Genomic DNA, 144,179 nt, shown 5'->3' with positions numbered 1-144,179 from the left:
TTGGTCACATAAGTTTACGGAGGCGGCATTTAAGGGAAAATTTTAAATCTGATTTTACACACGCCATGATCCCATCAGTTCCCAAGAAAATTGCATGCACTAATGTAACACAAGAACCAAAAGGATGTCATCAAAGTGAACTGTGTGATTTGGTTAATTACCTTTGCTAATTTATGTTTATATGATGTAAAGAATCAGAAACTGGAGCCTAGAAACAATTTTGAAGGAAAAACATGTGTCACCATATTTAACTTGGAACATCTAACTCATCACATATCAGTATATACATTACCATACCACCAATGTACCACTGTCAAACATAAGACTGGAAAATTCTTCATTGCTAAAGAAAAATCAGAGCATAGGTTATTAGCCAAAAGAATCGAGTACTATGAAACAATATATTCCTACAATGTATTAAACACGAGGGAAATATGCAGTCATATTTGCGAAACTAACAATTCCAGCTTAAGGAGATTTAATTAAGCTAAAAAGGAGATTTAAAATCTAGACAAAGTAGACGAATTGTGTAGTGTCAAGCATTTTACATAATATAACTCTGCACCAAGAGAACTATTACATATATATATACATGGGAAATATCGTAAGCTATGTTCAAGGTCCGAGATACTAAAACCAAAATATATGTACATGCATTCTCCACAAAGCCGATAATTTTTATGAAATTGGCAATATATTTATGATGGCGATTTATATAAAGGGATACAGGCCTAGTCTGACTCCATCCCCTTGTCCACCCCGCACATAAAATAAAACCCCACCAAAGAGTAATGTCACTAACTCACTACATTTTTCCTCTCCAAAGCAACATTAAAAAAGAATGCTTCACTTCTCAAAAAAATAGTAGTAGAATGCATGCTTCAAAGGGAAGACCATGGTTACCACTACCTCTGCAAGGGCACCATTGAAACACCGATGAGAGCGAATGTCACATCACGTATAATAATGCAAAGCCACTGTTCATGAGGACACGCACTGTTGACACGGATTTCTCTCACTGCTGGACGGAACCTTAGCATCGTCGAGCATGCTATTCGCTGCAGCACAGAGAAGACGCCCTATTAGCCAGTGTTTATTCGTAGGAGAGAACCACGGCAGCCAAGGTCTCTGCTTTTACCCGCCCCTTCTGACCACCCATGGAGCTCACCAGTCTCCCCCATCTCCCCTCTCTCTCTCTCTCTCTCTCTCTCTCTCTCTCTCTCTGTTGTAGTTCCCGATGCAGCGTACGGCTTGATTCTGACCGTGCCGTGACAGCCATTGGCTCCGTACGCAGGATAGCCTTCACATCACTGTAGACACACATAAACCACCGGAGAGAGGTTGTCGCTTGACACAGGGTAGTACAGTGCATACATATGTCCGGGTAAAACCAAGATTTTCCAATAAATAAATACATTTGGGCGTGAAATGAAAAACTGCAGTACAAATTTATGCACGCACGCACATAAATGCTTCATTTGGGTTCATTTCTTATATTCAATTTTACTAACTGAACAAATAAGAAATCCATAATAAGGAGCCCCCTTTAATTATCAAATTGTAATTATCATATGTATGTACAAAACAGACCGAAATGTACAGAAAGTAAGTGTAAAAAGTGTCATATTTTGCATGTTATTTGATGCTGCCCTTCTCAAATAAGCAACTCCATGCTAACCCGCAAAAAAGTAAAATCAGCAACTGCTCGACACATATGGAAAAATACCACTACGTACATTATAGTTTTGCATATCGACATGCCTTTTCAGCTAATGTTAATCAGAGGAGCTCACTGAAACGGCACAAAAAAGTTCTCCGCAAAAACAAAAGTCGGCCTCAAAAGTAGAGGAAAAAGAAAGGTTACTACAGTACATTATTTTCTTCTTTACTGCTACGGTGCTGTGCCTTCACTGTTTTGGCGGGTCATGAAAGTACAGTGCTGCTGCCAGAAGCTAGCTAGGGGCCCAGAGCTGGCGTGATGAGCCTTGGCTTAACAAGAGGACACCACACATGGCTCTAATGAGGAGAGAGGCGTCGCTGCCACCAGCACCACACGCACAGGCAACAGTAACATCTACAGCGCGCGGAGAGAGAGAGAGGGAGATGGGGGCACATGTGACGGAACCCTAACCCTAACCCATCATTGGCGGGGAACAGAAGGCGATGATGCAAAAGAAGCTTGATGATATCGTGGCTTACATCTGTGTGTGTGACACATACACACAGATGATCTTGTATGCAGCAGTTACCGAGTTACTGCAGATATACCAAGCCCAGGGAGAAAAAAAGTTGCTAGCTAGTAGATCTGCACCTACACGTAATTAAGCTATGCCATACAGGTGGGAAAATAGAATAGGCAATAAGAAACAGATAATAACTTGTAATTTTGTGTGTGATTACATACATGTTTCTGCCATGCTCTATCGATCGATTATGTATCATGAGTTGGTGTGAGGGATCTAATTAAGGCTCTTACCTTCTTCCTATCCCCTCCTTCGTCCCAGAGAGAGAGAGAGAGAGAGAGAGAGAGAGAGAGAAAGGAAAGAACATAAATGGAGCAAGAAAAGAAGAGGACCACCAGCCCCAAGCAAACCCAGACACCCATTCCATACACACAAGAAGAGCTGAGAAAGCATGTACACATGCTTCACAAGACATGCACTGTGCTGAATCTACGCAGACATCTAGCTCACCTCACGGAACCACTAACGAAAGCAGCAACGAAAAACACATCAGCACAAGCTAGCACACAGATGCAAGCTATACGGCGCGCGCACACACAAAGAAACTGCTGGAATTTCTTTCACCCCCGCTTCAACCCCCAGAAGCACGGAAATAAACAAGACAGTTAATCAACGGAACGAGTATAGCAAGAAAGATGCAGCTCCCCTTCCCCCCCCCTTTTTGCCAAGACGAAAGGATAGAAGGAAAACAGCTCCAATTTGGGCAAGATCACATGAGCATATGCCATGTATGCGTCGGTCTGTGCAGAAAAAAATTCAAGAGAGCGGCGAGCACCTGTTGTTGGAGTACTCGTAGAGGCGCCCGCGGCCGGAGAAGACGATGAGCGCCACCTCGGCGTCGCAGAGCACCGAGAGCTCGTACGCCTTCTTCAGGAGGCCGTTGCGGCGCTTGCAGAAGGTGACCTGCCGGTTGGTCGTGTTCTCGATGCGCTTGATCTCGATCCTCCCTCTCCCCATCTTCTCGGCAGCGCCCCCTGCCGATCCCGAGCCCGAGCCCGGGGACGCAGACTCCTTCACCTTGGATCAGCAACGCAAAATTTCAGTGACACGGACCAAAAGTTGTAGTATCAACGGGAGAACAGATGGATCTACATAACCAAAACCGACGGGTTGTATCTCTGGCTGGGCTGTAAATATACCCGATTCTCTTGAGCTGCTACTTCTTGGACCCTTCTTTGGAGATAGGAAGAAAAGGAGCGGCTGTGATCCATCTCCTCTCCTTGGTGGTGCCTTTCTCTCTCTGGCTTTCTTAGAGAGTAAGCGCCACTGCCCCTAGCCGAATCTCTCCCTCTTCTTGCGTATCTACTATTTCCCCACCCAGTAGTAGCCATGATTTTATTCTAGCTACTAGCCTACTACCCATTACATGTGCATCCAAATCTTAATCTTTAGGAAAACGGATGCTTAAAGAAGAAGCTAGTTTCAGAGCAAGAAGCAATTACCATTAGGCCTGTGGATGGTGCAGCCAGCTGCTCGTTGAGTATCTGCATGTTTGTGTTTCGTGGGCGCTAGAGAGAGATGGGAAGGATAGAGTGAGAGATGAGGAAGGCAAATGAGGGAGAAGAGTGTGTTTAAAGGAGAAAGGTAGGAGGCTAGGAGCGGGTGGGGAGGCGATGCTCTGTAGTGGCAGCTGTGGCCCTTGGTGTTTCTTCCTACTGGACTCTTCTTGATTTCATTTCCACTATGTCACATCTCCTTTTCTTCTTTTGTGTGGTGACGATCTGTGAAATTTACCATGAGTGTGTCCTTAATTACATTGCATCCGTAGCAGCTTTTCAATAAGTATGTAATTAACGTAAGAAATATGAAAATTGTTGGGGGAAATTTCAGACCTATATTTCTTTATTTGTTACACGACGTTTTGTCTTTACCAAAGTTGATAAAGAGATATTATTACTTCATAGAACAACAACTGAAGACATCGTCACTGCAGTCATCATCTCCTCGTTTGGGCTGTTCCTAGTGGAAACCCTTGATCGGGGTCTCCTGGGTCGGACGATGGCGGCGCTTTTGGTCTAGATACTTGGTTGAGTCGTCAGGAGGTGGAGCGGCATGGCATCTACCGCGTCGATCGATGACAGCAGGTCTCGGCAGCATGGTGTAGCAGAGACTTGGCTACGGATGCGTCTTGATGGACGGGTGCAGGGCGGTGGCATTGTTTGGCGCCGTGGCAGCGTCGATGGTTGACTGGCTTGGCAAGGATATTGCGGATATCTTTTCTGGAGATGGGTCAACGGTTCGATGGTGGTGGGGGCGTTTGAAGCGTGTGCATGCGGTGTATGCTTTGGGCATGCAACAGTGGGTGTATGCTCCCGGTACATCATGCGGGTGGATCGGCGGTGACCTCGGTTCTAGATGGTGGGGCGTGATGGCATTCTCCATTGTCGTGTTTGTAGGTGTGGGTGATGACTTCAGATTGTTTGATGTATGTTCTTGTCATACCTTTGTTAAATAATTTATTTAAGATGGTTGTGTGCATCTCTTAATACAAGGACCGGGGGTTTCAACCTCCTTTTCAACGAAAAAAATGATTGAGACACTATAGGAAAAACATATTTTGCCATGTGTTTCTTGGTAAACCGAGTGTATTTTGCTGCCCTCTTATAGCGCCTTAAGCCGTGTGTTGGCGTCAAGACACACGGCAATGAACGGGCCCTCGGCCTATCACCCCGTATGTCGTGACACAACTAAAAAACACACGACGTATAGAAAAAACTCGTTGTATAATAGCAAAAGTGCTAGGCTTTATGGCCCAAACGGCGAACAACCGTGCCGGTGATTGTTCTCGCCGCTCGTGATAGTGGTCCATATAAGACGAGTGTTGCCTAATGAAACTCATGGTGTATATAATACATTTTCTTTTTAAAAACCCCGAAAACGTGTTGTCTCATGAAAGCCGAGCGGACGACCAAATGCATTTGGTTTACATTGAATAAATATCCCGCCCACAGCCACTAGTAGAAAAAGGATCCAATGTGAAATTCATTAGTCCCGGATTGGTATTGAACCGGCACTAATGTAACCATTAATGCCGGTTCCAACGGCCAGGCGGACGGCGCTCATTAGTACCGGTTCGTGGCGAATCTTTAGTACCGGTTCATGCCACGAACCGGTACTAAAGAGGTGGTGGCCTTTAGTACGGGTTGGTGGCTCCAACCGGTACTAAAGGGAGGGTCTTTAGTACCGGTTGGAGCCACCAACCGGTACTAAAGGTGGTGGTATTTAGTACGGGTTGGTGGCTCCAACCGGTACTAAAGACCCCCCCTTTAGTACCGGTTGGAGCCACCAACCGGTACTAAAGGTGGTGCGCTGCCACCCGCAGTGCACAATGTTTAGTCCCACCTCGCTAGTTGAGAGGAGCTCGCACCGGTTTATAAGCCCCGCCACGGGTACCGTGTCGAGCTCCTCCCTAAGCAGGCCTTTGTGGGCCTATTGCAAGTCTTCTGCCCTATGGGGCCTACTGGGCCGTACGGGCCTGCATCCTGGCCCAACTAGAGATTGGGTTTCTAGTCGTATGCAGGCCGTGCCGGCCCAGTAGGCTGGCTGTTTTTGCTTTATTTCAAAAATAAAAATAAAAAAATCATTACCAACCGGGACTAAAGGTCCCCCAGACCACGGCGCGCCTCGTGCCACGTGGTGGGCCTTTGGTCCCGGTTCGTGTTAAACCGGGACTAAAGGGGGGACCTTTAGTCCCCACTCTTTAGTACCGGTTCCAGAACCGGTACTAAAGGTCCTTACGAACCGGTACTAAAAGTCGTTTTTCTACTAGTGAGCCCAACCAGCCAGTTATATCATGCGTAACACATTTCCCCTCCCCACACCGCAACACTGCCGTCTGCCGCCAGGCTCGTCATCGTCTAGCCCACCTTCCCACCTCACTTGAGACCGATCGCGCCCAAAATCTTGAATCCATCAACTGCGATGTCTCCTCTCCACCACCTCGATGACGGCCACGCCTCCACCACCAAACCCGACGTCGACCCCGCCTGCACATGCAGTACCTTGACGCCGGCAACCGAGAAAACCCCACCGGCCGAAGGTGAGCTCCTTCGTTCATATCATTTTTTCCTATTAAGTTTTGTGATATTTTTGTAAGTCTGGAAATTTCATAGGCATATGATGATCTTCGCAATGGATTCTGGTTTTAGGTTAGTTTGAATGCTATAGTTGTAGATAGATGGGTTTAAATTAACTAGATTCTAGATCGATGATATATATGAAGCTAGATTATGGTAATTAATCTTCTTGACATGGATATGAGATACATATGGATCGAGCTAGCTAGGTAGATTGGCTTAATTTGATGTGGGTGATGGTGGAGAATATGGATGTCTATATTGATAAAATTATACGGATATGATTGGATTTTTTTCTTCATGCATATGCGTAGCATTTTAGAATCTTATGTGTCAATAAAAGTGGTTTTAAGTGTCTTGTCCCATTAGAAACTTATTACAATGATGAAGTTTGCTCTCCTCCCACAAAAAACACATATGTTGCTAAAGAAAGAGAACAAATTAAAAAGAAAATATATATATCTACGATTCTTTTTATGGATCATGACCTAGAGAAAACGAGCAACCTGAAATTAATTTTATTATCATTCGAGCACCTCCCAGGTCTTAAGATAAATTTCCATAAAAGTGAATTATTCTGTTTTGGTGAAGACTAAGACGAGGTCCACTGTTGTAGGGTGGAGACCCTAAGTGGAGATCTTTCACGAATTGGAGGGGAATCAGCGAAGAACACGAAGAACAAGATGGGAAATCACAAGAGGAAAACACTTAAGAACAAGTCCAAGCACACATCCACTAGACTCACAATCACACAAGATCCACAAAGGTAGAAGAACAACAAAGGGAAAGATACAAGGTAAAGTTCATCCCAAATCCAAAGGAGATGAGGTCTTGATGATCTAGATGGATCCTTCCCTAGAAGGGGTCTTGAATCCCTAGGGATCTTCTCCAATGAAGGCCTTGAACTCCAATGGAGCCTTCTCTCTCAAGAAGAATCCCACAAGAGGAGATACATGAGCTAAGCTCTAATGTCTAGATCTATTCTTAGCTAACCCTAAAATGGAGGAGAAGGAGGGATATATATATAAGTCCAAGGCAAGGAAGGGGTAAATGATGGCGAAAGGGTAAAGTTACATGGGCCTTGCCCAAATCCGGCCTGCAGATACACTACCAGATAGTCCGGTGGAAACAGAAACTTTTGGGCGTCCAGAAATTGTACTACCGGACTGTCCGCTTGGGGGACCGGACTGTCCAGTAGTGCAATTCCTGCATGGACCAAAACTGCTCTCTGGATGGAGCGGACAGTCCGGTTGGGCGACTAGACAGTCCGGTAGTGCAAATTTTGCACCGTTTTGTCTGCTGTACCGTCTTCTTCCGTCGTCGCTTCCAAGCTTCCCTCGCGGACGGTGTAGGCATACACTTGCGCTTGCACTCCTCCTCGTCTTTCGTGGTGCTCCGATAATACCTATGCATGCACACGAGAGGAGTGTCAAGTAGTATACCATCCTCGAAGGGGTCAAGTGAACAAGTGTAAAGGAGATGATTCACCTATGTGTTTGTGAAGTAGATGTGGCACATGTCACATGCCAAATGGACTCTCATGGTGATGTCCGTAGGATGCTCCGCATCATCCCCTTCCCCTTGGGAAAGATTCGTCCTCGGATCAAAAACCAAATCACATGGGAAAGGGATGGCGTCGCCGTTAGCAGTGGACGATCACCAAGCATTCATCATCTCGAAGCTCGAAATGGGCACTCTCCAATGCCGCACCGTCTTGTGATTCCTTCAAAAGGATCAAGGACAACAAACACTTGGAAAAATGAATGTGGTTAGCGTTAGTGCAAAACCAAGCATTCAAGAGGTGATTCACCCAACAAGTGTTGTCATCAAGCATAGCATAGGGTGTGACAAAGGTTTGTGACATGGCATGTAAGCTCATAAATTTAGCACAATCAAGGGCATCATAGAAACAAGCATGCAAATGAGAAGTAGAGATGCTAATATGTGTGACAAGGGAACAAGCATCTACCTCAAGATCATAGCAAGCATGCACAAAGCGCTCAATGAAAGGTCTGTGGTAGGCATAGGAAACATTCACAACACCAAATAAAATGAAGTGTCTAAACACATGGGTCAAGTGCAAGACAATCCAAGCATAATATGCATAGGGTGTAGTGAATATAGTGTGGCACTCAAAATAATAGAAAGAGCAATTGTACATCATGTGTGAGGCAATCAAGTCAATCATGTGACAAGCAATGGGACATGGCATATGTGAAGAAATGACATTGTTCCAACCACACATATGATACTAACGAGTAATCTAAGTATTGGATGCAACACACAAGGTATGTATGTCATGAGCCATGGTAATGTGGCAATGATAAGTCGAAGCAAGATCTCTATCATGTGTGCAATATGTCAATGTGCAAGCAACACATGAAGTGGGATCCACAATGTTCATGCTCATGGTTTGGGGGTTCTCAAAAGAGAAGGATATCACCTTGGAAGCATGCCCTTGTGCGTCCTTCACAATGCTGAAGCACAAGAAAGTACGATGTAGAAGCGTCATGAGCGAAGGTGGTTCGCTCTTAAGAGCTCGAATGGTCAACTCACGGGAAGTGGAAGTTGACACCAAGTCGAAGTATCATACACATGCACACAACAAAACAAAGAACGTATGCGCATGGTAGATAAACACATCATCCATCATGATGGTTCTCATCTTTTGCACATAACCATTATAAGCATAAGTGCATGAAGAATATGATGCAACAATCTTAATGTTCATGTCCGTGGGCATATGGTGCAAAGAAGAAAGGCAATCATGCTTCACAAGAAATATGTCAAAATCTCCAAATATATGCAAGAATGCTATGGGTGCAATCTCATGAGCAAGACTATAATCATTGTTGCACTCAATACATGTCAAATTATCTAGCATGAGAGAGGCAACATATGGAGACATATGCCAACAAGAAATAGCAATCATGTGCAAAGCATGTAAATAGGGGCTATCAACCGCATGAAACGAGCAAGTATGAATCATTGGTGTGATGCAACATAGCAATTGATCATGTCATGCAAACTAGTGGAGCGAAGATGCAACACACTAGAGGAAACAATGGCAATCATGTCATGTGAGTAAATAGTAGATATAGGCAATGCACATGACATATCGCAAGCGAGAAAGCAAATCATGGTCAAAGTATCATCATAGGTATGGGTCACAAATGGAACATGGCAATAACAAGCAATATCTCCAACAAACTTGCAAATACACATACAAGTACGAGAATCAATCATCATATGTAATGCAAAGCATGGGTCACAAATGCATGGCAAAGGCATAGGAATGAGCATATCATGCAAAGTGAACATGGCAAGATGGGCATAGAATATGTAATGGACAACAACCAATAACCATGTGAGGGCAATGTAGAAGAAATGCGCGAAGTCATTGCGCAATGGAAATGGTGTGAAAACCAATCCACGGGATCCCAAATCATCATTGCTCCCTAGAGCTCGTTTCCTCAACTCATGGGATTGTGAGGTTGACAAGTATTCGTGGGTACCTACACAAAAGAGACACAAACCAAAGAAAGTGTGTGCGTGGTAAGTGTACATATCATCCACCATGACGCGTATGTGCACATGTGAGTTAGCACAAGATAAGATCGCTCAAAGAAATTTGGTGCATGGTATAAGAACATGTCATCCATCGTGAAAGAATAGTTATTGTGTATAACACGATGGGGACACAAATTGAGTATACAATTATCATCAATATCATTTTCATTCATGGGGAGCATATTGTGCACATAATTATTGTGATTATGCAATGGATGGGATTGATCAAAATCTCCTAACATGTATGAGGAAACTATGGGGGTCTCCTCATGAGCAATATCGGAAACATCATATGGAGAAAACGGACAACATCCAAAACAATGCATATCCGAAGCTAGGTGGTCATGGCATGGCATATGAGATAAATGATGCAAAGGTAGAATGTCAATATCATCACAAGAAAAGCAAATCCAATTACCATGGGCTTGTCATCTATGCCATAAGTGCAAATTGGGTCCATTTTAATGGCATATGCATAGTTACTACGAAGAGATTGCAAATATGACATATAGTTGATCTCATGCATAGCATATGACAAGTCAAGCGGATTGTCAAACATGATGTGACCAAGAGAATTATCACAAGAAATCCTATGCAACATGGCATCACAACTAATAGACTCCACATGGGAATCATCAAACTCATCATAAATGGGTAAATCATCGCATGGGAAAATTGCACTAGCATGGGTGGATCAACATCATGCAAGCAATCAATGTCAAGATAGTCCATTAGTGGGACTAGAGCATCACCATCACCTATATTACCTTTCTCATTCCACTCAAGTGGTGTAGGTGAGGTGGTAAATACCGAATTGTGGTCATCTTGTTCATCTTGATGGAACCATGTGGGGGTGCATCATATTCCACCATGACCATCGTCTTGTCCAAACGGAGGACAAAGTCGTTGAGTATTAGCGCGTCATCATAGATGAGACCTTGCACCAAATGAGAAGACACAATAGAGGTAGAGGTTAAGTCATTAGTGTTAAAGGTGGCCTCACATGACCTATCAACTATCTCACTCCCTCTATGTGGTGACTCACTCATTCCCTCAAAGTAGGTGCACTCAACATCACATATGGTGGACTGATACGTCCATTTTGCATCATGTTTACTTATTGTTATTTATGATGTTTTTATCCATAATAATGCTTTTTGGAGTAATTCTAATGCATTTTCTCTCATAATATGCAAGGTATACACAAAGAGGGAGAATTCCGGCAGCTAGAAATCTGGACCTGGAAAAGCTACGGCAGGCCACCTATTCTGCACAACTCCAAACAAGCTGAAACTTCACAGAGATTTTTTATCAAATATATGATGAATATTGGAGCAAATAACTACCAGAGGGGGCTCACCGGGTGGGCACAACCCACGTGGGCACGCCAGGGAGCCCAGGCGCGCCCAGGCCCACCTCCGGTGCCCATCTTCTGGTATATAGGTCATTTTGACCTAGAAAAAATAAGGAGAGGACTCTCAGAACGGAGCGCCGCACTCTCGAGGCGGAACTTGGGCAGGGGCACTTTTGCCCTCCGGAGGAGCGATTCCGCCGGGGGAACTTCCCTCCCGGAGGGGGAAATCATCGTCATCATCATCACCAACAACTCTCCATCTTGGGGAGGGCAATCTCCATCAACATCTTCAACGGCACCATCTCATCTCAAACCCTAGTTCATCTCTTATGTTCAATCTTATTACCGGAACTATAGATTGGTGCTTATGGGTGACTAGTAGTGTTGATTACATCTTGTAGTTGATTACTATATGGTTTATTTGGTGGAAGATTATATGTTCAGATCCAATATGCTATTTAATACCCCTCTGATCTTGAGCATGATTATCATTTGTGAGTAGTTACTTTTGTTCTTGAGGTCACGGGAGAAATCATGTTGCAAATAATCATGTGAACTTGATATGTGTTCGATATTTTGATAGTATGTATGTTGTGATTCCCTTAGTGGTATCATGTGAACGTCGACTACATGACACTTCACCGTATTTGAGCCTAAGGGAATGCATTGTGGAGTAGCAATTAGATGATGGGTTGCGAGAGTGACAGAAGCTTAAACCCAGTTTATGCGCTATTCCGTAAGGGACCGACTGGATCCAAAAGTTTAATGCTATGGTTCAAATTTATTCTTAATACTTTTCTCGTAGTTGCGGATGCTTGCGGGAGGGTTAATCATAAGTAGGAGGTTTTTTCAAGTAAGAACAGCACCTAAGCACCGGTCCACCCACATATCAAATTATCAAAGTAGCGAACATGAATTAAACCAACATGGGGAAAGTGACTAGATGAAAATCCCTTGTACCCTCAAGAACGCTTTGCTTATCATAAGAGACCGTTTTGGCCTGTCCTTTGCGTCAAAATGATTGGGCTATCTTGTTGCACTTTTATTACTACTATCGTTACTTGCCCGTTACAAATTATCTTGCTATCAAACTACTCAGTTACTCACAATTTCAGCAATTGCAGACATTACCTTACTGAAAACTACTTGTCATTTCCTTCTGCTCCTCGTTGGGTTCGACACTCTTACTTATCGAAAAGAGCTACAATTCATCCCCTATACTTGTGGGTCATCAAGGCTATTTTCTGGCGCCGTTGCCGGGGAGTGAAGCGCCTTTGGTAAGTGGAATTTGGTAAGGAAACATTTATATAGTGTGCTGAAATTTATTGTCACTTGTTACTATGGAAAACAATCCTTTGGGGGGTTTGTTCGGGGTATCTTCACCTCGACCCGAACCACAATTAGCTACCCCTCAACCTACTGCACCTACTAAAAATATTGAATATGAAATTCCTTCGGGTATGATAGAACAACTGCTAGCTCATCCTTATGCAGGAGATGGAACCGAACATCTTGATATGCGCTTGATATATGTAGAACAAATTTGTGGATTGTTCAAGCTTGCAGGTTTACCCGGGGATGAAGTTATGAAAATGTTTTTCCCTTTAACTTTGATGGGAAAAGCATTGGCATGGTATAGGCTATGCGATGATATTGGATCTTGGAATGGAATCGTTTGAAATTGGAGTTCCACCAAAATTTTTATCCTATGCATCTAGTTCATCATGATCAGAATTATATATATAATTTTTGGCCTTGTGAAGGAGAAAGTATCGCTCTAGCTTGGGGAGGCTTAAGTCAATGTTATATTCATGCCCCAATCATGAGCTCTCAAAAGAAATTATTATCCAGAACTTTTATGCTCGGCTTTCTCATAATAATCAAACCATGCTCGATACTTCTTGTGCTGGTTCTTTTATGAAGAAGACTATTGAATGCCGGTGGGATCTTTCGGAAAGAATTAAACGCAACTCTGAAGATTGGGAACTCGATAAAGGTAAAGAGTCAGGTATTAAGCTTAAGTATGATTGTGTTAAATGTTTTATGAATACCGATGCTTTTCAAAAGTTTAGCACTAAATATGGACTTGACTGTGAGATAGTAGCTTCCTTCTGTGAATCATTTGCTACTCATGTTGATCTCCCTAAAGAGAAGTGGTTTAAGTATCACCCACCTATTAAAGAAGAAATCAAAGAACCGGTACCAGTTAAAGAAGAAACTATCACTACTAGGAAAAGGGCTATAGATGGAATGGCCACTAATGGCGCACCAGACATGTGGTGCGCCACTACTATATAGCAGTGGCGCACCATGTGCTGGTGCGCCATTAGTGTGAAAGACACTAATGGCGCACCAGACAGACGGTGCGCCATTAGTAACAATTTTTTTTCCAAACATACTAATGGCGGACCAGGGCACAGTGAACTAGTAATGGCGCACCAGCCACATAGTGCGCCACTACTATATTTTTTATTTTTTATTTTTTTGCAAAACTACTAATGGCGCACCAGGGAACAGTGCGCCATTACTAGTTTAGTAATGGTGCACTGTTCCCTGGTGCGCCATTAGTGTTTTTTTTGCAAAACTACTAATGGCGCACCACCAGCAGGTGCGCCATTAGTAACCGTACTAATGGCGCATTAGGTGGTGGTGCGCCATTAGTAACGTGGGACGAGCTAGATATTTTGGACAGCCACACCTACCCACTCACTTTCCCCACTTCATTCTCTCCACCTCCTCCTCCAAGCTTGTCTCGGCTGCCTCCTCCTCCTCACCTCATTTGCACAATAAATTCATCCAAATTAAGTGGTTAAATTACCTTTTTTGATAGGTAAGTAAGGGGAAGCTATCTTTATGTTGTTCTCCCTCTCGAACAACGTGCACATGCACTTTTTATGGCCTAGCTAGATCTATGTATGTTTGTGGTGTTACATATGTTTGTGGTGTTGCATATATGTTTGTGTTTGCAGGTACCGGTATTTGAAATGCGATAGTTGCCAATATTTTGCCGGAATGTTGATTCATTTCCATTTCGGCGAGAATTTTGGCACTATGCATTCTTTTTGGTCCTATTTTTAGGGAAAGTCATGCCAAATTCTTTCTTGGTTCTAAAATATTGTTTTGCTCTACCCGCAGGCGACCATGGTCCACACGATGACCGAAGGCATTGTGAATAGGTTTTTGAGCTCCGCGAAGTCCGAGATGCTTGAAAAGAACGAGACGGAGATAAGATGTCCGTGTCGAAGATGCAAGCTGAAGAGCCTTATTGCGGACCCGGATTCCGGGCAGGTGCGGGACCACCTGCTCTTGCGTGGTTTCATGGATGGCTATCGGTGGCAAGGTGATGAAGATGACTATGAAGTCGTCCATGGGGGTCGGGCAAGAAATGAGGATGGGCAGCAAGACAACCACCGCGGCTCGGGCGGCGAGAAGACGAAGAATCTCCAGGACATGATCACGACGGTGATGCTGTACACAGTCATCATGTAGAAGATGCCGGACATGATGATGAGGAAGATGCGGGAGCAGACGAAGGGCATGATCATGAAGATGAAGATGCCGGCGGAGCAGACGACGATGGACCATCGATGGGCTGGGTGCAGGACCCTCATATTCAAGAGCTGCTTCTCAAGCAGACGGATAACGCAAGAGCTGCCGCCCGAGAGAAAGCCAAGCTGGATCAACTGGAGATAGACGCGGTTACTCCATTGTATGAAGGATGCAGGCCCGAGGATACCCGCCTGAAAGTAACGCTCATGGCTCTGGAGATGAAGGTAAAACACAAAATGACCGACGCATGCTTCGACGAGAACATGTCATTCTGGCACGAACGTCTTCCCAAGGGGAACAAGTGCCCGACCAGTTTCGAGGAGGCGAAGAAAATCGTGTGTCCTCTGGATTTACCGCACGTGAAATACCATGTGTGCATGAACAATTGCATCATTTATCGGGACGAGCACGCGGAGTCTACCATATGTCCGGTGTGCGGCGTCACTCGATACAAGAAGAGGAAGAAAGCTCCTCGAAAAGTGGTGTGGTACTTTCCGATCACTCCTCGTCTGCAGCGGTATTTCGTGGACCCTAAGGTAGCAAAGCTCCTGCGTTGGCACGCGGATAGGGAGGAGAAGAAGCGAGAAGATGACGCAAATGATCCGGAGATAAATAAAAAAGACAAGATGCTGAGTCACCCTAAGGATGGGAGCCAGTGGCAAGCGTTGAACTTCGAACACCGAGAATTTGGGAAGGATCCAAGGAACATCGTGCTGGGCGCGAGCACCGATGGAGTCAATCCGTTTGGCAGCCAGAGAAGCACACATAGCACCTGGCCTGTGTTTGTGTGGATGTACAACCTTCCCCCCTGGTTGTGCATGAAGAGGAAGTACATTCACATGAGTATGCTAATTGAAGGGCCGAAACAACCAGGGAACGACATCAATCTGTATCTGGGGCTGCTGAAAGAGGAGCTAGACACGCTGTGGAAAACGCCAGCCAATACGTGGGACGCCGCAGAGAAAGAATATTTCCCTATGAGAGCCGCACTGCTCACGACGGTGCACGACTATCTCGGTTACGGATATCTCGCGGGGCAGGTGGTCCACGGATTTTCTGGATGCGTCAGGTGCATGGATGACACAACGTATCGCCAGCTAGATAGAGATCCCGGGTCTTCGAAAACCGTGTTCATGGGACATCGAAGGTGGCTTCGCGACGATGACCCGTGGAGGAAACGCAAGGATCTGTTCGATGGTGAAACCGAACCCCGAAGACGCCCGCGTACGAGGAGCGGCGAGGAAATAGACGAGCTGTTGAAATATTGGAAAGATTGCCCACTGCCGGGAAAGAAGCAAAAGGCGCCAGAGCCGGGAAAGAAGCGAAAGGCGCCAGAGCCACTGCTGAAGGTATGGAAAACGAGGTCTGTTTTCTGGGACTTGCCGTACTGGAAGATCCACCGTGTGCCTCACAGCCTTGATGTCATGCATATCACGAAGAACGTGTGCGAGAGTCTGTTGGTACCCTGCTCAACATGCCAGAGAGGACCAAAGATGGGCCGAAAGCAAGAGCAGACTTGAAATCAATGGGCATCAGGGAGGAGCTCACGCTAATGATGATGATGATGATGAGGCGAAGCAGGACACGGAAAGTCGTCGCAAAGGCAAAAAGGCCAAGAAGACCGGAAATGACTTCCCTCCCGCGTGCTTCACTCTAAGTCAGGAGGAGATCGATCAGTTTTTCACCTGCCTCGTAGGAGTAAAACTTCCTTACGGTTACGCGGGGAAGATAAGCAGATACCTAGACTCAGCGAAGCAGAAGTTCAGCGGGATGAAGTCTCACGACTGTCACGTGCTGATGACGCAGATACTTCCAATTGCAATCCGTGGGATCATGGATGCGCACGTCCGTGAAATGCTATTTGGCCTATGCAACTTTTTCGACATCATCTCTCGGAAGTCGGTTGGCGTGAGGCAACTCAGAAGGCTACAGGAAGAGATCGTGGTGATACTATGCGAGCTTGAGATGTACTTCCCGCCCGCATTCTTCGACGTTATGGTGCATCTGCTGGTCCATATCGTGGAGGATATCATCCAACTCGGGCCGACGTTCCTGCACAGCATGATGCCGTTCGAAAGGATGAATGGTGTCATCAAAGGATACGTTCGCAACATGTCACGTCCAGAGGGAAGCATAGCCAGGGGCTTTCTGACCGAAGAGTGCATCTCCTACTGCACGAATTATCTAGGCATCGAGAACCCCGTTGGTCTGCCCGTCAACAGGCACCTCGGCAGGCTCGCTGGATGGGGTCACCGTGAGGGTCGCCGCGAAATGCATGTCGACTTCGATGGTCGACTCGCCGACTTTGAAAGAGCAAACCTAGTCGCGCTACAACACATAGACGTGGTCGATCCTTGGGTGGTAGAGCACAAAACCTTTATTGAGAAGACGTACAATGACCGAGGCCAACAGAGGACGGACGGAGATATAATCAAAGAGCACAACTCATGTTTCACGCGTTGGTTCAAGCAGAAGCTTCTGTCGTACCCTTTACATGAGGATTCTTCCGCGGAAGAACAACTCATATTCGCCTTGTCACAGGGCGCCGAGCACAACCTGATGACGTATGAGGCGTACGATATCAACGGCTACACATTCTACACCGAGGACAAGGACATGAAGAGCGATGGTTATCAGAACTCTGGGGTAACGATGGAATCCTACACCGGTAACGACAAGGACAGATACTACGGAAGGATCGAGGAGATCTGGGAGCTGAGCTACGCTGGAGAGAAGGTCCCGATGTTCCGTGTCAGATGGGCCAAGAGCGTCATAAAAGAAGACCGGTATTTCACCACCATGGTTATACCCGAAGCCAAATCCAAGACCGCAGGCGCGAACGTCACCGCGAAAAATGAGCCATGGGTACTGGCTTCCCAAGTGGACCAATGCTTCTTCATTACCGACCCGTCAAAGCCCAGTCGTGTTGTCGTGAGGAGAGGCAAAAGGAAGATCATCGGAATGGATGGAGTTGCCAATGAGCAAGACTTCGACAAGTACGGCGACCCGAAGATGGAACATGACGACGACGATGAAGTATCAGCATACACCACAAGAAGAAGCAGGACCACCCTACCTAAAGGACGTCCGTTCAAGAGAAGAACTCCATTTACGAAAAATAAGGGCAAGAAGATTGTGAACAGATAGCTAGCTAAGATCGATTGTATTTAAATTGTAGCCTTCATTTCTCGATTGTATTTCATGGGCACTTTTTGAACTCATGAATATTTTTAAATTTCATGGACACTCGATCTCGATCCCCCTCCATCTCGATCGCTATCCCACCTCGCCAGATCCGGTCCCCCTCGCCGCCGAGCACCCCCGCACCCTCTACGCCGCTCCACCGGCCGCCGTCGCCGACCCCCCGCACGCTCCCCCGCTCCACCGCCGTCGACGACCCCCCGCACCCTCCCCGCACCCTCCCCGGCCCGCTCCACCGTCACAAATGAATGCAACTAAAATTGCAAAAAAAAACAAATTTGATTATATTTTCAAATAATAAATTTGATGATTTTTTTCATATTCATAAATATTATTACTATTTTTATAAAAAATTATTACTGTTTCATATTCATATTCATTTTCTAAAAAATTATTAGATGCAACAAAAAATAATAATAATAAAAAAGATTACTAATGGCGCACCTCTGGCTGGTGCGCCATTGCTATATAAAAAAGTTTACTAATGGCGCACCGACCGTGGGTGCGCCATTGCTATATAAAAAAACATTCTAATGGCGCACCGCTTCGTGGTGCGCCATTAGTAAGTTTCCCCCCTATAGCTAATTCCTCCCTCTCCCTCGCCAGTTCCCCTTCGTCCCTCTCCCTCGCCAAGATCCACCCGCGCGCTGCCCCGACCCACGACGCCGCCGCCCCGACCCCTGCCGGACTCCACCCCCGCCGCCCCCACCACTGCAGCTCCCCCGCGCCCCATCACTGCAGCTCCCCCGCGCCCCCATCACTGCAGGTCCCCCGCGCCCCCCACCACTACAGCTCCCCCGCGCCGCCGCCCCCGCGCCCTGAGCCGGAGGAGGAGGACCAAGAGGAGGACGAGGAGGAGGTCTTCCTCTTCGACTACGAGGACCCGGACGAGCTCGGACGCCCTCGAGCCATCCCTTCGACGCCCGCCGATTTCCTCCGCCTCGGCCACCATCGCCACCGCTCGACACCGAATTCGCACCGCCTCGACTAGCTCCGGCTACTCCGAGTCGCCCTCAACCTCCCAAGTGAGCACCCGAGCCGCTTCCCCCTCTTCCCCCTCTTGATTTCCTTCTGATGTGTTCTAGGGTTGGGGGTTGGAGAATTTTGGACAAGGAAAGGGGGTTGGAGAATTAAGTAGCTAGGGTTGGGGGTTTGCAAGAGAAGAATCTTCAGGCTTACTCACTGTTTAATTTGTTGCTGTGAGTTTGAATTTGTTGTTCTCAGTACAGTAGTTTACATTGGTTGTCAAGCTGTAGAGGAAATTCAGTCAGTGGATACGAAGGTAGAGAAATAATCCAGGAAAAAGGTTGTACACTGCTGCTAAATGATGAACATATTATAGTGAAAATTCAGTTTGATGCCATCAAATTCATTTATAGTGCCTGTTATTCAGTTATGACTCCTTCACTGAAACTGTAGTGTTAGCTAAAACTGAGATGTAAACTAAAGGAGTTTGTGATTTGCAGAAGCTATAGCATACTCCAACAAGTGATAAATGCACTCAAAAGTTCACTAAGAAAATGCAGATGCTTCTCACTTGTTACTGAAAGTTTTCTGGAGTAGATCAAATTGCAACAGATTATTTGCAGTAGATCAAACTGTAGTAGATTACTCAATATTCTTGCCATTTGTTGATATGTCATAAATATTGACCATAAATAAGAATGAATATTGACCATTTGTTGCTGCTAGCACATGTTGAAGTGTACCTAATGATGCTTCTGTAGAAAATTCAATCTTCCTCCTCACGCATGTGTTGTGTGACCTGACAAAATATAAATGTGGTGTGTGCCATGAGTTGGTAATTCAGTAAAGTCAAACAAGCACTGGATTTAGGCATGTTGCTTCCTGAAATTGTAGCAGCAACAACAACTATGGCTGAATGATGAACAGGTTATAGTGGTCAGATTAGTTCAGCAACAACAACTATTTTCAGTTTGTCTTATGGGTCATCTAAAAAAATTAGCTCAACAAGTTGCATCTGGCTTTTACAAAGTTGTTTTGGCTTAAGAGGATAAGTTGTTGTATATACTGTTATAAAGTTCAGCAAGAACAGGGCATCAACAGTGCTACTCTAGTATCTAGTTGGGGAGGGACAAATGGACAGGGCATCACTGTAGATGTACTGCACAACAAACTATTAGTCTTAGGATTAGCACTCCTCATATGAGATGAGAGGATTTTTTTAAATGGCTTCTTGCAGTTTTGAAAATTTAGTTTATTCGGTTACTGAAAATTCAGTTAATTCAGTTAGGCACACAAATTTCAGAACTTTTGTGTGCCCTAGTACTTGGTGTTTGTAGAAAACCAGGAGTGTCAATGTGACTAGAATTCACTTGTTCTTATATGGGTGAAACTTCACTTGTTTTTAGGCTAGTGCACGGTGTTGCTTTATTCTGTCATCATTTGTAACTATGTCACAAATAAATTGTTCCTTCTTCTGTATTTGACAAGTAATGACTGTTGATAAGCTGAGGCATGGATTAAGCTGTTTCTTTGCTTTAACATACTGTATATCACTCCACAATGAAATACATTACATATTGATGTGCTTTGTAAAACTTGTTCATGTACTGAAATACTAATGCCTTGTGATGCTCTGAATTACTTGTGATGCCTCTGAATTACTTGTGATCCCATTGAGAAAGACTTGTAAAGATGATGATCATCTTTTACAGAAAACAATTTATGTAAACACCGAGAGGCCCTTGAGTTTGCTGGAATGTCGATTAACTTCCGTTCCGGCAAATTCGGGTACTCCATATGTCCTATTTTCAGCAAAGGTCATGCTGAAATTTTCTGTGAATGTTAGCATGACTTTGCTAAAAATAGGACATATGGGGTACTTGTGACTAATGCATGGGCCCGGTCTTAGTACTTAATTAAGTAGGATCAACTGCCCCTTTATTCTTGCTGCATTAAACCATAGGTGGCAATAGAGCCAAGTGATTAGGCCCAACTTAGAATTCTCCTTCCCAGCTTAGCTTTTAGGGTGCCTCGGTGTCAATGAGAACCTAAATGATGTACGCTTAGAGTTTTAGGGTGCCTCGGCGTCGACAAACCCTAAATGATAAAAGCTTAGCTTTTAGGATGCCTCGGTGTCGACAAACCCTAAATGATGAGACCATGATCTTGTTCCTTGACAATAACCAACTTTTTGACCAAACTTTTTTCCTATTTAGAGCGAAACATGGCCCACAACGATGAGGCCGGCGGTTCGGGCGGCAAGCAATTCTGGGAGCTGTCCCAGGAGATGGAGGAAGAACCTCACCGCTATGAGGACGCCGCCGCGGAAGACACCGATCCTGACTACACAACCCCTAGTGGCGTCGGGGATGACACCACTGATGGTGCCGCCGAGGATGCCACCACTGATGATGGCGGCGCACGCACAGATGGCAGCCAACCGAAGAGGCAACGGAAGGACCGGCGCCCGAACGTGCTCGGCACCGTCAAGGAGGAATTTACTGAAGTGAACTCCGACGGGCATCCAACGGCGCCCAAACAAGTAGTCAAGGGGTACTCGGTTCAGCTCGGGTGCATTCTCCGGAGCACCGTCTCGATCAACACCGAGAACCTAAGGCATAAGGACCGAGGGAATTTGCGCAGCCTCCTCTTCACGAAGCTGCACGAACGATACAAGTTCCCCGCTGAGTTTGCAAACACACGCCTCTCAGGGAATAAAGTGAACAGTGCCGCCCTCACGAGGATGAGCACGGCCCTGTCTACATGGAGAAGCACGGTGAAGGCAATGATTGAAAAAGGTGATAGTTATGAGAAGATCAAGGCGAAATATCCTTTGATGAGCGAAGATGACTACAAGGAGTTCAAGATCAAGTGCGAGAGCAGCGCAACCTCCGAATCAAGTCAGTGGGGGAAAGAAATGCGGGAGTTGAACTTAGGGGTCCACCAACTCGGTCCCGGCGGTTACAGAGTGGCGGAGCCTATATGGGACAAGGAGGACGCGGAGCGTGCCGAGCAAGGCCTACCGCCCCGCTTCGAGAAATTACGTGACAAGCAGACCAGGAACTTTGTCAGGGCCCGGTACAAGGAGGACCCGGTAACAAAGGAGCTTACCACGGATCCGAAGACCAGGGCGCTTGAGCTTGTTCTGGTAAGGAATACACCCCCGCGTAATTAGCTCCATATGGTTGCATTCTAATTAATGAAGCCAAATTTCTAAATGGTTCACATTCCTTCCGCAGGAGGCTGAAAGCAGTAGCGCGGGGTCGTCTCAGAGCTCCCCTTTTGACACCCCTTTAAATAGGGCGTTGAACGTAATGAAAAACAAGGATAAGCTCAGTAAGCCGTCGTCAGCTGGTCGTGTGGCCGGCAAAGGCTTGTCCACAAAATGGTCGTCATACTATACCGCTGGTGGGCGAAAGGAGAAAAAGACCAGCTCGGAAAGCCAGTCGCGCGAGGTTCAAGAACTCAAGGCACAAGTGGCGCGGATTCCGGAGATTGTCCAAGAGCAAGTGCAACAACAACTGGGAACGACGCTCACCGCCATTGTGCCTACCTTGATTCAGGGGCTGACGACGTGGATTGCGGGCGGCCAACAGGGGCCTCCCCCGGTTCCCAGCTTCACGGCCAGCAACTCGCACAACGCGCAGGCGGCGCCATTGGTGTCTCCGGCGGAGGCGGTATTCGTGTCTCCGGCGCCGGCACGGGCATTGGAGCTTAATGCACCCGGGTGTACGCCGGCCGGCACCTCGCCAGCAAGCGGCCCCTCCGTCAGTTGCACGCCCGCCGTTGGCGGTGCCTCGACATTAGCCGAGCTCGACGACATCACGGTAACTAAGCCTCTCGGCCGATGACTTCATCTCCTTGCCTTTGACTGGGCATCCCTGACGCCCTACATGTTTTCGCAGGGCGCCACCGATGTTCCTTGCACTCTCCTGCACTTCGTGGGCGGCGAGTTGGTCGATGTCGCCAAGGGCAGAATCGTTCAACCGGGCAACCGCGTGTTCCACGGTAATCTGATGCCACCCACCTTGTATAGGGTTGAACTGGTTCGGGTGCTGCCAGGCTGCGACGAGTTGTTACCTCCGATTCGACCCGCTGGGGCCGACGAAGACGATGTGATGACCCTCAGCGCCTGTGTAGCTGGCCCCTGCTTTGGCCGAAGAGCCAGATTCGTTTGGGGGCGGGGGACACCACCCCACAGACAAGACCGCCAGTCGTGCCAGCGCCAAGCCATGGCAAGAACGCCGCAACGCTACCGGACATGCCGGACATCCCTATGGCACAGGATCCGGACATGCATATGGCACAGGATCCGGACGACGACGACAACGACGGCGGTACATTTTGCAACGTCGATAAGTACTTTGCCGAACATGGGTACGGTGACGAGTTCTGCGGGCCTCCTTCTCAAGAACCCAACCCTGAAAAAGACGACCGCGATCTAGCTGGTACGGCGGAGAAACCCAATTGCAACAGGCGTCGTCTGGCGTTCAGTTCTCAGGAGACGCCTCCAGCTGCCGCCTTCACCGAGCCTCAGATAGCTGAGGTGCCAAATATTATCAGCCCCAACACGCTCAAGAAGGCGGTCTGTGAGCAGAACTCGATCCCATTACAGCAGATCAGGAAGAAGGGACGGAAACGAAAGACTAACAAGGGCGCCAGTGCGAGCCAGCCGGCACCGAGTACGATCCGTGCTCAGGACGGGCCACCTTCACCTAAGGATATCTCGAGGAGGGTGCATGTGGCGGGTAGGGCGATGCTACCGACAAATATGCTCAATGCTGCAACCGGTGCTATGCGGAGTCTGCATGACAGTGTTCTTTCTTTGGAGAAGCGGCGTCTCAGAGAGAATGATGTGGCATACCCGGTTTTCGTGGCCAAGGTGCCAGAGGGCAAGGGCTTTGTGGATAGCGCCGTCGGGGGTACGATCGTCCTGCGGTTTGATGACATCTTTGCTATGCTTAACCTTCATCCGCTGCACTACACCTTCGTTCGGCTGTTTTCGCTGAGTATGGAGATGCGGATCATTAGAGACAAGACCCCGGACATTGTGATAGTCGACCCCTTCTACATGCGTGCCAAGATCTTGGGCAGCGCTGGGGACCGGCAAGTCGCGAGTTCACACCTCGAAGGCGTCATTCTGGCAAACCCAGATAAGGATAACTTCCTCGTGCCTTACTTTCCCGAGTAAGTCATCTCCTAACCGCCCCGTAACATATGATTTCTTAGATTTCGATCGTTCTTTTTTTTCTAACATTCCGTGTTCTGTGCAGTGACACACATTGCACACTCATCCTCTTAAGCCCGAAATATTCCATGGCCACGTATTTCGACCCGGACCGTGACTCCAAGATAGACTACACAAATATCAAGAAAGTTCTTGATGATGCTCTCCCCGGCTACGCCGCATCTGGAGGCACCTTTAAGAGGCCAGCTCGTAGGTACGGCAGGCACGTGTTCACCCACAATACGACGTTCCCCTGCGTCAAGCAGCCGCCTGGCGGTCAGAAGGATGCCTACTACGCCCTCCATCACATGCGGGCGATCGTACGGGACCATAATCACCTTCTGCTACCAAATAATCTCAAAGATTGGGCCGCAAGCTTGGCGGCAATCCAGGACGCGGACATCCGACAAGAATTCTTTCGCATCCAGTCGGAGTTTGCAGAAATCATCCATCAAGATGTCCTTCGTACCTCGGGGCAGTTCTACCTCAAATTTCAACCGTCCAACAGTGAGATAGACACAACGCTACAAATGCAGGCTGACAACGCCCGCGACTTCATGACCATCACGACAGACGGCGGCTTCATCCACGCTCCGGTCCCATGAGTCGAGTCGAAAGTAGTGATGCTATGTGTAGTTCTGAAACATTGATTAGCTCATGTTGTAATTAAACTTTAATGAACTTGTATGTCTCTTTGGTTTGGACAGTCGTTCAACTTAGATGTAATCGATGCTATTTATTAGTAGGACCATGAATCGTGCTATTAATGTCTTGCTTTTCTCTTCCGATCCTTTTGTTGCATACTTATATATTGCTTATGTATTGTCTGTTGTTTGGCTAGTGCATAGAGATGCCGTCGTATGTCGTGTACAAGGGTAAGGTTCCCGGAGTCTACGACGACTGGGAGGAGTGTCGGAGACAGGTTCACCGTTTCAGCGGTAACAGTTACAAAGGGTACACCACTAGGGCGGAGGCGGAATCTAGATACGCGCGCTATCTAGCGGGAGAGAGGAGGGAGCGTTGGAGGAACCGGATGAAGACCAGTTTCATCGCGATGATGCTCATCGTGATGACCGCAGCTCTCTTCTATGTGATGGTAGTTTAGATGATCGATATCGACTTGTAATGTGAAGACAAACTCGCTACTCGCGGTCTCGAGACTTGTAATGTTCTATCTTTGTTCGGTCTTTTGAATTCGGAGACTAATATGATGAATTGTATTCGGAGACTAATCTTCTATTGTATTCGATGAATCTGCTGTTGCTGTGTGGTGCTGCTTATATTCTGTCCAATAATATATTTTGTAATTTGTGCAAAAATCAGAAAAGAAAAAAAAATCCCTAATATACATACTAATGGCGCATCACCCCAACGTGCGCCATTAGTATGCCAAAGGATACTAATGGCGCATCACACCGCAGTGCGCCATTAGTATGCCAAAGGATACTAATGGCGCATCACCCCGCAGTGCGCCATTAGTATGGCAAAGCACATGGGTAAATATGGCCCCCTGGGAGGCATACTAATGGCGCACCGTGGCCTATACTAATGGCGCACTGCCTGGTGCGCCATTAGTATACCAGATACTAATGGCGCACCAGTGGTGTGCCATTAGTAAAAAATACTAGTGGCGTGGTACTAGTGGCGCACCAGTAGTGCGCCATTAGTAGGCAAAACTGGTGCGCCACTAGTAGGCCTTTTCCTAGTAGTGTATACTTTACAATGTTGATCCAGTTGTTCCTTCTGCTTATATTTAGAAACCACCTTTCCCTGTTAGGATAAAAGAACATGCTAAAGTTTCAACTATGGTCAAAAAGAGTTACATTAGAACACCTACCTAAACCTGATGAACAAATTAAAGTGGAACCTAGTATTGCTATGGTTAAAGATCTCTTGGAAGAAAATGTAGATGGGCATGTTATTTACTTCTGTGAAAAAGCTGTTAGAATTGCCAAACCTGGTAAAAAGGATAAACATAGACCTGTTGTTGGCATGCCCGTTGTCTCAATTAAAATAGGAGATCTCTGTTATCATGGTTTATGTGACATAGGTGCTAGTGCGAGAGTGCTATTCCTTATTCCTTATATCAAGAAATAATGAATGACATAGCACCCACAGAGATAGAAGACATAGATGTTACTATTAAACTTGCTAATAGAGACACTCACTACTGGAATCTGGCATTTTGCTGTCTACTATCTCTTTGCCGTCTGCCAGCTGACGGCAAAGAGGCTCTTTGCCGTCCGCTTCCACAAAGCGGACGGCAAAGAAAGTGCAAATGGCAAAAAGGCTGTTTGCCGTCAGCTGCTTCTTTGCCGTCAGCCAGCTGATGGCAAAGAGCTAGACGGCAGACGGCAAAGAGCCAGGTGGGCCCCACAGGGCACGGCGTGGCTAGGTCAGATTCTTTGCCGTCTACTAGCGGACGACAAAGAGGTGACTACTTTGCCGTCTGCTAGTAGACGACAATGTTACTCCTTTGCCGTCCGCTTGCGGACGACAAAGAGGAGATGTGGGCCAGCCCTAAAGGTTGCCCTCTTTGCCATCTGCTAGCAGACGGCAAAGAAGGCCACTTAACGGGACGCCGGGCGCCAGAACTATTGTTGCGGGACGCCGGGCGTCGGCTTCACTTGTGGGATGTGAATCTAGTGTTCAACGCCGACCGCCTCATGTAACTTGCACCGATGGTAGTTGCTATTTAGTTTACCCATAAACGAGCGGGTTAGGGGGTTCCTCGATGTCGATGGTACCCTAAATAGCAAGTATCGTCAGTGCGAGGTACATGTGGCCGTCGGTGCCGAATACTACATCTACGTCCCACAAGTGACACCGGGGTCCTGCGTCCTGCAGCAATAGTTCTTGGCGTCGATGGCGGTCGAACACCATGGTGAATTTGTCTGGCAGCCTTAGAGATGACGATTGAAAGCTAAGTGTTGAAACTTGAAACACCCAAACTAACTCAAGTCGGTTTGGTTGTTTGAAATTTCAAAACTTGGCTTTAATCCTCATCGCAGGGGCTGCCACACAAATTCGCCAAGGTGTTCGACCGTCATCGGCCACCAGAACTATTGTTGCGAGACACCGGGCGCCGGCTTCACTTGTGGGATGTGGATCTAGTGTTCAACGCCGACCGCCTCATGTAACTTGCACCGATGGTAGTTGATATTTAGTTTACCTGGGGACGAGCGGGTTAGGGGATTCCTCGGTGTCGATGGTACCCTAAATAGCAAGTATCGTCAGTGCGAGGTACATGTGGTCGTCGGTGTCGAATACTTGCTATGTTACTCATATTTCGATTTAAATGTGCAGTTATTTCGTCGCTGCGAGGGTCTAGTGTTCGACGAGCTCCGCCCCTGCGTTCGTTGGTGAGCACAAATGACATCTCCTCCCCCCTTCATTTGCTATGTTCCGGTCTTCGTGCCGATGAAACTTGCTAGCTATAGGTGTCAATCATCAGTATGCGTAACCACTATGCGTCTCCCGTTCGAAAGGGTTACATCTATAAATATGCATGCATTTGCATATTTATAATCGTGATTCTTTGAATTGTCCAACGTTATCCATGGACAGCCCGGGTATGTGTAGATTGGGTTCGTTTCCCATATGCTCTGCTCCGAATCCGATGCAGAATTTCGTCAGTGCCTCCCTGTTGTTCTCCGGGTACACATCCTCTCTGCTTATTGCTGAGACGTGTATCAGGAGAACAGCGGGGAGGTGCTGCCGAAATTTTGTGTCGGATCCGGAGCAGAGCATGGGAAAACGAACCCAATCTACACATACTCGGGTGGGATTAGGACCTATCTTTACCTATTAGTGTGTAGGTTGCATGGACGTAATAAAACTGACAAACTCCATTAACTGACAGATATGGTTTGCTTAATTATGTATATATTTCTTGTGTGTCCAGTAGGAAGTCAATATGAGTGATCGTGCGTGGATGTACACCGGTTACACTAGTCAGAAAGTTTGGACCGAGGAATGGTTAACAAAAACCAAGGGGTTTATTAGAGCCGCATTTGCAAATGGCCAGGAATTAAGCTGGTGCCCCTGTGCCCGGTGCGACAACTATAAAAAGAGGGACGAGCTTGAAATGAGTAAAGACCTGCAGAAGTTTGGTTTTATGCCTGATTACACAGTCTGGACATTACATGGTGAGTCTGCCCAACGTGCCAGAGTCGAGGTGGTTCGTCGTCGCACCGACGAGCATGGTACCGGGACCGCAGACATGGTGCAAGACTTTGATGATGCTCGGGACTCGGACGAGGAGATGGAGGAATCTGCAAAGGCCTTCACTGAAATGTTGGAGTCCTCAAAATGTCCTCTCCACGAGCACACTGAGCTTTGTCAGCTGGATGCCATCTCACAAATAATGGCTTTGAAGGCTCAATTCAACTTGGGCAGAGAATGCTATGACGCGATGATGACAGTATTCGAACGATTTCTACCCAAAGGCCATGTGCTACCTCCAAACCTGTACCAGTCAGACAAAATCCTCCGTGCTCTTAAGATGCCCTATGAGAAGATACATGCCTGTGAGAAAGGATGTGTCTTATTTAGGCTTCAGTACGAGGACTTGAACTATTGTCCCATTTGCAATTCTTCCAGGTATGTTGTGGTAGACAACGGTATGGGTGAGAAGACGCAGACCAAAATACCCCTTAATGTTCTTCGGTATATGCCAATCGTACCAAGATTTCAATGTCTTTTCATGGTCGAAGAGACGGCCAGACAGATGACATGGCACAAAACGGGCAAAAGAATCGAACTAGATGCAGATGGGAATGTGATGATGGTGCACACATCGGATGGTGAAGTGTGGAAGCGCTTTGATGCATTACATAAGGAAAAAAGGCAGATCCAAGGCATCCTCGAGTCGCCGTCAGCACAGATGGGTTCAGTGTGTTTGGTCAGATGGCAACCACATACAGCTGTTGGCCCGTGTTTGTCATTCCACTCAATCTGCCCCCCCGGGCAGATTATGCAAAGAAAGAACATTTTCCTGACGTTGATAATTCCAGAGCCCAACTATCCGGGGAAGAATATGAATTTGTACATGCAGCCGCTTAAGGAAGAATTGCAAGTAGCTTGGGATAATGGGTTCAAGACATACGACGCCTTTAGCAAAGAGAACTTCATAATGCGTTCCTGGTACATGTACTCGACGCATGACTTGTCGGCGTATGCGCTATTTGTTGGCTGGTGTGTGCATGGAAGGTTCCCATGCCCCACATGCAAGTGAGCTCTTGAGTTTCGTTGGCTGACGACAGGGGACAAGTATAGTTGCTTCGACTTGCATAGACCGTTTCTACATCCTCGCCATAAGTTTAGGAAAGACAAGAAGAACTTCATCAAAGGTAGAGTTGTCAAACACTCTGCACCACCTGCGTTGACAGGACAACAGACCCTAGATTAGTTAAACGCTCTCGAGCCAGATCCAGAGCGTCCGAGGTATTTCAAGGGGTATAATAAGGAACACGCCTGGACTCACAAGACATGCTTCTGGGATCTGCCTTACTTCAAAGACCTCCTTTGCCCACACAACATCGACATGATGCACACTGAAAAGAATATCGCCGAAGCCATTTTTGGTACATTGTTCGGCATAGAGGGGAAATCAAAGGATAATACTAAGGCTAGAGTCGATCAAGAGGAGCTATGTGATAGACCGTTACAAAACATGAAGAACCGAAAGGAAAGGGGAACTGGACGAAGCGAAAGGCATGGTTCAATCTTGGAAGGCCAGCTATGAAGGAAATTATTTTGTGGGTGAAAATGCAGTTGATGTTCCCCAATGGGTATGCAGCAAGTCTAAAGAGGGGAGCGAGTCTTGAAAAATTGAAAATATTTGGTCTAAAAAGTCATGATTGGCACATATGAATTGAGCGGATAATGCTGGTGATGTTGCGTGGCTTCATCCCTGAGGACGAATGGCTAGTACTGGCAGAGCTGAGCTATTTCTTCCATGTTCTTTGTGTGAAAGAACTATCACCTGGCCTCCTAGAAGAAATGGAACTGTTGGCGCCGGAGTTGATCTGCAAGTTAGAGATGATCTTTCCACCAAGCTTCTTTAATCCAATGCAACACTTGATTTTGCATCTCCCAATCGAGGCACGATTGGGGGGGCCCATGCAAAATTGTTGGTGCTACTCAACTGAGAGGATGCAGAAGACGCTTCGAGCAAAATGTAAAAATAAACTTAGAATAGAAGCATCGATGGCCGAGGCATTCATCACTGAGGAGGCGGCAAACTTCGTGACAGCACACTACGAAGCCAAAAATTGTCATTTCCATAATCCGAAGCCTCGGTACAATGTTGACGACCCTAAAAAGGGTCAATCCAACCTCAGCCTATTCAAAGGGAATCTCGCGCCAGCCAGTGGTTGGAAACCAATATCGTTGGATGTTGAAGAATGGCGGACCATTTCGCTGTATCTCTTCAACAACCTAACAGAAGTGCGGCCGTACATCGAGTAAGATCTTGGTACATTCTTTTGCAACTTCTAATTCCTTTGAACTACTCTTATTCCTGGATATTTGATGCAGTCGATACGTCGCCATATTCTCGTATGGAGCGGTGATCCAAAAGGAATCCGTCGAAGAGTATGAGCTTCCGGCAAAGCAAGGAGCCGAATATCCCGGTTTCATCTCTTGCTTCAAAAAACGGTAATTTCCATTAGACCCTTTCAGTTCTTTGGCTAATTTGTGACTAATGCAACAATCCTTACGTATTAAACTTGTAGGCTAATTCAGAGATTATGGATGCCGAATTGAGACAAGTAGCTAATGGTTTTGACTATAAGGTCCGTTCATTTGACAAATACGACATCAACGGGTATCGCTTTCGTACCTATGGCAAAGAGCTATCTATGGCCGACCGAAAGTCTACAAATTGTTGTGTCTCTGCTATCGGCGAAGGAGGTATCGAGTATTATGGAAGAGTTGAAGCAATTTATGAACTTCAATTCTATGGTGAAATCCGCCAAACGTCGTAGTCTTCAGATGTTATTGGTTCCAGTCGAGGGAGACTAGAAGGACTCATGAACATATAGGGCTAGTCGAAATCAAACAAAGCACCCATTTGGATGTTCCCAATGTCTATATTACGGCTCAACAGGCAGCCCAAGTTTTCTATCTACCGTGGGCCTGTCAAAGTGATCCAAATCTCAGTGGTTGGGATGTCATTTCTGAAGTGCCGCCACGTGTTAGACTACCTCCCCACAATGAAGAGGATTATGAACCTCACATTAACCAAGACACATATGACGAAGGAGAATTCTACCAAGAAACACGTCTTTCCAAAAAACGTTTCAAGAACCGCTCTACTCCGCCCCAGAACATTGAAGTAGACAACGATAGTGAATCCGACTTCAGCCCTGAGCCGGAACAAGAAGAGCTAGAACCAGAAGAAGTTACTGCTGCAGATGACCCGTCAATGCTTGAACGATTACGTAAAGGTGGCCTTCCACATGATGATGCATTTATTAATGATGATGATGAGCACGTCATTACCGATAGTGATGATGATGATGCATTTATTGATCCCAGAGCATTTATTGAACCAGACGATCCAGATTATTATTAGGTATTCAATTTTTTTGTTGTACTTGATTTATATAGTTATTTGTATGATTGTATGATTTATATAGTTGGTATGTATAATTTTCTTACTTTGTATGATTGTTTCTTATACATAGTTCCATGGTCTTGATGTCCGCCCCCGTCGGCCCTCGCCCGCTTTATGATTCGGATGTGGTAAATTCTTTTTCATAACTATTTGTTGCATTTTGCATTTATGACAATTATGGCCATCAAGTTGACATAGAGATATTTTAATCTAGGAGGTATGTGAACCGGAGTTTGAAACCGACCCTCTTATCGAGAAGTTAAATTTAGTTGAAAAAGAAAATGAGTATTTAAAAGAAAAAATTAAAAGAATTGAAGAAGAGAAGATGACATTGGAGTTGTATGTTGCCGATGTCATCGATGATCACAATATGAAGATGAATGCAATGCGCTTGAAGATGGATGCAATGCACCTGAAGCTTAAGAAGATTAGAAAATATGCCATTGATAATGAGGCTTGGTATCATTATGCCGCTGGATCAATTGTTACCTTAGTTGCGATCTTCATCACATTTGTTGTGATGAGGGTAAGTTTTCTCTAGTGTTTTGCTTTACAAATGGATACTTAGCTTATTTTCCTCCTAAATGGCATAATTACCTAAGTTAGATAAAAAATGAGCTATACTTAGCTTATATAGTTCATTTATGACATACTTAGCATACTTAAGTAAAAAATGGCATGATAATCTTTGTTACCTCCAAAATGATATAGACTTAGCTTATTTTCCTCGAAAATGACATAATAACCTTACTAAGCTCCAAAATGACCTATTTACCTAGCTTAGCTCTAAAATGACCTACACTTCGCATTTTTACCTAGCTTAGCAATAAAATGGCATTTTTAGCTACTTTAGTTAGAAGAAGAAGAAGATAAAGAAGAGGAGAGGAGAAAAAGAAAGAGAGAAAAATCTTCTTCTTCTTCTTCTTCTTCTTCTTCTTCTTTTTCTTCTTCTTCTTCTTCTTCTTCTTCTTCTAACTAGTCTTCTTCTTCTTCTTCTTCTTCTTCTTCTTTATCTTCTTCTTCTTCTTCTTCTTTTTCTTCTTCTTCTTCTAACTTTCATCTTTCCCAATTTGTAGATTTGCTTTACATGAGGAAGCTTGGATTCATGGAGTGTACTATTCTTCTGGTGCTTCCTTGTTGTTTATGAAAACTTGTTTGGATATGTATGTCTATATGGATATGTTGTTGGAAACTTGTTTCTGGTTATGTATATATGGATATGTTGGACTTTTTTGAACTATGTTGTTGGATATATATGTTGGATTTGATGAAATATGTTGTTGGACATGCTGTTGGATATGTATGCATGTATATCTGTGTTTGAAACCATGTCTAATTAATTGGATTTAAATAAAAACAGGGGATATATAGCCTCTTTGCCGTCCGCTAGCGGACGGCAAAGAGGACACGTGGCAGTCACCTGTGCAAACTGGGAACGCTGGCTGCCTATTTGGTCATTTTGCCGTCTGCTACAGACGGCAAAGTGACAAAATAGGCCTGGCAAACAGGGCCATCTATGTCGTCCGCTGGCAGACGGTATAGCTGGCCACGTGGCAGCTTCCCAGTGCTGGCCTAGCTAAGCTCTTTGTCGTCTGTCAGCGGACGGCAAAGAGCGCCGTTAACCCCCTAATGGTTCTCACCCACACTGTCGTCCGTTCTCTTTGCCGTCTGCTGGCCTCGGATGGCGGACGGCACAATCCTTCGCCGTCCGTTCTATAAAGCGGACGACAAAGAAGGCCTTTGCTGGCACGTGTTCAGACGAACAGTTTGCCGTCCGCTAGCTGACGTCAAAGAAATTTGCCGTCCCGGATATGTGCCTTTGCCGTCCACCATGGCGGATGGCAAAGAAGTTGATTCCAGTAGTGACTATATCACCAATTGGGATTGTTAGAGATGTTGAAGTCTTGTGTGGGAAAATAAAATACCCTACTGATTTTCTTGTTCTTGGTTCCCCACAAGATGATTTTTGCCCCATAATCTTTGGTAGACCTTTCTTGAACATCGTTAATGCTAGAATAGACTGTGAGAAACAAACTGTCGGTGTTAGTTTTGGTGATGAGTCTCATGAGTTTATTTTTTCCAAGTTTAGTAGAAAGCTTCATGAAAAAGAATTGCCTAGTAAAGATGAATTAATTGGTCTTGCTTCTATTGTTGTGCCTCCTACTAATCCACTAGAACAATATTTGTTAGACCATGAAAATGATTTACATATGCATGAAAGAAATGAAATAGATAAGATTTTCTTTGAACAAGGTCCTCTACTTAAACACAACTTGCCTATTGAAACTCTAGGAGGTCCTCCTCCACCTAAAGGTGATCCTGTGTTTGAATTAAAACAATTGCCAGACACTTTGAAATATGCTTATCTTGATGAAAAGAAGACATATCCTGTTATTATTAATGCTAAACTTTCAGAATATGAAGAAGAAAGATTATTGAAAGTTCTAAGGAAGCACCGAGATGCTATTGGATATACTCTTGATGATTTAAAGGGCATTAGTCCCACTCTATGTCAGCACAAAATTAATATGGAAACTAATCCTAAACCCGTTGTTGATCACCAACATCGGTTAAATCCGAAGATGAAAGAAGTGGTAAGAACGGAAATATTAAAACTTCCAGAGGCAGGTATAATCTATCCTATAGCTGATAGTAGATGGGTAAGTCATGTTCATTGTGTCCCTAAGAAAGGAGGTATAACTGTTGTTCCTAATGATAAGAATGAACTTATTCCACAAAGAATTGTTATAGGCTATAGAATGGTAATTAATTTTAGAAAATTAAACAAAGCAACTAGACAAGATCATTACCCTCTGCCTTTTATTGATCAAATGCTTGAAAGATTATCTAAGCACACACAATTTTGCTTCCTTGATGGATATTCTAGTTTTTCACAAATACCTGTTTCTCAACCTGAGCAAGAAAAGACCACTTTTACTTGTCCCTTTGGAACCTATGCTTATAGACGTATGCCTTTCGGTTTATGTAATGCACCTGCTACCTTTCAAAGATGTATGACTGCTATATTCTCTGACTTTTGTGAAAATATTGTTGAGGTTTTCATGGACGACTTCTATGTTTATGGGAAGTCTTTTGATGATTGTTTAAGCAATCTTGATCAAGTTTGCAGAGATGTGAACAAACAAATCTTGTCTTGAATTGGGAAAAGTGCCACTTTTTGGTTAATGAAGGCATTGTCTTGGGTCATAACATTTCTGAAAGAGGTATTGAAGTGGACAAAGCTAAGGTTGATGCAATTGAGAAAATGACATGCCCTAAAGATATAAAAGGTATTCGTAGTTTCTTAGGTCATGCTGGTTTCTATAGGAGATTTATCAAAGACTTTTCTAAAATTTCTAGGCCTCTTACGAATCTTTTGCAAAAGGATATTCCTTTTGTTTTTGACGATGATTGTTTAAAAGCCTTTGAAACACTCAAGAAAGCCTTAATTTCTGCACATATTGTTCAACCACCTGATTGGAACTTGCCTTTTGAAATTATGTGTGATGCTAGTGATTATGCTATTGGTGCTATTCTAGGACAAAGAGTTGATAAGAAATTGAATGTTATTCATTATGCTCATAAAACTCTAGACAGTGCTCAACAAAACTATGCTACTACTAAAAAAGAATTCTTAGCAGTGGTGTTTGCTTGTGATAAATTTAGACCTTATATTGTTGATTCCAAAGTAATTGTTCACACCGACCATGCTGCTATTAAATATCTTATGGAAAAGAAAGATGCTAAACCTAGACTTATTTGATGGGTTCTCTTATTACAAGAATTTGATTTACATATCGTTGATAGAAAAGGAGCTGAGAACCCCGTAGCTGATAATTTATCTAGGCTTGAAAATGTGCCTGATGACCCACTACCTATTGATGATAGTTTTCCTGATGAGCAGTTAGCTACAATAAATGTTGCTCATAGTACTTCTTGGCATGCTGACTATGCTAATTACATTGTTGCTAAATATTTACCACCTAGCTTTACATACCAACAAAAGAAAAAATTCTTCTATGATTTAAGATATTACTTTTGGGATGACCCACATCTTTATAAAGAAGGAGTAGATGGTATTATTAGACGTTGTGTACCTGAGCATGAACAGGGACAAATCCTACGGAAATGTCACTCCGAAGCTTATGGAGGGCATCATGCTGGAGACAGAACTGCTCACAAGGTATTGCAATCTGGATTTTAATGGCCTACTCTCTTCAAGGATGCCCGTAAGTTCATCCTATCTTGTGATGAATGTCAAAGAATAGGTAATATCGATAAGCGTCAAGAAATGCCTATGAACTATTCACTTGCTATTGAACCATTTGATGTTTGGGGATTTGATTACATGGGACCTTTTCCTTCCTCTAATGGGTATACACATATTTTGGTTGTTGTTGATTATGTTACTAAGTGGTTAGAAGCTATTCCAACCAGTAGTGCTGATCACAACACCTCTATTAAAATGTTGATGGAAGTTATTTTCCCAAGGTTTGGAGTCCCTAGATATTTAATGACTGATGGTGGTTCACACTTTATTCATGGTGCTTTCCGTAAAACGCTTGCCAATTATGATGTTAGCCATATAATTGCATCACCTTATCATCCTCAGTCTAGTGGTCAAGTTGAACTTAGCGATAGAGAAATAAAATTAATTTTGCAAAAGACTATCAATAGGTCCAGGAAGAATTGGTCTAAGAAATTAGATGATGCACTTTGGGCTTATAGAACAGCATATAAAAATCCTATGGGTATGTCTCCTTATAAAATGGTTTATGGAAAAGCTTGTCATTTGCCTCTTGAGTTATAACATAAAGCATATTGGGCCATCAAAGAGCTCAACTATAATTTCAAACTTGCTGGTGAAAAGAGGTTATTTGATATTAGCTCATTAGATGAATGGAGAACCCAAGCTTATGAAAATGCAAAATTATTTAAAGAAAAAGTTAAAAGATGGCATGACAAAAGAATCCAAAAGCGTGAGTTTAAATTCGGAGAATATGTTCTTTTGTACAACTCGCGTTTCAGATTCTTTGCAGGAAATCTCCTCTCAAAATGGGAACGCCCCTATGTTATCGAGGAGGTTTATCAGTCTGGAGCTATCAAAATAAATAATGCCGAAGGTACTAACCCGAAGGTTGTCAATGGGCAACGAATAAAACATTATATCTCAGGTATGCCCATTAATGTTGAAAGTAATATTATCCAAACTTTGACACCGGATGAACACATAAAAGAGTCCTTTCGGAACACTCCAGAATCGTTTAAATAAGGAGGTACGTGATACGGTAAGTAAATGGACTCCAAAAAATCTGCAAAAATATTTTTTGTCAGTTTTGGAATATTTAGAAAAATAGAAAAATAAGAAACTTCCAGGAAGCGTACCCTGGTGGGCACAAGACACCAGGACGCGCCTGGCTTGCCAAGCACGCCCAGGTGGGTTGTGCCCACCTGGGACACCTTCCGGACTCCATTTTTCTATAATCCCCGAACCTGTTGATCACCGTATTGTGGAGAAATCCTCTGTTCTCTTTTCTTGCTGTTTTCGGTCAGATCTATCAAGCCAGGCATCATGTCTTCCTCCTCCTCCAACAACATGGAAGAAGATTCTTGGTTGATGAAATATCGAGCTGAAGAGGGAGGAGCCTACGGACGCCGTCAAGGGAGACAAGGGCAAGGAGGCTACCGTAGATCCACCCTCGGTGGCAGAACAAGCACTGCCAGCCAAGGAGGAAGAAGATATCCTTAAGCCTTACCTTGTTCATCTTACCCCTACTGAGATTTAAACCTTTCGCATCATTGAAATAGTTTGCGTGCAAAATAAGTATCTCACTCGCGAAAATATTCTGCATCAAGAGCATATCATCCATCTCCGGAGCGTCATCCGTCGAGTGGAGAATATCTTAATCCTTAAGGATAGGATCACTTCATCACCACCATCATCTTCTTCACCACCAAAGGAAAAGTGAGTATCGGGTATGGGCACTCCCCTTGGCTCCCGCCAAGCTTGGGGGGAGGTGCCCCGGTATCATATCATCCCACTATCTTTTTGCCTTTACTTATTTTAGTTCGTTCTTTTGCTTTAGATGAATAAAAGTTTAGTTCGATCCTTTCTTCCTTGAGAGTTTGCTTAGTGATCTATCCTTGTAATCATGTGCAAGATATATAATAATGTTTAGTTTGAGTTTTGCTTTCTTTCATTTCATGTTGCAAATAAAAGAAAAGGAATAAGGAAGAAAAAGAGAAAGGAAATAAATAAAAGGAAGGAAATAAGTCAAGAAGATCATATACTAATCTTATGGTAGGTGATGACCACATAAGGAAAAGTATAAGTAGAAAATTTTATTAGAGATTGACGAACACAACATTAGTCAATGATGCTACTCATGAAAGAATTAATAAGGGAAGAGAAGATTCACATATAAACATACTATCCTAGAAATCTTTTGTGATTGTGAGCCCTCATCAAAATATTATATGCCAAAATTATTGACGTTGGACAAGGAAGACAACTTAATGGTTTATGTTTGTTTATATTCACATAGAAGTCATATTGTCATGGATCCTTTAACATGTGGTGCTTGCCCCTATCTTTGCTAGCCAAAAATTCCGCACTAAGTAGAGATACTACTTGTGCATCCAAAAACTCTTAAACCCAAATATTATTTTCAAGTGTCCACCATACCTACCTAGGGATTGAGCAAGATCCCTTAAGTAAGTTGTCATTGGTGCAAAAAGGCAATAAAAATTGCTTCTAAAAGTGTGAGATCAATTAGTGTAAGAGAAAATTAAGCGTTGTATGAACTTGTGATGGTGAAGAATAAAAGCGACAGACTGCATAATAAAGGTTGCTATCACAAGGGGCAATACAACATGACTTTCTTTTCCACTAAGGGGTTGAGCATACAAACAAATAAGAGCATGGCAACCTCTGCTTCCCTCTGTGAAGGGCCTATCTTTTACTTTTATGTATTTACTTTCATGCAAAGAGTCAAAGTTTTCCTTCTATTCCTTTTTATTTTTCTCCTTTGGCAAGAATCATGTGTTGTGGAAAGATCTAGCCACATATGTCCAGTTGAATATAGATAGCATGAGTTATTATTGTTGACATCACCCTTGAGGTGAATACGTTGGAGGCGAAACTATAAGCCCCTATCTTTCTAGTTGTCCGGTTGAAACAATTTGCTCATGAGTACGCGGTGAGTGTTAGCAATCATAGAAGACTATATGATGGTTGAGTATGTGGACTTGCCTAAAGGCTCCGATACGTGACCCTTCCTGAAAAGATGATGAATTGTTGTTGCAAAGTTGACTGAGAACATAGTTTGTTGGTCTTTAATAGATTTTTTGCTTTATACTTCAATAGTGTGATGAATTGTCACTTATTCATGAGAAGTCTATGATAAGAGCTTTATGATAAGATTCTTATGTTTAGGTTTGTTGATGTTATAATAATGAACATGATGCTTCTATGTCCGTATTTTGTTTTTATCGACACCTCTCTCTCTAAGCATCTGGACATGTTTTTCGATTTCGGTTTTTCGCTTGAGGACAAGCGAGATCTAAGCTTGGGGGAGTTGATACATCCATTTTGCATCATGTTTCCTTACTGTTATTTATGATGTTTTTATCCATAATAATGCTTTTTGGAGTAATTCTAATGCCTTTTCTCTCATAATATGCAAGGTATACAGAAAGAGGGAGAATTTCGTCAGCTGGAAATCTGGACCTGGAAAAACTACGTTAGGCCACCTATTCTGCAAATCTCCAAACAAGCTGAAACTTCACAAAGATTTTTTATCAAATATATGATTAATATTGGAGCAAATAACTACCAGAGGGGCCCACCAGGTGGGCACAACCCACCTGGGCACGCTAGGGAGCCCAGGCGTGCCCTGGCGGGTTGTGCTCACCCAGGCCCACCTCCGGTGCCCATCTCCTGGTATATACGTCATTTTGACCTAGAAAAAAATAAGGAGAGGACTTTCGGGACGGAGCTCCGCTGTCTCGAGGCGGAACTTGGGCAGGAGCACTTTGGCCCTCCGGCGGAGCGATTCCGCCGGGGGAGCTTCCTCCCAGAGGGGGAAATCATCGTCATCATCATCACCAACAACTCTCCCATCCTGGGGAGGGCAATCTCCATCAACATCTTCAACAGCACCATCTCATCTCAAACCCTAGTTCATCTCTTGTGTTCAATCTTGTTATCGGAACTATAGATTGGTGCTTGTGGGTGACTAGTAGTGTTGATTACATCTTGTAGTTGATTACTATATGGTTTATTTGGTGGGTGATTATATGTTCAGATCCAATATGCTATTTAATACCCCTCTGATCTTGAGAATAATTATCATTTGTGAGTAGTTACTTTTGTTCTTGAGGTCACGGGAGAAATCATGTTGCAAGTAATCATGTGAACTTGATATATGTTCGATATTTTGATAGTATGTATGTTGTGATTCCCTTAGTGGTGTCAGGTGAACATCGACTACATGACACTTCACCATATTTGGGCCTAAGGGAATGCATTGTGGAGTAGCAATTAGATGATGGGTTGCGAGAGTGACAGAAGCTTAAACCCCAGTTTATGCGCAATTCCGTAAGGGACTGATTGGATCCAAAAGTTTAATGCTATGGTTATAATTTATTCTTAATACTTTTCTCGTAGTTGCGGATGATTGCGGGAGGGTTAATCATAAGTAGGAGGTTTGTTCAAGTAAGAAGAGCACCTAAGCACCGGTCCACCCACATATCAAATTATCAAAGTACCGAACACGAATTAAACCAACATGGTGAAAGTGACTAGATGAAAATCCCGTGTACCCTCAAGAACGCTTTGCCTATCATAAGAGACCATTTTGGCATGTCCTTTGCCTCAAAAGGATTGGGCTATCTTGTTGCACTTTTGTTACTACTATCGTTACTTGCCCATTACAAATTATCTTGCTATCAAACTACTCAGTTACTTACAATTTCATCACTTGCAGACATTACCTTACTGAAAAGTACTTGTCATTTCCTTCTGCTCCTCATTGGGTTCGACACTCTTGCTTATTGAAAAGATCTACAATTGATCCCCTATACTTGTGGGTCATCATGGAGTTACTCAAATCACTCAAGTGGTGGTGGTGGTGGCTATCCTCACATGGGAATTGGGGCAACTCATCATATATGGGTCTAGTGGTGAAGTCACTCTCACTCTCAATATGGTGGCACAAGTCACTCAACTCATCTCCATACGCCGCCGTGGTCGAAGGGAAAATCCCATGCTCAACCATCTCATAGTCGTCGCCATGGATGAAGGCCGAAGATGGCACATCATCACTCTTGTCGTGGATGAAGGCCGTAGATGGCATGTCATCACTCTCGCCTCCAAAGATGGAAGCATCGTCCTTGCTCGTCACCGTGTCGCTCGCCTCCAAATCTTGGTCCTTGAGTTGCTCCGTAGTCGTAATCATCGCAATGCCGTCTTTAAACAAAGTCGTAGTAGACTCGGCATCATCAATGCCACAAAGAGGGATGGCGGTGAAGTCGAACTTGGGGGCGTCATCTTGGAGCTCGTCGGGCTTGGACATCTCGGTGGTACTAGCCTCATGCTCGCCGTCTTAGAGCATGCTCGTCGCGAAGTGTGCTTGGGGTCGAGTAGACTTGGCCTTCATGAGTTCTTCCTCCTCCTTGAGAGTACCAATGTACATGTCGTCGAGGGACTCGTAGTTGGTGGTGAAGATAGGCTTGGCGATGATGTTGTTTAATCCCATCATGAAGTAAAACTTCATCCAAATGGGGTCATCCACTGAGGGAGTCCTGGATTAAGGGGTCCTCGGGCGTCCGACCTGTTATACATGGGCCAGACTAATGGGCTGTGAAGATACGAAGACCGAAGACTCTCTCCCATGTCCGGATGGGACTCTCCTTGGCGTGGAAGGCAAGCTTGGCGACCGAATATGAAGATTCCTTTCTCTGTAACCGACCTTATGTAACCCTAGATCCCTCCGGTGTCTATATAAACCGGAGGGCTAGGTCCGTAGAGGCCAATAATCATAATCATAGTCATACAGGCTAGGCTTCTAGGGTTTTAGCCATTACGATCTCGTGGTAGATCAACTCTTGTAACACTCATATTTATCAAGATCAATCAAGCAGGAAGTAGGGTATTACCTCCATAGAGAGGGCCCAAACCTGGGTAAACATTGTGTCCCCTGTCTCCTGTTACCATCAACCTTAGACGCACAGTTCGGGACCCCCTACCCGAGGTTCGCCAGTTTTGACACCGACATTGGTGCTTTCATTGAGAGTTCCGCTGTGATGTTGAAGACAGGGTTGATGGCTCGCCTTGTTGTCAAGGATAATATCACCTCGGAGGAGCCCTAGCTCCGGGCCAAACCCTCCGACTTGGCGGCTTTACCATGACCGCCTGTTCGGCCCTTAAGCTGACGATGTACTCTCGAGTCATCGAAAATCGTCTCCGCATTGACTCCGGATACTCCAAATGGATGGATCTGACAGAGTTGTCGTCTTTAAATGAACTCCTAGATTGCATCGCCGCCTTGGGGGTCGCTACAGACTATGATCGGATTGGGCTTAAACCTAACTAGAGAGAAATCAAATCTCCGCCGATCACCCATCAGATAGCAGTAGTGGAGGACCAAGACAATAACTCTTCCTCTATATTGAGGACGAACTATGTTCGGATTTCCGAGCTAGAGGAGCCGGATACCTGTCCGCGGAACGACGTGCCCTGCCCTCCAAACCTAGAATCGGACGACGGGCCTAAAACATCAGTTGATATCCCGGAGTCCGAACCATTAAGTTCGGAAGATTTACAAACTCCGGATCCCAAATTGGGTCAGGGTTTAGATTTAAAACCACCAACCCACCCAGCTATTCGCGATCATATGAACATACGACAGCAGTCTCAGGAAACGGTCCATCACTTTTGGGCCAGATTCCTCCTTGTCAAAGACAAGATTAAAGATTGCCGCGATGAAGATGCGATCTCAGTATTCTGCAACAATTGCACAGACGAAGGAATCCTCAACGCCATCAACCGCCGTCGCGTATTACACTTCGCTGACTTGGCAACCATAGTGCAGAAGTACTGCGCAATGGAAAGCGCCTGGAAAACTCAGGCAGCTCGTTGGGAACCACCGGTTTCAACTTAGCACCTCGTTCAGGCGAAAAGGACGCACCCTCGTGGGGCGCCTGACCCAATAGTAAAGAAATCAAAGCCCATTACGGGGTGCGGAACCGTTCTGCAGGGATGGCTCGACAGGCCATGCAAAATACATGCAACACCGGACACCATACCAACACACAACCTTAGAGCATGTTGGATACTCTGGCAAGTGGCCAAGAGCGGCGAAGATCTCCTCACCAAAAATACCCCAGAACAACAACCCCCGGAAGACGATGACCTCAGAGAATTGAAGGTCTTTGAGACATTTGCTTCAAAAAATCAGCGGAAAAGGGCACTCCGCGACCTCGCCGAAGTCTGCCAAGTCACAACAATAAACCCCTGGAATGACACAACCATAACTTTCAATGCCGATGATGAACCAAAATTCAGGAAAGTCCGGGCACCAGCCGCCTTGGTCCTCAGTCCAATCGTGGACGGCTTCCGGCTCACCAAAGTGCTCATGGACGGCGGCAGCGGACTAAACCTCATTTACGAGGACACACTCATAAAAATGGAAATAGATAGGAGCCGCATTGAGCAAAGTAGCATGACCTTCCGGGAATCATTCCCAGTTGGGAGGCGCGATGCGCGGGAAAAATCACGCTTGACGTGGTATTCGGCACGCGGAGAATTATCGGTCTGAAGAGATAACCTTCCAAGTGGCCCCTTTCAACAGCGGATATCACGCCCTATGGGGCGAGACGCATTCACACGCTTCCAAGCTATACCTCATTACGGGTACATGAAGCTCAAGATGCCCGGGCCCAACAGTACCATCGGTTCGAGGGGCTCGAGTTTCATCATGTGGCTCGGGAAAGTAATCAAGCAGCGGATGTCCTTGCTCGCATCGGCACTAAGCGCGACCCCGTCCCACCTAACATCTTTCCGGAAAGTCTTTTTAAGCCTCCGTGGTGTGGCAAGGGGAGTGCGACAATACCAGTCCAGATCCGACCATAACCCCCAATTCCGAACACACTGATATCATCGGGGGCTCAGCCACTGAAATCACACCTTCAGCCCATCTTATCATGGCAGTCATTGCCCCATGGACCAAACTCTTCTTGGCCTACCTTAATAGGCGAGAACTCCCCGAGGATCAGAATGAGGCTCGCCGCATTGTTCAGCGCTCGAAAGCCTACAAGGTTCATGACGGAGAACTCTACAAGAAAAGCGCTACCGGAGTACTCCAAAGATGTATCTCCGAGGAAGAGGGGCGGCAGCTCTTGGCTGAAATTCACGCCGGTCTCGGTGGTCACCACGCCGCGGCTCGGGCCCTTGTAAGCAAGGCCTTCCGTACAGGTTTCTATTGGCCAACGGCCCGAGCAGACGCACAGGACCTTGTCCAACGTTGCGTCGGATGCCAGGTTTTCGCCAACTGGAGCCATATGTCACCCACTACTCTATAAACAATCCCCATCACTTGGCCTTTTGCGGTCTGGGAGCTTGATATGATTGGGCACCTTAAAGGAGGAAGCCCCAAGAAAAAATATCTGCTGGTCATGGTGGATAAATTCACTAAGTGGATAGAGGCCAAACCAGTTAAAACGGCTGAGGGTGGACCAGTGATAGACTTTATATCTGGTGTTGTACACTGTTATGGTGTCCCACATAGCGTCATCACCGATAACGACTCCAATTTCACAGCCGATGAGGTGCAAAACTGGTGCGCCAATCTGGGCATTAAGCTCGATTACGCCTCCGTCTATCACCCACAAACAAACAGTCAAGTCGAACGAGCCAAGGGTCTTATTATGAGCGGCATCAAGCCTACACTGTTGCGGTCTTTGAAAGAATCAGACAAGCACTGGGTTGAGGAGCTCGACTCCGTACTCTGGGGACTGCGGACCACGCCCAATCGCACTACCGGATATACACCTTTCTTCATGGTGTACGACGCAGAGGTTGTGTTACCCTGCGACATTATTCATGACTCACCTCAAGTGCGCATGTACAAAGAGAGAGAGAGAGGCCGAGCTTGATCGGCAGGATAGCTTAGATGCCCTGGAGGAGGCGCGCGACATTGCAAAAGCCCGTTCCGCATTTTATCAATAGCAGGCTCGCAGGTATCACAGCAGAGAAGTGCGGACCAAGACTTATAATGTTGGCGAACTTGTTCTACGCCTGCCGGAGAAGAAGAAGGACAAACTCAAGCCCAAGTGGGAGGGTCCCTTCATCATTGACGAAGTTCTCACTGAAGGAGCATACCGCCTGCATGATGCGTCAGACAATCGCCTAGAGCCGAACCCCTGGAACGCGGCTAGACTCTGAAGATTCTATGCCTAGCGCCGGACTCTTTGTTCGTCTCCTTCTCCCTATTGTTTCCAGTACTTTTTCCTCTATTTTTGCTATTTCCTTTTTTAGCCTTAAAGCTTTTAGTATGGCTAAACCGTGCACTTGTGACATACACATCTTCAAATATGTACGTCAACTATACCTGGGGGCTTCTTTGAAAGAAGCTTATTATTGTTATTTTTCGAGCATCAAGCTCATCACATATGTGCACTTTCCCCATATGTACCTTTTCTTCGCCATTATATGCATCGATATGACTTAAGTTTTGGCCAAGCTGGGTTGCCTGGCTCCTGTGCTTATGCCCTACGTTCCTGTTAGTTTGGCTAGGGCATAAAGGGAGCACCTCTGCGATTGTTACTGCCGGGTCATCCGGATGTGTACCTCAGACTGGGTGAAGTCGAAAGCTAGCTTTCTTAAGGGAATATTCGGTCGGTGAACTAAAGATGTTTTTACAGTCATTCAAATATGAACCCCCAGATGTTGAATATACTGCAATTTTTTCAATAATAGTTCGAACATGCACATTAACACATGTACACCCAGGGAAAGGAACCCTTAATGGAACTATTCTCTCTGGAAGATGTTTCTTACAATCACAATGTAATATAACATAGCTAGCCGGATACAACTTGTCTGTTCAAGCAACTATGACCCCTACGCCTAGTTTCCACGCATACCCCAGTATATTTTGCCGCTCGGGTATTCGGAAACACTCTGCACCTTCGGGTCCAGAGGTCAAAGCGAAAAGGTCTGCCATGACAATCGTTTTACAATCCGGCTAGGGACAAATACGTCAAGGAAAGTACATAGTCACTTGGACTCATAAATTTCCTCCTCTATACCGTCTAACAGGCTGTCTAACTTATAATCCTGTTGGGAATATCTGGCGGCTATTTCTACTTGGTCATATACCAAATTCATGGGAATTTCTTTCCCATCTGACCCTAGAGGTCCGACCCGCGCCATATGATTTGGATCAAGCTTGGTATACCGTGTTTTCACCATGGCCCAGGCTTCTCGTGCACCTTCCCGGCAGGCCGATATCTTCCATAATCGGAAGCACCGCCGCGCTCCCTTGAATAGCTATATAAGCTCCTCCATCCTTCCTGGAGGGGAGGCGGATGACCATAAGGCCTTGGCAACAATTCGCATCGCCTGCCGAGCTTGCTCGTGCATTTGCGACAGCTCTTGTAGCAGATCGCCCGAGATTCCGGACATCTCCTCTTCAGGACGGCCGGTCAGCATACCTACATATATAATTCTGTCAGTCCCTTTCATCTCCGAACTACATGGAGTTAAGTGTGACCACATACCAAATATGCCGCCGTACAGCCTCTTATTTTCCTTTACGGAATCAGCCAGCGGGGCCCGTACATCTTTTAGTTCTTCGCCCAGCTGGGTGTGGGCATCCTGCAGCTTGTTTTTCTCATCTCTGACTCGTGTCAGCACACGTTCGCCCACGGCCAGGAGTCTTTTGGTTTCTTGTTCTTCCGCTTCAGCGGCTTTCAGTTGCTCCTTCAGTTGATCTGACGATCCTATCATAAGATGAGCAATAGTGTTAGCATTGCAGGTATATAATTATGTTTTCTCGATGGAGGGGAACATTAGCAGGTGATGCCTTCTTGGATTTCTCTAGTTCAGCGGTAGCAGCAGTTAGCTGGGTCTGACACTTTTCCAGTTCCTGAGACAACATGTTGTTCTTCTCCGTAAGCACCTGGTTATACAATGATCCTTAAATTAGTTGTATCAACTGCTTCAAGTCTCGGGGGCTACTGGTATATGATTATCAGTTTTGTATAATATAAATTTACTCGCATATCTTTTAAATGTTGGTCTGTGGCTCTGGTAAGCCCGTCTCGAGCAGCTTGGATATATGCATCAGCCGAGCTGAAGGCATTGAATGCGTCGTTCGTAAAGCCGGGGTCACGTAGAACGGCTCTCCGGTGCGGATGATTCATGGCGCTCTCCACTTCCAAGTTTGTGACGGATACATCATCCGACTCCTCCGCCGAAGGACAATCCGGCATCACTCCCGTATCAGCCCTTGCCTTTAAAGCAGGGTTGGGAACCTGACTTATGGAGGCGCGGCCGGTAAGATTCCCGGACATAGTCCGGCAAACGCTTTTCCTGATAAGACACAGCGGATAATGTCACAGTTGGATGTGACTGCCAAGGGGCATATTTACAAAGCCATACCTCTTCGATGAAGGCTCGGTCGTGTCTTCGTTTGCCTTCCTCTTCGAAGGCCTGCCCGGCATGGGCACCGCTCTCTTTAGAGTTGCCTCCGGTGTAGAACGACGCGTTGAGCGTCTCCCCTTTGGAGCACAAGACAGTGCGGTGGGTGAGGCAGAATGAGGAGGCTCTTTTAGAAGATATATCTCCTTACTACTTACGTGCGAGGCAGGGAGAAGACCGGGATAGTCGGCGGTGATGGCCACTTCTGTGCCGTCATAGCTCGCCTGGTAGAACACCCCACCCTCGAGCTCCACATATATGTCCGGATCCTCTTTGAATCCGGGGTCAAGGTCCCGGTTATGGTTCTCTGGCTATGGGGTGGGGCAGTGTAGCCCCTTGGTGATTTGTCGCCATTCCTGTTACGGATGGACGGAGTAATGTTCATTAAAAGTGACTCAGGGAGTAGATTGAATGGACTAACGGGATTGGAACTCACTTAGCTAGGAGGGTTGTACATGGAAAATCCATCCCGGCGCTTAATGCGAAGGAATTCCTCTTCCTCCCCTTTGAATAGGTCGGCCAATATCTTGGCCAAAGCGGCGGGGGTATCCGGACCTTTTCTACCACAACGGGAGGCGTCATCTTCCCCATTGTAGTGGCACATAGGAAGCCCTCTATATTGGAGTGGCTGAACCCCTCGCACTATGGAAGTCGCCATTACCTCGACTATTGATAATCTGGACTGGGCAAGCGTCTTTATCTTGCTCATCAGTTGACGGACTTCCGCATTATCTTCCTCCTCAAGGCTCCGAGGGCGCCAGCTGTGGCGTTTTTTCAATGGAACCCTTGTGAATTTGGGAAGACCCATTCAAACTGGGTCAGGAAGGGCGACGTCCTCAATATAGAACCATTCGGAAGGCCACTCTTCGGATGCCTTCTTCGGCGTGATGGACAGGTATCCGGTCCCGGCGATGCGCCATATTTCGGCTCCGCCCACTTCAAATATTGATCCATCTTGGTTGCGAGGGACGAGGCAGAATAGCTTCCTCCACAAGTCAAAATGGGCCTCGCAACCTAGGAACAGCTCGCAAAGAGCGATGTAGCCTGCGATGTGCAGGATGGAGGCAAGTGTGAAGTTGTGCAGTTGAAGGCCACAATACTCCAGAAGCCCTCGGAGGAACGGATGGATTGGAAATCCGACGCCTCTTAGCAAGTAGGGGACGAAGCACACTCGCTCCCCCTGGATTGGTTGGGGAAATTCTCAGCCTGAGCCTCGCCATTGAAGGAATTCAATCCTGCTCGAACGGGGACTAGATCCGCCGGGGGAAGGAATCCATGTGTTTGCAGCTTCGCCAACTGACCGTGAGATACGGAACCTCTCTCCCAATCGCCTTTTTCTGGGCCATGGGGACGAGAGGAAGAGCTGGGAGCGCTTGCCATGTTGGAATGGTTTTTCCTAGCAAGCTCTGAGGATTTTTTGCGTGATGTGGAACGAATCTGAGATCCAATCCCATTAAATAGATGATGTTCTTACATGGCCGGGGTGGTATGTGAAAAAATACCCTGACCTCTCGCATTCACTCGACACGTGGAAACTGAAGTTGTTGACGCACAGAAGCCGAGGGGCACAACATTGAATGGAGTGTCGAATACATCTCTTTAAAAGTCATCGGAGGAAGAACCCGCCTTGCAATGCCGAAGACAATCTGCATGCCGGACACATCGTTATTGAAGCCTGGTTCGGGGGCTACTGAGGGAGTCCTGGATTAAGGAGTCCTCAGGCGTCCGGCCTGTTATACATGGGCCGGACTAATGGGCCGTGAAGATACGAAGACCGAAGACTCTCTCCCGTGTCCGGATGGGACTCTCCTTGGCGTGGAAGGCAAGCTTGGCGACCGAATATGAAGATGCCTTTCTTTGTAACCGACCTTATGTAACCCTAGATCCCTCCGGTGTCTATATAAACCGGAGGGCTAGGTCCGTAGAGGCCAATAATCATAATCATAGTCATACAGGCTAGGCTTCTAGGGTTTTAGCCATTACGATCCCGTGGTAGATCAACTCTTGTAACACTCATCATCAAGATCAATCAAGCAGGAAGTAGGGTATTACCTTCATAGAGAGGGCCCGAACCTGGGTAAACATTGTGTCCCCTGTCTCCTGTTACCATCGACCTTAGATGCACACTTCGGGACCCCCTACCCGAGATCCGCCGGTTTTGACACCGACATCCACACTGGCGCCCATGGCGCCGCGCAAGGTCAAGACTTCCTCAGCACCGGCTTGGTACGAGCCCACTCTTGAAGCGCCCACCGTCACGGAGAAGAGCCTTGCCTCCGTACGCCTGCTGACGGCGGGAGAGGGCAACGAGTGGGGGAAGACGGAGCTCCGGCTCGCGTCCGACGAGCCGGAGCCCGAGGGGAGCACCTTCTTCCCCTTCTTCTCGAGCAGCGTTGCCGTCGGGTTGGTTCCTCCCTTCTCTGATTTCTTTTATGAAGTCCTCGACCACTACGGGCTGCAGGCGTTGCATCTCCATCCCAACTCTGTCCTCCTCCTGTCCATCTTTGCCTACTACTGGTAGGCATACCTGAGCGTTATGCCGTCTGTGGCGCTTCTTCGCCATTTCTTCTTCCTCCGCGTCAGCGGCGAGCACACCTCCGGGTTCGCTAATTTCGTCGCATGCGGCAAGGCCAACTCGATCTTGAGCACTGGGAAGAGGGCCGACAACATCCGATCCAAATGGGTCATGATGGATGCCCAGTGCGCTGACCAGCGTCTGGCGTTGCTAACAGCGGCGCCCCCTCCCAACGGGGGGTGGCCCAAGGTGGAGCTCGTTGACAAGCGGGCGTCATTGGTGTTGGGGCAGATGATGACCGACTTGAAGCCAGGCAACGTGAGGGCGGCCAAGGTAACGGGGGCGATGCTCCTGAGGGAGTTCTTGATGCTGTAGGTTGCTCCACTCCAGGCGCACGTGCCCCCTCTGGGAGCTTGAAGAAGGGGAGAACAAGACCCGCCTGAGGCCAGGGGACCTGCCTGGCGATGAATTAGACGCCGTCCTGCGCCTCATAGTCGGGGACAACCAGGAGTACCCGCCTAGCGCCTTCGTTTCCCTGTTCCAGCGCAGGGACCGGGAGGAATTCGTCGCCTCCAGGCCGACTTTCGATGCACGCGGGTTGGTGCCGCCGGCGCTTCCGGGAGCTCCCACGGCGTAGAAACCAGTGGAGGTGTCTTCTGGCGAGTCCCACGGAGAGGGGGAAGAGGAGGTGGACTCGGAGAAGACCCTGGAAGAGGTGGGGGAGACTTCCCCTCCGAGCAAGGCCGAGATTCTCCGCGCCCTTCCTGATGATGCCGAGGCCGACGCCTTCCAAGGGGAGAGCGAGAAACCCCTCATCCTGACGAAGGGTAGGTTGTCGCTAGTGGCCCGTGGTGCCGCCTCCGCCCTGGCACCTCCTGGGGCTGGCTCCAGCTCTGCCTCTGCTCCGCCTGGCGCCGCCGGAGCCCGAATGTCTGCTCCTCAGGTCCCGAAGCTGTTGGGCTTCAAGCTTCCCAAGCGGTCAGTGGAATACATCGCAGTGGATCGGTAAGTGTCTTAAGCTTCGCCTTGTCCTTGTTTGTACTCATCGTTTCCTGATACTCGCCCTTGGTTGATCAGGCCGACATCTTCGGCGAAGAGGAGGAAGGAAGACGCAGCGGCCGTGCCTCCCGCAGAGAAAGGAGGCAACAACGCCCGCATCTCCCCGGCCCGATCGTCCTCGTGAGGCAAAGAGGAGCATCGCCGTGTGGAATCAGCCCCCATGGCCCTGCTGGCTCCGGAGGTGCCGGCACTTGGCGCGGCCGACGAGGTCCCAGCTGCTCCGGAACCCGCGGTCTCCCAAGCCCTCGTGACGATGTCGCTTCCTCCCACTGCTGCACCTCCACTTCCTGGTTCTTCTGCTCCTGCTGCCGTCTTGGAGCGTGCCCTTTCGGAGATGACCCAGCTGCAGGCGGATCTCCTGAGCGTGGACCCGCGCCTGGTGGTGGGGCGTCTGGAGTTGGCCTCTGGCTGGCTTCACTCCGACTTGGCAGTTCGCGCGGCGCTGGGCCAGGCTGGTGCGGCTTCTGAGAAGGAGAAGCAAGGGGCCGCCAGCGCTGCAGCCGATCATGAGGCGGCGCTAAAAGATGCCAAGGCCGCCCGTGACCACTGCCAAGTGCTGGAGGGCGAGTTGCAGAGCCTGCGCGACAAGCACGCCGAAGAGGTGTGCTGCCGCCAAGCGAAGGAGGAGGAGATGAAGGCCCGGGAGGAAGCCGTCAAGAACCATGATGCTGAGCTGGCGGAGCTGGGGAAGAAGTAGGCCGCCGAGCGCAACCGGTTGGAAGAGTTGGAGCGGAAGATGGGGATGAGGGAGGCCGATCTTGATGCCAAGGGGCGAGTCCTGGCCGAAGACCGCGTGGCCTTCGCCGATCTTGAGAAGAGATCTCGTAAGGCACTGACCACGCTCTACGAGCACGGCCTGGAGAAGCTTCTGGACACCGACGAGGATGGCCCCGCCCAGCTGCTTCCTCTCATGGTGAAGGCGCTTGAGGAGGTCGTTGATGGTCTCGGTCCCATGGCGGAGGCAGAAGCTCGTGTCCTGTCTTCAGCCGCGCTGACTTGCGTCTTTAGCCACCTGCACCTTCGCGACCCCAACGCTTGCCATGACGAGCTGCTGGAGCATGTAACTGAAGATCAATACGAGGCGGCTGCCGCGGCCGTGCAGGATCAGGTGGGGGCCTTGCTGCAGAGGTTCCGCGGCTTTGTCTCCGCTGCTCTGTCCGGCGTCGTCGACCTTGCAGCTGGAGGTGACCTGCGGCCATTCTTCCCATTCCGTTCCTGCGACATGTATCAGGCCTCGTGGAGGCGTTTAGACTTTTCATTTGGTATTGTGAGGACAATATGCTTGTAATATTTGCTTTGAGATTTTGCGATTTCCTTCCTATTTGCTTTGCGTTCTGCGTCGGCAGAGCCCGGCCCCGCGCATACCTCAACCGCCATTGGGCCGACTGGAGACCAGGACGGACCAAGGAGTGAGGGGCTACGTGACTAGTTAGGCTCCTGAGTCGTGATGCTCAGGAGTCCCCCTTGAAGCGCAAACAGCATATAGGGAGAGTTCGTGGGGATAGATTAATGTTCTACGTCGGCAGAGCCCGGCCCTGCGCATACCTCAACCGCCATTGGGCCGACGGGAGACCAGGACGGACCAAGGAGTGAGGGGCTAAGTGACCAGTTAGGCTCCTGAGTCGCGATGCTCAGGAGTCCCCCTTGACGTGCAAACAATTTCCATACCTGCCCTCGCCGAGGCCTCGGGAGGGGCGCGCGATGCCCAGCTCCGGGGGACCTGGTTGGGTGGCGTGCGCTTGGGCGTGACCTGAGCGCAGCCCCCGTGCCCAGCCCCCATGCGCGGCTCTCCCGAGGGGAGGCGTTGCGGTAAGGCTGGGCGCTGAGCTCTGGGCTCCTGAGGTTGGCACGACCGTGGGGTCGCCCTCAGTTGTTTATCACCAGCGCGGAGCATAGTGCTTCCGCTTGTGCACGGGCATAGCCGCTCCTCGGGAGTGTCGACAGCCAGCGCAAAGCATGGTGCTTTTACTTGGGCGTGGGATGGGGGCCCCCTCCGGGAGGAGCCCCCGGGGCGTGTACAGCCCCGCCCTGACACGTGGCTTGCACAGCAGGGCTGCGAGGTGTATCCAGGCACTCGTGAGCCAGCGCGGGACTCACGAGGCCCTACCTCAAGGCGGGTTGCGCCTGGTCTTGAGTCTTGGTGACTGTATGTTCCTGCAAGGCGGTTAGATGCAAGCACTCTACGTCCTCAGGTCCCGGCCCTCGAGCGAGCTCAGCCGCCGCCGGTATGCCAGGTCGCGATGCCGTGGTCAAGGCCAGGGGGTGAGGGCTTGAGATTTAGTAAGAGCTCCTGAGTCGCGATGCTCAGGAGCCCCCCTTTTAACGTGCAAGCGAATTGCATAGGATGAACAGACCCGTAGCGGGCGGCAATGTTGCAGGCGATAGCCGTTGGCAGGTTAAGCATGAAGAGCAGATCAACTAGGACAAATGCAGGAAGATACATGCCACTGGGTCCGGCCCGAGTGGCTTGGGGATGATGCAGCCCGAGGGGCACCCCCAGCAAGGTAAGCTAAAGACATAAGCAAAACGGATACATGCCATAGGGACGGACCCATGTGGCCTGGGAACAATGCAGCCCGAGGGGCGCTCCCAGCTTAATGAGCTTGGAAGATGTCACCTGGTTCTGTAGAACAAGTAGAGTCGGTGCAGCTGAAGGCGTGCATTGAAGAAATGACCCCTCATGAGCCACCGGAGCCCTGAGCCTCGGGAGGCTCTTGGGGTTCGGGAGGTTCCCTGAAGACCATCTCTATCTCCTCCAGGACGGCGTGGTACCTGGCCTCCTGAGCCGCCAGGATACGCCGTAGGTCACATTGATGGGCTGACGCCACGCTCAGCAAGCCGAAGGGCATGCGAACGTAGCTATGTGGTGGGCCCTCGCAGCGGCCCACACGCGATGCCTAGAAGCGCTCCTGAGATGCGGCCCTGTTGAGCCGGGGACGTCGATGCAGACACGTAGCCCAGCATCCTCGCCAGGATGCGGAGCTGCCCCTCATGAGCGGCTGTCGCCGCGCATGGCCCTTGCATCCTGCAGTTCCTGAGTGGTCTTGGTGATGAACTCCTGAGTGGTGGGCACTCCTTGCCCTGTGCTCTCCTGAGGAACATGTGCCGTGAAGCACGCTTCCAAGTGGTGCCCAAGCGTCTCCCTCGTGAGGTTGGCAAGGTCTGAGGCCCTCCAGAAGATAGCCCCCGAGCCCTGCCTGAGGAGGGCGCCGGGCGCGCTTTCCTATGCGATGGAGGGAGGCGCCCCTGGAGCGGTCGCTAATCCTGACGAGGCTCCTACCGCGACGCCATCCTCCTGAGGTCCTGCACGGCGCGGCTGCTTCTTCTTGGGGATGGTCTCCGGAGGGCCTTCACTTCTGCTATCGGTGTCGTCGATCGCTGCGGCTTGAAAGGCGCGCTCAAGGGAGCACACCGCATCCCTCTCTTCACACGGGACCGTGATGATTCCTCTGCTTCCTGGCATCTTGAGAACGTTGTAGCCGTGATGAGTGACTGCCATGAACTTGGCCAGGGCTGGATACCCGAGGATAGCATTGTATGGCAGGCGGATGTGCGCGACGTCGAAGTCGATGAGCTCGGTGCGGTAGTTCTTGCACTCCCCGAAGGTGACAGGCAGGCGGACCTGCCCTATCGGTGTGGTGGAACCGTCGGTCACTCCTGAGAAAGGCTTGGTTGGCTAGAGCTGTTCATATGGCACTTGGAGGTTGTCGAACGTGTCGACGGACATGACGTTGAGCCCTGCGCCGCCGTCGATGAGTGTCTTGGTGACCTGCACATTGCTGATGACTGGAGAGCACAACATAGGGAGGGCGCCAGCGGTGGCTGCGCACTTGAGCTGATTCGCCGAGTTGAAAGTGATGGCGCATTAGGACCATCTGAGTGGGCGCGTGGCCTCGAGCTTGGGGAGCACTGCGTTCACCTCACGAGCGAACTGTTTGAAGATGCGCTGAGAGGCTGGGGCCTGGGCGCCACCCAAGATGCAGGCGATTGCACGCGGCTCCTGGAAGCCCCCAACCCCCTCGTCCTGGTGGTGTTCGTCGTTCCTCCTTGGTGGCGGCAGCGGGGGAAGACCGGTGTTTCCCTGGGGGCGATCCTCACGAGGCGGGTCCCTCCAGGCGCCCTTGCGAGGTTGGTCCTGCCAGCGGTCCTCACGAGGCCGGTCGCGCCACTCCTGGCGCGGGCCACGGTCGTCCCAGCGTCCGCCTCCACGTCCTCCTCCGCGGCCGTAGCCCCGATCGTTGCGCTCGGGGCGTCGTCCGTAGCGTCCTTCCCGTATGGCTCTGAGCTCTTGACAGTCACTGGTGTTGTGGGTGTTTAGGTTGTGGAAGGCGCAGAACGGTCGGCCGTTCTTGGATGACTCGGGCTGATCTCTGCCCCGCTTGGTGTCGTGCTCCACTGCGAGCACAACTCCCTCCTTGCGCTTTACGTCCTTGGCCTTGGCCTTCTTCTCCTCTGCGCCTGCGGCTGGCAGCTTGAGGAGAGAAAGGCTCCCCTCCTCAGCTCTCGCGCACTTGGTCGCCAGGTTGAACAGCTCCTGAGAGGTGCAGAGCTCCTCGTGGATGGCGAGCTCTTCCTTCATCGTGACGTCACGGACACCGTCTGAGAACGCGGAGATGATGGCTTCGTCCGTGACCTTGGGGATCTTGAGGCGGGTGTTGTTGAAGTGCTGAATGTACTTCTGGAGGGTCTCTCCTGGTTGTTGCTTGATGCGGCATAGATCACCCGCGACCGATGGGTGGTCGCGAGTGCCCTGGAAGTTGGCGACGAAGCGGTCGCGCATCTCGTCCCAGGAGGAGATCGAGCCGTGCTGCAGGTTCAGGAGCCAGGAGCGGGCTCCATCCTTGAGAGCCACGGGAAACCAGTTCGCCATGACTTTTTAGTCACCGTTGGCCACTTCGATGCTCAGCTCATAGAGCTGCAGGAACTCCGCGGGGTCGGCGGTGCCGTCGTAGTGAGGAGGCAGATCTGGCTTGAACTTGCCTGGCCAGGCGACGCTACACAGCTCGGGGGTGAAGGCGCGGCAGCCGGCCGTGGTTGCCGGGGCTCGCTTCGGAGGTGGAGCTTGGTCTTGACGAGGTTCGCGCTGCGCCGCTGTGGGCAGTGCGCGGTCTTGACGAGGTGGTGCAGGGAGCGTGGGTGCAGCTTCTCGTGGCCGCGGGATTTCTTGACAGCTTCTCTCTTCGCGCGCGAGCGCCGGGCGCGGCGGATCACACCGCGGCACCGTCTTGGGGCTGAGGTGGTGGAGGCACGCCATGCACCCCGTCGCCCACGGCTGGTTGAGGAGGAGGCAGAGAGTGGGATGGCACCGGAGAGCCCCCTGCGGCGCGGACGAGCTCGACGACGCGGTCGAGCCACTCGTCATAGAGGTCGTCGACGGGGCGGTAGCGCAGGAGCTCGTTCGCCGCGAGGAGCGCGGCCCGTGCCTCCATGGGAGCGCGGTGCGCGTGAGACGAAGAACCGGCAGGAATCAGTGATGGAGTAGCGGTGCGGCCGTCCTGCCGCACCGAAGGATGGAGCGAGGATGCTTGCTGCTCGTTCCCCGCCGGGCCGGTGGCAGCGTTGGCGGCGGGAGATGGAGAACGACGAGGTGGCCCGCCAACAGGAGCCGTCTGAGCGACGCGGGTGGTGAGAGCAGCCCAACGCTCAGCTCGAGCACGGCGAGCGTTCGCCATGGAAACGACGGAGCGATGGAGCGACGAACTGATGGAAGGGAAACTACGGCGCACCCCTACCTGGCGCGCCAAATGTTGGATGTGGGGTTCCGGCAAACCCTTAAGGTTCGAACACTGGAGTGCGCGTGAAGTCTTTCCCTCCTACCGATCTACGCCCTAGCTCGCTAAGATCTCGCGGACGAACTCGACGAACTCGCCACACAGAAAGAGACGAGATTTATACTGGTTCGGGCCACCGTTGTGGTGTAATACCCTACTCCAGTGTGGTGTTGGTGGATTGCCTCTTGGGCTGATGATGAACAGTACAAGAGAAGAACAGCCTCCTGAGGTTGAGGTGTTCTTGTGAGTAGGCTCTCGATCGGGTTGGATCAAGCTAAGATGAGATGCCTCTACTATGGTGGCTAGCTCTACTTATATTGGCCCTAGTCCTCTTCCCAAATATCGAGCGGGAAGAGAGCCAACAACGGCGGGCAAATTTGAAGGGGGACAACTAGTACAAGCTATCCTGACAAAAGCGGTCTTCGCCCGCGAAAAGCTCTGGGGTGACGCCGTCTTGGGCTCCACAATGACCTCTGCCTTGCCGTCCTCCTGGTCTTGGTCTCGTTGCACCAATATAGCAACCTTTGCCTGATGCCTCAGTACTCTTCGCGTGCGCTGGCCTCCTTAGCACCAAAGCGGAAACAAGGACGCTGCGCGCGCTGGCGCCCGCCTGGTGCCATTTGTCATGGCTCACGTCACGAGAGCCTCGTGAGGTTTGCCCTGCCTTGATATCTCCGCTCCTCGTGTGCCTTCCTGGCTCGGCCACTCCAGAGGAGGTCTTGCGCCGTCCGCCTCGCGAGGCTTGGACCCTCGCGAGGGTCTTGGATGCCTTGTTGATGAAGATGGGCCGTACAGCCTGCTGGCTTAGCCACGCTGTGGGCCGCAGGCAGGCAAGTCTGGGGACTCCCGTTCCGAGAACGCCGACAAATGGAGCCTTCTCTCTCAAGAGGAATCCCACAAGGGGAGATACATGAGCTAATCTCTAATGTCTAGATCTATTCACTACAAAAAAAAGACACATCCGTGACATTTTGGGCCGTACGAATTTTTTCCTGTCATACATATGACACTTCTATGACGATAATTGTGGCAAAACCCGGTATCATCATAGATGTGGTGGGCTCCTACTTCTATGACAAAAAATCATGACAGAAAATGGGCTTTTCGTCCTGGGCGGGCCTGAGACGCAGCTGCATGACATTCTTTGGGCCGTCCATGATGGAAAAAACCGTGGTAGAAGCAAGGGCGAGGAAAATTTCGGGGAGTTCCCGGTTACGGTGGGAGGTCGGGGGCCGAGCGATGCGCGTTTCTCTCGTACACGTACGCGCGTGTGTGCGAGGCGTTGGCTCTAACTGAACCCAAGCGAGGCGTTGGGCTCTAACTGAACCCGAGCGATTGCACTGCAGGCTACGTGTTACTGAACCCGCGCGATCGATCGATGGCTGTTAACTGAACCCGATCGAGCGATTCCTTCGCTACTGTTGCTAACTGAAGCCGATCGATGCTACCTCTGGATGAACAGTGAGCATTGCTGGGGGGTTTGGATGAACAGTTCCCGGTGGGGGTGGATGAATAGGACCCCGTGGTGTTGCCTCTGGATGAACAGGACCCCGATCGATCGAGCTGGTTGGGGCTGGATGAACAGGACCCCGTGGAGGGCAGGATGAAAAGGACCACCCCGTGGAGGGCAGGATGAACAGGACCACCCCGTGGAGGGCTGGATGAATAGTAGCCCATGGAGGGGTGGTTGAACAGGAGCCCGTGGAGAGGGCTGGTTGAACAGTAGCCGGTGGAGTAGCGCGTGGTGGAGGCTGGATGAACAGGAGCCCGTGGATGAACAGTCGCGGGTGGAGGCTGGAGGAGGTCGACGGTGGATGAACAGTAGCCCGTAGAGGCGGGAGGGGGTCGACGGTGGAGATGAACAGTGTCCCGTGGAGTCCCGTTTTGTGGTACGCCACACCCCTGCCGATGAACAGGACCCCCGTTTCGACCGTCGCGCTCCAACACAAGTCCGTTTCCTTCAATTTGTGGTACACCACACCCCTCCCGATCAACAGGACCCCCGTTTCGACCGTAGGAGGTCCGTTTCCTCCATTTTGCGGTACGCCAGACCCCTCCCGATGAACAGGATCCCATTTCAAACGTGGCCGGTCGAACACAAGGCCGTTTCCTCCGCTTTGCGGTATGCCAGGCCTCGTTTCCATCTGCTATTCCGTCCAAGCCCTCCCGATGAACACGACGACGCATTCCGTTCCGACCCAGCCAGTTGGCTCCCCATGAACACGACGACGACGTTGTTTCTCCGTTCCGAACCAGCCATGTACATGAGCCTTGGCCGTACGTATGCGCGAGTAGGCGTTCGAGACCCTGCCCGTATGTACGTACGTGGCCGTATTTTCTTTCTTGCACACTGGCCGTTGTACGTACGTGTACATGCTACGTGCGCGCCTCTACTACGACACATGCGCGCCTCTACATCGACCAGTATGTACATACACGTTCGTGACCAGAATGACAATGCTACGTACGCTTCGACCAGGTGGGTCCCGACTGTCAGGCACTTCCTTGCCTGCAAAGATGTAGCTGGTGGGTCCCAGCAGTCAGGGGGCGAATCGTTTTTTTTGCCTAGACGCACTTCCTTGCGTGCGAACATGTAGCTGGTGGGTCCCAGCAGTCAGGGGGAAACGTTTTTTTCGCGAAATACAGTGGCCCGTCTGGTGGGTCCCTGCTGTCAGGTGGAGGAATCATTATTTTCCGCGTAATAAGGAGGCACTTCCTTGCTGCGGCCGTGGACCCAGCTGTTAGCCTCTCCACGTACAGTCCACGTCCGATGGAAGTCGTTCCTTGACCACGTTGACCACGCCGCGCCGAGAGCACCAGGGCGGTGGACGACGGCGAGGGTAGGAAGGGGACGATGGGGAGCCGGGGATGACGCGGCAGTGGAAGCCCGCGCGGAGAGGAGTACGAGGGTTCACTGGTTCGGCTGCGGTGTGTGGCTGCCGTCGCCGTAGAATAACAGGGGGTGTGGGTGAGTAGCGGGATGCCCTGGCCAGCGCTGGGAGTAGTAGGGGGCGGTGAGGCCTGCGTGGCAGCACAGCCGGCCACGGGAGGTGGGAGAAGGCGGTCCCGCTGGTGCTGGATTTGGCGGCTGGAGCAAGAAGATGAGAGATTGAAGAAACACGACGGCGGTGTGAGGCTGCCGTCGCCGCAGGGCCTGGCCAGCGGTGGGAATAGTAGGGGCGGTGAGGCCTCCGCAGCAACATAGCCAGCCACGGGAGGCAGGAGCATGCGGCACGACCGGCGCTGCTTTGGGCGGCTGGAGCAAGAAGACCAGAGGTTGAAGAAGCACTACGGCCGTTGGATGGACATCTTACGGTCACTGGAGCTAGAATCGTTCATATTGACTAAAGTTGACAAAGGCCCCCGTCCCAGTCAACTTAGTAGGCCCACAAGTCAGCCTCCCACCATGGTGGGTCCCAGCTAGCAGGGGGAGTATTCATTTTTTTTGTGCGTAATAAGGAGGCACTTCCTTGCGTGCGAAGATATAGCTGGTGGGTCCGAGCTGTCAGCGGCGGTAACGTTTTTTCACGAAATACAGAGGCCCTTTCGGTGGGTCCCTGATGTCAGGTGGAGGAAACATTATTTTGCGCGTAATAAGGAGGCATTTCCTTGCGTGCGGCCATGGACCCAGCTGTCGGCCTCTCCACGTACAGTCCACTTCAGATGCATGTCGGTCGTTGACCACGTTGACCAGGCCGCGCCGAGAGCACCAGGGCGGTGGACGACGGCGAGGCCTAGGAAGGGAACGACACGGAGGCAGGGAAGACTCGGCAGTTGTTTCGCACGCGGAGGGGAGTACAACTGTACGATGGTTTACTGGTTCGTCTGCCGTCGCCGGAGAATAACAGCAGGTGTGGGTGAGTAGAGGGATGGCTAGGCCAGCGATGGGAGTACGGTGGGGCGGTGAGGCCTGCGCGGCAGCACAGCCGGCCGCGGGGAGGAGGGAGCAGGCAGTCCCGCCGGCGCTTGTTTGAGCGGCTGGAGCAGGAAGAGCAGAGATTGAAGAAGCACGATGGCCGTTGGATGGACATCCAACAATCAGTGCTTGTGCGTCAACCTTTTTTTAGGAAAGCCTCAAATATGTGGAAAACAACATACAACCCATCTGCCATTATTTCTAATAATTTACAGCCCATTTGCTAATTCTTAAGGTTTTTTTGGAGCCCATATTCTTTTTGTTAGCATTACAGCCCATATTGTGGCCACGGTTAAAAAATTATACGAAATTTTGCATATTTCGGTGCGGTCCGAACTGTTTTTAATCCCGAAATTTCGACTCACATTCAAACTAATTTTAAAAATAAATGTATATCAATATAAAATCCAACAAATTCTCCACGCATAAAAATTAATGTAATTTAAAATTTTGAAATGAAAAAAAGATATTTGAAACTAATTGCCGGTTTGATGTGTTTTAAAAATGTACATCCCATTTCTCATTACTGATGGGCCATTTTCTCGGCCAGCCGAATGAAAGCTCTCCTCGTCTTGAAAGATTTGCAGCCCAACAGGCCTGACAAAGCGACTTACTTGGCAAATCACAAAAAAACTGGGCTGTGGCCGTGGACCCAGCTGTCAGCCTCTCCACGTACAGTACTCTTTCGATGGAAATCGTTCCTTGACCACGTTGCCACACCGCGCGGAGAGCACCACGGCGGTGGACGACGGCGAGGCCTAGGAAGGGGACGACGCAGAGCCGGGAAAGACGCGGCAGTGGAAGCCCGCGCGGAGAGGAGTACGAGGGTTCACTGGTTCGGCTGCGGTGTGAGGCTGCCGTCGCCGCAGGGCCTGGCCAGCGGTGGGAATAGTAGGGGGCGGTGAGGCCTCTGCGGCAGCACAGCCGGCCATGGGAGGCAGGAGCATGCGGCACGACCGGGGCTGCTTTGGGCGGCTGAAGCAAGAAGACCAGAGGTTGAAGAAGCACTACGGCCGTTGGATGGACATCGTACGGTCACTGGAGCTAGAATCATTCATATTGACTAAGTTGACAAAGCCCTTCGTCCCCGTCAACTTAGTAGGCCCACAAGTCAGCCTCCCACCAAGGTGGGTCCCAGCTAGCCGGGGGAGTATTCATTTTTTTGTGCGTAATAAGGAGGCACTTCCGGTGGGTCCGAGCTGACAGCGGGGGGGACGTTTTTTTTCGCGAAATACGATGGCCCATCCGGTGGGTCCCAGCAGTCAGGGGGAAACAATTTTTTTCGCAAAATACTGGTGGCCGTCCGGTGGGTCCCCGCTGTCAGGTGGAGGAATAATTATTTTCCGCGTAATAAGGAGGCACTTCCTTGCGGCTGCCGTGGACCTAGCTATCAGCCTCTCCACGTACAGTCCATGTCCGATGGAAGTCGTTCCTTGACCACGTTGACCACGCCGCGCCAAGAACACCATGGCGGTGGACGACGGCGACGCCTAGGAAGGGGATGACGCGGAGCTGGGGAAGACGCGGCAGTGGATGCACACGCGGAGAGGTGTGCGAGGGTTCACTGGTTCGGCTGCGCTGCCGTCGCCGCAGAATAACAGGGGGTGTGGGTGAGTGGAGGGATGGCCTGGCCAACGGTGGGAGTAGTAGGGGGCGGTGAGGCCTCCGCGGCAGCACAGCCGGCCACGGGAGGCAGGAGCAGGCGGCACGACCGGCGCTGCTTTGGGCGGATGGAGCAAGAAGACCAGAGGTTGAAGAAGCACGACGGCCGTTGGATGGACATCGTACGGTCACTGCAGCTAGAATCGTTTATATTGACTAAGTTGACAAAGCCCTTGGTACGTCAACTTAGTAGGCCCACAGGTCAGCTTCCGAAACGGTGCGCCCCAGATGTCAGGGGGAGGAATCATTTTTTGGGCGGGTGAAGCTAGAATATCCGAGATTGAAGAAGAAGCACGGCATCCGTTGGATGGACATCCAACGGCCACTGCTGCTAGAACCGTGTGTTGACTATAAGTTGACAAAGCCTTGCATACGCGTCAACTCTGTTTTTTAGGGGACGCGTCAACTTAGTAAGGCCAGAAGTGTGTGGCAGAGAACTTATAGCCCATTTGAGATTTGTAAGAATGTGTAGCCCATTTTTGAATTCTAATGGAATTTACTACAGCCCATTTACAGTTTGTTAAAAGTACAAGCCCATTTCAACCAACCGTTCAAAACAGAATTCAATAAAATTTCCCACATTTTGATGGGATCCGAAATATTTTTATCCCAAAATTTCTAGTCAGATTAAATACAATTTCAATATAAATTTATATTACGTAAAAATCCAACGAAACATTGCGCTCGCAACAATTAATGAAATTAAAATTTTCAATATCCAAAAATAATATTTTATAAAGTAATCACATGTTTGATGCATTTTTTATAGTTACTGCCCAGTTTTTATAATTACATCCCATTTATTATTTCTTAAAGCCCATTTTCTTGTTAAGCCTAATGCATCCCTCCTAGGAAAGATTTGCAGCCCAGCGGGGCGGAGAATAACAACTTGACCTTGCCTAGGTATTCCTAAAAAAAGTATAGCTGGGCTAGCCATTTTCAGCTTGAAAAAAAATTAATATCTAGGCTGGATATCTGGCCTGGGCTAGACGGGCCATAGCCCGCCCAGTTAATACCTGCAGTGATGTTTTCGTTGTTGTTCAGAGGAGAAAAATTAATATCTGGGCTAAACATCGAAAAACTCTGCAGTGCTCACACCTCAAAAACACAAATACTGCTCGAGCTGCTTGGTCCCAGCTGTCGGCCGCTTCTTGTGCAATTCTCTCGTTTATTGACTACTACATAGGTTGACAATGGTGTGGGACCGTGATGTCAGGAAACCAGGAGGAAGCAAAATAAATTATAGTTATATATATATATAATAAGGAGGCACTTGCATACGTGAGGCTACGGACCTGGTGGGTCCCCATTGTCATCCTCTCCAAGTAAAGTCATCTCCTCGCCCGCGCGCGCTTTCTGCACGAAACAGTCAGCGCCGCCCGCCCCGCTTCCCGGTGCAGGCGATTGCTCCGCCTTCACACGACACAAGTGTCATCCGTCCGTCCATCTGCCGCCCACATTAATGATACGCGGTTGCCGAGGCGGCTACTCCGGCGCCACACGCCCGTCCCTCCGCCCGCCCACCATTGCTATATAAACTGCTGCGCCGGCCATAACCGCAGTCATCCACATCCGTTCCCTTTCTCCTGTCCACACCACTACTGCCCACCATGGCTTCCTCGCGCTCCAGCGTTCTTCGGGACGGGCAGACGATGGACCACAAGGAGATGGCAGCCATTGCTGCCGACCGGCTGGCCGGCAGGTAGCCGGAGGACGACGACGTCCCAATGGAGAACATGGTTGTCGACGATCCGGCGCCAACCCCCTCCTCCGCGCCATCCTCGCCGGTGCATTGCACCATGACCATCGGCGAGGCCCGTGCCCAATATATGGACAGGGTGAGGCAGATGCGTGAGGAGCAGTTTCGTGAGGCGCAGGCCGACGCCGCCTACAACCACCATCTCCTCCAGGAGCACCTGCAGGCGGAGGAGTAGATCGCCGCGGAGCGGGCGGAGCAGGAGGCGCTGCTCGACTCGTACCGCTCCGCCCGCAAGGGCCGCCTCGAGCGCTGGCGGTACCGCATGCGGGTGACGGAGGCTGCGGCCGCCTACAAAGAGGCTAGCGAAGAGGGCGATGAAGCGGGCGAGGCGCTGTTTGGCGAGACCGAGGACGAGGCAGAGGACAATGCCGGCTCCGACGAGTCCCCGCTCCGCTGGCGTCGACGAGGCCGTGCTCCGCTGAGGCCCCGTGGCGCCAACAACGAGGCAGAGGACACCGCCGGCTCCGCCGAGGCCCCGCCCCGCCAACAACGAGGCAGAGGACATCGCCGGCTCAGCCGAGGCCCCACCCTGCCGGCAATGTGGGGGAGGATTTCCACCGCTCCGCTGAGGCGCCGCCCGCCGGCAACGAGACAGAGGACATCGCCGGCTCCGCCGAGTCCCCGCCCCGCTGCCAACAAGGCCGCACCACACAGAAAACGAGGAAGAGTAGAACACGGTAGGTCGCCGCCACTCGGGTCCAAGTAAGGCCACCACTGCTACCCTCCGGTTGAAGCCAAGCTAGGCGGGTTGACCATTGACGGCCGGTTAGCTTCTTGGCGGCGACGTGGAGTCAGAGAGCTGCGCTGGAGAAGAACGCTGCTTCTACTTAACTACTGGTGCAGTTGGCTGACTGACACATGGGCCCAATAGGCCACATGTCAGTTACACAACTGCACCTGCAGTTAAGTCACTGAAGCTTCTGTTCGGCTCAGCGGGACACAGGTGGGTAGCTTCGGTTAATTAATTATACCTCCAGCGCACCCCTTTTTAGTTGAAGAATGTATGAAATGTAATGAAATCCGGCATGTTTATATGAAATCCGACCGTGTATGAATGAATTTATTTTGATTAGTTCGAATTCCTGTATCACTGGCATTGGATGAACATGCAAAACAATACGTACTAGCATTATTCCCAGGGTGATCACCTTGTTTGCAGCAGTTTCACATGTACTCCCTCCGGTCCTTTCTAGTCTGCATACAAGTTTTGTCTGCAGTCAAAGTATCTCTACTTTGACCAATCTTATACAAAAAAGTATGTACTTTCACAATGTGCGAAGTAAAAAGGAACAGAAGGAGTACAAAGAGTTTGAGCAGCTTTTTAGCGTTTCTGTACATTGCAATCAAACACACAGGCCTGGCAATTCATAGAGAACATTCAAAACAATCGATGATTATGCATCTCAGCGACTCACATGTCAGAGGCAATATTTACTTCACAACTAAAGAATAAAGAAAAAATTGATCGACGCTGCTGACAGCAAAGGGCGTCCCATTCGAAAATATCAAACGCATGTCTTGCTAAAATCAATGAGCAAAATTTGACAAGGTTGTCCCATTCCAAAATATCAAATGCCTACGATTGTGGAATGGGCAGGGTTTGCCATCAGTTCGGACATTGACATGGCACCTCGTGCTAAATAAACCAGCTGTTCTTTTTGTGCAGTTCCACCAAAATCAACCAAATTCGCGCGTAGCTTGTATGATTTCGCCCTCATATGTTGCAACGCCTTGAACTTATCGGCACCTCCTTTCTTGTGGTGGAAATGAATGATTCGATGTATTCATGAACATTTTGTGCAGTTCCCATTGAAATCAAGCTGAGCACCCCTGTTTGCACAAATACAAAAAAGTGATTAGTATAAAGCAAACTGTACTATGAATTGACAGTTTCAACAGGCACATACATGGTCCATGTAGAGCACACTTTTAGAAAAATGGAACTCACCAGAAAGAATCCTAGAACAACATTGTACTCGCGCATCACAGCAAAAAAATGGAGATTTGTCAGTCCTTCTGAGCTGAAGTTAGTTTGGTCTTGTGGGGAGTAATGTAACCATCCTTCAACTGCTCCTTCTGATGAGAAGATAGACAGGGCTTCTTCATCCTGGCATAATCGGAACTAGTCACTTCACGTACTCCATATTCTTCTTCAGAGGAAGATGATCCTGTTGTGCAAAGACAAGAGGACTACTAAATGCTAGCATCCCTGTTTGCTCGAAAAAAAGGAAAGGAAATATTTAAAACAGCACAGATGAAGCACTTCTCAAGGACAATACCACTTTTTCATGACAGTATCTAAACAGTAGCACAACACCAATAGAGATGACAAAGCTCAATCATATGGATGAAATCAGTGGGCGAGTACCAACCTTTGTCAGGAGGCTTATTGTGTAGAGCATACAGATGAAGCACTTCTCCGGAACCATCTGTTGCTATCTACGATGGTGGCCATGCTTACTATATACTCCTCAATTAGTTTAATGTTTCCAACATCTTCTTGTGCAGTTGCACTAAAATATATGGTATCTTCAAAGAAGATCCCTGTTTGCACAAGTAGAGATAATTACATATTACATTAAGAGTGGCATCAAATCAGTGGCAAAACAATTGCTCGTTCCAGCCATAGCAATAAATTAAGATGCAAAACTATATCATTACTTGTGTCATCATAGTTCCAGTGCTTCATTACAGCACCGGGAGTTGATTTTTGTTTTTCTTCCGCTTGTTCTTCCCCTTCATCACTTGGTTCAATAACAGACAAGCTTCGCCTTCAATGTGAGATTTGGCATGTCAATTAGGGAGCACAAGTATAGTACTAAACTCAATGGGATATTACGGTGCACATACAGATTGGAAGTCTTGTCTCCATTTCTGCAGTTCACTAAAATCAAGCAACATTATCGTACAAGTAGAACAACATATGAAAGCACACTGCAGAATCATGTGAAAGAAGGCTAGTACTAACCTCTCATGATGCGGAATTCAAACAACTCACAAGAAGAAGATCTGAACCAAATTCGCCTTAATGGATAGGAAGTAAGATCTCCTCTTGTACAGTTCCACTAAGATCAAGCAATGAAGCAACGTTGTCGGTGTGACATTTTGGTTGAACTGCACAAAACACTCTTAAAACAAAAGTGTTTTGTGCAGTGCAACAAAAGGTCACAATGGCAACGAGGTGAAGTAGATAACCCTGTTTACACAGAGGTGCAAAGGAAACAATTAGTGGTCAATAACGGTGGATGACACAGAAGCCAACAAAAAGAAGCATCTACCTTATCTAAATGGGAAAGAAAGCAAGACAGTAGCATTTCTCAAACGGTGGCATTGATTAATATTAACATAGAGATTATATTAACAATAAAATTCGTTAAACATGTAATTTGCTTTTAACTGTGGCATTGCATCAATTTTCCAGCGGCATTATTAGAGGGTGTTTGTTTACAGGGACATTTTGGTGTAGGGACTAAAAAAACTCCGTGTCAGTCCCATCTAAACCAAACAGGAGGGACTTTTAGGGACTAAAAGTGGGCATTTGGGACTAAAGAAAGAAGACCCCGAGGGAGTCTTTTTGGGACTTTTTCCAACAGTTGCCCCTGCCACGCATCGCACCTTGTCTCTATTAGTTCATTACTAGGGGTAACATGGTCTTTTAGCATGTCATTTAATAACCTCTAGTCCATGTTTAGTCCCTGGAACCAAGCAGGTAGGGACTAGGGAGTTTTTAACCAAACAGGGCCTTAGATTAACAACAGCTAATGAGTTGCACGGGACAGTGGACGCACCAGCACCATGTGCATCTACCGATGTACTGTGGTCATGCACAGTCTGTTGCAACAAAGAACAAACAACCAAGGAGCATATTTGTGTTGGTCCCAGTTTTGTTATCTTTAGACACCTTTCCCTATGTGAGCGCAGCAAATCTAGTCCTGCTCAAACTCTACAGCCTTGTCCCTTCCTTTCCTTTTTGAACTAGTACTTTCGCCCCTTCCTTTCCTCTTTGAACCACGTCCTAGATTTATGCGATACAACTTTCCCCACTACTTTCCCCCATTCCTTTCCTCTTTGAACCACGTCCTAGATTCATGCTATACAACTTTCCCCCTTCATTTCCTCTTTGAACCACGTCCTAGATTCATGCTATATACAACTTTTCCCACTACTTTCCCCCACTCCTTTCCTCTTTGAACCATGTGGAGTAAGTAAATTATACCTTAAGGTTCTTGGGGCGTGGTTCGGTGGGCGACGGGACGGCGGCGAAGAAGAAGGGGTCGGAGGCCCTCCCGCGCCGCCGCTGGGTGGAAAGTGAACAGCTGCCGGCGACAGCGTTAAGCCTCCTTCCCTTCCCGGCGGACGGATCCTGCCGGCTCTTTGAGCAGCAGTGAGGGGGAGAGAGAGGCCAACGAAGTCTTGTTTAGATCTGGAGAGGGCGAGAGAGTGTGAAGAGAGCAACTACAAGCGCTGAGGCTCCAGCGGGAGAGGGCGAGAGAGTGTGAAGAGAGCAACTACAAGCGCTGAGGCTCCAGCATGTATATATATACTGGAGAGAGAGTGTGAAGCGTGCAAACCCTAGAAAACATTTTGACTAGTCAAAGAATCCACCCGAGACCTCAAGTTTGACGAGCGAACAGGCTAACCAGCTACACAACCCTCCCGTTATGTTCAACGAGAGGGAAATAACCTTTTATACATTCCTGCATTCGTGTGACAAGCATGCCGTGTTTTTTTGTGTGTGTGGGAGTCATTGGGATTTCAATCATAATCGTGTCATGTGGCTTTGGTGGTAAGACTATCCACAGTGGTGCAGAAATAATGCAGCCTTAGTCACCTTACCTCTCTCCACGTAGTACATTGGGTCCCACCAGTCAGAGGGTGAAACAAACAAATTAATAAGAAAAATTAAAAGTGCCAGCGGTGTATCCTACCTCACAGATCTCGCTACTGCTCGGGAACACTGACCAATTGATCCCTCTGTTCGCTCACGTACTATTTTAAGTGAATCCTTATTATAACATGCACACAAATTTTGCGCACTTGTATTCGACTTAAGTCAGTGTGCCACCGTATCTCGTATACTTACTACTCCATCCATCTAGGTGTAATAAGTCACGTTAGAAGGTGCAACGGGACCAATGTGCATGCATGTGCGTGTGTGTGTGTGTGTTTAACAGCATGTTTGTGTTAGAGAGAGCGACAGATCGACCTACTCCTACAGAGAGATGTTGTGTAGTGTAGTACGATTTTAGCCGCGAGAGTCGGTGCATCCTCTCGTTTCCAGGCGTGTCCGGTAGGGACATGTGGACAGCTGCCACGCCCGCTCCTGACCAGCCTGGCCCACCCAAAGCCCCTCCATCGCCCGCGCGCGCTTCCCGCCCGAAACGGTCAGCGCCGCTCCAAAGAATCGGTGCCGCATTCATGCCCGGGTAGAGCGGACGCGACCTCTCACTGGTGCAAGAGTGATGGTTGCTTCGTCCGTCCAACTTACTACTGAGTCTATGTGATTTGATGGCTCATTGGTCTTTATTACTGAGATGGTAGGACTGCTGGATGTCCCACGCTTTCGGCGAAAGGAGGTACTACTACTCGATTACAATTTTCTCCATTCTTACAGCGGAGGCGTGCAAGAGCAGTGAAAACACACAGGCTCAGTGATTACATGGCCCACCTCACACTATCACCGTGCGACACCTAACTCTTTACATAGTACTCCCTCCATTCCTAAATATAACTAGATGAGTCCCCGCGCGTTGCCGCGGAACAGCGGTATATCTCTCTGCGCAAAATTATCGATTTCATAGAACTAAAAAAAACTCTATAACCGCATGACAAATGTGGTAGCCAAACTAAATAAACTCCCATCATCATTTAGATCATCCCACGTAAGGAAAAAAGATCAGCCAACTCCTACTGCATAATGGGATTATATTTTCTTTTTGACATGTTAATGGGACTTAAAAGCTCACTTACATGCATGCTACCGGTGCATGCTTGCATGCAGACATGTTGATGTGATTTAAAACCCACTCACATGCATGTGCCACGGTATTTCTGCATGCTTGCATGTGGCTTAGTGCGGAGCCTCTCAACGTCTAGATCAGACGGCTATTATGGACTGATTTACTTCATCTAACGGCTACATCAATTTTGATGATGTGGCTCAAGGAGAGGATAGAGAATTCCTAGTAGTGGGGGCTAGCTATTACTAGTAGATAAGTCTTTGTAGAGATTCCACTACATACGGAACAAAATGAATGAATCTACACTTAAAATGCATCTATATACATCCGCATGTGGTTCATGGTGAAATCTCTACAAAGACTTATATTTAGGAACGGAGGAAGTACTAGTATAGTACGTACTGTAATTTATCAGCGAGATAAATTTGTACAATGCTATGAAGCTTCCAGCTTCTGTTACATGTATCTTGCGTCCAAGGTTGCCCGTTGCAACATTTCATCAAATACAAAGGAGACTAACATGCATGCTATTGCATCTCAATGATTGACAGATCATAGCAAATATGTACTCCCTCCGTTCCAAAATAAGTGTCTCAACTTTGTGCAAACTTTAGTACAAAGTTGTACTACTACTAAAGTTGACACTTATTTTGGAACAGAGGCAGCTAAAGAAAAAAACGATCCATGCAGTCCCTAGCCCTTGAACCGTGAACCCTGACTAGGCTTCAATTTGCTGGCAACGTTCGAGCTTCCTAATAAATGAAGTTTGCAACCTTTTGACCATCGGATCATTTTGTGCAGTTTCACCAAAATCGAGATGAGCATCCCTGTGGCAAAGAAATTGAAGAAGCGTGATTAGAATAATATTACTGGGACTAGTTGATGAGACATAAACTCATCACAAATACAGTACGTAGAAGCCAGTAGAGGTATGTGCGGGGCAAAGAAGTAGAGAAATATCCACAGGGAGTGATGTGGGCAGCTGGAGCAGTGGTGCAAGCCGGCTGTAAAGGGAGTTGTACCTGAGGGACGTAGCTCAACCTTGAGGAGGGCGGCGGGAGGCGGCAACTGCCCACGTCGCGGCAGTGAGCAAGGGACGAAGGCAACCTCACCGGCTTTGTGAGAGAGAACGGCGGGGACCCCTGATCGGGACGTGCCGACAGTGGGTTTTCGCCGTCGGCGACGGCCACCGCATCTACACTAAGCATCCACCCCTTCCCCAAGCGGACGTGATCCGCCGGGATGTTAGAGATGTGGCCACAGTCGTTTTGTGCGAGAGAGTGTGAAGAGAGCAACCCCAGCAAGCAACCGTGTAGGCTGGCCCGTCCTGACTATGTATATAGTGGAGCGGTTTCCTTTTCTCTCCATATGAACCTATCATATTGCGTACGTGCCACTGAAGAAAAAAACTTTATTTATAAATGACGCGGCACCTACTACTCGTTCTCCTATAACCTTGCGCTTGGCATCTCCAAAATATTAACCTTGCGATTGGCTCTTCGCCTCTTCGGGAAGTCGAGCAATAATGGTAGTGCAGTATATATCGTTCTGGCTATATGAGACCGAATGAATTGCTGCACGTCCACCACGTGGGCGAGGGTCGAGGGGCGAGGGAGAGTGCTACATACGGAGCAAAATGAGTGAATCTACACTCTAAAATACGTCTATATACATCAGTGTTTGGAGTATGTACTAGTAGTTCATATTGAAATCTACTAAAGGACATATATATTCCAAACAATATGATATAATCTCTATAACCAAGGTAGTAGGGACGAGGAGTAAACGGAGGGAGTAGTAAATTTTTCTCCTCGTCCTGCGAGCCACCGCGCGCATGGGCGAGGGAGCGGGCGTAAGGCGGAGCAAGCTTCACCTCATCCTGCGAGCCACCGCGCCCGTGGGCGGGGGAGACGGCGTACTAAGCAAGCTTCTCCTCGTTCTGCGAGTTGACGGGACACATCAAAAGTACTCCAGTGTATAGAGCCTTGCCTCTAAGGTAGGCCCCACATGGTTTGCCTCTTTTTTTAACATAACACGTCAAGTCGCAATTTGTTTGTTCACCCGTGGTAGACGATCCTCCCTCCACCAAGTGGACAACCAGTACACGTGCCAAATTACCACGTGGGCTGCCTTTTTCGTACAGAAATGAGCTCCACCGTGTACCCGCGCGGGTGTGGTTGGGAAAGAGACGGGAGTACGTGCGCCGTGCATGCACCTCTTCTCTTCGTGCACGTCCCCCACCTACGTGGGTGTGTGTGAGAGATACAAACCGCGTTCGTGAGTGTTTTTTGTTTTGGGGTGGGGGTGGGGTGGGGGTTGATTTCGTGAATTATTTGTGGGAATATGTGTCGATGACATCTCAAACAAAATTTTGCATGCAATGTGTGTGAAATGGAGGCCTATCCATATCATACATAGAGGGTCGGGCAATCCACGAGAAGAGAGGGAGGGGTCATAGCTATCGATAGAGTCGAAGAGAGGATCAAGTGGGTGGGTGCGAGATCGATGAAGAGAGCCATCGAAATTGTGTGTGTGTGCAAGTCAAAGATATAGGGCGACTGGCCTACCGGAACGTTAGAGGGCACATGTCAAGTTTGTGTGTGGCAGGGAGACATGACTAGAGCGCTCGATGTATCGGTGTGTGTGGGGGGGAGGGGGTGGGGGGAGGGGTAGGCAGAGGCCTAACTATAGAGGTAGAACGACTCGTATATGTGTTGAGAAGGAGAGACCCAGCTATGTCTTGAGGGAGATCGGTCGACATCCATACATAACTGAAGGACGGGAAATATGATGGGACAGAGAGAGAGAGAGGAGAGAGAGAGGGAGGGAGAGGGAGGGAGAGGGGTAGAGTGCTGGATGGGTGATGGAGTTGCTTCTCGAAGATGGTGGGAGAGGCCTACTAGACAAACTGAGGGTGGAACTGCAATGTTATCAATAAGAGTGGGGATGTGTTTCTGTGTGTGCCTGTGCGTGATAGATCTGTCGGGACGCATCCATGGATGATGAAGGGGAACCATGTGTTTGGTAAGCAAACCTAACTAGATCGGTAGATCAATTGTTGTTTGTCGGAGGAAGGGAGAGACACAACTAATGAGGTAGATCGATTGACGTGTGGGTAAAAACGAGTTATAAGGACCTAGCTAGCTATATGTATAGCGAGAGATCGGTCGGTGTACGTCCATTTGTTAGAGGCAAATAAGGCCCAGCGAGACGGATAGACAGAGAGAATGGAGCTAGGAGGTGGTGCGAGAGGCCCAACTACTAGCTAGATAGGGGGAGGAGTGTGCGGTTGTGAGATCGATGAAAAGAGGGGCGAGAGTTTACACGTGTGTCTGACCGTATGAGAGACACGAGGCAAGGACACATAAAGGAGGAGATTGAAGGTGTGTGTGTATGTTGTAGGCAGGCATCGCTGGAGAGGTTTATCGATCGGTGTGTGTCGGAAAGGAGTTGTGGAGACTCTGGGAGAACGACCTAAAGAAAAAAATGAATGTGCCCGGTGGATAGAATGCCGAGGGAGGGGGAGGGCGAGGAGGGCGTGTGCATGCACGAGAGAAAGTTAGTGGTAGCTACAAAGGTTAGAGGATTGTGTGGGTGTAAGAGACTAACAAAGATCATAATTTGATATGAAAGCGGATTCATATATTTGAATAGGAGATCATAGTGTTTTAAACATTGCATGCATGAATATAGCGGTGATACACGTGTTGTGCACATGTTATACCATAATGTGATAATGCATGGCGTTTGCAACTCACAGCTAAATGCCGAACAATCTAAACCATACTATACATCAAACAATCTCACATTTTATTTGAATTTGTGATAATGTGTGGCGTTTGCAGCTTACAACTAAATATCGAACAATCTAAACAATACTATATATCGAACATTCTCACATTTTATTTGAATTTGTGGTAATGTGTGGTGTTTGCAACTCACATCTAAATACTTGTAGGCGTAGGGGGCGGGGCACCATACATAATGTGATAAACACATTATACATATGAGACATGGTTTAGATTATGAAGATCTAGCTAGAGCTAGAAATGTAATGTGATTTGAAATCAAAATAAAGTGGATTCAAAAAATCTAGTTCGAGTTCATATAGTACACATAGTTCATATGTAACTCGAGACTAATCATGTGGTGTGCTGTGAAGATAATACACAAACGATGGTTTAACTTGACAATAATGATGATTGTAGATCTTATTAAAACAGAGAAACGAATTCAAATGCTTTGACTTCACAACAATCATTACTGTAGATCTTATTCAAATAGAGAAACGAATTCAAATTTAGTTCATATTGAAGCGGTAGTATATACGTTTGGAATGCACTAAAACGTTCATTTGAGTAGTAGGTTGCATGCATTATACACGTAGCGAAATATTTTAATTGAACATAACATGAATTCAAAGTTTTGAATGACATTTGTAGTGCGCATTGATTTGGTACAGTACACGTTAGGCTTGTCCGGAAATTTCAACCCGCGCCTTGTTAGCCCGAAATATTTAAGATATATCTTTGTCTCGTTGTGCTCCGACAACTCCCTCCATCTCAACCCGCGCCTTGCTATTCCGAAATTACAACGCGCGTGAAAACTCCCACCTCCTGTGAAATCCCGACACGCGAAATGCCCGTGGTACCCCTGAACCGAAAGAACCGCCTCAAATCGGTGGGGGTACTTTTGTAACTTACCCCACATTTCGGACAAGCGCGTCTCTAAGCCATGGTTCCCCACTGCCATCCCATCCGCCCACCCATTCGTACACCGAGGCCGCGAAAACCCGCGACGAAACCCCACACCCTGCTCCGTCCGCCACCCAGCCGGAGCCTCTTCCCCGACGACGTCGTCCACAGCAACACCTCGACGTCCCTCATCCACCGTACCGGATGAGGATCCGTCGTCGATCTCATCGTCCCGCCGGTTCAGCCACCCCGTCCTCCACCTCCAAGGAGCTGCCCCGACGTTCCCCTCGTCTTTGCGCCACCTCCATTCCCACACCGCCGTCTTCACCTGCACCACCGGAAGAGCATCATCATCACCGTTTCCTCGGATGAAGTGCGGCCTAATCGGCGCCACCAAAGAGGTTGTACACTAATCGCCGCATTTTCTTCTTGATTCGATCTCACGGTGCTGCCGGCGCTCGGTCCCGAGCCGACACGGCGCGGCTCCATCCACGGCGGCGTCGCCGGCCACTTCCTCCACGGCGTCGCTCCCTCGGCGGCGACGTCCACATCAGTAGGAGCTGCTGCTGCTTTAGCTCTCGCTCGCGCTGCTGCTCTGCTCTTGCTCTCGGTCCCTGCCTGGTCTGCTCTTGCTATTGCTCTTGTTCGCGCTGCTGCTCTCGCTCTTGCTCTTGCTTGCGATGCTGCTCCGATTTAGCTACACTTCAGTCGACTGAATCGACTTTTGGGTCAGTCGATTTTCAGGGGGTGGGGGGGGCTCGCCGGGGTGAAGGAAGAACCAGCCGCAGCGGGGAGGGGGGCTCGCCGGAGAGGTACTCCACTATCTATCTTAGGGTTCAGGATGGGGGCGGTGGTCGCCGGCGGTGGCGGGGCGCTGGCGGGGCGCTGGCGTGGGGATCGCCGGAGAAAAAGCTCGGCACTGGGGGGGCCTAGAGGGATGGCCGGGGCGGCGGCGGACCGGCGGTGGGGAGTGTTTTCAGGGCGGGCGGGGCGGCGGGGGGCTGCTGTTTGGCCGGTGGTGGCTGGCGGCTCAGGGGGTGGAGGTTGAAGATGAACCGCAGGCCCTTGATTTCGTATCCAACGGCTGTAAAATCGACTGACCAGAGATGAAAAAGTCAGTCGACCGACGTGTAGCCTCACCTTGCTAGTGCGTTCAGTTTTGACAGCAAAATTCAGTTTCGACAGCAAAATTCAGTTTCGACAGTTAAGTTCAGTTTCGACAGTTAAGTTCAGTTTCGATAGTTAAGTTTAGAGATGAGCGACTGATGTATGTTACATCTAGCACTTTGTGGTTATGTATTTTACGTCATGTATTGGACATGCTATTAGAATTCCACTCATGTTAACGTTGTTCATTGTCTCTCTTGTCCTGCTTCAGCCTCGGCGTCGTACAACTCACCGGAGCTGCTCCAACGACGAAACCCTCCATCACAGCGGAGCAGTACCTCGGGCTCCATCTCCAGACGCCTAAGATCTTCTTCCCCTCTTCCGACAGCAAAGTCAGCCGGAGCATCCTCACTGGCCAACCCAATCACGCTGAGATCGACATGGCTTCGCCAAAGAGGTTGTACACTTGTTGCATCTCTTTTTTACTCTACATGTTATATATATTGTCCACTGAGCACACGGATTTGTTCCTTTAGTGTCTCCATGAAAGAAAAAACGTAGGAATTTTAATTTTCACTTGTCCTCCTTTTCAAATTCCTATTCATGAAGCACAAGACTAAGAGATAGTAGCATAATAGCATTATAACCGTACATTTTCTTGTGGTTTGACTTAATCTCACCATGCTTCTTTGCATCCTGTGATCTTCCAATTGTTGTGAATCAAACACCCAGATTGGCAGAAATCCTGTGTTTTTAAATTCTCTGTTTTGCACGTGCATTCCTATCCTATTCCTGTCTATTTCCTATCCCTGCATTGTTGGAATCCTCCAATTCAAACGAGCCCTTACAGAATTACTTCTCTTACAGATAGTTGTCAAAGAAAACCTTGCATGGTTTGTCCCGCTCCTGCTGCGCCGTCGTCCACCCCAGCTCAGCTGCTCCAACGACAGAAGGGTCCAGCACAGCAGGGATCCGGCCTCCAGACTGTCTTTCGCCGCCTCAGATCTTCTTCCCCGCCGCTGGCAGCCATGAAAACTGCATTACCATCATCAACCGAGCAGATGACCTCGAGGACTACACGGGTCCGCAAGAGAGGTCGCACTCTTTCGTGTCTGCTTACGTTATGCATCGCTTAATATTACATGCTACTTTATCGTCCTGTTCACCGATTAGACTCTGAGTCAGCTCCAAACTAATGGTCAAACTTGAGTTTTTAAATGGTTGTGGGGTACATATCGGGGCCGCTATCAATAGTATCTATCTACTATCTGGTTAATCTCCGGTGTCTACTATGAGTTTCATGTTGGGTGGGAAACAAACAGTAAAGAAGCCATTATCTGTATTTTTTAACTGAAGCCATTATCTGCCTGCTATTATTGGTTTTGGGTCTATCCACAGGTTGCTACCATCACTCTGGATTTCTGCATGCACTCCTTACATAATCTCACTATGTTTTATTCCTATGCATGACAGTTATTGTAAACAATGGAACTGAACATGTAGAGCAAAAGAGACGAGCCTTGCGTGGCAATAAAATTTCATGCAGACGTCGCTCCATGGTAGGCGCAAAGGCAGCCCCCCTCCACGCATTTCGGATTGTAATCGAGAGGAAGATATCTGTTCTGAGGGGGATTCAGAAGGAGAAGACAACTCCTATTTACCCCCTGAGGTCTTCGCTCTAACTTGGCATGCTGATGTTGGTTATATCATGCATATGGTGTCTTGCATTGCTTACTTTATACATCAAATATGTCATCTGCTTAGTTTAGACATCCTTTGTGCGAATGCCATCTGTTTAGTTTATTCATCGTTTATGTGAATTATGCAACGCCATCTTGTTTAGCCAGGCATCATATATGTGAATTTTGCAATGCCATCCTGCTTAGCCAGTCATCTTATATGTAAATTATATCAGGCCATCCTTTTTTTCGTTACATATTACATTTGTCAACAATGTTAGTACATTCAACTGCTCTTCGTGTGCATCAGCCATTTGACACGGTGATGGCAAATTCTGGAGTGAAAACAAGGTCTTCAGAGCAGACTATGCTATCTGACGAAGCGCATATCTCGCTGGTTACGGATAGCTCCTCAGAGGAGGATTCAGAGACAGATGACCAGTCCTATCCCCCCCCCCGAGGTGTATGCTCTAACTTGGCAGGGTTATGTTGCTCATATCATGCGTATGGTGTCTCGCATTGCTATGCCATTTGATTAGTTTAGACATGCTTTGTGTGAATGCCACCTGTTCAGTGTCTAATTACCATATATGTGAATTATGCATTGCCATCTTGTTGCAAGACATTATATATGTGAATTATACAATGCTATCTTGTTGCAAAGGCATTATATATGTGAATTATGCAATGACATGATGTTTAGCCAATCATCATGTATGTGAATTATATCATGCTATCATTGTTTTGTATTACGTGTTCCATTTGTCGACAACGTTTGTATATTCAACTACTCTTCCTGTGCATCAGCCATTTGAAGCGGTGATGGAAGTATCTGGAGTGAAAACAAGGTATTCAGAGCAGACAATGCTACCTGCTGAAGCAGACATCTTGCTGGTTACAGAGAGCTCCTCAGAGGAGGATTCAGAGACTGATGACCAGTCCTATTTCCCCCCTGAGGTCTATGCTCAAACTTGGCAGGGTTATATTACCCATGTCATGCATGTTGTCTTGCATTGCTTAGTTTTTACATCATATATGGATTGCCATCTGCTTACTTGCTTACTATATAAATCATATATTTGAATTATATCATGCCATCATGTTTACATAGTACATACACATCATCTATCTGAATTATGGCATGGCAACCCATTTAATAAAGACATCATATAGTTATATCATCTCATCCTGTTTAGTGTTTACAGTCATCATATTTTGAATTATGGCATTCTATCCGTGAATGTATGTGAATTATGGCATGCCAACCTATTTAATAAACACATTATATAGTTATGTCATGTCATCCTGTTTACATAGTCTCATATTTTGAACTATGTCTTTCCATCTTTTTTAGTTAGCCATCATAATGTGAAATTGTGTCATGCTATCCTGTTTAGTTAGCCATCATATATGTGAAATTGTGTCATGCTATCCTGTTTGGTTAGACAACATAAATATGAATTATTTCATGCCCTCTTTTATTCCCCACTATCCATTGCACCTGTCTATCATACAATGTCTATACTTTCAATTACTTTTCTTGTTTATCAGCCATTTGAATTGGAGAGCGTGATGGCAGTATCTAAGGGAGTAACAACACGGTCTTCAGAAAAGATAGTGCTACCAGTTGATGCAGATAGAACCACGGTTGTACTTGCCCAAGGACCAGATCCACCACACATAACCCAGACTCTCGCAGATTGTACCCCTACCCAGTTGGACAGAGAACCAGCTACACCCCTTCTAACCCCAACCCCGGCAGATAGTAACCCAGTTCCAGTTGACACAGCACCGTCTCCACCACAGAGCACCCAAACACGAGCAGTTAGTAAGGGAACTGCAGTGCCCAAAGCACGAGGACCACCACTCCGAATCCCAACTCAACGCTTAAAGGAGAAGAAGATTTGTTCTCAGGTCAGGTTCTGTAGCTATGGTTCATACTCCTTTGCTCTTGCATTACTGTATTTACTCATACCAACTATTTTCAAATTTGAAGGATGGAATTGAAACTCCAATGGCGCAACAGGTATGTTTTAAACCTGTTTCTTTAACTGGTTTGCTGTTGTAACCTGCTCTATGTTGATTTCAGTTTCAATTGAATAAACAGTTATGTTCTCATGTCATGCACATTACAAGTGTTGTTATTGCTCTATAGTTACCCACACTTATATTCTGTCTATTCTGCTTTGTCTTGAACAAATATTATTTGAACTGTGTCTCTATCTTGATTTGGCAACAAAAACTAGAATGATATAGACCATAAAGTGACCATGGTACATAGATATATGTTTGTTTCATGCTGTTATCCTGTCCACTTTACTACTGAACTCATTTACCAAAATGAGTTTCATATACAACATGGTAAACATGTGATGTGTCTGCTTGTTTCTCTTTTAGAATGCGGACAAAATATTGGAGAACAGTACCGCGTTATCCAATGGTAAAGGAAGTAATGTAGATAAGGTTCAAGATAGTGAGACATCCCTGTTGGTCTCCAAGAAAGCTGATAAAAACTATCTTGAGGACAGTGAGGAAACCCAAAAGTCCTGTCTTGGTGTAGTGTTCGAGTTACTGGCCACTACTGCTGGCACAAGTTCTTCGAACTCGCTGCCTGAATCAGTTCGTCTTCTTGAGTCTCAACTTCAAGTTGAAAGACATTGATCAGATGTGCTGCGACAGGAAGCTGAAGGACCAAGGAAGTCCCTGCAGAATTCAGATGCATATTTTCTGGTGCAACAGCAAGAGCTGGAGGATTTAAGCGCCAAACAAGAGAAAGTTAATAAGCTTGCTAAGCATCTTGCCAGCATTATGGGTACCCAGGATATTGTTTCTTGAAATCTTCTGAAGTGGTTTCAGTTCTGGATTTGTTTTGCTGCGGCGTTTATTTGCACTGGTCGCCAACTTTGACAACCAGTGTATATGATATGCTGCTTTGTTCCCTATATTTGCACTGGTGGCGGACTTTGATGCCCAGTGGATGTAATATGTGTAATAGCCGTGATAGCCTAGCGCTAGTTGCTTGCTTATTTATTTCCTTGTTGTCTTGTTTATTTGTTTGCTGGTGGTAATTGCAGTTCTTTTTCCGTGGTTAGCTAGTGGCTGCAATAACCTATTTTTTAAAACTAGGCCACAATAACCATGGGCTAATATTTACTGTAGTGACACTGGGCCTCCTACTGGCCGTAGAAACAGTGGGCCTTCTATGGGCCGTAGAAACAATGGGCCTTCTACGGGCCGTAGAAACAATGGGCCTTCTGCGGGCCATATCATCAATGGGCCTTATACGGGCTGTATGATCGATTGGCCAAACATGGGCCAAACAGACCGCATTATGGCCGTAAACGGGCTAGAGTTGAAATCGTCCGTTCATGGGCCGACCATAACGGGTCATCGTTAATAGGTCGTATTTGATGACGCTATGAAAATGGCCCAACGTATTAACAGACCACAAACGGGCCGACTGTAACCACGGGCTGAATTTGGCCCACAAGCAGAAAATGACAATAACGGGCCGTAAGTATACGAATGCTGGAAATGAGCCCAAGAATAAATGGGATCTGAGAAGGCCCAAAGATAACATGGGCTGGAAACGGCCCAACGGAATAACGGGCCGTTAATGGGTATAAAGTGATACACTATTCATTACGGGCTAGTTTCACCACGGGCTGTTACTGGGTGTAAAGTGATACACTGTTCATTACAGGCCAGTTTCACCACGGGCCGTTAATAGGCCAAGAGTTACATAGGGCCTCATATGGGCCGAAAGACGTCATGGGCCATACATGGGCCAGAAGTGAAAACGGGCTAGAATCATATTGGATGGCCCAGATGACGGTACTGGGCCTAATTCGGAGAGGGCGTAACGGGCCTTGGGTTAGCGGGCTGTAAATGGGCTATATGCGAACAGGCCGTTAACAGGCTTTCCATGGGCCGGCCCGCCACCTTTTGACCAAGTCAAACGGGCTGGCCTTTTCATAGGAATGGGCCTCTATTGGGCCGTGCCACGTGTCGACGTATCATAGGCGCCTTCTGTCCAACGAGTGGATGACATCTGTCCCAACGATGAGTCGACACGTCTTTCCTCCAGCCAATGATGATTTTACACATGGAAAATTCCCATTGGTCTATCGGATCCAAAAGCTGACCCGATAGCTTAACGGCGTTCCGTTACGGTGGATGCCACGTGTCGGTCACCCTTGACGAAAGCACTTCTGTGACGCGCGATTTATCATCATGGAAGTGGACACTTCCGTGATGATAATTTTTGTAATGTCATGGAACACTTCTACGACAGCACAGGTATGACTATCTTGATTCTGTCATAAATTTGTCATGGATGTACATGCATGACAAAAAACGCGACCTACTGTGACAAACACATATCATCACGGAAGTGTATTTTTTTGTAGTGATTCTTAGCTAACACTAAAATGGAGGAGAAGGAGGGATATATATAGGTCCAAGGCAAGGAAGGGGTAAGTGAGGGCCAAAGGGTAAAGTTACATGGGCCTTTCCCAAATCCGGCCCGCAGATGCACTACTGGACAGTCCGGTACGGGGGACCGGACAGTCCGGTGGAAACAGAAACTTTTGGGCGTCCAGAAAATGTACTACCGGACTGTCCGCTTGGGGGACCAGACTGTCCGGTAGTGCAATTCCTGCATGGACCAAAACTGCTCACTGGATGGACCAGACAGTCCGGTAGTGCAAATTTTGCATTGTTTTGTCTGTTGTACCGTCTTCTTCCGTCGTCGCTTCCAAGCCTCCCTCGCGGACGGTGTAGGCATACACTTGCGCTTGCACTCTTCCTCGTCTTTCGTGGTGCTCTGATAATACCTATGCATGCACACGAGAGGAGTGTCAAGTAGTATACCATCCTCGAAGGGGTCAAGTGAACAGGTGTAAAGGAGATGATTCACCTTTGTGTTTGTGAAGTAGATGTGGTACGTGTCACTTGCCAAATGGACTCTTAACATGGTGATGTCCGTAGGATGCTCCGCATCATCCCCTCCCCCTTGGGAAAGATCTGTCCTCGGATCAAAAAGCAAATCACCATGGGAAAGGGATGGCATCGCCGTGTAGCAGTGGACGATCACCAAGCATTCATCATCTCGAAGCTCAAAATGGGCACTCTCCAATGCCGCACCGTCTTGTGATTCCTTCAAAAGGATCAAGGACAACAAACACTTGGAAAATGAATGTGGTTAGCGTTAGTGCAAAACCAAGCATTCAAGAGGTGATTCACCCAACAAGTGTTGTCATCAAGCATAGCATAGGGTGTGACAAAGGTTTGTGACATGGCATGTAAGCTCATAAATTTAGCACATTCAAGGGCATCATAGAAACAAGCATGCAAATGAGAAGTAGAGATGCTAATATGTGTGACAAGGGAACAAGCATCTACCTCAAGATCATAGCAAGCATGCACAAAGCGCTCGATGAAAGGTCTGTGGTAGGCATAGGAAACATTCACAACACCAAATAAAATGAAGTGTCTAAACACATGGGTCAAGTGCAAGACAATCCAAGCATAACATGCATGGGGTGTAGTGAATATAGTGTGGCACTCGAAATAATAGAAAGAGCAATTGTACATCATGTGTGAGGCAAACAAGTCAATCATGTGACAAGCAATGGGACATGGCATATGTGAAGAAATGACATTGTTGCAACCAAGCATATGATAGTAACAAGTAATCTAAGTATTGGATGCAACACACAAGGTATGTATGTCATGAGGCATGGTAATGTGGCAATGATAAGTCGAAGCAAGACCTCTAGCATGTGTGCATTATGTCAATGTGCAAGCAACACATGAAGTGGGATCCACAATATTCATGCTCATGGTTTGGGGGTTCTCAAAAGAGAAGGATATCACCTTGAAAGCATGCCCTTGTGCGTCCTTCACAATGCCGAAGCACAAGAAAGTATGATGTAGAAGCGTCATGAGCGAAGTTGGTTCGCTCTTAAGAGCTCGAATGGTTAACTCTCGGGAAGTGGAAGTTGACACCAAGTCGAAGTATCCTACACATGCACACAACAAACAAAGAACATATGTGCATGGTAGATAAACACATCATCCATCATGATGGTTCTCATCTTTTGCACATAACCATTATAAGCATAAGTGCATGAAGAATATGATGCAACAATCTTAATGTTCATGTCCGTAGGCATATGGTGCAAAGAAGAAAGGCAATCATGCTTCACAAGAAATAGGTCAAAATCTCAAAATATATGCAAGAATGCTATGGGGGCAATCTCATGAGCAAGACCATAATCATTGTTGCACTCAATACATGTCAAATTATCTAGCATGAGAGAGGCAACATATGGAGACATATGCCAACAAGAAATATCAATCATGTGCAAAGCATGGCAATAGGGGCTATCAACCGCATGAAACGAGCAAGTATGAATCATTGGTGTGATGCAACATAGCAATTGATCATGTCATGCAAACTAGTGGAGCAAAGATGAAACACACTAGAGGAAACAATGGCAATCATGTCATGTAAGCAAATAGTGGATATAGGCAATGCACATCACATATCGCAAGCAAGAAAGCAAACCATGGTCAAAGTATCATCATAGGTATGGGTCACAAATGGAACATGGCAATAACAAGCAATATCTCCACCAAACTTGCAAATACACATACAAGTATGAGAATCAATCATCATATGTAATGCAAAGCATGGGTTACAAATGCATGGCAAATGCGTAGGAATGATCATATCATGCAAAGTGAACATGGCAAGATGGGCATAGAATATGTAGTGGACAACAACCCATAACCATGTGAGGGCCATGTAGAAGAAATGCGTGAAGTCATTGCGCAATGGAAATGGTGTGAAAACCAATCCACAGGATCCCAAATCATCATTGCTCTCTAGTGCTCATTTCGTCAACTCATGGGATTGTGAGGTTGACAAGTATTCGTGGGTACACTACAAAAAAAGACACATCCGTGACATTTTGGGCCGAACAATTTTTTTCTCTGTCATGCTTATGACACTTCCTATGACGATAATTGTGACAAAACCGGTATCATTGTGGATGTGGTGGCCTCCTACTTCTATGACAAAAAATCATGACAGAAAATGGGCTTTTCGTCCTGGGCGGGCTGGAGACGCAGCTGCATGACATTCTTTGGGCCGTCCATGACGGAAAAAAACTGTGGTAGAAGCGAGGGCGAGGAAAATATCGGAGAGTTCTCGGTTAAGGTGGGTGGTCGGGGGCCGAGCGATGCACGTTTGTCTCATACACATACGAACGTGGTTGCGAGGCGTTAGTCTCTAAATGAACCCGAGCGAGGCGTTCGCCTACTGAACCCGAGCGATTGCACTGCAGGCTACGCGTTACTGAACCCGAGCGATCGATCGATGGCTGTTAACTGAACCCGATCGAGCGATTCCTTCGCTACTCCTGCTAATTGAAGCCGATCGAAAATGCTGCCTCTTTATGAACAGTGAGCATTGTTGGGGGGTGTTGGATGAACAGTTCCTGATGGGGGGGGGTGGATGAACATGACCCCGTGGAGGGCTGGATGAATAGGACTCCGTGGAGGGCTGGTTGAACAGTAGCCTGTGGAGGGATGGATGAACACTAGCCCGTGGAGGGGTGGTTGAACAGGACCCCGTGGAGAGGGCTGGTTGAACAGTAGCCGGTGGAGGAGCGGTGGAGGCTGGATGAACAGGAGCCCGTGGATGAACAGTCGCAGGTGGAGGCTGGAGGAGGTCGACGGTGGATGAACAGTAGCCCGTGGAGGCTGGAGGAGGTCGACGGTGGAGATGAACAGTATCCCGTGGAGTCCCGTTTTGTGGTACGCCACAACCCTCCCGATGAACAGAACCCATTTCGACCGTAGCGCTCCCGCACAAGTCCGTTTCCTCCGTTTTGCGGTACGCCACACCCCTCCCGATCAACAGGACCCTGTTTCAACCGTAGGAGGTCCAACAGAAGTCTGTTTCCTCTGTTTTGCGGTACGCCAGACCCCTCCCGATGAACAGGATCCCGTTTCGACCGTGGCCGGTCGAACACAAAGCCGTTCCCTTTGTTCTGTGGTGTGCCAGGACTCATTCGATCGGCTGTTTCATCCAAGCCGGTTGCTCCCAATGAACACGACGTATTTCGTTGCCTCCCGATGAACACGACGCATTCCGTTGCCTCCCCATGAACATGACGACAACGTAGTTTCTCCGTTCCGACCCAGCCATGTACACGAGCCCTGGCCGTACGTATGCGCGATTAGGCGTTCGAGACCCCGCCCGTATGTACGTACGTGGTCGTATTTACTTTATTGCACCCTGGCTATACGTACGTGTACATGCTACGTGCGCGCCTCTACTACGACACGTGCCCTTCCTTACACGGCCACGGTTCATCACTACAGCCTGCAGACAGACCGATCGACCAGTATGTACATACATGTTCACGACCAGAATGACAACGCTACGTACGCTTCGACTAGGTGGGTCCCAACTGTCAGGCACTTCCTTGCGTGCGAAGATGTAACTGGTGGGTCCCAGCAGTCAGGGGGCGAATCATTTTTTTGCCCGTAATATGGACGCACTTCCTTGCGTGCGAAGGTTTAGCTGGTTTGTCCCAGCAGTCATGGGGAAACATTTTTTTCACGAGATACGGTGGCCTGTCCGGTGGGTCCCTTCTGTCAGGTGGAGGAATCATTATTTTGCGCGTAATATGGAGGCACTTCCTTGCTGCGGCCGGGGACCCAGCTGTCAGCCTCTCCACGTATAGTACTCTTCCGATGGAACTCGTTCGTTGACCATAGTAACCATGTCGCACTGAGAGCACCAAGGCGGTGGACGACGGCGAGGCCTAGGAAGGGGACGGCGCGGAGCCGGGGAAGATGCGGCAGTGGATGCCCACGCGGAGAGGAGTACGAGGGTTCACTGGTTCGGCTGCGGTGTGAGGCTGCCGTCGCCGCAGGGCCTGGCCAGCGGTGGGAATAGTAGGGGTGGTGAGGCCTCCGCGGTAGCACAGCCGGCCATGGGAGGCAGGAGTATGCGGCACGACCGGCGCTGGTTTGGGCGGCTGGAGCAAGAAGACAAGAGGTTGAAGAAGAACTACGGCCGTTGGATGAACAGCGTACGGTCACTGGAGCTAGAATTGTTCATATTGACTAAGTTGACAAAGCCCTCCATCCCCGTCAACTTAGTAGGCCCACAAGTCAGCCTCACACTATGGTGGGTCCCTGCTAGCAGGGGGATTCATTTTTTTGTGCGTAATAAGGAGGCACTTCCTTGCGTGCGAAGATATAGCTGGCGGATCCGAGCTGTCATTGGGGGGAACTTTTTTTTTTGAAATACAGAGGCCCTTCTGGTGGGTCCTAGTTGTTAGGTGGATGAATCATCATTTTTCTATGACCATGGACCCAGCTGTCAGCCTCTCCACGCACCATCCACTTTCGATGGATGTCGTTTGTTGACCACGTTGACCACGCCACGCCGAGAGCTCCAGGGCGGTGGACGACGATGAGGCCTAGGAAGGGAATGACACGGAGCCGGGGAAGACGCAGCAGTGGATGCCCACGCCGAGGGGAGTAGAGGGATGGCTAGGCCAGCGATGGGAGTACGGTGGGGCGGTGAGGCCCGCGCGGCAGCGCAGCGGACCGCGGGAGGAGGGAGAAGGCAGTCCCGTCGGCGCTTGTTTGAGCGGCTGGAGCAGGAAGAGCAGAGATTGAAGAAGCACGACGGCCGTTGGATATACATTCAACAGACACTGCTTGTGCGTCAACCTTTTTCTTAGGAAAGCCTCAAATTTGTGGAAAACATCATACATCCCATCTGCCATTATTTCTAATAATTTACAACCCATTTGCTAATTCTTAAGGTTTTTTTGTGGAACCCATATTCTTTTTGTTAGCATTACAACCCTTATTGTGTCCACGGTTAAAAAATTATCTGAAATTTTGCATATTTCGGTGCGGTCCGAACTGTTTTTAATCCAGAAATTTCGAGTCACATTCAAATTGATTTTAAAAATAAATGTATATTAATATAAAATCCAACAAATTGTCCACGCATAAAAATCAATGGAATTTAAAAGCTCAAAATGAAAAATAAATAAATTTGAAACTTATTGCCGGTTTGATGTGTTTAAAAAATGTACAACCCATTTCTCATTACTGATAAGCCATTTTCAGGGCCAGCCGAATGAAGCTCTCCTCGTCTTGAAAGATATGCAGCCCAACAGGCCTGACAAAGCGACTTACTTGCAAGCACAAAAAACTGGGCTAGCCATTTTCAGAAAAAAAAACTACTGGGCTGGTCTGTGGTAAACATAAAAGAAAAGGCTGTCTAGACAGGCTAGAGTTCCCCGCACAGCCCAGTTGACACCCTGCTTCCGTCTCAAAAACAAATTAGATAAATGCCACTCCAATTATGGCGATTCATAAAAATGCCACTACAATTTCCAAACTTTGAAAAATGCCCCTAAAATTTTTGCAAACTTTGAAAAACGCCACTGCAATTTATGCAAACTTTGAAAAACGCCACTCCAGACTTCCAAAAATGCCACTAAAAATGGCATGTGACATTTTTCAAAGTTTGGAAATTGCAGTGGCATTTCTCGGAATCACTAGATTTGGAGTGGCATTTATCAAATTAACCCAAAACAAAAATAACTGGGCGAGCTGCTGGGTCCCTGGTGTCACCCGCTCGTTGTGCAATTCTCTCGTTTATTGACTATGTTGACAATGGCATGGGACCCAGATGTTAGAAATCCATTAGAAGGAGCCATTTTTTTATTGGCTTCAAATAAGGAGGCACTTGCTTGCGTACTGCCATGACCTTGGTGGGTCCCTGTTGTCATCCTCTCCACGTACAATCATCTCCTGATTGTGTACGCATCAGCCTGGTAGGCCAACAAGTCAGGCTCTAAACCCGTGGCGGACAAATACAACCCATTTAAAAAAAATTACAGCCCATTCCATACATTCAAACGGAAAGTTCAACATTCAGAGCAAAGCAATAGGTCTGATCCAGATATAGAATACTGAACTTCCACGTTGACAACCATCATAGCCAAGTTAACTATCTACTCCCACTAATACTCTAGTAGTGTACAAGTACTAAGTTACTCTTAGCTAACTAGACGATGCCGGCCGCCATCTGCGGTACACGCTAAACGCCAGTACTGGCGTCCTCCGCCTCACCTCAGACTTGCCAGAGGTGCGACAGGGCGCGTTGTTCGCGCGCGTTGGCCCTTTCCATGCTGGTGTGGTCCATCGAAGCTTCGGCTTCTAAGCAGAAAACCCAGTTGACGAGCTGGTTGTAAAATTCGGCGTCGTGAATGCGTGCGTGCCCGATAGCTTCCAGGGCTATTTGCCGGGTGCCGGCCTCCACGTAGTCGGCCGAGTTGCGTGCGTTGCTGCTCCATGTCCCGCTGGCGGTGCAAATCGGCAATACGCTGCTCCTCCGCCAGGCGGTCGTGCTCCAACAACTCCTCATACTCCGCATTGCCATCAAAAGACCGATAGAATGCCTCCTCCCTCCGTCTGACTTCCGGTGAAAAACCAAACACTAGTTCCGGCGGTGACCGCCTCCGGCGTCGCCTATCGCGGATGTGCGGGGGCATGGCGGACGTGGCGAGAGCGAGGATAAGTGGCGAGCGACGTCGGGCCGGTGGGGGCTTATGAGGATAGGGCGAGTTGGGTGATGGTGCCACTGGAGAAGGCCAGAAAACAGTCATTATATGCGGAAGGTAGGCAAACCAGTGTGTTGTGGGAAACGTGATGGTCATCACGGTCATCGGAATTCAATGCATAAGCAGGCATGGCTTAGCGTGCCAGCTTGCCGTGGAAAACTAGAAAAACTGAAACTATGACTGTGCCGTCCCGTCCCGTCAGTGGTGCGTCCCGTCCGTGCTGGGTCGCACATCGGCATGACGGTCAAACGAGTGCAGTCGAATCATCCAGATGAGGTACTCCCTCCTTGTCAATAATGATTCCATCACTCATCATCTACCTTGGTTGGTGAGATTTTTGAATTAAGCCCTGCAAACCGGAAAGGAGGTAGTACGTGTGTGATCCGCTATTTATTCGTGTAGGATTGAGTAGGCCGTTTTTGAATTGAGCACTGCAAACCGGAAAGGAGGTAGTACGTGCATGATCCGCTATTTATTCGTGTAGGATTGAGTAGGTCGGATAGTGTACGTGTAGGATCGAGTAGGTCAGATGGGTTTACGTGTGTAGGATCACATTAGCTGATGAACGTTCGCTGGGCGATAAGGCATTTGCGAACGTTTTTGCTGGCAGTTTCTTCAGATTCGCATGGCATTTTCTTCAGAGCAGCTTGTCAGTTTCTTCAGAGGTAGGCATTTTAATTCAAAAAAGTACCACTTTGGATCTTGCGTAGCAACTAAAACTGCCAGGATCGCATTAGTAGGCTAGCTAGTGATCGACCAGTAACTTGTAAACACTGAGCGAACAGAAATAAGGAACTGTTAGTAACTTGTAAACACTGAGAACACAGAAATAAGGATCATGTTGTGCACAGCAGTAAGAGCCGATCCGTTCGAAATGATCACACGAGACTCACAGGCCTGGCATTGTAATATGTTCACATTAGTAGCCCAAATTCAAAACCAACTAGTACGATTCCCATACATAAGATCAACATGTTAATGCATCTCAATGATTCACAGATCATATACAAATATGTAGCTCCAAAAGCAAAGATCTAGAAAAAACATCTGTTCTTCCTACTAACATGGATGCTTCTCTTGGCCAACATTCAGTACAGAGTGAAAGACAAATTTGTTTGTGAAGTCTACAATTCCTCTTGCAAACGTAAGTGGTTTCACCAACAACTGGAACCATGAGAATGAACCACACATGATGGAGGAACATCCACTACAATATGATTTGGTCTTCTCTCGATCACACAGCGAGACTATTTTCGGAATACAAACTTTAACTTAGGAAAAATGATGCCCATTGTTTAATTAGACTAAAGCAATGAAGCACCTAGTGTTGGCCAATAAATAGTATAGTATTACATTTCTGCAGTCCATGAAGTGACTATCCAATCTTTCTGTGTCTATTTTCAAATGGCATTGAATGCAGTGACTATACTATTCTTTTGTGCAGTTCAACCAAAATTGTGGTCACTTTGTTTGTTTGCCAAATAGCAATGGGAAGACATCTCTGTCTGCACAAATATCAAACAGCTAGTAAACATATATCCCACCTTGTACTTTCGGTTTAAACACGTCTCTTCCGCTTAGCACATGTCATGTTTTGCACTTGACAATTTGATACAGTCATGTTTTGCCCTGGAAAATTTCATACTGAATTGATTTGCTCGTTCAGAGCATAAATATAGCGCCTATTCTTCATCAGACCAAGGACATCCATTGTTCGCAGTGATGGAAGAGGTGAAATCGATACAACCGAAATTGAGCATCCAATCATTGAATCCTGTCCTACACCTCCAATGTAGGTCCACCCTGCCAATAAATTCACATGCTAACCACTAGTATTACTATCTAATGACAGTACAAAAAGAGTAGCAAGATAGTAGCAAACCATGTACCTTCGTAATGAACATCTCATAGTGCCACCAATTGGATATAAAGGTTTGGAAGAAAACATGCTCCTAATGTTGCACCATTTGGACTTTTTGTGCAGTTCCACTAAAATCGAGCATCCCTGTTTGCATAGATATTGAAAGTGTGATTACTATAAAAGTGGCACTAGTTGAAGCATAAACTCACAAATATAAGCATTCCAATTTCTTAATGGGAAAAGGTAGATGAGGTTTAAGGTATAGCAAGTAAGGCGATGCCTCCTCCCTGATTGTAGAAATTGTTGACTTTAGAAAAGGTTCAAGTAAGACTGTTTCTAACCACCTATTTGAGGGAATAAATAAGGCAACAGCGGCTGATGTCAGGAAGGCATACATAGTTTTTTCTGAAAAAATGAACCATTCCTGACCTTTCCTCTTCTTTTAAGCATATTTTGTGCAGTTCAACTAAAATAAAATGCCATCACCGCCTTGACAATTCAGTGACACTGTACAAAAGGAAATGACTTAACATTACAGCATGATGTCATGTATGTAGGCAACAAGCATTAGAGACAAACATACAGACCTCCTCCGATAACATAATGAACATTCATTTTAACAAAGGTGTGACTAGCTTTACCGGGATAATTTGAGTGAACTCTGCACCCTCTGTTCCTTAATATAAGACGTTTTCGTAGTTCAATTTAAAGTACCCAAACGTCTAGTATTTGAAAAAATAGGTATTTGTTTTCTTGGGCACACATCTGGGAAAGCTTGCACATTTTATATATGTCCATACACTAATGCAACACCATTCAAATAGTACTAATACACACTAATCCAGTGACTAGTGCAACAGTAGAGTAGTTATTTTATTACAGGGTACAGTACAATGGTTTTACTGAATAGATTTCCATAAGCTCTAGCACTGGAAGATTTCTATAAGAATTAACAATACAAAATGTAAAGGTAACAAGTTTCAGCATTTGTATACTAGCTATGCAAGAGCATTAAACCAAATACAAAAGTCTGAAGGTAACTAGCATTATTAACTAATGACAGTATAAAAAATTGCAAACCATGTACCTTCAAGGTAAATATCATTTCGAACTCGAGGGGGCCTAATAATTGCTATCCCAATCTTGATAATCGATCAAACATAAAAACTTGATCGAACGAATCAAGAGAATAGCCGGAGGAGGAGGTGCCCACTCTTACCTTTTCTCTTGTCTTCATAATTTTTTGTGCAGTTTAACCAAAATAATATGACATCAGCGCCTTGGGATTTTGGTGACACTATACAAAAAATTGACTTATCTCATGAAAGTGAGGTATGTAATCTATAAGCATTAACAGTGCAAAAATTTGAAGGTAGTAACATGTTTCATCGTTGGTATACTGGCTGTGCAACAACATTAGAATGCCTTAGCTGAAAAATCTTTAATACATCCACAATCAACAGCTAACCCTGAAATAATCCAGTGACATTAAATGGCATTGCTTAAATTTATCGGTGGCATTAGACTAAGTGCGACATTAGTTAAATGTGGCATCACTTTAGCAGTAGCATTGCTTGACTTGACTGCTGGCGTTATACTAACAGCAAAAAAGTGGCAATAAGAGCATGGGAGGCCCATTCGGACAGTGGGTGCACCAGTACGATGTACCTCCCCGGACGCATAGAGTGGTGAGGGAGTTATGGTTGCCCAGGGCAACAAATATCCAGGCAGCATATGTGGATTACGTCCCATTTTTGTTCTCTTAAGCCACCTATTTCCTGTGTGAGGACAACAAACCGATCGACCTGGTCATTCTCTATTGCGTTGTCATGCCTTTCTACCCTTCTTCAACCAAGAGACACGACTCGTTCCTTAGCTACTGCTTTTCTCCTTTTCAACCTAGATGCGGGTTCGATACAGTCTCCCTTCCTTTACTTATTCAACCCAAACATGGATTAGTCTGCATGAAGTAGGGTTTCCTTTAATAGCGCAAATTAAAGTTTTCGTCTGCGTGACCAGTAGAGCAGAGGATAGTAAATTGGGAATATGGTGGAGTGGAAAAAGATCCACATACAACGACGTGGCAGATGGGGCAATAGAACAAGGGTATGGTTCGAAAAGCGGTAGCATACCTGAGGGTCGGCGGGAAGTGGCTTCGCTCATGGTCGTCATCCTCCGCACACACTACGGCAGCGAGCTTGGGGACGGAGGCCATCCCGCGCGGGCGCTAGGTCTGAGAGGACGGCCTTGTCGTCAGTGCGTGACCTGGCTCGCCGACGACGAGTGCGTCAACGCTGCATGTCCTTTTCTTCCCCGGCGGATCTGTGACCACCTGTGAGGAGGGAGAGAGAGGTCGTATTTTTTAGATCTGGAGAGAGGGTGATAGTGTGAGAAGCAAGTGGGCAGCCCTTAGCAAGAAAGCGCTGAAGCTCCAGCCTATATATCTTTTTTATACTACTAGTACTAGAGGTGGAGTAGTGGTAGAGTAGCTTATATTTTCTCTGCATACAGTACCAGTTAGTCGTGCTTCAAAACTGAATGGCACGCCATTAAAAAATAAAGGTCGATAACTAATGCGGCACCTCGGGCCAACGCGGCCAGATCGCATTTTGCATGAGAAATTACACACCTTGTTTCGTTGACATGTGGTCCCGTTCCAACATGTCAGTGAGAGGTGGGACATATGTTAATGTGTTTGCTGTACGTAACCAGCACCTCGAATCCTTGATAAATAGTAGGGTGGCATGAGCCAAAACAAGCATTCACGTCCAGGAGTACGGCACACGCCACCAGCACGACTTCCATCTGACACCATATTTATTGGAGTCCGTGCTACAGCTATCTCTTCAACCTCCTTGTTTCTCTAACTCAGCCATCGTGCGGCGGGCGAGGTGGGGGGTTTGCCGATAGTCGGTTTCCTCAACTGCGGTCCCACTTGTAAGGCCAACTCCAACGCACGACCCCAAACAGACCTCCGTTTTGCCCGGATTCTATCCGTTTGGGTAGGGCAATGGGGTCGTGTCTGGGCCATTTCTCGGATGCGGTGGCTGTGCGCCCAACGCGCGGACGCATCCCGGCCGCATACATTTTTCTTTGCAAACACATATCTTTTCTTCATCACTGATTTTTGGTACATGGAAATACATCACCAAATTTTGACTAGAAAAGCAAGACCAAAGAAAACAAGAACCACAAGAATACATTTTAGAAGATATCCAACTTCCATAACTGCTCATGTAAGTTGGATTAGTGCCTTCTCAATGCATTCATTGTTGATCTGCGGAGGCTCGATCTTGCGTGCTTCTTTCTTCTTCGAGTGTAAAGAAGTAGACGTTGCTTCCTCGCATCTAGTCTCATGTCTAGCCTCTATTCTATCAACAAGTGCACTAATCTCATCTCTAGCCTCTATGCTAGCTAAAAGTGCTAGAACATCTACTAAATTGCGCTCTATCAATATATCGATGTACTCTTCTTCCCAATACCAAAACTTGCATCCATTCTACACAATAAAATTTTAAGTTAGCACAACTAGTCTAATCCGAGAGCACAACCGAAGCTAAAGTAGCACATACCCCATCGGTTGAGCACTTGATGAACACCCATCCGGTATGTTCCGGCATTGTAGACATGCGGCGCAAGACCTTCTTTGGGCAGTAGTCGCAGGTAATGAGTGGCAACGGTGCACCGACGAGATTTTAGGCCAGCACCGAGCCTGGCCAACTGCCATTCATGTATCTGCCGGCGGACCGCCGACGGTGTAGATCCCAGTGGCTAGAGGAGGAGTCAGTACCTGCATGCGGCCTTGCAGCCTTGCCGGGGCCTTCCGGCCCGGTGCCCGGCCAGTCCATGGCGCGGCGCGGGCTCCCACAGGCGGGCGAGCTCAAGCCCAACCGGATCCGCTCCAAATCCGACCGCCGGGTGCGCAAAACACGTAGCCGTGGTTGGGTAGCTCCGGGGCGTCGACGGAATGGGGGCTGAGCGAGCGCGCGTCCAAGCTGTACGCGCTGGAGTTGGCCCGACGGCGTGGCGGACCAACCGTGTGGGGTGCGAAGTGGCTTCGCTCGTGTGGGGGACGAAAGCCATCCCACGCGGGCGCTTGGTCTGACAGGACGACCTTTTCATCAGTGTGTGACCTCTATGGCAACCGTTCATTCCCCACTAGCCTCTTCGATGACATGTGGTCCCGTGCCAACATGTCAGTGAGACGACGGTGAGTCCTTTTGTACAATTTCCGAACGGACGTCTCTGTAGGCCGGGGCGCCTCTTCTTGTACCGTGGCAACCGTCCACCGCCTCTTTGCCTTTCCCTCTCGATTTGGAACTGCTGTCGCACGCTGTTCCTCCCTCCTCCATTTGCGTTCACCCTTCCTTCTTCCATTGTTCGCTCGTGTTCTCCATGGAGGGAACATGCCGGAAACGACCCTGTTATTCTTGCCCCGATATGAAAGATGACGTGGTGGAGGAACTCATTGATCGGTGCGACGTCATCACCTCGGCTAGCATGGCAGGTTCGTTCAAGACCATTCTCGACTCAACTAATAACATTATTACAAGGAACCCAAGGGTCCAGGAGCGGTTTGATCTCCCCTATCTTCTTCGCCGTGACCCTGCTAACTGGCGCGCGGACGACGGAGGCCTCGCCTTGTGCAAGTTGATGCCGCTTGATAATGATACGTGTGATGTTAAGATGCCATGGCTTGAGGGTAAGGCTTGGGCAGGCGCCAATGGAGATTGGGTTGTTTATATTGGGTACAACTGCGATTGGGAACTTGTGAATGTGTACACTCGTCACCGGGTTCCACTTCCAAAAATCTCAGACTGCCCAGAGGTTGAGCACACCAGTATTCTACGTACATTCAACTACGATCTTGGTGACTGTCGTCTACAAAAGATAGCAATTTGTCAAGTTCCCGACCGCTCTTGGGATTACACGGACTATGGAGTTGTTGCTATCTTCGACAAGCTTGTTGCCTTCCTTCATAATTCGACTGGATGGATATTGCTCAAAAAAACAGTTTCTATACACGGATGTGTACTGTGATGCAATTCAATACGAGGGTCTTGTGTTTGCTGCCACCACTCGTGGCACTGTTTTTGCATGGAACCCTTATGCTTTCGGTACGTTTGTCTTCGAGCGTAATTATAATTGTTTCATCCACATGCATGCGGGTTAGCTAGTTTCCCTTCACTAATTAACGTTCTTGTGTTTTCAAGGTCCTGTGAACATTGCACCACCTATACTTGAAATTTTTTACAACCAAGGGGGAGATGACGACGATGATGATCACCACCATGAGGACCCATATACTTAGTGACGCCTGGCAACTTATTCCGATGGATGACCTCTTCTTGTCTGTATACAAGGCACTGCTGATGTTACTAAGGAAGCCGGTGGTGTCTCGCATGGTCGCACTCTCCGGACCTATTCCAACATCCGTTGCAGGGTATTCGGGATGGATACTAGTGTTCTAGCGCCAACACCTTCTCCCTGGTTCAGTATTGATAGTCTTGGAGGAAACTCGCTCTTCCTTGGACAAAATTATCCAATGATGGTGAAAGGCGATCCAGCTGCTGTTGACACAAAGTTACTACCATTTATGAGAAGCAACTGTATCTATACCTCGGACATTTCTATGGTTCCCTACCATGGCTATCACAATATGTGTCCTGATATAGGCCGCTTCAGCCTGGATGATCAGTCCTGCATTGTTCTCGAGATTGAAAATAGCTCGCCCTTCCCAGAGAATCACTTCTAGTTCAAAGCAAGCGTTCCCAACGCCAAGGATTGGTTGAGCTAAAGTTCATTTCATTGCTTGTTATTTGTTATGTGATGAAAACTTTAGTATTTACTAGAATGTTTTGTTGGAACTAATCTATAATCCAACATGTATCCTCGCTGTCGTTGTGTGTTGATGACTTGTTGTATGTAATGAATGGTACATATGCATATGCATGTCATAAACTCAATTTATAAATGGTTTTCGACTCACTTCTTGGAGTGTTAGTGCCCTAGTAGTATAGCCAGCATCCGTCGTAGTATAAAGTTGACACATCACATAGAGCCAACCAATAGTTAGTTCTAGTTAGATCAACTAGAGCTAGGTGTCGCACGGAGGCCGAGAAATATGGTGATAGCGTGACTGCGTAAGGTGGGCTTGTACGTAGTATGATGTAGGCACAGGGCTTGCCGTGTTTCCTACTCCTCTGGTCTAAATGTGGAAAAGATTTGGTCGATTTCTTCCTCCCTTTGCCGACGAGTGGGACATCCAGCATCCAGGTCGTGTCATGCAAGAAAATGGAGTAGTAGTTCAAGCCACGTGATGTGCATCTTGGGTTAAACTGTAAATAGAATCTTACTACTCTTGAGTAACTCCAAAAGTGGCCATCGAAGATCTTTATTAGATTTGTTTTTCATCACCAGCACGTCGAGGTGAAAGATGTGCAAGTTTAGTGGGTCCACTTGCGTTTTCACTGACATGTGGGACCATATGTGAGCAAACAGACGATGGGCTCCGTGCGTCTGCTGGTTGGCTGTGAAGAGAGATAGAGGAGGGCTGAGCACGGACTCCAGGAAATTTATTCTACGTAACCAGCACCTCGATATAGGCTCAATATAGTGGGGGTGGCATGGGCCATAACTAGCATTCATGTCTAGCAGTATGGCACACGCCACCCACACGAGTCCCATCCGACACCAATTTTCTTGGAGTCCGTGTTACAGCCATCTCTTCTCCCTCCTGTTTTCTCAGCCATCGCACGGTGGGCGGGGTGGGGTTTGCCGATAGTCGGTTTGCTCAACTGAGGACCCACTTGTAAGTGAAAATGCAACACATCACGCATTCCCCCTTGAGCGGCGTGCCGGACCAACCGTGTGGGGTTGCGACACGAACACGGCAGGCTTTTCCTTATGAACTTGTAACTTGTAAAATTTGGTTCTGCTCCATGGCGTGACCGATAGATAGAAATAACGATTTTCCCTAGAGTAATGGGAAGTTTGGTTCTAGCACGGTTCATGCATGGAGTACGTATGGAAATTATGAAGTTGATGCGAAAGGTAAGATAATTACAAGTAGTACCATATACTGCTACATCGATTTGACGGAAAGATAAAGGTACATACGGATCCATCAACGACATCATCACACCCTAGTGCACCGGGTCACCAACCGACGTGTGAGGAGCAGCGGCATTGGCGGCGAGCTCAACGTGCTTCTGAACAATGCTGTCCAAGGTTGCCCTACGGTCCAAGAAGGCCAGCGACCTATCGTCCTCCTCTGGCACATAGTAGTCCTTGTGGACGATTTGCGCGTAGACGTGGGTGATTATGTCGGCGGTGTCTTGCTGCGCCAGGCGCTGCGCGGCGAGCGCGACCTCGAGGTGAACATTCTCCGGCGTGACGGTGGGTAGTCGCAGGGCCACCAGTGCGTCGAAGAGGTTGTCACCATTGAGGCCGTTGAGGCCGACGGGCATCGCAGAGACTGGGCGCGTGGGCTGGAGGCGTACGTCAAGGTCGTCCGCAAGCTTCTTGACGAAGGTGAACTTGTCGAGGAAGCCGATGAGGACCTCGTCGAATAAGGAGACGAAGCTATCGTCCAAGCGGCCCCTCGCCCTGGCGGCGTCAAGCATGACCTGGAGACGTTCCTCGATGCCGGGCCGTAGGCCGGCGTCGTGGACCATCTGGCACAGCCGGCTGATGCTCGCGCTCATCGCCTCCATGGCTCTAGCTTCTAGTCAACTGATCTTGCGATTAGAGTGATCACTCTTGCCCTTCGTTAGGGTGCATAGGATTTCGTAGATTGGACTGGCGGGGAGCCTTTATATGAGAAGTGCAGACTGTGTTGCATTCTCGTGTGTGTTGGCCATCTACTCCTTGGCCCTCTACTCCACCTGCCTTTGGTTGTATGACAGGTGGGCCAGCCACCTATTGGGCCCACGTGTCATACACCCAAAGGCAGGTGCAGTAAGTCAATGAAGTTGCGCCCCCTCCGTGCCGGTGCAGTATAGTCATCTCACCGGACCTCTAGTTGGGGCCAAACGAGAGAACTTTGATGTTTACTGGTTTATTGGTCCCCTTTGCATTTTGCGCCAAGTTTTGACCTTTCATTTAACTAATAAAATGTTAATGTATGTAACCAAAAATGTTGTGTAAGTCACCTTACGAAAACCAAATAATCCCAAAACACTTAGGCATGGTACATTAACTCCCTCCTCGTTTCTTTTTTCGTGATATATCAACCAATTAGAGATGTGGGTTGTGCATGATTTCAATGACTCAAGACTACCAAACATGACATGCAGTGGTTATTTCATTGCATGTAATCCTATTAATTAGCAAAAAGACATTAAGTTCTCTCGCTTTCCCCTTCGTCTTGGTCACGGTGCACAACCTAAGAGCATGGTTAATAGTATAGCCGGCTGCTAGCTATATGATGTTTCCATGTCATATAGAGCCATCACTTGTAGCCACTCATACAATAAGTTTAGGTATAAGGCTGGCTATAAGAGTACTACTTTTTCTCATCTTCTCTATCTCTTTCTTCATATTTATTATATCGGCCTAGGAATCTGCATATAGATAGGCTCTTGCATGAGAGCCCACACCTCTTTTTCACTTGCTCTAAGATGACTTATACACCTAGACGGAGGGAGTAGTCTCAAGTCATTGAATGCATACGCAGCCCATGTCTCGTATTGGGTGATTTCTTTTTCCGTGGCAAAAAACAGGGAACGAGGTGGGTAGTTAATGCACCGCGCCTAAAAGTTTTGGGATTACTATTTGGTTTTCGTAACGTGACTAATGCACCAGTACAGAGGGAGTACAATAGTAGTCTTTGATTGCATTTTGTTGTTGGTACCTTACAAAGCTGAGCGTTCGGTGAGTACAATAGTAGTCTGATTGATGAGACTTCAGATTTGAGCCATCTACCGGAAGGAATAAAACAATACACCATGTATTTATTTACAGAGGGAGTAGTACATTTTTTGTGACATGCATTACTAGATATTGCTAGTCAAATACTAAATCCAGATGGACGTGGTAGTACTACTAAATCCAGACGGTGGTGCTGGTACTAGTAGTAGTACTACCAATGTAGTAGTACTGTACTACCCATTGGTCAAATTATTACTTGCTTCTCCTCATAGTGATGTGACAAGACCCTGCGCCGGAGATGATTCCTGAGTATAGGCGCCGTGTTCGGCATACCATAGTCAGCCTCACCGTCTGCAGTCACTATCATCATGCCTGTAGAGCTAGCCAGCTTACAACTAGTCGTGTTCGACATAATCTCCCATGCGTAGATGCTCGTGCATTGCACGGAACACCACGATTGGGGGTGGACGGCGCCGGCAGCGGCCATCGCGCCAGATTTTTCCATGGCCTTCTAGATGTCGTGGGGAGGAGATAAGGCTGATTGTGAGAGACAAGGAGTTGTTTGTAAATAGGTAACAAGTGCAGGTATCTTTTTGCAAAACTGGAGAAGTTTGGTTTCTATGAGTGAGATCTAGATCTGACGGCCATTGGTGAAAGATGGCAGGCACAACATCATCACCAACTCAGGACCTCTTCGATTCGCAGGATTTTGAAAACCCAGGAATAGGACACAGCAATATTACAAGTTTCAAACTGATATTACAAATGTTAGGAGTAGTGCTGCACCTACGAAGAGGGAATTACTATGAAGTTTACATAAGAACTTTCGTTACTTTAGGTGGATGCAGCATTATCGTACAAACTAAAATCCACCGCCCTGACAAGTCACTAATGGGCAAATAAATTTTCGAGTCTCTAGCCACTTGATGTTTCAAAATCAAATCCAACTTCTGTGGAGACTTTGTCTTTTAGGCATAGACACTTGCGGTGATCAGCACGCCATTCATTGTTGTGCGGGAGAATGCCAAACCTCATTACCTTGAGCACACTTGCCTCCAGAACAAAGAACTTGACCAATTTAATCTCAGATGTGCTGCCTCGGTAATCAATCAAATCAATTTCTGTAAGATGGAGATCAAGGCATTCGATGAGATTGTTATAGTGCAGCACATTTTTCACTTTCGGGTCTTTTTTTATCTGCAAAAGAAGAGAACATATTAGAGCAGCTAGTTGTATAAGATTGTCGTGTCATCAAGAGGTACCAATATCATTCGCTCATACGATAGGGTTGGCTGGCTAGTGATATTTTTTCACTCTCTCTCTCTCTTTCTCTTTCCTCTCATTTACCTAGGAGCACGTGAAGAGCTTGGGCATTTGTTGCCTTCCACTATGTTGCCGATGCCATATTTCTCAAAAGTATGCCACATAATACGCATCGATGTCAAATCAAAAGATTTTGGCACCGCTCTCGCGATGTGAGAGAGTTGGCACCGCTATGCACATAGAGCCACATGTATAAACAAATCAATCAAACTAACTACACCAGCCTCTCACTCTCCCAAACAAGTATTTTTTTATTGCCTCGGTCCTCTCTCTCCCACGCAAGTGTTTTTTCATTGCGTGAGTTAATTTGGCACCAGAGCAAAGTAGGTGACCCAGATTGGGGCACCAGGTGAGCAATGGAGGGTCATCAATGCCAAATGCATCACAAGTGAATTTGGCACGTGTTTTGGCCTACATAATGGAGGGCCATTATAGCCCACTTTTGTACTACCGCGTATTTAGTGTAAAATTTTGACCATAGATTTACCTAAGAAAATACCAATGCATGTCACCAAAAATTATACCATTTGAAATTATGTTCAAATACGAATCCAACGATATAATTTTTAATGACATGCATTAACATTTTGTCAGTTAAATCTATGGTCAAATTTTGATAGTACAAAATAGGATGAGTAAACCAGGACGGAGGTAGTACTTGCTCATAGGGTAACCATAGAGTTACTAGTCTAAGTTACTTTCCACTATGACTAGCCTAGGCTACTATAGTAGTACAACAACAAAACGATGCAGGTGATCACGTGAGAAAAAAATACTAAAAATATTTCTTTCGGTGCAGTGCGTAGATGTAGTTTTGAACACTACACTTGTCATCGTAATTTGGGAAAATTATGAAAAAAATGAGCTACGTTGTGATTACCGTTTACTAATAGGAAAGAAGTTTCACCTCGATGAGTAGCTTCTCCATGCACGGTAAGCATGTAAGGAATCCAACAACTTGATCCAGATTGGGGACGATAGATTTTATTGCCAAGATCTTCACCGTGCGGATAGACTGGGTCAAGCTTGTGGGAATAATTTTCTGGAAGACGGTCGTAAATACATCAAGAAGAAATTTAAAAATGTGAATTTCAAGAAGATGGAGAAGAAGATGAGTGATGTACCTGAACGATTACGGATCCAATAAAAAGTTCGGAGAATTTGGTAGACGAGTACACCAACGCTGTCAATTTCGGCGCGTCAATGACCCTGATTTCTGTTGGACCTTCTAGATCAGATACAAGCAATCTCTCAAGGAAAGGCGCATTCTCAATAACCATAACGTGGAAAAGCTAGAGTGACCTCTTCCCTTGATGTGTTGTTGCGGGGCCAGCAAGACACATAAATCCATCAGAGATTTGTCAAGGTGATGCGGAGGCTAATGAACCCGTGGATCTGCTGAAGACGAAGATACTCGAGCGCAGTACAGCTGCTCCATAGCCTTCTTCGACATGCCAACATCGAAGAGGTCAAGCTGCTTGAGTTGAGGGAGAAGAAGGGCAGGCGCGACATTAAACTGGGAAAGATAGCATGAGCTGAAGCTGGCACGGCGCAGCGTTGGCATGAGGCGGAGCGCGGACGGCGGCAGAGAGCAACATCATCCAGCTTCAAAGCTGAGCTCCTCGAGCTGATCTACGGCGGGGGATAAGAACCACTCGTCGAACTTGACTTGGACCTTGCAATTGGTACTGAACATGCAGATTTCAAGGCGTCTGGCTGGCCCAGTGTGCGATGAAAGGATCTTGGAGACTGCGGCCATGCATTTGCAATCCCCGTCGCCGAGGCAGCTGTCGACAGTGAGGTTGAGGGGGACGCGGCGCCAGAGGGGCGCCACCACCGGGAGAGCAGGGTGGTCCGCACGGCATATTTAGTGGGGAGGAGGCCGATAATGACGACCAGCATGTCATCGGGGAGGCTGCTGATGAAGTCCAGGCTCGCCGGAAGTGGTTTTGGCTCGAGCCGCCTCCGCTTGTTGGCTTCCTCGCCGTCCATCTCAGCCGGCGGCGATGCCTGTGTACACGTGTGCTGGTGTGTGTTGTGTGCTGGGTGTGCGCGAGCGCAAGCCGCCGCGCAGTGGTGAAGTGTGCGCGAGTGCGTCCTTCACGCGGAAGAAGTGTGCCCTCAATTTACTAGCGTGCGGGGTGCTACCTCGAGTGGTTTCAACATTGTTTACTTCACCGTGTGTCAGATGGGCCTCTAGTTTACTTATTTTCACCCACTACCACATGGGCTAGCACACGAAGATAGAGAACACGAGCTGACAAGGCAGCATGTGGACTGGTTGACTGGTCACTAAATAATATACGGAGCTACGCTGACACAGTGACTGTATAATCCCTCGGTATAGAGAGTTCGAGTGAGAGGGGAGGCCCGTGAGAGAGAGTAGAGAAAGAGAGAAAGATCTACTCCGTCCGTTCGATAATGTAGTGCCTATATTTTTCTAAAGTCAAACTTTAGAAACTTTGACCAAGTTTATAAAGTAATTACTTATATCTACAATACCAAAGATAAATGATAGTATGAAGTAAGTACATGTTGTGATGAATCTAATGATCGTTCCAGATGTAAATGTTTTTCTCCACATATACCCAGTCTAACTTTTCTGTGGTTTGACTTTTCAAAACATCCATATGCTTATGGATGTGAGAGAGTACCGAACTAGAGAGAGTGTGTGTGAAATAGAAAGAGTGACTGAAAAAGTGTGTGTGCGTGTGTGAAGAGACATGGACAACACACGATAAAAGCAGAGAAAAAGCGTGTGTGTCTTATGCAAACATATCACACATGCATCTTCGACAGCGGAAGCAAGGTGAGGAGATAGTGTGTGGTTGTTTGCAACCAAGAGAGAAAGACCCCTAGCACGTGGCCAAGATGGGTCTGACAAACAAGGGAGAGAGGTCGAGAGAGACGTACGGAGAAAATGCAGACCTGGGGAGGAGAGAGTGTATGTTTGTCATAGAGAGATTCCCTACAGATCGTGATGGGACTACATGGGTGGGAGATCGAGTGACAAGGTGTGTGCGCGATAGAAGATACCCCGAGATATAGAGATAGTCGTATGGATGGAAGGAGACAATACGTGTGTTCCTGATGGCTAGTGAGATAATCATACTTAGGGGGGAGTGCGTGCGCCTATGATGGAGTGAGGGATTATGGTACTTAGGCGGGTGCGTGTCACATAGAGAGAGAACAAGGGCGGAGAGTGTTAGATGGGTCTATGTAACGCGAGCGAGACATGTGTATGTGTGAACCAAGGAGATATAAAGTTTGAGAGAGATAGAGGAGCCCCGATAAGGCTGAGTTGTGCGTCAGATAGTGTAACATTCCAAAATTCTAAATTTTGGAATGTTATAATAAATAGATAGATTTGATTGATTGTTTGATTGATTGAGTGAAATTGAGTGAAATGCGAAACTTTTGAAAGTTAAGTGAGAGGGAATAAAAGGACTTTCCCAAACTTTCATTTTTGCTTTTATGATCTCCGTGAATTCAAATTCTTTTCACCACAAAACCCTAGAGAGAAGATGACATGACTTCTTCCATTTATTTAAATGACAAGGGGTGTTGAAAATATTTGAATTTCTTTGAAAATATTTCCAATTCTGAAACTTTATGCAACTCAATGATTTTCATGAGAGAAGATAAAATGACTTCTTCAAATTATATGAAATATGAGTTGGGAGTTTCAAAGATCAAATTTAGAGTCCCTTTGAAATTATTTTCAAATTTCGAGTTATTTGGGTTTTATTCAAATTATTTTTCTCCAAAAATAAAATATAAAGAAATTAGGGTAAAATGATTCCCTACATCAGAAAATTGGAGAGAAATAAATTTGAATTACTTTTGGTATTTTTAAAATGATTTTTACTGGATTTTATTAGAGCAGTAGCACTCTTTGAATTATTTGAATTTTTCTGGATTTTATTTGACTTTACAAAAATGTTCACGTTGTAGATATTCTTTTTCTGAAATTTTTCCTATATTATATGCCTATATAATATTTTTATTTATTTATTTATTTCTTTTTTAGTTTGGCTGTGTTTAAAAAAATTATTTAAAAAAAAAGAGAACTCCCGCCGACTGGGCCGGCCCGGCTCCCCAGCCAGGCCCAGCCCAGCGCGCAGCTCGTCCCCGACCCCGAGCGGAGTTCGCCACCCGCACGGCTCGCCGACGACGCCGTGTCCGCCCCGGTCTCCTCGCGCCCCAACCCCTCCCGCACACCACCTTGCCCCCCTGGCGCCTTAAATAGCCGGGCCCCGAGCCCCAGGCCCCCGACGCCGCCATGCCGCCGCTCGCCCACGCGCAGATCGCCGCCGCCGCTGCAAAGCCGCCGCCGACGACGCGGCTTGCTACGCCGCTCCGCCGTCGCCGCACCGAGCCGCGCCGCCGCCTGCTCGCCTCGCCGCTGCCGCGCTCCGCCGCCCGCAGCCACCACCACCGCGCCGGAGCTCGCCGATCCAAACCACCGCCGCCGCCGGTTTTCTCACCGAAAACCGCCCGACCGCCTCCGATCGGTATAAACCGTTGGTTTTTTTTGGTTTTCTCAGTTTAGCTCGGTTTATTAGGTTAGATCGGTTTTTCGTTTATTTAACGAACGTTCGTTCGTTTAGGAGCCTTAGTGGACAGATTCGTTCGTCAGCGTTCTATAGCGAGCGCTCGCTCGATATTATTTTTCTTTTTTCTTTTTAATTTCTGCCAGGGACCTAACCGTAGTGTTACTTTTTACAGATTAGTCCCTAGTCTTAAAACGACCACATCTTTTTACTCGTTAGTCCAAATTCAACGAAACCAACGCCCACTTCTTAGTTATGATCTCCTCTTTCTAGTAAAACAACTTAAACATGTTTTTGAAAGTTTTCAAATTTGATTTCAAACAGATTTGAATTTCAATCTTCTTTTGATCGTAACTTCAGTTTCGTAACTCCGTTTTAGTTGATTCTTTTTGCAAATCGAAGCTCTTGACCTAAAATTTCTGATAAGGCCAAATTCACATATTGGTACTGTTAGAAATTGTTTTATGTGGCGGGAGTTGTTTGCTTTGTTTTGATGTTTTCCGAATTGTTTCTTCGTTCTTTCCGATCTTTTGAGAGATTGCTTATGTGTGGTTACTATTGCTTGCCTACGATAGATTGACCTTAGTGTGACGAGTAGATCTATCAAGAGTGTTGAGTGCAAATCATCTTCATCAACATTGCAGGAAAGTTCACACTTTGATCATATCCCTTTCATACCCAGTTTTTATGCATTAGATTCACCCTCAAACATTGCATGGTTAGTATTTGATAACATGTGGGAATTGGGAAGTAGATGATGAGGTAGGAACCTATTTCCCTATGATTCAACCCTTGGGAGTTACTTCTACGTTATGCTTATATCTCCATGCTATGCTCGTAGACGTGGATTGGGTTTGAGAGTATCCATGACAGATGTGAGATTGTTATTTAATGGTTAACTTAAGGTGGCTACTTTAATACACATCTGGGTGGATTGATTGGGGCACCCTGGAGTACCCAGTGGTTCGCCCGGGCACCTGGAGAACCCAGTGCTTGCCCAAGGGAATCCCGGAGGACCCGTGTGATTACCCTATGGAATGCCACCCAGGCTCAAAGGGATCATAAGATTATTCATGCTAGAAACTTCCGTGTGCAGCCACAAGCCATTATGGGCTCTGGCATAGTTGAGTAAGTTGTGTGAGCTCTTGAAGAGGTGGACTAGCAGATGTAGGGGGATTGTAGGTGTAACGGTCTGCCCGGAGTAGAGAGTAAATGCTGCTGAAAGACTGTGTCTCGATCATCCGTTTCTCAAACACCATGTAGTGCGAGAAATCAAACGGAGGAGATCGCGTCTTGTGGGGATAAGTGCGCAAACCTCTGCAAAGTGTACAAACTAATCATGATTAGTCGTGTCCCCGGTTATGGACATCTTGAGTATCTGGTTCTTGGATTATCATGTTGATCTCAACACTTTATTTAATTAACTTGATTGGGTTAATGATTATTACTTTGGGAATCCACAACCTTGTTACTTCCGCTATTTGGATTGAGGTAATAGTATTTACGTTATTTTTTACATGTGATTTACCTCTGCTATAAATCCTCGAGTACTGTGTGTGTCAGCATACCGATCCAGGGATGACACTTAAGCACAGAGACTTGACCGTCTGAGGTCGGGTCGCTACAAGATGGTATCAAAGCACATGTTGACTGTAGGACGTGACCCTAGAAACTGGCAAGCCCATAGGAAAGATTTTCTCTAAAACTTTCTTTTTCAAAAAGATCTTTTACCTCTCTTCTCTTCTGAGCTTATTCAAATATTCCCTTTTAGTGAGACCATACCCCTTTTCCCTTTTGACCACTCGAAGATTCGACGGAGGAGACCACTTCAAGAAGTACAAGATATCAGACAACTGAGACCACTTCGGAATGAAGAGGATTTTACCATGCATTATGATAATGGAAAATACAACAGTTGAAGACTCCGAAGACTAAGAGAATTTGAAGGCTCTGAAGAATTTCCAGATTTGTATGACCTAGGAAAGCTACCCTTATGGAACTTGGTAGACTATGGAAGCTGTCCATACCCGACATCAAGATGTATCAGAGAAAGACCGGAACATGGAGCATTAGAACTCAAAGTTTTTGTCAAGGAAAATCCTAAGGCAGGAGATATCAACTATGGAGAGATAGCTCATGGAAATGACAAGAGCAAAAACACGGCTATCCATGATGTTATCGCCCGCTTATGCTATTGTCACCGTGCTGAGTTAAGCATGCATATGCATGGAAGGATTGGATGGTAGAAGGCTGATGGAGCACCTATCAGCAAGATGAAGTTTTAACCTTAGCCGGTGTATCACCAGGATCTGGAGTATTACATCAAGAAGTTTAAGATGGACCTGCAAGAAGCTATATTTTGACAAGGAAGCAATTTGTGAAGAATTTAGGACCCATAAGTTGAAGTAGCCAAACTGGAGGAGCAGAAGCTCGAGAAACCGGAGATTTGTCAGGAACTGAAGGACCGTAGGACCATGGCTCATGTCGAGGTTGATGAAACCCAGAAGTTTGGAACGCAACTCCAGAAATATTAAAGGACGTCACGATAGACTTTGCGACAACAGAGATGATCTGGCAAAAGAACTTGAGAAGGTCAAGCACGATCAGAAGAAGCCATCGAAGACATGAACAAGACTTGAAGAGTTTGGCGATTTTGAAGATTTATTGACCTTTAGAAGACCAAACCCCTGTTATACCTAGGTTAGATGCGACGTTTGTGAGCTGTCATTTGTCTGATGTTTTTCCGACAGCCACAAATAAAATCTGTCTTTTCAAAACTTTTGTTTGTATTGTGTGCTTCCCTCTCTATCTCTCTTATCCCACCCCAAAACCCTTGGACCCAATAGAGGATGAATGGAGATGAGCTTATATTTTCTGGACCAATGACTCAATTGGAGATGAACCGATGGATTCAGAACATGGAGGATCAAATGGAGAATAACTCTGTAGCCGAAAATGGATATGAATGAGCATGCTCTTAAGTGCTTTGAAAGAGATGCTGCTACTTGGTGGAGGTTGTACCAAACCATCAATGAATGGCAAAGAGTAACCACTTGGAAAGAATTTAAGTTGACTCTGCAAAGGTCTCGGTTTGTGTCCCAGAAATTGAAGCCTTATAGAAAGGATATGAAGAAGCCTTGTGCAAGCTTTGTGGAGAAATAGGACACATGCATAAGGAACACAAGGATGAATGCCCTAACTGTGAAGGAAGTCACCCAGCTGAAGAATGCCCAACTAGGCAGATTACTTGTTTTTTTTGTGTGAAGGGACTACCCACTACCCTGCTCAGTGTCACATTTACCCCATGGTACAAAGAACCATCTAGCAGACGAAGGAAGCAATGAAAGAAGCCCTCATGGAAATTTTAGAAGAACTTGTGATGAAGGAAGAGGTGGAGGACACACCCGAAGAAGACCCCATTAAACCCTACACCAAGTCATGCTATTCATGTGGAGAAGGACACATCTCCCAAAATTGTCTGAATGGGGATCTAGTAGAATTCCCGACAGAGGAAGTAGAGTATGACCCACAGGAAATAGAAGCCCTGATTGGAACGGAAAAGTCCAGGAAGAGAAATAGATTGGATTTCAGGAAGGACCTGAGTCATATCACCTGTTTCAGGTGCAAGAAGTCAGGGCACTACTTCAGCAGTTACCCAAAAAGGAAACCACGAGACTTGTCAGAAGTAATATGTTTTCGTTGTAATGAAGCAGGGCACTTTGCCAGAGATTGTCCCAAGGAGAAGGAGACTTGTGATAATTAGTTGTGTCTGTGAGAAATATAGTAGTAGCAGTGGGAGCATTTCCTTTATAGTGAGGCGTTGAGTTGAGGCATGTAATGGAAATGCAGGAGATTGTAATAATTGGAGAATCAATAAAGTTAGCATCCTTGGTACTGATTTGGATTTTTATGAGTTGTTACTTTGTGAAGAAAGATTTTGACCATTTTCGAGGATATGAGAAATATGGTCTATAGATGAGTTTGTGTATTTTAAGGGTGGTAGTACCCTGTGAGGACACTTGACCCATGGAAAGGAGAATGATATACCACGAAGTGGATTTTGGACAAAAGAAGAAGGAGTCTTGTCTCGATATGTGGGATATCCTCAAGAGGATGAAGAGATGAAGTACTATTGGATATAAAGGAGGTATGATGTTTGTAATATGGAGCAATTGTGACTCTATGATGAGTCTAAGTAATCACGTCTTGGTTTGGTGCCAACAGAAGGAAGAAAGACAATACAATTGGATGGATTTTAAGTATGCTAGGAAGCTGGAAGTTGGATGTTGCATTAAAGATCAGTTGCCCCGAGGATGAGTTCAAGGTTTACAAGTGATGAGATGGGCCATAACCCACAGGCCCCAGGACCTGCCAAGAAGCAAGCACACTCTTGCTGAAGGAAAAACCCTGGAAGAAGTTACGTTTATCGATAGACGATCTTATAGGAGTTCACGCAAAACCTGAGAGAGTTGTGAAGGAACGATAGATGTTTGTTTGGCTTGCAGAATCAATGGATTTATCCGAACTTGGTTCGTCGACAAGAGAAATTCTGCGATGCTTGTGAGGATGACCGAGTGTTAGAAAGCGAGATTCGCTAAACCGTATACAAGGTAATGATTTGGGTGCGGGATGGATTGATCACCATCCCGACTTACTCTTATTATTCGCTTTGCTATATGGGATGGTAAATCTGAGTGACTTGCCTATAGTAGAAAGACGACGATGAAAACCTTGTTTAAACCTTAGAATGGTATCAGTATTTTCCCTTGTACAACGCAGTTGTTGCCAATCGTAGGATATACGGTGTGGTTCACCCCAGACCCATTTCCTGCAGGAGAAACCATAAATTGATGACCACCATGAGAGATCGATAGTTGTTTAGTTTTGGCGTCAGACCCGTCAGCTATGAAGACCCAGTCTCGAAAGAATCCTACCAAGATGAAAGGACAGAAGTATTGCGGTAAAGATTATGCCACTATCGAAGAGCACAGAGAAGAAAATTTCCCGAGAGTCTGAGAAGACCGACCCTGTCAACAAGAAGGATGGAGTATATGAATTTTGATGGAACCGTAACCATGTTTCTAAGGGTGGTAGCACCCAGACCCCCTGTGATGATCGACGGATTTTGAGAAGACCCCCGAACCTAACCTATTTCTTTCTAGCCTCTCCGAATCTTGAGGACGAGATTCATTTTAAGGGTGGTAGGTTTGTAACATCCCAAAATTCTAAATTTTGGAATGTTATAATAAATAGATAGATTTGATTGATTGAATGAAATTGAGTGAAATTCGAAACTTTTGAAAGTTAAATGAGAGGGAATAAAAGGACTTTCCCAAACTTTCATTTTTGCTTTTATGATCTCCGTGAATTCAAATTCTTTTCACCACAAAACCCTGGAGAGAAGATCACATCACTTCATCCATTTATTTAAATGACAAGGGGTGTTGAAAATATTTGAATTTCATTTGAAAATATTTCCAATTCTGAAACTTTATGCAACTCAATGATTTTCACGATAGAAGATAAAATGACTTCTTCAAATTATATGAAATATGAGTTGGGAGTTTCAAAGATCAAATTTAGAGTCCCTTTGAAATTATTTTCAAATTTGGAGTTATTTGGGTTTTATTCAAATTATTTTTCTCCAAAAATAAAATATAAAGAAATTAGGGTAAAATGATTCCCTACATTAGAAAATTGGAGAGAAATAAATTTGAATTACTTTTGGTATTTTAAAATGATTTTTACTGGATTTTATTATAGCAGTAGCACTCTTTGAATTATTTGAATTTTTCTGGATTTTATTTGACTTTACAAAAATGTTCACGTTGTAGATATTCTTTTTTTGAAAATTTTCATATATTATATGCCTATATAATATTTTTATTTATTTCTTTTATTTCTTTTTTTTGCTGTGTTTAAAAAATTTATTAAAAAAAAGAGAACTCCTGCCGACTGGGCCGGCCCAGCTCCCCAGCCAGGCCCAGCCCAGCGCGCAGCTCGTCCCCGACCCCGAGCGGAGTCCGCCGCCCGCACGGCTCGCCGGCGACACCGTGTCCGCCCCGGTCTCCTCGCGCCCCAACCCCTCCCGCACGCCACCTTGCCCCTGGCCCCTTAAATAGCCGGGCCCCGAGCCCCAGGCCCCCGATACCGCCTTGCCGCCGCTCGCCCACGCGCAGATCGCCGCCGCTGCTTGCTGCGCCGCTCAGCCGTCGCCGCACCGAGCCGCGCCGCCGCCTGCTCGCCTCGCCGCTGCCGCGCTCCGCCGCACGCTGCCACCACCACCGCGCAGCCGCCTCGCCGGAGCTCGCCGATCCAAACCGCCGGTTTTCTCACCGAAAACCGCCCGACCGCCTCCGACCGGTATAAACCGTTGGTTTTTTTGGTTTTCTCAGTTTAGCTCCGTTTATTAGGTTAGATCAGTTTTTCGTTTATTTAACGAACGTTCGTTCGTTTAGGAGCCTTAGTGAACAGTTTCGTTCGTCAGCGTTTTGTAGTGAGCGCTCGCTCGATAGAATTTTTTCTTTTTTCTTTTTAATTTCTGCCAGGGACCTAACCGTGGTGTTACTTTTTACAAATTAGTCCCTAGTCTTAAAACGACCACATCTTTTTACTCGTTAGTACAAATTCAACGAAACCAACGCCCACTTCTTAGTTATGATCTCCTCTTTCCAGTAAAACAACTTAAACATGTTTTTGAAAGTTTTAAAATTTGATTTCAAACAGATTTGAATTTGAATCTTCTTTTGATCGTAACTTCAGTTTCGTAACTCCGTTTTAGTTGATTCTTTTTGCAAATCGAAGCTCTTGGCCTAAATTTCTGATAAGGCCAAATTCACATAATTTTGGTATTGTTAGAAATTGTTTTATGTGGCGGGAGTTGTTTTCTTTGTTTTGATGTTTTCCGAATTGTTTCTTCGTTCTTTTCGATCTTTTGAGAGATTGCTTATGTGTGGTTACTATTGCTTGCCTATGATAGATTGACCGGAGTGTGACGAGTAGATCTATCAAGAGTGTTGAGTGCGAATCATCTTCATCAACATTGCAGGCAAGTTCACACTTTGATCATATCCCTTTCATACCCAGTTTTTATGCATTAGATTCACCCTCAAACATTGCATGGTTAGGATTTGATAACATGTGGGAATTGGGAAGTAGATGATGAGGTAGGAACCTATTGCCCTTTTATTCAACCCTTGGGAGTTACTTCTACGTTATGCTTATATCGCCATGCTATGCTCGTAGACGTGGATTGGGTTTGAGAGTATCCATGACAGATGTGAGATTGTTATTTAATGGTTAACTTAAGGTGGCTACTTTAATACACATCTGGGTGGATTGATTGGGGCACCCTGGAGTACCCAGTGGTTCGCCCGGGCACCTGGAGAACCCAGTGCTTGCCCAAGGGAATCCCGGAGGACCCGTGTGATTACGCTATGGAATGCCACCCAGGCTCAAAGGGATCATAAGATTATTCATGCTAGAAACTTCCGTGTGCAGCCACAAGCCATTATGGGCTCTAGCATAGTTGAGTAACTTGTGTGAGCTCTTGAAGAGGTGGACTAGCAGATGTAGGGGGATTGTAGGTGTAACGGTCTGCCCGGAGTAGACAGTAAATGCTGCTGAAAGACTGTGCCTCGATCATCCGTTTCTCAAACACCATGTAGTGCGAGAAATCAAACGGAGGAGATCGAGTCTTGTGGGGAAAAGTTCACAAACCTCTGCAGAGTGTACAAACTAATCATGATTAGCCGTGTCCCCGGTTATGGACATCTTGATCTCAACACTTTATTTAATTAACTTGATTGGGTTAATGATTATTACTTTGGGATTGAGTTGGAGGAACCTTCTCAATATTTTATCAACCAACTTTGTAGTTAAATAAAATATATTCCTTTGTAGTAGGGAAAAATTGGCTTTTCGCAAAAACTTTATAACCATAGAGCCTTTCCACCAGCCATATATGCATGTAGTGATAGTTATTATTCATCATTATCCTATGGTGTGAATTTGCCAGTACATTCAATGTACTGACCCTTTGTGGCTGCAACGTCTCATGTTGCTGGATATCTTACGACGAGTAAGTGATACATTAGGGTTACGATTTCTACACTCAACTTTGCCGTTGGTGTTGATGGGAATCCACAACCTTGTTACTTCCGCTATTTGGATTGAGGTAATAGTATTTACGTTGTTTTTAACATGTGATTTACCTCTGTTATAAATCCTCGAGTACTGTGTGTGTCAGCATACCGATCCAGGGATGACACTTAAGCACAGAGACTTGACCGTCTGAGGTCGGGTCGCTACAGATAGCTAAGAGGGGGAAATAGATATTCCATCCGCTCGATAATGTAGTGCATGTAAATTTTTTAGAAGTCGAACTTTGGAAACTTTGACCAGGTTTACGCAAATGTTATTTATATCTACAATACCAAAGATACATCATACGAAATAACATCTCATGATGAATCTAATGGTATATGCTTGGCGTTCTAGATGTAAATGTTTTTCTCCACATACATGGTCAAACTTTGTGATGTTTTACTTTTCAATAAATCTATATGCTATGGAATGAAGAGAGTGCCTAAGTCGAGAGAGATCAAGTGCGTGTGAAGGAGAATGAGTGAGTGTGCAAAAAGAGTATGTGTGTGAAAGAGAAAGGGACAACAAACGATAAATTAGAGAGAGTGTGTTTTTTTGTTTCTTATGCAAACATATCACACATGCATCTCCGAGATAGAAAAACAAGGTGAGGAGATACACGAAGATAGCTAGTGCATGATTGTTTGCAACGGAGAGAGACACCCCTATAGCACATGTCCAATAGAGGTCTGGCCAACAAGGAACAAAGGTCAAGTGGGACGCATGGAGAACATGGACGCATGGGGAGGCAGATAGGGTGTGTTTGTGATAGAGAAATTCCCTCGAGATCGTGAGGGGACTATATTGGTGGGAGATCGAGGGAGGTGTGTGCGCGATAGAAAGATGCCCCGAGAGAAATCTAGAAAGACCATACACATGTTTGTGATGGAGACTAAGATTATCTAGTCATATACATATAGGGGGGACTGCGTGTGCCTACAATTGAGTGAGAGACCATCATACTTGGCGAGGCATGAGATTGTGTGTGTGTGCGTGTGAGATGGAGAGAGAACGAGGGAGAGAGATAGAGTTTTAGATGGGTCTATCGAGTGCGAGTGAGATATGCATGTGTATGTCTGACCCAGAGAGATGGAGAGTTTGACAGAGAGAGGGAAGAGCTCCGAGAAGACAGAGTGGTGCATGAGAGAGTTATGGGCAACGAGCCATGGAATTTGTGTGCGTACAATGAGTCCACCCAAGATAATTAGCTTGGACTAGAGAATCATACATAGTGTGCGAGAGAGACCTATAGATGGAGTATATATGCATGCGAACTAGAAAGACCCCCCCCACACACACACAAAGAGAGAGAGAGAGATGGAGAGGGACCAACAAGTTTTGTGTGTTGGTTGCGTGCGACAGAATTTAAGATTGTCGGCGAGAGAGAGAGCAGAAGTCCGGGAGAGGGGGAGGTTGCGTTTTATGCATCAAAGACTGATATAAACCATGTTCCGATATAAACTTGCATTCAAATATTTAAATTGGCGAACATGTTGTCTGCAATCCACACATGAACAGAGATATGCGTATATCAAACAAGTTCATTAATTTGACTTTCAACATGTTCATGGAGTACTATAATACTGTACAACATGCTACTCGATTGAGGTGTTCAATTTTGGATTTCGTTCACTATTTTGACCTAGTGAACGAGCTATTTCATTGAATCGAGATATTTCATTTTGGGTTTGATTCCTGTTTTTGAGTGGGTCAACTATTTGTCATATAGTAAATCCTTAGCAACGAGCATGTAAAAACACATTACTCCCGAGCATCATCTCTCCATCTAAAAAAGAAGTGGCAAGCTAATATTTAAAAATTTGATTCGAATCGACTTGGTAAGGTAGACGTGGATGCTGGTTCTCCCAAAATTTGAATGAACCGTTAAACACCATCTATTCGGTGGAATTTGCCCGAGCAAATAAATGGGACACGCGAAATTACCGGCCTATGTGCGACACGCATCAATTGGCCCGTTGTACATCGAGGGTAGGTTCGTAACTTCATCCAAGTGCGCCTTCTCCTCAGCCGAAATGACATGTGCCGAATAATTCATAAACCATGGTCGGCAAAACACCCTCTCCTCGCCCGAAATAGCTCGCGCCCACTATTTCAAAACACGCTCTCCTCGCCCGAAATCGCTCGCGCCCACTATATTTGAAAACACGCCCTCCTCGCCCGAGATCGCTCTCGCCCACTATATTTCAAAACATGCCCTCCTCGCCTGAAATCGCTCGCGCCCACTATATTTCAAAACACGCCCGAAATCGCTCGCGCCCACTATATTTCAAAACACGCCCTCCTCGCCCGAAATCGCTCATGCCCACTATTTGGGAGAAGCAAAGTTACTCTACTATCCCTGACCATCACTACACAGACCCAAGCCGAGAAGCCTAAAGGCAGGGGTAGAACTGTAACCCCGCCACACATTTCAGACAAATGCGTCCGTAAGACATGGTTCCACTCCCCTCCCAATTCCCCATTCATACCTCATGGGCGCCAAATCACCTTCTCCCCGGAAGCTCCCTTCTCCCGAGCCGCGAAACCTCAGCCCCTCCTCCCTCGTGCCCCCACCGCACCAAATTCACAGCCGCCCTCCTCCCTAATGCCGGAGACGTTGTCCATTTGCTGTCGTGCACTGGGCCATGTGCCTCTTACTCCATGCTGCTGGAGCTGCCTCGGCGATGGCCGTGTGAACAGTACCGGAGCCGATTCACCCCCGCCGTTGTTCACAGCGCCGGAGCGGCTCCAACTTCGAATCCGTCCAGAGCCCCGGCGCTGCTTCCCGGTAGCCATCGACCGTCGCGACATCTCTGCTTCCCTGCCGCCGGTAGCCACCGCAACAGCGCCGGCCTCACCGACTCGGCAGCTGGATCTGCCTACTTCACCAGGCTGCCAGATAGGTCGCACCCTCATCTCAAATCACTTTATTTAGGCGTCAGTTGTCTGAATTTTTATTCTGGGCCAATCGATTCCCAATGGGAAGCCGCACCCCTCGAGGCGGTGGAGCTACTAGGCTGCCGGTTGGCTGGTGTCTAACGTAAGCGTGCGGGGGCGCAAGTTCGACGTGGAAGCAGCGCTTAGATGACTATCTTAGAGTTGCGTTGGTTGAAGGTACTACCACCGCCGGATCTGGTTGACGGTGAGTCTTTGTTGATTGGCCCGGGGGCGGCGCAACCACGGCAGTGCGGTGGGGCGGGGAGCGGGGTTTTGGTCGGGGCCAACGATGGCGGAGGCAGGCTGCTCTGCCGGTGGTAACTGGCTCTTCGGGGAAGATTCTGAACAGTGTCAGTCGGGAGGCACAAGACGGCCATCAAGCCATCCGGCGTAGATCGGACATTACCAAAATAAAATAAAATCGTGTGACCCCAATTTAGTCTTCAGTCAACAGACGTGTGACCACTCTCGTACCTTGCTGTTGATCTCTTTGGGTATTTCTTCAGATCAGAGAGATGTGTCATTCTTAACATTATGTGTTTTCTGCATCTTCAGCCACACCGTCTTCCGACTCACTGCAACTACTCCAACAAGGGAAGCATACACCAGAAGGGTGTTGGAAATATGCCCTAGAGGCAATAACAAAATGGTTATTATTGTATTTCCTTGTTCATGATAATTGTCTATTGTTCATGCCATAATTGTATTAACTGGAAACCGTAATACATGTGTGAATACATAGACCACAACATGTCCCTAGTAAGCCTCTAGTTGACTAGCTCATTGATCAATAGATGGTTATGGTTTCCTAACCATGGATATTGGATGTCATTGATAACGGGATCACATCATTAGGAGAATGATGTGATGGACAAGACCCAATCCTAAGCATAGCACAAGATCGTGTAGTTCGTTTGGTAAGAGCTTTTCTAATGTCAAGTATCATTTCCTTAGACCATGAGATTGTGCAACTCCCGGATACCGTAGGAATGCTTTGGGTGTACCAAACGTCACAACGTAACTGGGTGGCTATAAAGGTGCACTACAGGTATCTCCGAAAGTGTCTGTTGGGTTGGCACGAATCGAGACTGAGATTTGTCACTCCGTATGACGGAGAGGTATCTCTGGGCCCACTCGGTAATGCATCATCATAATGAGCTCAATGTGACTAATGAGTTAGCCACGGGATCATGCATTACGGAATGAGTAAAGAGACTTGCCGCTAACGACATTGAACGAGGTATTGGGATACCGACGATCGAATCTCGGACAAGTAACATACCGATAGACAAAGGGAATTGTATACGGGATTGATTGAATCCCCGACATCATGGTTCATCCGATGAGATCATCGTGGAACATGTGGGAGCCAATATGGGTATCCAGATCCCGCTATTAGTTATTGGCCGGGGAGGTGTCTCGGTCATGTCTGCATGGTTCCCGAACCCGTAGGGTCTACACACTTAAGGTTCGATGACGCTAGAGTTCTTATGGGAAATAGTATGTGCTTACCGAAGGTTGTTCGGAGTCCCGGATGAGATCCCGTACGTGACGAGGAACTCCGAAGTGGTCCGGAGGTGAAGATTGATATATTGGACGAAGGGTATTCGAGTCCGGAATTGTTCTAGGACTACCGGGTGACAACCAGCGTGACCGAAAGGTGTTTCGGAGGCCCCGGCAAGCGTTGGGGGGCCTTATGGGCCAAGGGGAGGGGGCACACCAGCCCACTAAGGGGCTGTGCGCCCCTCCCAACCCCTCTCACGTAACGTGGAGAGGTGGGGGCGCCACCCCTAGGGCAGCCAGCCCTCCCTGCTTGGGGGGCAAGTTTCCCAGGGGTGGGGGCACCCAAACCCATCTAGGGTTTCCCCTGTGGCCGCCGCCCCTCCTCCTCCAACTCCTCCTCCACCCCTCCCCCCTATATATAGTGAGGGAGAGAGAGGGCAGCCACACCCCTTGCCTGGCGCAGCCCTCTCCTCCTCCAACTCCTCCTCCTCCGTAGTGCTTAGCGAAGCTCTGCCGGAGAACCACGAGCTCCATCGCCACCACGCCATCGTGCTGCTGGAGTTCTCCCTCAACTTCTCCTCTCCCCTTGCTGGATCAAGAAGGAGGAGACGTCCCCGAACTGTACATGTGTTGAACGCGGAGGCGCCGTCCGTTCGGCGCTAGATCAGATCTTCCGCGATTTGAATCACCCCGAGTACGACTCCATCAACCGCGTGCTTGTAACGCTTCCGCTTAGCGATCTTCAAGGGTATGAAGATGCACTCCCTCTCTCTCGTTGCTAGCATCTCCTAGATTGATCTTCGTGACACGTAGAATTTTTTTGAATTATTGCTACGTTACCCAACGGTGGCATCATGAGCTAGGTCTATGCGTAGATTCTATGCACGAGTAGAACACAAAGTAGTTGTGGGCGATGATTTGTTCAATTTGCTTACCGTTACTAGTCTTATCTTGATTCGGCGGCATTGTGGGATGAAGCGGCCCGGACCGACCTTACACATACTCTTACGTGAGACAGGTTCCACCGACTAACATGCACTTGATGCATAAGGTGGCTAGCGGGTGTCTGTATCTCCCACTTTAGTCGGATCGGATTCGATGAAGAGGGTCCTTATGAAGGGTAAATAGAAATTGGCATATCACCGTTGTGGCTTTTGCGTAGGTAAGAAATGTTCTTGCTAGAAACCCATAGCAGCCACGTAAAACATGCAACAACAATTAGAGGACGTCTAACTTATTTTTGCAGGGTATGCTATGTGATGTGATATGGCCAAAAGGATGTGATGAATTATATATATGTGATGTATGAGATTGATCATGTTCTTGTAATAGGAATCACGACTTGCATGTCGATGAGTATGACAACCAGCAGGAGCCATAGGAGTTGTCTTAATTTATTGTATGACCTGCGTGTCAATGAAAAACGCCATGTAATTACTTTACTTTATTGCTAACCGTTAGCCATAGTAGTAGAAGTAATAGTTGGCGAGACAACTTCATGAAGACACGATGATGGAGATCATGGTGTCATGCCGGTGACGAAGGTGATCATGCCGCGCCTCGAAGATGGAGATCAAAAGGCGCAAGATGATATTGGCCATATCATGTCACTTTATGATTTGCATGTGATGTTTGTCATGTTTACATTTTATTTGCTTAGAACGACGGTAGCATAAATAAGATGATCCCTCGCAATAATTTCAAGAAGTGTTCCCCCTAACTATGCACCGTTGCGAAGGTTCGTTGTTTCGAAGCACCACGTGATGATCGGGTGTGATAGATTCTAACGTTCGCATACAACGAGTGTAAGCCAGATTTACACATGCGATACACTTAGGTTGATTGACGAGCCTAGCATGTACAGACATGGCCTCGGAACACGAGAGACCGAAAGGTCGAACATGAGTCGTATGGTAGATGCGATCAAGATGAAGATGTTCACCGATGATGACTAGTCCGTCTCACATGATGATCGGACACGACCTAGTTGACTCGGATCATGTATCACTTAGATGACTAGAGGGATGTCTATCTAATTGGGAGTTCATTAAATAATTTGATTGGATGAACTTAATTATCATGAACATAGTCAAAAGGTCTTTGCAAATTATGTCGTAGCTTACGCTTTAATTCTACTGTTTAAGATATGTTCCTAGAGAAAATTTAGTTGACAGTTGACAGTAGCAATTATGCGGACTGGGTCCGTATACTGAGGATTGTCCTCAATGCTGCACAGAAGGATTATGTCCTGAATGCACCGCTCAGTGTGCTGAACCTCGAGCGTCGGTTGTGGATGCTGCGAACATCTGACATACACGTTTTGATGACTACATGATAGTTCAGTGCGTAATGCTAAATGGTTTAGAATTGAGGCACCAAAGACGTTTTGAAACGTCGCAGAACATATGAGATGTTCCAATGACTGAAATTGGGATTTCAGACTAGTGCCCACGTCAAGAGGTATGAGACCTCTGACAAGTTTCTTAAGCCTGCAAACTAAGGGAGAAAAGCTCAATCGTTGAGCATGTGCTCAGATTGTATGAGTACTACAATCGCTTGAATCGAGTGGGAGTTAATCTTCTAGATGAGATAGTGATGGTTCTCCAAAGTCACTGCCACCAAGCTACTAGAGCTTTGTGATGAACTATAACATATCAGGGATAGATATGATGATCCTTGAGCTATTCGCGATGTTTGACACCGCGAAAGTAGAAATCAAATAGGAGCATCAATTGTTGATGGTTAGTAAAACCACTAGTTTCAAGAAGGGCAAGGGAAAGAAGGGATACTTCATGAAACGGCAAATCAGTTGCTGCTCTAGTGAAGAAACCCAAGGTAGAACCCAAACCCGAGACTAAGTGCTTCTGTAATGAGGGGAATGGTCACTGAAGCAGGACTACCCTAGATACTTGGTAGATGGGAAGGCTGGTAAGGTCGACATAAGTATATTGGATATACATTATATTAATGTGTACTTTACTAGTACTCCTAGTAGCACCAGGGTATTAGATATCGGTTTGGTTGCTAAGTGTTGGTAACTCGAAATAAAAGCTACGGAATAAATGGAGACTAGCTAAAGGTGAGATGACGATGTGTGTTGGAAGTATTTCTGAGGTTGATGCGATCAAACATCGCATGCTCCCTCTACCATCGGGATTGGTGTTAAACCTAAATAATTGTTATTTGGTGTTTGCGTTGAGCATAGACATGATTGGATTATGTTTATCTCAATATGGTTATTCATTTAAGGAGAATAATGGTTGCTCTGTTTATTTGAATAATACCTTCAATGGTCTTGTACCTAAAATGAATGGTTTATTGAATCTCGATCGTAGTGATACACATGTTCATGCCAAAAGATATAAGATAGTAATGATAGTACCACATACTTGTGGCACTGCAATTTGAGTCATATTGGTATAAAACGCATGAAGAAGCTCCATGTTGATGGATCTTTGGACTCACTCATTTTTGAAAAGATTGAGACATGCGAACCATGTCTATTGGTATATATGCATGAAGAAACTCCATACAGATGGATCGTTTGGACTCACTTGATTTTGAATCACTTGAGACATGCAAATCATACCACATGGCCAAGATGACTGAAAGGCCTCGTTTTTCATTAAGATGGAACAAGAAAGCAACTTGTTGGAAGTAATACATTTTGATGTGTGCAGTCCAATGAGTGCTGAGGCACGCAGTGGATATTGTTATGTTCTTACTTCACAGATGATTTGAGTAGATGCTAAGTATATTTACTTGATGAAACACAAGTCTGAATTATAGAAAGGTTCAAGTAATTTCAGAGTGAAGTTGAAGATCGTCGTGACAAGAGGATAAAATGTCTATGATATGATCATAGAGATGAATATCTGAGTTACGAGTTTGGCACACAATTAAGACATTGTGATTGTCTCACAACTAATACCGCCTGGAACACCATAGTGTGATGGTGTGTCCGAACATCATAACTGCACCCTATTGGATATGGTGCATACCATGATGTGTCTTATCGAATTACCACTATCATTTATGGGTTAGGCATTAGAGACAACCGCATTCACTTTAAATAGGGCACCACGCAATTCCGTTGAGATGACACCATATGAACTATGGTTTAGAGAAACCTAAGCTGTCGTTTCTTAAAAGTTTGGGGCTGTGACGCTTATGTGAAAAAGTTTCAGGCTGATAAGCTCGAACCCAAAGCGGATAAATGCATCTTCATAGAATACCCAAAACAGTTGGGTATACCTCCTATTTCAGATCTGGAAGCAAAAGTGATTGTTTCTAGAAACGGGTCCTTTCTCGAGGAAAAGTTTCTCTCGAAAGAATTGAGTGGGAGGATGGTGGAGACTTGATGAGGTTATTGAACCGTCACTTCAACTAGTGTGTAGCAGGGCACAAGAAGTTGTTCCTGTGGCACCTACACCAATTGAAGTGGAAGCTTATGATAGTGATCATGAAACTTCGGATCAAGTCACTACCAAACCTCGTAGGATGACAAGGATGCGTACTAATTCAGAGTGGTACGTAATCCTGTCTTGGAAGTCATGTTGCTAGACAACAATGAACCTACGAGCTATGGAGAAGCGATGGTGGGCCCAGATTCTGACGAATGGCTCGAGGCCATAAAATCCGAGAGAGGATCCATGAATAAAAACAAAGTATAGACTTTGGAAGAACTACTTGATGGTCGTAAGGCTGTTGGGTGCAGATGGATTTTAAAAGGAAGACGGACAATGATGGTAAGTGTCACCATTAAGAAAGCTCGACTTGTCGTTAAGATGTTTTCAGACAAGTTCAAGGAGTTGACTACGATGAGATTTTCTCACTCGTAGCGATGCTAAGAGTATGTTGGAATTATATTAGCAGTTACTGCATTATTTATGAAATCTTGCAGATAGGATGTCAAAAAAAAACATTGTTTCCTCGACGATTTTCTTGAGGAAAGGTTGTATGTGATACAACCAGAAGGTTTTGTCAATCCTGAAAGATGCTAACAAGTATGCAAAGCTCCATCAATCCTTCTAAGGACTGGAGTTAGCATCTCGGAGTTGGAATGTACGCTTTGATGACATGATCAAAGATTTTGGGTTTTTACAAAGTTTATGAGAAACTTGTATTTCCAAAGAAGTGAGTGGGAGCACTATAGAAGTTTTTGATGAGTATATGTTGTTAACATATTGTTGATCAGAAATGATGTAGAATTTCTGGAAAGCATACACGGTTATTTGAAAAGTGTTTTTCAATGGAAAACCTGGATTAAGCTACTTGAACATTGAGCATCAAGATCTATAAGGATAGATCAAAAACGCTTAATAGTACTTTCAAATGAATACATACCGTGACAAGATTTTGAAGGAGTTCAAAATAGATCAGCAAAGAAGGAGTTCTTGGCTGTGTTACAAGGTGTGAGTATTGAGTAAGACTCAAAACATGACCACGGCAGAAGAGAGAGAAAGGACGAAGGTTGTCCCCTATGCTTTAGACGTAGGCTCTATAGTATGCTATGATGTGTACCGCACCTGAAGTGTGCCTTGCCATGAGTCAGTCAAGGGGTACAAGAGTGATCTAGGAATAGATCACATGACAGCGGTCGAACTTATCCTTAGTAACTAGTGGACTAAGGTATTTTCACGATTATGGAGGTGGTAAAAGAGTTCGTCGTAAAGTGTTACGTCGATGCAAACTTTGACACTAATCCGGATGACCCTGAGTAGTAAACCGGATTAGTATAGTAGAGCAGTTATTTGGAATGGCTCCAAGTAGCGCGTGGTAGCTGCATCTACAAGATGACATGGAGATTTGTAAAGCACACATGGATCTGAAAGGTTCAGACCCGTTGACTAATAACCTCTCTCACAAGCGAGATATGAACAAACCCCATGGGTGTTGGATTCATTAGAATCACATAGTGATGTGAACTAGATTATTGACTCTAGTGCAAGTGGGAGACTGTTGGAAATATGCCCTAGAGGCAATAATAAAATGGTTATTATTGTATTTCCTTGTTCATGATAATTGTCTATTGTTCATGCTATAATTGTATTAACTGGAAACCGTAATACATGTGTGAATACATAGACCACAACATGTCCCTAGTAAGCCTCTAGTTGACTAGCTCGTTGATCAATAGATGGTTATGGTTTCCTGACCATGGATATTGGATGTCATTGATAACGGGATCACATCATTAGGAGAATGATGTGACGGAAAAGACCCAATCCTAAGCATAGCATAAGATCGTGTAGTTCGTTTGCTAAGAGCTTTTCTAATGTCAAGTATCATTTCCTTAGACCATGAGATTGTGCAACTCCCGGATACCGTAGGAATGCTTTGGGTGTACCAAACGTCACAACGTAACTGGGTGGCTATAAAGGTGCACTACAGGTATCTCCGAAAGTGTCTGTTGGGTTGGCACGAATCGAGACTAGGATTTGTCACTCCGTATGACGGAGAGGTATCTCTGGGCCCACTCGGTAATGCATCATCATAATGAGCTCAATGTGACTAATGAGTTAGCCACGAGATCATGCGTTACGGAACGAGTAAAGAGACTTGCCGGTAACAAGATTGAACGAGGTATTGGGATACCGACGATCAAATCTCGGGGAAGTAACATACCGATGGACAAAGGGAATTGTATACGGGATTGATTGAATCCCCGACATCGTGGTTCATCCGATGAGATCATCGTCGAAAATGTGGGAGCCAATATGGGTATCCAGATCCCGCTATTGGTTATTGGCCGGAGAGGTGTCTCGGTCATGTCTGCATGGTTCCCGAACCTGTAGGGTCTACACACTTAAGGTTCGGTGACGCTAGAGTTGTTATGGGAAATAGTATGTGGTTACCGAAGGTTGTTCGGAGTCCCGAATGAGATCCCGGACATGATGAGGAACTCCGGAGTGGTCCGGAGGTGAAGATCGATATATTGGACGAAGGGTATTGGAGTCCGGAATTGTTCTGGGAGTACCGGGTGACGACCAACGTGACCGAAAGGTGTTTTGGAGGCCCCGACAAACGTTGGGGGGCCTTATGGGCCAAGGGGAGGGGGCACACCAGCCCACTAAGGGGCTGTGTGCCCCTCCCAACCCCTCTCACGTAACGTGGAGAGGTGGGGGCGCCTCCCCTAGGGCAGCCACCCCTCCCGGCTTGGGGGGCAAGTTTCCCATGGGTGGGGGCGCCCAAACCCATCTAGGGTTTCCCCTGTGGCCGCCGCCCCTCCCCTAGGGAACCCTAGGGCGCCTCCTCCACCCCCTCCCCCCTATATATAGTGAGGGAGAGAGAGGGCAGCCGCACCCCTTGCCTGGCACAGCCCTCTCCTCCTCCAACTCCTCCTCCTCCATAGTGCTTAGCGAAGCTCTGCCAGAGAACCACGAGCTCCATCGCCACCACGCCGTCGTGCTGCTGGAGTTCTCCCTCAACTTCTCCTCTCCCCTTGCTGGATCAAGAAGGAGGAGACGTCCCCGGGCTGTACGTGTGTTGAACGCGGAGGCGCCGTCTGTTCGGCGCTAGATTGGATCTTCCGCGATTTGAATCGCCGCGAGTACGACTCCATCAACCGTGTTCTTGTAACGCATCCGCTTAGCGATCTTCAAGGGTATGAAGATACACTCCCTCTCTCTCGTTGCTAGCATCTCCTAGATTGATCTTGGTGATACGTAGGAAAATTTTGAATTATTGCTACGTTACCCAACAAAGGGAGCTATAGTCCCCACTCAACAGTTCCCTGCATCGAATACGCGTGCCCGACATGGATAGCCACAACAACTACAGGGCCATAGACAAGTCAGCACATGATGCTCACTCCTATGGATGGCGGCCAGATAGTTTGTACCCTCATCTTACTTGCGTGCAACATTTATGGCTTTGTTATTCATCTAACCATGGAAAATAGATTATCACATTTAACTGTATATTCATGATGATCTCTTACGGGTCTTGTTCAGGAGTTAACGTTGTTCCATAGTTCAGCTAAGAGACTTGTTCTTTAGGTAACACTCTTCCATAGTTATCATCCATCAGCCAATGCTATCCCATTGGCTAGTGATTATAGTATTATACCACTTCTAGTATTATCTATGTTGTTCTTTAATACTTTTGTTTGCCATCTAGTTAATCTCGAGTACAAATGATACATATTCTGTAGCTTTCATCTGTGTTCTCCCTTTAGTTTTGAGAACTGTTGCTGCTAGTTAACCCTAGTCCTACTATTTATGTCGTCTCCTATAGGCACTCATTACATAAATCTAACTACTAGTTGTCTTCCATGCATGTCAGATATAATTGCACACACTGATTTATCCACAAGAACCTCACGGAGCAATATAACGGCCAACAAACTTAACATGAATGATACCCAATATGATGGAACATGTAAAGGCAGTTCTTCACGAGACTTGCAGAAAGATGATGAATCCTATTCACCCCACAAGGTCCTTGCTCTAACTTGGCCCTTGATATGGGTACAACATGCATATAATGTGCTAGAGTGCATCTACTCTGTTGCAATGCCTTGTGCTTAGCGTGCTGATCATGCATGTAAATATGGCATGCCTTCCTGTTTTTCAGTACCTATTCCATTCATGATAACATGTTTTGAAATTCAAGTACTGTCATTCTAATCTATCGCAATGCCATCTGCTTAGTTTGGACATCATGCTTCTGAATATCTTATGCATTGTTATTCATCAGCATGTACTTCATCTGTCTACTATACCATGTTCTTTTTTTACATTGAAGTGCTGTTCTAGTGGTCTCTTGCAATGCCATCTTAGTTTCCCAATCATACACGCATATGTTGCCTTAGTGTTTTTCTGTATGTATTCCGCTAGCATACAATTTTACATTCAAGTAGTGTTTTTTACACTGTTGTCCTATCGTATCCCTAGCTATTACATCATACTCCCTTCGTCTGGATTACATGTCGCAGAAATGGATAAAACTGGATGTATCTAGAACTGAAATATGCCTAGACCCATCCATTTATTTCTGGATGGAGGGAATACATGTCAATATGTCATGCCTTTCTATTCTTCAGTACCTATTCCATCTTTGCTGCAGCATGTTTTATAATTGAATCACCATTTTTCTATATAAGGCATGCAACGGGAAGACAGCTATGTTAGAATATGAAGGGTTACAAACCAGGTCTTTGCAAAAGATCCAAACGCCAGGAGATAATTAACCAACTCCAGTTTTCATATATACTGCTCCAGCACAGAGAAAACCAACTCCCACTGATAATAAGCAGATTCCAGTGGCCAAAGAACTAGTCCGCTCTAGTCCAGCAAAAATATGTCAACTCCATTCTAAGAAGCGTGTGCGTATCCTCGCATCGTAAATTTTATAGCATTCTGATCATATTTGCAACATGTTTCTTACCCATCTCTCTTTTAGAAAATAAGGTTAAACGATAGAAGACTTCCTCCGTTGGGATCATATTCGAGGAAAGTATCTTGTGGGAATTCTCTATGCTCCAATGCTGATGTAAGTACTTGTTGTATATCACTATATTTTTACATCAGCATGTATTTTGTTAATCGGTGTGAATCTAACCTTTATCTGGTCTAAAATTAGTTGTAGCAAAATGTTAAAGGCAACAATGTTGATATTTGTAAGGAAAACTGTCTGGTAGTTTTGCATACTGAGCTGCATGAGTGTACTATCTCATATCATGCACATTACTGAATTGTAGTGCTGCTCTGGTTGCCCATTCATTCATTCATTCATTCATTGTGTCAATGTTGCTTTCGTATTACCTTACTTGGCCGATGATAGCTATGCCATATTGTGTTAATTTGGTTTAGGTTGGTGTGGTCTGGTTGCCCAAACGTTCGTTGTGTCAATGTTGCTTTACTATTATCTGACCTGGCCATTGATAGCAATGCTAGTGTGTTAATTTGGTCCAGGCTGCTGAAGATAAGAAGATAAACTCTGAAAATAGCAAGGCAACCACATTGTTTCTTTCCAATAAATCTAGGCCAGGTAATATGGCAATAACTCTTGATTAATCTGTTCGGTTCCCCTCCTAATTTATGTTATGATGCAGTGGTCGAGACACTCTCCACTATCAATAATAGAAGCCTACCAAAATCGCCATCTGAATCTGTTCAGTTTCCTCTGTCTCAAATGCAATGGAAAAAATGTATGTTTGTGAACCAATTAATGGCTGAAGCAATGATGGAAATGGTGGAGGAATCAGAGGTGCACATTCGTGTGCAACAACAGCTGAGCAATGTTTTCAGAGACAGTGTAGCAAAGCAGCAAGAACTTGCCCACATGCTTATGGGCGTCATCCATGCTGAGGTTGCAAATTGTGATGTTGTAGATTGTTAGGTTTTGTTCATTTATTTGCACTGGCATCAATCTTTGATTGCCCAGTGGATGTACTTTCCTGTAATATATGTTGGATGTGCAACGTTTTTCCCTGTATGCCGTACCTTTGCTTGATCGGTTTTGGTCCTGTGCATAATTGCTCGTCGTAATGGGCTCAAATTATCTAATTGGGCCTAAAGACATGTACGAACTTTAGTGGGCCCGTTAAGTTAATGGGCCATTACCAGGCCAAAAGTTAATGGTCAACCCTCTTACCTCCCGGGTCGTCAAGAGGCCGACATCGAAGCGGGCAACATGTGAGCCCATTTGAGTTCACAGGCCGTTAACAGGCCAATACTAAGGTCGGGCTACATATGGCCCAACTATACTGTGGGTCTTTAGCAGGCTGAAAGAGATAGCAGGCTCGTACTGGACCATGAAGAGCATGGGCCGCTAAGAGGCCGAAAGTCAGGTCGTACTGTAAATGGCCCAAATGTGTTGTGGGCCTTTAGCAGGCCGAAAGAGAAACCGGGCTGGTATTGTACCATGAAGAGCATGGGCCATTAAAAGGCCAAAAGTCAGGTCCGACTGCAAATGGCCCAACTAATTTATTGGCCGTCAACAGGCTGAAAGACACACCGGGCCGTAAATTGGCACAACACTTAAATGGGTCGCTAAAAGGCCGACAGATGTACATCCTGAAAATTGGCCCATCCCTTGAATAGGTCGTTAACAGGTCGAAACAACATCGGTCGATATTGAGCCCAAATATATAGTGAGCTGTTAACGGGCTCGAACTGGCGATGGGCTGCAATGGTGTCAAATCATTAACGAGCCGTTGATGGGCCGAATTGGCACATCTCGTATTGGCCGTGGTCTTAAATGGACCTGACACAAGTAGGCCTCATATGGGCTGGCCTGGTAATTCTTACTGGGCCGGCCTTTTTCACAAGAATGGGCCACTGTTGGGTCATGCCACGTGTTGACCTATCATAGGCGCCTCCTCTCCAATGAGTGGATGACATCTGTCCCAACGGTGAGCCGACACGTGGTTCCTCCGGACAATAAGAATTTTACACGTGGAAAATCCCCATTGGTCCGGTCTGTTAACGGGTTATCGGATCCAAACCGGAAACCATTAGCTCAACGACAACCCGTTACGATGGATGCCATGTGTCGGTCACCCATGATGAAAGCACTTCTATGATGCGTGATTTATCGTCATAAAAGTGGACACTTCCGTGATGATAATTTTGGTAATGTCATCGAACACTTCTACGACATCACAGGTATGACTATCGTGATTTTGTCATAAAATCGTCATGGATGTAAATGCATGACAGAAAACGTGACCTACCGTGACAAACACGTATCACGGAAGTGTATTTTTTGTAGTGGTACCTACACAAAAGAGACACAAACCAAAGAAAGTGTGTGCGTGGTAAGTGCACATATCATCCATCATGACGTGTATGTGATCATGTGAGTTAGCACAAGATAAGCATCGCTCAGTAGTTATTGTGTATAACACGATAGGGACACAAATTGAGTATACAATTATATGGCACATCAATATCATTTTCATTCATGGGGAGCATATTGTGCGCATAATTATTGGGATTATGCAATGGATAGGATTGATCAAAATCTCCTAACATGTATGAGGAAACTATGGGGGTCTCCTCATGAGCAATATCGGAAACATCATATGGAGAAAATGGACAACATCCAAAACAATGTATATCCGAAGCTAGGCGGTCATGGTAGGGCATATGAGATAAATGATGCAAAGGTAGCATGTCAATATCATCATAAGAAAAACAAATGCCAGTAACCATGGGCTTGTCATCTATGCCATAAGTGCAAATTGGGTTCATTTTAATGGCATATGCATAGTTACTATGAAGAGATTGCAAATATGACATATAGTTTATCTCATGCATAGCATATGACAAGTCAAGCGGATTGTCAAACATGATGTGAACAAGATAATTATCAAAAGAAATCCTATGAAACATGGCATCACAACTAATAGACTCCACATGGCAATCATGAAACTCATCATAAATGGGTAAATCATCACGTGGGAAAATCGCACTAGCATGAAGAATGGCAATAGGTGGATCAACATCATGCAAGCAATCAATGCCAAGATAGTCCATTAGTGAGACTAGAGCATCACCTTCACTTATATTACCTTTCTCATTCCACTCAAGTGGTGTAGGTGAGGTGGTAAATACCGAATTTTGGTCATCTTGTTCATTTTGATGGAACCATGTGGGGGTGCATCATATTCCACTATGGCCATCGTCTTGTCCAAAGGGAGGACGAAGTCGTTGAGTATCCGCGCGTCATCATAGATGGGACCTAGCACCAAATGAGAAGACACAATAGAGGTAGAGTTTAAGTCATTAGTGTTAAAGCTCGCCTCACATGACCTATCAACAATCTCACTCCCACTATGTGGTGGCTCACCCACTCCCTCAAAGTAGGTGCACTCAATGTCACATATAGTGGAGTCACTCAAATCAGTCAAGTGGTGGTGGTGGTGGTGGCTCTCCTCACATGGGAATTGGGGCAACTCGTCATATATGGGGCTAGTGGTGAAGTCACTCTCACTCTCAATATGGTGGCACAAGTCACTCAACTCATCACCATACGCCGTCGTGGTCGCAGGGAAAATCCCATGCTCAACCATCTCGTAGTCATCGCCATGGATGAAGGCCGAAGATGGCACATCATCACTCTTGCCATGGATGAAGGCCGCAGATGGCATGTCATCACTGTCGCCTCCAAAGATGGAAGCATCATCCTTGTTCGTTACCGTGTTGCTCGCCTCCAAATCTTGGTCCTTGAGTTGCTCCGTAGTCGTACTCGTCGCTGCACCGTCTTGAAACAGAGTCATAGTAGACTCGGCATCATCAATGCCACAAAGAGGGATGGCGGTGAAGTCGAACTTGGGGACGTCATCTTGGAGCTCGTCGGGCTTGGACATCTCGGTGGTAGTAGCCTCATGCTCACCGTCTTGGAGCATGATTGTCGCGAAGTATGCTTGGGGTCGAGTAGACTTGGCCTTCATGAGTTCTTGCTCCGCCTTGAGAGCACCAATGTACATGTCGTCGAGGGACTCATAGTTGTTGGTGAAGATAGGCTTGGCGATGTTGTTGGTCATTCCCATCATGAAGTAAAACTTCATCCAAATGGGGTCATCCACACCGGCTTGGCGCAAGGCTTTCTTCATGTTCTTGAATTACTCGTCGAGGGACTTGGATCCTTGTATGGTGTTCTCCAATTGGCGTTGAAGATGTTCCGTGTAGGTGGAAGGCACAAATTCTCGCTACATCGTTTTCTTCGTCTTGGACCAACTCATGTTGAAGCTCGTCGAAGGTGTGTGAAGCCATCAAATCAACGCGTAGTCGTGGAAGGTACTTGTGGCGCACTTCACTTGATCTTCGGATGGGACTTGGTGTAGCTTGAGGTAGTCGTCCATCTTGCGCTCCCACTTGAGGTACTCTTCGGGGTCATTAGTCCCAAAGAATGGAATCTCATCGGTGTTGGCAAAGTCGAAGTAGCTCGTGCAAGTAGTGGACTTGAGCTCATGGTGTAGGCAAAGATGTCATACGTCCGAAGGCGAAGATGCCTTGAAGTCACTTAGAAAAGATGCCAAGGTACACTAGTACAATGAGGTGCTAAACAAACGGTTTTTAACCCCTTTCCGCGATGGCATTTGGAACTGTCGCCAAGTGAGTGTGGGCGATATGGGGGTCCTTCCCACACAATCCAGAAACCGTCGGGGATATGCCCTCCTGGCACACACGCTCGGGAAAATGAGGTCATGTGCGACCGACGAGCACTCAAATACAGAAATACGTACATTAGTGCTAACAAAAATACAATTATATAGGCGAAATCATTTCCGGTTGTAAGAACATCCCACACAGTCAGCCAGCGCTAAACGTTTCCGTTCGTATATACATCCCACACAGTCACTCCAAGGAAAATGTTTCTGTTCGCAAGTACATCACACACAATTTTCCCGGTTAAATCGTTTGTGATAGCGTTTCCATTGCACACGGTATTAACAATTTTATCGTTTACGTTATTGAATTCATCACACACGGTGCCTAGAAGAAACTGTGTGTCAAGGGCTGTCCATCACACACAGTTTTTATGTGGTAAACATTTGCTCCAGGTGGCCTAATGCAAACAGTTTTCAAGAGGATGTCGTGTGTGATTGTTCAGTAATCTAACATGGTTTATTCCTAGAAACTGTGTGCGTTATTGAATGCATCGCACACGGTGTTTTCTCAATAACCGTTTGCAATAGAAAAAATCCAATTAATATGCTAATTATCCGATTATTCATAATCCATTTATTAATCTAATTGCAATTTCATATTAAGCACACAATATATTTCATTTTCATAATTGAAATACATCAGAGTACAAGATCATATAGCTTCAGCACTCAGATACCCCATTACACAACTACACCAGGACCAAGTTTTACATGCAACATCCATAACCTTCCGAAATTAGCATCATAGACGGTACATAGACAGATGTATCTCATCTGGAAAACTGCTGAAGCAGAAGGCGAATATTGAGCCTTCATTGATGTTGAAGGTCTTTGTAACTTTAGGCCAGTGCCTGTGGATGATTGACCGTCCATCCTTCGTCCTCTTCAGGAACACTTCAATATTGAACCGTGGGTGTTGTATGAATACCTTCCTCGCCTCCTGACCATACATGTGGTTTGAGTGGTAATCATCAGTGAACTGCTTTGGAAAGGCCTAAAAACAAGGATGTGCATAAATATCTTCTCTATATTGGAAATCGGGCAAAGGCATAAAAAAGGCAAGGTATAATAGTTAGTACCATCCTGCAGTGAACTGATGTCTTCTTCATTGTGGAGACAAAGATCTTGTTATTTTTTGTCGCTAATTTCTTTATCCTAACAATCTTTTTGAGTTTCTTGACTTGACTGATATTCATGGACAACTCACTTCCCCATATGCAAAAAGGGCCGAACAGTGGGTCAAAACCTCTAACAGCAGGACCTACATGTGCAAGACCAAATTGTTACCTAAATATTAGAATGGTTCCTGCAATTGCACAATAATGTGCTATTAGACAACGGACCATGCACGTGCTAACCTTGATTGTAAACATCAGTGCTTCCCATTGTTTCCCTGCAACACATATAAGGTAGTTAGTCATCAGGTTAAGTAAGGGTTTGCATGCTATCAGTAAAATATGTTGATAAAAATAAGCACATTGCAGATTCATCAGATTAATTCAAGCCACATGGAAAGCCCATTTATCCAAACCAAGCATGATTAAGAACTAGGAAATATAGCACTTGTATATGTTTCTGATGTATTAAGTGCAGCCAAATTCGATTTATTCCTCACATCCACAATAGTACAAAATTCTACCCACGACAATTGGACATCGCAGTGTAGAATTGAACCAAGCAGTTAGCTAAACACCACAACAAATGAACCAAACATTAACTGAGGACCACATTGCACAATATAACATACTCATAATAGAAGATCAGACAGTTAACCAAACCAAGCATGCTTAACAACTTAGAAATATTGCAATTGTATTTTTTTGCAATGTATTTACTACAGCCAAATTCAATTTATTCCTGACATGGTATACAATAACAGAATGCACCCACAACTATTGAACATCGCATTGCAGAATTGAACCAAACAAACCAGTTAACTGAACACCACAACAAATGAACCAAACGTTAACTAAGCACCACATTGCATAATATAACATACTCCTAATAGAAGATCAGACAGTTAACCAAACCAAGAATGCTTAACAACATGGAAATATAGCAATTGTATTTGTTTCTCATGTATTTAGTACAGCCAAATTCGATTTATTCTCACATGGTATACAATAACAGAATGCACCCACAACAATTGAACATCGCATTGCATAATTGAACCAAGCAGTTAACTAAACACCACAACAAATGAACCGAACGTTAACTGAGCACCACATTGCATGATATAACATACTTGTAATAGAAGATCAGACAGTTAACCAAACCAAGCATGCTTAACAACTTGGGAATATTGCACCCCGAAGAATTGAACATCACGTTTGCGGAATTGAACCAAGCAGTTAACTGAACACCACATTGCACGACATATAGAACATATACACTATAGCAAAAGATTGCATGGTAAAAGTAGATATCACAATTCATGCTGCACGCTGAGAAAACACCTCATAGTCTTCGTCGAAGCCACCGACGGTGGCATCGAGAAAACGCCACGAACTATCGTTTAAAGCAGCCAACCGCGTCGCGGCGTCGACGCGCGAGGCGTCAACGGTGGCCTCGACGGCGAGGTGCTCCTCCAAGATCTGGGGGTCGGCACGAATGGCAGCCATTGCGACCTCATCTGCGCGTGCGGCCGCGATTTGCTTCTCCGCTGCCATATACTCCTTGAGATCCTGGCTATACTGCATGCACCATGGCTTAGGGAGGCGCTTATTTCGTGGAGGGGTCGGTGATTTGGGTGGAAGGTGTCGCGCTCACGCCGGCGGTCGGGGCATGTGGGATGTGGAAGGAGGAGGAGGATGGGGGTCGGGTGTGGATTACCTCCCTGGATGGGCAAGTTCGAGCAGTGTGAAGGAGGGTCGCCGGCGAGGAAGCGGCGCTCCAAGCAAGGAGTGAAGGTTTCAACTTGGAAAGGAAGGCAGAAATAGGGGAAATGTGGCTTTTGGTAAGGGGGAGGGGGCGGGGAGGTAGATATTTCCGCGGAAGCCAAAAATTTGGAATCGCTTCAGCGAAAAAACTGGCGCGCAAAGTGTCATCAGACACGGTCCCTTATTCAGAACTGTGTACGATATGTGAACATCACAAACGATTCAGATAGCTTAACCCGTGTGTGTTGAGTTTGAACATCAAAAATCTTGGTTCGAATTTCCCTGATTAAAATGGTCATCCACGTCATTGCATAATTTGGGTACACAAAGGAGACTAACTTCTTAATCGAGCAAGTTCAGCAATTAAACAGAGCTAGCTAACCTAAACATTACTACAACAAATTAAAGATGGGTGCTCTTAATTGAACAAAACAAAGAGTACTACTACGGCTGGTGCTCATCAATCTCCGCCGCCGCCTCCATGTCGAGCTCTCGCCCGACGATCTCCTGGGGAAGGGGCTCCATGGCATCAATTGCACCATACTCGGCAAGCATCTCGCCATCCACGTCCGCCATATCTTTGGAATAGGCTGCAACGAGCTGGGCGTGGGTGGCCGCGATCTGGGCTCTGGCGGGCTCTGTCGTTGAAAGGTATGCCACGTAGGAACGGACGGCTGCTCGAACTCTCTCGACGATTGCCAACTCTTCGGCTGTGGGTTGCCGACCGTTGTCGGAGAAGCTTCGTTCGATTTGTGCGGTGACCGCCATGAGCTGGGTGAGGACGGCCTCGACATGGTAGTAGGCGGCCTCCATCAGGGCTAAGGCCGCCACTGCAGAACCGACAGCTGTTGTGCTGCTCTCGCCAGTTGCTATCCCCAAGGCAGATGCTGCTGCCGCCGCCTGAGAAGCAACAACGGCCATTTGGGCTGCCTCGGCCGCCCGGACACAGACTGTGGTCGCCCTCATGAAGCTTGTTAGAATCCGCTTCGCAGCTGCGGCCGCGCTCTCGCCAGAGTGGGCCGCCGAAGTTGCCCTCACGACGTGGGTCCACGTCCCCATCTTTCACCGGCGACGAATGAACAGTGAAATGATATTTGTGGAGTGAGCTAGTGTGCTTGACATGCCGGCTATGGACTGTAGCCGACACACCTTCTAGCGTAAGCATAGGTGTACTATACACCGACGGTGCTCCAAGATATTTTGTGCTGCATCTCACACGGCTGGTGATAATAAACTGTGTGCGATCTACTTGATTTATCGTCTTGATTTGAATTACGTAATGGGGTCACAACTACAAAGGATGGTGTTTGAATTGCTAGAACTTTTATCTGTAGTGAACATGCAACTATAGGTGTGTCGTCAAAAAAATTGGAATTATTTAGGATTCGTTTGGATGTTTTTATACATTAACTTCGTTTTGTAGGCATTTCAGGTGCATAATTCTAATTTGAACTACATGCACATGCTCCAATGCATATAAATGGGTTGAAAAATCAAATCTGTGTCCTTGGTTGCATGCTTAGGTTCCATGCAAGAAATCGGAATGAATGTCACACACCCTGCCACCATCACTCGGCCGTAAACATTGAGATAGCTGGTTTTTAAATTCTAGTAAATCCAAAACTCATTTGAAATTCATGAAACTTGGCATGCTATCATGGGCAGGTTTGGGTATAAACTTCTCACAAACCAGAGCTTCTCACAAAAAGCGTGATGGTTTCGGTAGGGAACGTGCCACCTTTGGGGATGAAACGATATCTGTTGCCTCTTATTGCTTTCAAAAAATTTCGAGTGTCAACATAGAACAATAGGAATGTTGTGTTTAATTTTGGAAATTTTCAGGGTTCGTTTGGACATTTTTATACATTAACTGGGTTTCCCAGGCATTTTATGTGCATAATTCAAATTTGAACTACATGCACATTCTCCAGAGCATATAAACGGGTTGAAAAATCAAATCTGTATCCTTGGTTGCATGCTTAGGTCCCATGCAAGAAATGGGAATGAATGTAACACACCATGCCACCGTCACTCGGCCGCAAACATTGAGATACCTGCTTATTAAATTCTAGTAAATCCAAAACTCATTTGAAATTCATGAAACTTGGCATGCTATCATGGAGCAGCATCAACATGCCGTGGTAATTTTTTTGTCCCATTTGGGGTAGGTTTGGGTATAAGCTTCTCACAAACGAGAGCTTCTCACACCAAGCGTGATGGTTTCGGTAGGGAACGTGCCACCTTCGGGGACGAAATGATATCCGTTGCCTCTTATTGCTTTAAATTTTTTGCGAGTGTCAACATAGAACAACAGGAGTGTTGTGTTTAATTTTGGAATTTTTCGGGGTTCGTTTGGACATTTTTATACATTAACTGGGTTTCCCAGGCATTTTATGTGCATAATTCAAATTTGAACTACATGCACATTCTCCAGTGCATATAATCTGGTTGAAAAATCAAATCTGTGTCCATGGTTGTATTCTTAGGTCCCATGCAAGAAATGTGAATGAATTTCGAACACCCTGCCACCGTATTGGCCGCAAACATTGAGATACCTGGTTTTTAAATTCTAGTAAATCCAAAACTTGTTTGAAATTCATGAAACTTGGCATGCTATCAAGGAGCGGCATCAACATGCCGTGGTAAATTTTTTATCCCATTTGGGGCAGGTTTGGGTATAAGCTTCTCACAAACCAGAGCTTCTCACAACAAGTGTGATGGTTTTGGTAGGGAACGTGCCACCTTTGGGGACGAAACGATATCCGTTGCCTCTTATTGCTTTCAAAAAATTTCGAGTGTCGACATAGAACAACAGGAGTGTTGTGTTTAATTTTGGCATTTTTCGGGGTTCGTTTGGACATTTTTATACATTAACTGGGTTTCCCAGGCATTTTATGTGACATGATATGGCCATCATCATCTTGTGCCTTTGATCTCCATCTCCAAAGTACCGTCATGATTTCTATCGTCACCAGCAGACAGCATGATCTCTATCATCTTGATCTCTATCATCGTGTCGTCACATGGTCATCTCGCCAAGTATTGCTTTTGCAAATATTGCTATCGCATAGCGATAAAGTAAAGCAATTACATGGCGCTTGCATCTTATGCAATAAAGAGACAACCATAAGGCTCCTGCCAGTTGCCGATAACTTTAACAAAACATGATCATCTCATACAACAATTTATATATCATCACGTCTTGACCATATCACATCACAACATGCCCTGCAAAAACAAGTTAGACGTCCTCTACTTTGTTTGTTGCAAGTTTTACGTGGCTGCTACGGGCTTAGCAAGAACCGTTCTTACCTACGCATCAAAACCACAATGATTTTTCGTCAAGTGTGGTGTTTTAACCTTCAACAAGGACCGGGCGTAGTCACACTCGATTCAACTAAAGTTGGAGAAACAGACACCCACTAGCCACCTGTGTGCGAAGCACGACGGTAGAACCAGTCTCATGAACGTGGTCATGTAATGTCAGTCTAGGCCGCTTCATCCAACAATACCTCCGAATCAAAGTATGACATGCTGGTAAGCAGTATGACTATTATCGCCCACAACTCTTTGTGTTCTACTCGTGCATGTAACATCGACGCATAGACCTGGCTCGGATGCCACTGTTGGGGAACGCAGTAATTTCAAAGAAATTCCTACGAACATGCAAGATCTATCTAGGTGATGCATAGCAACGAGAGGGGAGAGTGTTGTCTACGTACCCTCGTAGACGGAAAGCGGAAGCGTTATGAAAACGCGGTTGATGTAGTCGTACGTCTTCACGATCCAACCGATCCTAGTACTGAACATACGGCACCTCCGCGATCTGCACACGTTTAGCTCGGTGACGTCCCACGAACTCTAGATCCAGCTGAGGTCGAGGGAGAGTTTCGTCAGCACGACAGCGTGATGACGGGGATGATGAAGTTACCGGCGTAGGGCTTCGCCTAAGCACTACGACAATATGACCGAGGTGGAATATGGTGGAGGGGGGCACCGCACACGGATAAACAATCAGCTTGTGTGTCTATGGGGTGCCCCCCCTCCCCCGTATATAAAGGAGGGGAGGAGGAGAGGGCCGGCCCTCATAGGGCGCACACAAGGGGGGGAGTCCTACTCCCACTAGGAGTAGGTTTCCCCCCTTCCAAGTAGGGGTAGGAGAAGAAGGAAGAGGGAGAGAGGGAGAAGGAAAGGGGGGCCAGCCCCCCACCTAAATTCGGATTGGGCTTGGGGGGGGCGCCCTCCACCTGGCTACCTCCTGCTATCTTCTACTATGGTCCAATAAGGCCCATTGATTCCCCGGGGGGTATAGGTAACCTCCCGGTACTCCGGAAAATGCCCAAACTTATCCGGAACTATTCCGGTGTCCAAACATAGCCTTCCAATATATCGATCTTTATGTCTCGACCATTTCGAGACTCCTCGTCATGTCCGTGCTCACATCCGGGACTTCGAACTACCTTTGGTACATCAAAACACATAAACTCATAATACCGATCGTCATTGAATATTAAGCGTGCGGACCCTACGGGTTCGAGAACTATGTAGACATGACCAAGACTCATCTCCGGTCAATAACCAACATCGGAACCTGGATGTTCATATTGTCTCCCACATATTTTACGAAGATCTTTATCGGTCAAACCGCATAACAACATACGTTGTTCCCTTTGTCATCGGTATGTTACTTGCCCGAGATACGATCGTCGGTATCTCAATACCTAGTTCAATCTCGTTACCGGCAAGTCTCTTTACTCGTTCCATAACGCATCATCCAACAACTAACTCATTAGTCACATTGCTTGCAAGGGTTATAGTGATGTGCATTACCGAGAGGGCCCAGAGATACCTCTTCGATACACGGAGTGACAAATCCTAATCTTGATCTATGCCAACTCAACAAACACCTTCGGAGACACCTGTAGGGCATCTTTATAATCACCCAGTTATGTTGTGACGTTTGATAGCAGACAAGGTGTTCCTCCGATATTCGGGAGTTGCATAATCTCATAGTCAGAGGAACATGTATAAGTCATGAAGAAAGCAATAGCAATAAAACTAAACGATCATTATGCCAAGCTAACGGATGGGTCTTGTACATCACATCATTCATTATGCCAAGCTAACGGATGGGTCTTGTACATCACATCATTCTCCTAATGATGTGATCCCATTCATCAAATGACAACACATGTCTATGGTCATGAAACATGACCATCTTTGATAGACAAGCTAGTCAAGTAGAGGCATACTAGGGACACTCTATTTTGTCTATGTATTCACACATGTACTAAGTTTCCGGTTAATACAATTCTAGCATGAATAATAAACATTTATCCTGATATAAGGAAATATAAATAACAACTTTATTATTGCCTCTAGGGCATATTTCCTTCAGTTTGGGTATAAGCTTCTCACAAACCAGAGCTTCTCACAACAAGCGTGATGGTTTCGGTAGGGAACGTGCCACCTTTGGGGACGAAACGATATCCGTTGCCTCTTATTGCTTTCAAAAAATATCGAGTGTCAACATAGAACAACAGGAGTGTTGTGTTTAATTTTAGAATTTTTCAGGGTTCGTTTGGACATTTTTATACATTAACTGGGTTTTCCAGGTATTTTATGTGCATAATTCAAATTTGAATTACATGCACATTCTCCAGTGCATATAAACTGGTTGAAAAATAAAATATGTGTCCTTCGGGGCATGCTTAGGTCCCATGCAAGAAATGGGAATGAATTTCAAACACCTGCCACCGTCACTCGGCCGCAATCATTGAGATACCTGGCTTTTAAATTCTAGTAAATCCAAAAGTCGTCTGAAATTCATGAAACTTGGCATGCTATCATGGAGCAGCATCAACATGCCATGGTAAAAAAATTGTCCCATTTGGGGTAGGTTTGGGTATAAGCTTCTCACAAACCTTAGCTTCTCACAACAAGCATGATGGTTTCGGTAGGGAACGTGCCACCTTTGGGGACGACACGATATCTGTTGCCTCTTATTGCTTTGAAAAAAATTCTAGTGTCCACATAGAACAACAGGAGTGTTGTGTTTACTTTTGGAATTGTTTGGGCTTCGTTTGGACAATTTGATACATTAACTGGGTTTTCTAGGCATTTCATGTGCATAATTAAAATTTGAACTACATGCACAAGCTCCAGTGCATACAAATTGGTTGAAAAATCAAATCTGTGTCCTTTGGGGCATGCTTAGGTGACATGCAAGAAATGGGAATGAATTTCAAACACCAGGGCACTGTTGATTGCCGGCAAAACGTTGAGATACTTTGCTTTTAAATTCTAGTAAATCCAAAACTCGTCTGAAATTCATGAAACTTGGCAAGCTACATTGGAATGGCACCCGACATGTTGTGGTAATTTTCATGTCCATTTTGAGAGATGGCGCACCCGAATAACAGCCAACAAAGGCATTTTGAAACAAATAGCTGCCACTGTAACATCTGAAACGTTTTGTATAACTTAAATTGTGTGTGTTCTGTTAAGCATTCACGTGACGCCACGCCTCACTCTTTTAATGGCTACGAGGTGCCGTGCGGACAGGTGCTTGAGTGCTTGACTAAACCGAAGGCGTGCGAGCTGTACTGCAATGCAGAGGCCCAATGGGAAGCGTCTGGGCTGTAGGCCGCGCAGGCTCACCGGGAAGCAAGCCCTTTGACTTCCATGGATGCCCGCCTTGCTCACATCCTCTACATTAATGGCGCCCAAGCCACAGTTTAATACAGTTTTAAATATAAAACACTCATCGCAAACGACAGCTTCACCAGGAAGCCAAGAGAAAATGTGTCGAGCAGGATTTCTGCAGCTCTTGATCGCAAACGTTTTAGATAGAACACATGTATGCAAAGTGAGAGCTATGGTCTTCCCCCTTAGGTCGAGGAAAATCCACAGCGCAGGATTTGTGCATCCCTTCAACGCAAATGGTTGTTTTGGATGACCCGTGTGCAACCACGTACAAACAATTTGGTAATATTTGCATTTGTCATATTGGGTATGTTGCCATTTTTCAAACTGGAAAGATTTACATTTGTTGATCTAGTAACGTTGCCATTTGTCAATCCTTCTAACACTACGATTTGTCAAAATATGCAGCTAGAAATCACTAGAACTATCTAATTTTTGCAACTAAAATTCAGTAATTAAGCATAGATTTCATTCATAGATTAAGCAGTCATTCTTAATTTATACAGACAGTTCAACTCGACAGCTGAACCGACCAAACTTTCCCCAATTTTTGCCAACCACGTACTGAAATAGCTAGTTCAACTATATATACTAGCTAATTTTTAGAACGTTGTACAGTTCGACCATACATCTATAGTCAGATGAACTGAACAAATTAGCCACTAAATACTACTACTACCACACATGTGCTTTGTGCTACTTCCGGCAGCCTCTCCTCTACCGAGCGCGCTCAGTAAGAGGCTGAGGAGGAGGAGGAGCCTACCGACGAGATGGAGAAATGCAATACGGTGCCTGCCGCTGCTGCACGTTCAGCGACGCTCGCCAGCTCGAACGCCAACTGCCGCTCCAGACGATCCCTCTCGAAGCGGCCGGACTGCTCGTAGATCTCCTGATTCCTCGCCTCTGCGTCCGCGTGTGCTGCGGCCATGGCTGCGGTAAGGCTCTTTGCATGCTCGACGAGGCGCTCCTCCTCCTCCCGCGGGAACTCGATGTAGCGCGCAAGGTCGCTGACGCATGTGCGTGCCTCCACCTCCGCCTCCCTCCTTCGGGCAGCGATGGCGGAGCGAGTGACGAGCCCAGTGGTCGACGGAGGGCTGGCGTCCACGGCGGCCGACGATGGGCTGGCGGCCACGACCACCACCTCCCGCCTTCGGGCTGCGGTGGCGGAGCGGGTGATGGCCAAGGTGGCCGGCAGTGGGGTGGCGTCCATGACGGCCACCTCCCGCCTTCGGGCCGCGGCGGCGGAGCGAGTGATGGTCACGGTGGCCGGTAGTGGGGTGGCGGCCACGACGAACACCTCCCGCCTTCGGGCCGCGGCGGCGGAGTGGGAGATGGCCCTAGCTTTCGACGGTGGCGTGGTGGCAATGGCGGCTGGCAACAGCTGCCGATGGGCAGCGGCGGCGGAGCGTGTGGTGGGTGTTCAGCGCACACCCAACAGGGACGCCACGTGCACTACACTACGCCGGGGACTGCGCCGCCGCCGCGGTGTAGCCTCCCAGCTGGAGCTGACCTCTGATGACGGCGGAGTGGCTGAGCGACGACAACGGAGAGGTGCCATTGGCGATTGTGGGAGAAGCACACGAGATAAGCTACATGGAGGGAGGGGAAAATGCGACGCAGGACTTGCCGGCCGTGAGGGTTTTTATAGTAGGCCGGTAAGCATTAGGATTTTGGGGGATTTCACCGAGTCGGGCAGGAAGCTTGCGCGGGAACCTGTGAGGTTGCGCGGGAACGGGCTCACTGACGATTCATTGGCGCCACTTCGAGCCACCGTTTGGCCAAAAGAACGCCCCCGCGCGCTGTGCAAGCTTGCGCTGTAAGCCGTCTGCGGCAGCGGGGTGACAAGACGTGCGAGAGGAGGACAAAAGGACACGTACACATACGGTTAATACAAAAAAAACGTTTGCGATTTAATTACCTACTATACCCCCGTCCTGGTTTATAAGTTGGATTTAAATAATAAAATACGAATGCATGTC

General features: G+C 46.8%; 1 protein-coding gene across 2 annotated transcripts in view; it reads right to left on the bottom strand.

The window, feature by feature from the left end:
* The window catches only part of LOC123180782 (MADS-box transcription factor 58), a 7,850-nt gene extending 3,945 nt beyond the window's left edge, over nt 1-3,905 (bottom strand). The window contains exons 1-2 of one of the 2 annotated variants that reach the window (XM_044592915.1): nt 3,686-3,905; nt 3,019-3,260 (exon numbers count right to left, since the gene is read on the bottom strand). In XM_044592915.1, coding sequence (XP_044448850.1) covers nt 3,019-3,260; nt 3,686-3,733 — 290 coding nt within the window. In that variant the 5' untranslated portion in view covers nt 3,734-3,905. Of the gene's footprint in view, nt 1-3,018; nt 3,261-3,382; nt 3,568-3,685 lie in introns of those variants that run through there. The other variant, XM_044592914.1, reaches the window with a different exon arrangement.
* Between the last annotated feature and the right edge of the window lie 140,274 nt (nt 3,906-144,179).

This window comes from Triticum aestivum, chromosome 1D (genome assembly GCF_018294505.1).
Source record: "Triticum aestivum cultivar Chinese Spring chromosome 1D, IWGSC CS RefSeq v2.1, whole genome shotgun sequence".
NCBI lineage: Eukaryota > Viridiplantae > Streptophyta > Magnoliopsida > Poales > Poaceae > Triticum > Triticum aestivum.
Note: the sequence above shows the minus strand (reverse complement) of the source record. Positions and strands in the feature narration are given on the sequence as shown.